We start from the raw sequence: 144,179 nt of genomic DNA, 5'->3' as shown, positions 1-144,179 counted from the left end.
TGATATTTGTGAAAGCGTCTATAACATGCAGGAGGAATTGCTGGACTATGATCATGATCAGTATATTGAGGAGGGTGAAATTGTGGAGGATTTGGTGGGAAGAAATGTGGGTCAGGAAGCTAAAGAAAAATACTGGGATTTTCTCTAATGAAGGAAGGAGTTTTGGTGTCTGACAGAAAGTGGTTCCTAAGATGGTCCAGTGCGATCGAACAGGTGGAAGAGAATTGCAGGCACCTTCAGGCAGATTCATTCCTAAAGGTGAGAAAAAGTGCTTGTTGGGAGTGAGTGGGGATGGGGAGGCAAAAAACTTAATCCGGTTAGTCTCGGTAGCTGTTGGGAATAACCCCGGTATGCCGTCTTCAAAAGGACTGGTGAGATTGTGTTGCATATTTATATATCCATTCAGACAAATACGGAGAGGGTCAAGGAAGCTGCGAATGACAACGTGGGTTAGGTAGGTAATAAAACAGGAGTTTCCGATTGTAAGTCAGATTCAGACAGCATTGGTGGTTCTAGAGCAGAGACGCCAGATAAGAAAGAAGGGGTTTCGTCTAGTGGCAGTGTCAAGAACAAAAAATTACCTTATATATTTGTTGATTGTTACATAGCGAGGTTAAAGCAAAGGAAGGCTCTAAAGTAGAAGAGTGGAAATTAGCTAGGAGGCCCAAAGTACCTACTATTATTGAGACCTGGACTTTGGCTTTCCTTACCCTTGCATGTGTATACTGTGAGCAGCATCTGGAGCAATGCGTCGCTTTATTTAAATACATATGTGTTGTCTGTAGGGCTCAAATGGAATATGGAGGGTTTGGATGGTTTAGGTATGATGAAGAATTAAAAAGCTAGAATGGCTTTATTTCCTGAGAAGGAGAGAGGGACAATTGATAATGGTTTATGGATGCAATGGCTGAGTAATTCCAAGAATGCTCCAGCTTTACACACAGGTAGTGGCCTCCCCTCACCATACAAACCCTTTCAGGGACGTCCCATCCAATTTGGGGTAAGTGGCTTTGCCAGAGGTTAGTTCCCCCAATATGGATCTTGTTGGTCCTTCAACAGAGATTTGTGCATCCACCTCCAGTGTAAGTTTTGGCACAACTGCTCAAACTGTGGGGGTAGACATCCCTTGATGCAGTGTTGTGGGGGGGATGCAATGGGGATGGCCGACTACTCAGGAAGAGTTGGAGATTGGGGAAGGGCCAGATGCAGCTGGTGGTGGAAAAAGGGCTCTACTCCTATTAACTTGGATAACTTACTTTATTGGTTAAAGTTTTATCCACTGCAAGAGGATGCTAAACTATTCTATTTTGGGTTTTAGAATGTTTGAGGTTGTGTTATCAAGGTCCCAGGGTGTGCAGATGGGCAAAGAATTTGAAATCTTCAGTTGATAATCCAGATGTAGTGAGAGGCATGTTGAAGAAGGAATTGGAATGTGGCAGAATTGTAGGCCCCTTTAATTTTTGGCCTTTTCCTGACTTAACCATTTGACCCCTAGAAGGTATTCCTAAAAAGCAACAAGAGAGAGTTTAGGCTTATCCACCATTTGTCTTGGCCTTTTGGGGAATCGATAAATGATTTTGGGGGTCATTCTGAGTTTGGCTGGCGGCGGGCGCCGCCAGCCAAACGGGAACCGCCAGAATACCGCTGCGCGGTCAAAAGACCGCCGCGGTTATTCTGAGTTTCCTGCTGGGTGGGCGGGCGACCGCCAGAAGGCCGCCCAGCGGGAAACCCCTTCCCACGAGGAAGCCGGCTCCGAATGGAGCCGGCGGAGTGGGAAGGGTGCGACGGGTGCAGTTGCACCCGTCGCGATTTTCAGTGTCTGCATATCTTAGTGGGGCCCTGTTAGGGGGCCCCTGCAGTGCCCATGCCGTTGGCATGGGCACTGCAGGGGCCCCCAGGGGCCCCACGACACCCGTTACCGCCAGCCAGGTTCTGGCGGTCAAAACCACCAGAACCAGGCTGGCGGTAAGGGGGTCGGAATCCCCATGGCGGCGCTGCCTGCAGCGCCGCCATGGAGGATTCCCCAGAGCAGCGGGAAACCGGCGGGACACCGCCGGTTTTCCGTTTCTGACCGCGGCTGTACCGCCACGGTCAGAATGCCCATGGGAGCACCGCCAGCCTGTTGGCGGTGCTCCCGCGGTCGTTGGCCCTGGCAGTCCATGACCGCCAGGGTCAGAATGACCCCCTTTATTGTGCAGAAAGATTCCATAGTGCATTATGCATCAGTTGATGAGGCTACTAAGTTGGTGACGGTTTGTGGAAGAGGGGCAGAAACGGCAAAGTCGGATATTCAATAGGCATTTAGATTATTGCCTGATAATTTTTCACTTTTAGGTCTTCAGTTTGATGATTTGATATTTGTGGACAGGATGTTGCCAATGGGCTGTTCAGTTTCTTTTCCCCTTTTTGAAAACGTACGTTATTTTTTGCATTTGTTTTTCCAGCACAGGAGGGGTTTCCATTATGTGACACACTATTTGGATGACTTATTTCTAGTAGGTAGGTCTGGTTCCAATGAATGTCAGAGTGGTTTGCAGAGTTTCCAGATGGCTATGGAAAAGCTGGGAGTTCCTCTAGTACTGGATAAGACTGAAGGTCATCTGCATGCATTTAATTTTTGTGTATAAAATTGAACTCTGTCAAATGGGAGTAAGATTGCCAGTTGATTTCCTTGTTGGAAGAGGCAGTGAGCAAAGCCAAGCTCGAGTTACAGCAGGTGCAAGCCTTGTTGCATCATTTGAATTTTGCTTGTTGAGTGGTTAGAGTTTGAAGTTCCTTTTGTAGGAGACTTTGTTTTGTGGTAAATGGAGGAGTTTTACCATACCACCATATTAGGCTTAAGGCCAGTATCAAAGCAGATTTGTGGATGCGGATTTCCTTCCTTCAGGATTTAACGGTGTTACGATGTTTACGGATGATGAGGAATGATGAAAAACCCTGATCTTTTCTGATGCCTCTGGAGTCCATGGCTTCAGAATGTTCTGGGATGGGCATTGAGCTGCTGAAAGTTGGTCTGAATCTTGGGGAACAGAATACCACAGCAATGCATTTCTTGCGTTTTATCCTTTGTTAGTTGCTCTGGTTTTATGGGGTGACAATTTGGCCCATAGGTGTGCGGTATTTAATGTTGAGAATCAAACTGTGGTCAGTTTGGTTAATCTACAATAAGCACGCAATGAAAACGTTTTTAAGTTGTTGCAGCTCTTTTTACTCAATTGCTTGAAGTTCAGCATTTTATTTATGGCGCAATATGTTCCGGAGGTGAATAATGACATCACGATGCGCTGAATTGTTCACAGTGGCAGAGATTCCTTGGACTGGCACCGGGAGTGGATGTTCAGAAGACGGCTCTGCTGCAGGATCTTTGGGAGCTGGGAATCTGAGGATGATATAGTTGATTTGTCAATCCACATCTCTGTCCACTTGGAAGACTTATGATAAAGCCTGGTATGAATTCCTTAAGTCAGGTGCAGTTAGGAGATGGGAGGGTCCTTATGTTCTATGGCACAGGATGCGGTCCGATTTATTATGGGTCAGATTGATCTGGGATTGGCTGCGGTTACTATATCTGGGAAGATGTCAGGTATTTCATTTTATGGTAAGTATTACTGGGGTTACGACAAAATCGAAGGTGAAATTCGCAGAAGAATTGTTTTTGGTTGGGCTAGGGAGGGGGCAGTAAGGGCTGACAGAAGGCGTCCTGTTACGCTTCAGTTGTTGAGAGACATATTGGGAGCTCTAGATGTGGGTTGCTTTTCCCCTTGGTAGGTGGTGGTGTTTTCTTTATGCATGTCTTGGTTATATCACAGTACCCTCAGAGTTTCGGAGGTACTGGGGACAAAAGTTGGCAGAGGTTTGCAAATTTGTCACATAAGTATCATAGAAGATGGAGTCAAACTATGGTTGGGCTTGTCAAAAACAGACAAGTTATGTGGGGTCAGGAAGTGGTTGTAAGAGCAAAGTTTATTCCTGATTGCTCCTTAAATTGTTGGGTTTCATTTTCTTCTACATTTTTATCGCCTTTGGTTGTATATGTTTTTACACACGAAGATGGTTCTGCCTTAACTTCTTTTCACCTTCCAACTGTTTTAAGAGCTGTATTGGGTAAGTTGAGTATATTTCCTAAAGTATATGGGACACATTCATTCTGCACTGGAGCTGCTACGGAGTCCAAAAAAGCAGGTAAAAGTGATTAAATGATTATGGATCTTCGGTGTTGGAGGTCTCATTGTTTCAAGCATATATTAGACCAAGTAATTCCGCTAGTTAACATGTTCATGTACTCTTGTTGGTATTTTTGGTTCTTCGGTTAACATTGTTTTTCTTTTCAGGTTGTGTGGCGGATCCTGACAGTTCTGGATTGTCAGTCTAGATTGTTGGCCTCTCATTTGTTCGCTGGGCAGCCAAGCAGGCGAAGTCACAGTGTTTTGTTTATCAGTAGGGGCTTGATGGTTCCAGAGTAAAATTTTGGTGGGAGGGAGAGAGGGATGATATGGAGGGAGCTACTGGGGGTAGTACATTCTAGGAAGTTGGCACAGGGTTTTTGTCCTCACCTGTTAATTTTGCATTTAGGTGAGAACAATTAAGGGCCAGATGTAGTAAGGCTTTTGCGCCTTGCAAACAGCGAAAAACGCCGTTTGCGAGGCGCAAAAGCCCTTACGCGATGCAGAAACACATTTTGCGAGTCGGTACCGACTCGCAAAATGTGTTTCCGACTCGCAAATAGGAAGGGGTGTTCCTTTCCTATTTGCGATTCGCACCGCGATGTAGAGTTGATTGGTGACCGCGAAAGCGGTCGCAAGTCAACTCGCAGTTACCATCCACTTGAAGTGGATGGTAACTCAATCGCAAACGGGAAGGGGTCCCCATGGGAACCCTTCCCCTTTGTGAATGCAAAAAAAATATTTTTTCAGAGCAGGCAGTGGTCCTATGGACCACTGCCTACCCTGAAAAAAAACGAAACAAAAAGGTTTCGGTATTTTTTCTATTTACAGATCATTTTCCTTTAAGGAAAACGTGCTTCAAAGAGAAAAAAAAAAACTGCTTTATTTAAAAGCAGTCACGGACATGGTGGTCTGCTGTCTCCAGCAGGCTACCATCCCCGTGAGTGCCTAGACTCGCTATGGGGTCGCAAACTGCGACCCACCTCATGAATATTCATGAGGTGGGTCTTTGCGACCCCATAGCGAATCGCAGAAGGTGTCTGAGACACCTTTCTGCATCACATTTTGCGAGGTGCAAATTGCGAGTCGCTAGTACTCGCAATTTGCACCTCGCAAAATGTTTTCTACCTACATCTTGCCCTTAGTTCTGTTGTCAGGTATTGGCTTGTTAAAATTTATGAAATTAGATTTACTTAGGTTACTATCTAGTTGGTCTGGAACCTATGGACCGAATTGATGCCCAGGAGATTTTGGAGAGGTGCAAGGAGTTTCTCTGGTATTGAGAAGCAGCACAAAAAGGTGAACAGGGACATGATAGGTTTTTGTAGGCAGCATGGGATCTCAGTTTTACAGCATTCAGAAATTATGTCAGATGATGTTCTCTTTATAGGCAGGATGGAGTACATTTATCTTTTTGGGGTAATGGGTTTTATAACCTGGAATTACGGCTGAGGATTGCTGAATTGTTGGGCGAGCGTTTGTTGGATATTTAAGTTGTATGTTTGCTGTAGGTGACAATAAGTTGAGTGGGGCAGGAAAGCACCTATGAGTTTTCCTGGCTGGCATTTCATTGGTTGGGAAGGAGGTACTGAGCCACTATAAGGAGGGGGCAAAGATATTAAGAAGGACCAAAAGGATGGAGGGGCAAGGGGAGCAACATGAAATGGGGACCAGGACAGAGGGGTACTGGATTTTGGGCAAGGGTGTGTTGGGAAAGGGCAGTGAATTTTATTAGGGGGTGGGGTAAGAAGGTGTTTTATGTATTAGTAAGGACATGATTAGTTTTGTTAGGCTTAATGCCCAGATTGTTTGTTAGTTACCAAACATATTCTATTAAAGCAGCCTTTTACCCCTTAACCCCTTTGCTGCCAGGCCTTTTCCCCCCTCAGGTGCCAGGCCTTTTTTTGGCTATTTGGGGCAGGGCGTGCTTAGGCCCTCAAAACTTTTTGTCTACATAAGCTACCCATGCCAAATTTGCACCCTTTTTTTCCAATATCCTAGGGATTCTAGAGGTACCCAGACTTTGGGGGTTGCCCTGAAGGAGGCCAAGAAATTAGCCAAAATACAGTGGAGATTTCATTTTGTTTGAAATAAAATGGGAAAAAGGGGCTGAAGAAGTATGCTTGTGTTTTTTTCCCTGAAAATGGCATCAACAAAGAATTTGTGGTGCTAAAACCACCAGCTTCCCAGCTTTCTGGAACAGGCAGACTTGAATCGCAAAACCCAATTTTGTAACATAATTTTGGCATTTTACTGGGACATACACCATTTTTACAGTTGTTTGTGCTTTCAGCCTCCTTCCAGTCAGTGAAAGAAATAGGTGTGAAACCAATGCAGGATCCCAGACACCTAAACATTTCTGAAAAGTAGACAAAATTCTGAATTCAGCAATGGGTAATTTGTGTAGATCCTACAAGGGTTTCCTACAGAAAATAACAACTGAAGTAAAAAAATATTGAAATTGAGGTAAACAAAACAGCCATTTTTCTCCACATTTTACTCTGTAACTTTTTCCTGTGATGTCAGCTTTTTGAAAGCAATATACCGTTACGTCTGCTGGACTCTTCTGGTTGAGGGAATATATAGGGCTTGTAGGTTCATCAAGAACCCTAGGTACCCAGAGGCAATAAAAGAGCTGCACCTTGCAGTGGGTTTTCATTCTATACCGGGTATACAGCAATTCATTTGCTGAAATACAAAGAGTAAAAAATAGGTATCAAGAAAACCTTTGTGTTTCCAAAATGGGCACAAGATAAGGCGTTGAGGAGCAGTGGTTATTTGCACATCTCTGAATTCCAGGGTGCCCATACTAGCATGTGAATTACAGGGCATTTCTCAAATGGACATCTTTTTACACACAGTCTTATATTTGGAAGCAAAAAATTTAGAGAAAGACAAAGGGCAATAACACTTGTTTTGCTATTCTATGTTCCCCCAAGTCTCCTGATACAAATGGTACCTCAATTGTGTGGGTAGGCCTAGTGCCTGCGACAGGAAATGCCCCAAAACACAACGTGGACACATCACATTTTACCAAAGAAAACAGAGGTGTTTTTTGCAAAGTGCCTACCGGTGGATTTTGTCCTCTAGCTCAGTGGGCACCTGAGGGAAACCCACCAAACCTGTACATTTTTTAAAACTAGAGACCTAGGGGAATCCAAGATGACTTGTGGGGCTCTCACCAGGTTCTGTTACCCAGAATACTTAGCAAACCTCAACATTTGGCTAAAAAACACTTTTTCCTCACATTTCAGTGACAGAAAGTTCTGGAATCTGAGAGAAGCCACAAATTTCCTTCCACCCAACGTTCCCCCAAGTCTCCTGATAAAAATGATGCCTCACTTGTGTGGGTAGGCCTAGCGCCTGCAACAGGAAATGCCCCAAAACGCAACGTGGACACATCACATTTTCCCAAAGAAATCAGAGGTGTTTTTTGCGAAGTGCCTACCTGTGGATTTTGGCCTCTAGTTCAGTCGGCACCTAGGGAAACCTACCAAACCTGTGCATTTTTTAAAACTAGAGACCTAGGGGAATCCAAAATGGGGTGACTTGTGGGGCTCTCACAGAGCACGTTGACGTCATCAGACGCCACTGGGGTCAGTGGGGGTGGGGTTGGAAGGGGAAGCGATTCCCCTTCCATCCCTGCCCAGGGGAGAGGGGTGCTTGGCCATCTGGGGAAGCGCTAGCGCTCCCCCGGGGGCCTCTAGCAGGACGAGCTGGTTTCGTCCTTGGCACCGGCAACCATTGCTGAGGGCAAGACCAGCTCGTCCTGGGTGTAGGAAATTACCATCTTGCCTGGCATGTTACCCCCATATTTCACTGTATATATGTTGTTTTAGTCTATGTGTCACTGGGACCCTGCAAGGCAGGGCCCCAGTGCTCATAAGTATATGCCATGTATGTGTTCCCTGTGTGATGCCTAACTGTCTCACTGAGGCTCTGCAAACCAGAACCTCAGTGGTTATGCTCTCTCTGCTTTCCAAATTTGTCACTAACAGGCTAGTGACTAAATTTACCAATTCACATTGGCATACTGGTACACCCATATAATTCCCTAGTATATGGTACTGAGGTACCCAGGGTATTGGGGTTCCAGGAGATCCCTATGGGCTGCAGCATTTCTTTTGCCACCCATAGGGAGCTCTGACAATTCTTACACAGGCCTGCCACTGCAGCCTGCATGAAATAACGTCCACGTTATTTCACAGCCATTTACCACTGCACTTAAGTAACTTATAAGTCACCTATATGTCTAACCTTCACCTGGTGAAGGTTGGGTGCAAGGTTACTTAGTGTGTGGGCACCCTGGCACTAGCCAATGTGCCCCCTCATCGTTCAGGGTGAATTCCCCGGACTTTGTGAGTGCGGGGACACCATTACACGCATGCACTGTACATAGGTCACTTCCTATGTACAGTGTCACAATGGTAACTCCGAACATGGCCATGTAACATCTCTAAGATCATGGAATTGTCCCCCCAATGCCATTCTGGCATTGGGGGGACAATTCCATGATCCCCCGGGTCTCTAGCACAGAACCCGGGTACTGCCAAACTGTCTTTCCGGGGTCTCCACTGCAGTTGCTGCTGCTGCCAACCCCTCAGACAGGTTTCTACCCTCCTGGGGTTCAGGCAGCCCTGGCCCAGGAAGGCAGAACAAAGGACTTCCTCTGAGGAAGGGTGTAACACCCTCTCCCTTTGGAAATAGGTGTGAGGGCTGGGGAGGAGTAGCCGCCCCCAGCCTCTGGAAATGCTTTAATGGGCACAGATGGTGCCCATCTCTGCATAAGTCAGTCTACACCGGTTCAGGGATCCCCCAGCCCTGCTCTGGCGCGAAACTGGACAAAGGAAAGGGGAGTGACCACTCCCCTGACCTGCATCTCCCAGGGGAGGTGCCCACAGCTCCTCCAGTGTGTCCCAGACCTCTGCCATCTTGGAAACAGAGGTGTTTGTGGCACACTGGACTGCTCTGAGTGGCCAGTGCCAACAGGTGACGTCAGAGGCTCCTTCCGATAGGCTCTTACCTCTCTTGGTAGCCAATCCTCCTTCCTAGGTAGCCAAAGCTCCTTTTCTGGCTATTTAGGGTCTCTGCTTTGGGGATCTCACCAGATAACGAATGCAAGAGCTCATCAGAGTTCCTCTGCATCTCCCTCTTCACTTTCTGCCAAAGGATCGACCGCTGACAGCTCAGGGCGCCTGCAAAACCGCAACAAGGTAGCAAAACGACTACTAGCAACCTTGTATCGCTTCATCTTGCCGGCTTCCTCGACTGTTTCCAAGTGGTGTGTGCTCTGGGGGTAGCCTGCCTCCTCTCTGCACCTGGAGCTCTGAAGAAATCTCCCGTGGGTCGACGGAATCTTCCTCCTGCAACCGCAGGCAACAAAAGACTGCATCACCGGTCCTCTGGGTCCCCTTTCAGCATGACGAGCGTGGTCCCTGGAACTCAGCAACTCTGTCCAAGTGACCCCCACAGTCCAGTGACTCTTCAGTCCAAGTTTGGTGGAGCTAAGTCCTTGCTTCCCCACGCTAGACTGCATTGCTGGGTACTGCCTGATTTGCAGCTGCTCCGGCTCCTGTGCACTCTTCTAGGATTTCCTTCGTGCACAGCCAAACCTGGGTCCCGACACTCTAACCTGCAGTGCACAACCTTCTGAGTTGTCCTCCGGCGTCGTGGGACTCCGTTCTGTGACTTCAGGTGGACTCTGGTTCACTTTTCTTCTAAGTGCCTGTTCAGGTACTTCTGCGGGTGCTGCCTGCTTCTGAGAGGGCTTCCTACGTTGCTGGGCGCCCCCTCTGTCTCCTCATCCAAGTGGCGACATCCTGGTCCCTGCTCGGCCACAGCAGCATCCAAAAACCCTAACCGCAACCCTTGCAGCTAGCAAGGCTAGTTTGTGGTCTTTCTGCGTGGGAACACCTCTGCAAGCTTCATCGCAACATGGGACATCCATCCTCCAAAGGGGAAGTTCCTAGTCCTCCTCTTTCTTGCAGAACTCCAAGCTTCTTCCAACAGGTGGCAGCTTCCTTGCACCCTCAGCTGGCATTTTCTGGGCTCCTGCCCACTCTCTACACTGTCGCGACTATTGGACTTGGTCCCCTTGTCTTGCAGGTACTCAGGTCCAGAAATCCACTGTTGTGTCACGGTTTCGGGCGGGTCTGATCAGGACTTTGGTTGGGACACCCCTTGAGGTTACCGAATATCCTAAAGAGGTAGTATACTGGGGCAGAGGAGCAGCTAAAGGCATACACGGAAAGGACAGCTATGGATAGTCACAGTAAAGTAAAAGCAAAGCAACCCTTGTGTGAACAAACAGGAAACAGATTACTAAGGGACAAACACGCTGGGGTTGTACACAGAGTAAGGCGTAGAAACTCCCACAGTGACAGGGAATGTCAATGCCTCTGTGCAGTTTGCTCTTACAGATAGTCACCCTGCCAGCCCCATAGAAAGGAGGCAGCAGAAATGATTCTGTCTCTGGACCCTAGAGAACAAACAAGGAAAGTACTTACATGCACAAGACACACTCTTCTGGGTCCAGCTGGAAACACAGTGACGATTCCTGAGAAAACAGCAATAGCACACTGTCACTGTTAAGCACGAAAGACAACGTATAACACTGGGCAAGGATGGGGGCTGGAATTGCCTGCTGGAAACCAGGAGCCAACCCCAGTACAAAGGAGGACACTTATACACTGGTGAAGACTGAAAGAACACTTACCGGACACAAAGAACCAAGAAGAAACAGAAACAGAAGGGAACAAACAAAGAGGCAGAGGCAAGAACTGGGAACAGGCTCAGGCTGAAGCAAAGGCGGGACTAGGACTTGTAAACAGGGTGCAAACTTCTGGCTGGGACAAACAGAGACAGGACTGGGAAACTGAGAGCAGGCACTGGCTGGAACAGGCAAGAACAGGGCTGGAATACAGGGAGTAGGAAATGAGCAGTAAACAGGACTGGGAAACAGAGAGAAGGTTCAGGCTGAAACAAGGCAGGAGCAGGGCAGAGAAACAGGGAGCAGGTTCTGGAAGAAACAAACAGGTACAAGGCTAAGAGATAGGGAGCAGACTCTGGCTGGAACAATCAGGAGCAGGGCAGAGAAACAGAAAACAGGATCAAGCTGGAACAGAACAGGAACAAAACTGGAACACCATCCGACAAAGGGTCTGTAACACAAAGGAATCGAAGTCCAATGCACGACGGGGATCTTGAGGAAATGGCTGCTTATAAGCAGTTCCAAGCTGGGCTGCACAGGAAAGGTCTCAGGTGTGTGTAGTTTCAGACACTTGCAAGTCCTGGAGGAGAGGATCCAGTGAAAAGGAGCAACTGGACTTCTCCCATAGAAAACAATGGGAAACAGAATCCAGGCTTTCCTGACTACCAGGCTGTGCATTATGGGATTTGCAGTCCCAGGAAGCAAATGTAGTACTATACAAGTGTACCATGGAGAAAAGAGAAACAAACAGGAGTCAGCAAGGGATTCTAGATAAGTGTTTAAGGTGATTCCCAGGCTTCCGACAGTCTCCTTACAGCGCCCCCTAGAAATGGGACGACAGAGTCGTAACATGTTGTTGCATTGCTGGTGTTGGTTCTTCCTGCAGAATCACCCTATCACGACTTCTGTGCTCTCTGGGGGTAATAGGTGCACTTTACACCTACCTTTCAGGGTCTTGGGGTGGGCTATTTTTCTAACCCTCACTGTTTTCTTACAGTCCCAGCAACCCTCTACAAGCTCACATAGGTTTGGGGTCCATTCGTGGTTCGCATTCCACTTTTGGAGTATATGGTTTGTGTTGCCCCTATACCTGTGTGCTCCTATTACAATCTATTGTAACTTTTCACTGCTTGTATTACTTTTCTTGCTATTACCTGCATAATTTTGGTTTGTGTACATATATCTTGTGTATATAACTTATCATCATACTGAGGGTACTCACTGAGATACTTTTGGCATATTGTCATAGAAATAAAGTACCTTTATTTTTAGTACTTCTGTGTATTGTGTTTTCTTATGATATTATGCATATGATATAAGTGGTATAGTAGGAGCTTTGCATGTCTCCTAGTTCAGCCTAAGCTGCTTTGCCATAGCTACCTTCTATCAGCCTAAGCTGCTAGAAACACCTCTATTCTACTAATAAGGGATAACTGGACCTCGCACAAGGTGTAAGTACCTTTGGTACCTACTACAAGCCAGGCCAGCCTCCTACAGATGGTTTGCAAAAAAACTCTCCTTGCATGGAGCATGATATGCTTTTACAGCAAATTTGGCCTGTTATATGAAGGGGGTTCCTGTCCCTATGATTCCACCAGCATTCCAGGTTCTCTCAAATGGAAGTTATGTGCCTCTAAACAGCGAGAGCTGTTGTGGAATGTGAGCCAGAATTGCCTTTGTAGTTTTGGCCTCCAAAATTGTAACTCGTCGCAGTAACGTCATCCCACCTGCCGCCATGTAACAGATGAAAGTAGCAGACATTTGGCTTCATATTGCTACTTCTAATATACATTTTTACAAGTTGAGCAGACTAAAAGCTCTATTGTTTCAGAAACATGGTGCACTGACATCTGCCCGCAAGACCTATGAGCTCCAAGTAGCGAGGTCATCTGCTGAGATACAGCCCCTTTTAAATATAAATTTCTTGAGACACTTTGGTGAACTTGTGGGATGAATATTTAATGCTTCCAATATGGCCGGGATTGCATATTTCCTGAAGGGTGTTAGTTCTGGGTTTGTCATCTATATTTGGCATAATACCTTCAGGAATACACTCAATATTTTCTGGCATTTTTGGGGGATTCCCAATAACTTTGGCCTTAATTGGTGGCATTTTGCTGTTGCTGTTTTTTATTCACAATGGCTGCCCCATCTTAACAAGGTGACTGATGGCACTTCCACTAGCACAACTGTGTCATGAATGCATGATGCAGTATTTTGGAGCACCACTCCTTGAACAACTAAAATGCAACTGTTTTTTGTCATTCAAACCGGTCCTGGATTGTATGCAGCCCGTGTTTCGTTGCCTTTGGCGCCTTTTCGAATGTGCACTGCTATTGTGTCTTTCTATGCAATGCTTACTTTCACTGGACGCTGAGGGCTCATTATCAGACATGTGCGTTGAGGATGGGTTTGCTACAGGAAGCCTCCTATGAGCCGCCTTTTATGGATGAAGCAGCTCTTGGTACTTTAACATCTGGCACTACACAGAATGCTGATGCCTTGGCTGGAGCTGGGGCTTTGAAACACAAGTGATCTCTGGTTTTCCTTGACACCGATTTGGTTGCGTTAACACCTGCTGGAGTAGGATCTTTCCTTGATTCAATTGTCGTGAATACAATTGGTGTTTTTCAAACTGACAATGACTTTTAATATAACGTGACGTCGTTTTCTTTGGTTAATATGATTACTAAATTCTAAATTGACTGTTTTTAATTTGGCCTGCTTCAGTGTGCTTTACTTGTCAACTTGGACATTTGTGTAAATATTTTAGCTTATTTTTGACATAATACACCTAGGCTGACCTCCACACTTTGAACCGACAAGGGGAGGGTGTTGTGAGGTTATTTTAGCAGTATTTTATGGGCACATTATTTTAGCCATAGGTCTGTATTGTCTACCCTTTGGCCTAGTGATAATTCATTTTAATTCATTTTGTTTTCCGAGCAGAAGCTTCATTATGCGGTGATGTTTTATTTCTTTTATCTCATACACTTTTAGCCTAGAAACTGTTTTCATTCTTTTCAGCTTGACATTTCGCTCAAGGCCGTATGCAATTTTGTTGCCGTTACAAAGTGGAACACCACAATCTCTGCCACTACACGGAAACATATGTCTTCTTACATTAGAACAGTTTTCTTAGAATACCAGCTTTTTTTATTATAAAACATCTCTCTGCTCCTTATATGTTAGAGGGAGGTTCCAGCCAGAAATTTCCACTGCATGCTGTTGCTTCATTGCAGCTGTCTGCTGAGACGACGTCTTTTACACCTACATGGGAGAGGTCTCTTGGTAGGTCAACAGCCTTCTTTGCTACTACCATATTCAATTATGGGAGATTGTGTCTTCCCAGGGGTCCTGAAGAGCTAATTAAGGCTAACACTGTTGTGCTCTATTTTAGAACCTTAGTGTTATAGGTAGGAATTCTAATACTTAGCATTTTGACATTATGGTGGGACTTTTCGTATGTTTCACTTTGTTTGTCACTGCTCTGCTATTATTATGTTTCATTATCGTAATTATTGCAGTACATGCCATTTATTTATAACACAGTTGATTTAATAAAATACATTGAACCAGTCTTTTGCTTCTGTTTGTCTTTGCATGTGTGAGAATAATGTAACTGAGAGAAAAGGATGAGATCTGTTCCACCATGATTTCCCTGTGAAATCAGAATGTCATGCGTATGGCTGCCACAAATCACAGCCACTTTTTGGTGCTGGTGAGGTACTGCTAGCTGGCTGGAAGGGTTAGTGTTAGACCTGACAGCCTTAGGGTGGTCACCCCTAACTTTTTGCCTGCCTCCCTCCACTTTTTGGACACTGTTTTTGCTGGTTTTTAGACTCTGCGCACTTTACCACTGCTAACCAGTGCTAAAGTGCATATGCTCTCTCCCTTTAAACATGGTAACATTGGATCATACCCAACTGGACTATTTAATTTACTTATAAGTCCCTAGTAGAAGACACTATGGCGGTCATTCTGACCGTGGCGGGCGGCGGTCGCCACCCACCATGCGGTCACCGCCGAATGACCGCACCGCGGTCAAAAGACCGCGGCGGCCATTCTGGCTTTCCCGCTGGGCCGGCGGGTGACCGCCAAAAGGCCGCCCGCCGGCCCAGCGGGAAAGCCCCTGCAACGAGGAAGCCGGCTCCGAATGGAGCGGGCGGAGTTGCAGGGGTGCGACGGGTGCAGTGGCACCTGTCGCGATTTTCACTGTCTGCTAAGCAGACAGTGAAAATCTTTGTGGGGCCCTGTTAGGGGGCCCCTGCACTGCCCATGCCAGTGGCATGGGCAGTGCAGGGGCCCCCAGGGGCCCCACGACACCCGTTCCTGCCATCCTGTTCCTGGCGTTAAAAACCACCAGGAACAGGGTGGCGGGAAGGGGGTCGGAATCCCCATGGCGGCGCTGCGCCGGTTCCCCTTTTCTGACCGCGGCTTTACCGCCGCGGTCAGAATAGCCCGGGAAGCACCGCCAGCCTGTTGGCGGTGCTTCCTCTGCCCTCCACGGAATGAGGGCCTATATGTGCCCAGGGCTTGTAGATTAAATACTACTAGTGGGCCTGCAGCGCTGATTGTGCCACCCACTTATGTAGCCCCTTAACCTTGTCTCAGGCCTGCCATTGCAAGGCCTGTGTGTGCAGTTTCACTGCCAATTCGACTTGGCATTTAAAAGTACTTGCCAAGCCTAAAACTCCCCTTTTTCTACATATAAGTCACCCCTAAGGGGTGCCCTAGGTAACCCCTAGGGCAGGGTGCTGTGTGGGTAAAAGGCAGGACATGTACCTGTGTAGTCAACATGTCCTGATAGTGTAAAACTCCTAAATTCGTTTTTACACTACTGTGAGGCCTGCTCCCTTCGTAGGCTAACATTGGGGCTGCCCTAATACATTGCTGGAGTGGTAGCTGCTGATCAGAAAGGAGTAGGAAGGTCATATTTAGTATGCCCAGAATGGTAATACAAAATCCTGCTGACTGTTGAAGTTGGATTTAATATTACTATTTTAGAAATGCCACTTTTAGAAAGTGAGCATTTCTCTGCACTTAAATCTTTCTGTGCCTTACAATCCACATCTGGCTGGGTTTAGTTGACAGCTCCTTGTGCGTTCACTCAGACACACCCCAAACACAGGATACTCAACTTCACTTGCATACATCTGCATTTTGAATGGGTCTTCCTAGGCTGGGACTGTGGAGGGCCTGCTCTCACACAAAGGACTGCCACACCCCCTACTGGGACCCTGGCAGACAGGATTGAACTGAAAGGGGACCTGGTGCACTTCTAAGCCACTTTTTGAAGTCTCCCCCACTTCAAAGGTACATTTGGGTATAAAAACAGGGCCTCTACCCTACCACCTCAGACACTTGCTGGAGAAGATGCTTGTAACCAGAACCTGCATCCTGCCAAGAAGAACTGCCTAGCTGCCCAAAGGACTCACCTGACTGCTTTCTGTGAAGGACTGCTGCCTTGCTGTTGCCCTGCTGCCTTGCTGCTCCCTGGCTGTGATGAAGAAGTGCTCTCCAAGGGCTTGGATAGAGCTTGCCTCCTGTTCCCTGAAGTCTCAGGACCAAAAAGACTACTCTCTTGCAACTGGACTCCTTGGCCCGTATTTATACTCCGTTTGCGCCGAATTAGCGTCGTTTTTTTCGACGCAAATTCGGCGCAAAACTAACGCCATATTTATACTTTGGCGTTAGACGCGTCTAGCGCCAAAGTATTGGCAAATAGCGTCATTTTTTTGCGTGAACGCCTTCCTTGCGTTAATGAGATGCAAGGAAGGCGTTCCCGTCTAAAAAAATGACGGCGACGCAAATGCGTCGTATTTATACTCCCGGGCAAAAATCACGCCCGGGAGTTGGCGGGTCAAAAAACCCCGCATTTGCGCCACTATTTAACGCCTGGGTCAGGGTAGGCGTTAAGGGGCCTGTGGGCTCAAAATGAGCCCACAGGTGCCCTCCCCTGCCCCCAGGGACCCCCCCTGCCACCCCTGCCCACCCCAGGAGGACACCCAAGGATGGAGGGACCCACCCCAGGGACATTCAGGTAAGTTCAGGTAAGTATTATTTTTTATACAGTATTTTTTAATTTTTTTGGGGTGGCATAGGGGGGCCTTATTTGTGCCCCCCTACATGCCACTATGCCCAATGACCATGCCCAGGGGACACAAGTCCCCTGGGCATGGCCATTGGGCAAGGGGGCATGACTCCTGTCTTTACTAAGACAGGAGTCATGAAATGGCGTCTGGGCGTCGTAAAAAAATGGCACAAATCGGGTTGAGGCGATTTTTTTGCCTCAACCTGACTTGCCCCATTTTAAGACGCCCTAACGTCATTTTTTCCCAACGCCGGCGCTGCCTGGTCTACGTGGTTTTTTTCCACGCACACCAGGCAGCGCCGGTCTGCTTGCGCCGGCTAACGCCATTCCATAAATACGGCGCCCGCATGGCGCTTCAGAATGGCGTTAGACGGCGCTAAATTTTTTGACGCTAAACTGCGTTAGCGCAGTTTAGCGTCAAAAAGTATAAATATGGGCCCTTGTGTGGCGAAAATTCGATGCACAGCTTGCCGAACCGGAACGACGCAGCTCGACTTTGCAAGGAAAAGATCGACGCGGCACCTGTGGTGCGACCTGATCTTCGATGCACGGCCCACCAGATCGACACACAGCCGACCTGGGAAGACGCAGCCTGACTTCCAGAGGGGAAATTTCCCCACAACCCCGCAACCCGAAGAGGATTCACGATCGAGCACCAGAAATCGATGCACAGCCGTCCCTGCGTGGAAGCTAAACAACACATCGACTGTGTGCTGCAGAGAAATCGACGCACACCCCTTTGTTTCCATGCTTCTCCTCCTCTGCGGCCCTTTGCTGAGATTTTTCAAGCGAACCAGGTACTTTGTGCTTGAAAGAGACTTTGGCCCTCATTACAACTTTGGCAGGCGACAACCGCCGCCCACCAAGTTGTAACCGCTGCGCGGCCGCACTTCCGTGGCAGCCATCACAACATCCCCGCTGGGCCAGCGGGCGGATGTCGGCCGCAACACGGGAGCCGGCTCCAAATGGAGCCGGCGGTGTTGCGGGGGTGCAATGCACCCGTCGCGCTTTTCACTGTCTGCGAAAAGCTCCATGGGGCTGTGCAAGGGGGCCCCGCGACTCCCCTTTCCGCCAGCCTTTTCATGGCGGTTCCTCCCTGGAGGATTAAATCCGCCGGGATCACTGTGGCGCACCCGACGAAACAGCCCTAACAGTCTTTGACCGCCAGGGTTGTAATGAGGGCCTTTGTTTGCTTTTAAAAGACTTAAGACACTTGATATCACTTTTCAGTGATGTCTCTACATTTACTTATTGCATCTTTGATTGTTTTGACCTGCAAATATCCAGATAAATATTATATATTTTTCTAAACACTGTGTGGTGTGTTTCCGTGGTGCTATATGGTGTTATTGTATGATTTATTGCACAAATACTTAACACATTGTCTTCTAAGTTAAGCCTGACTGCTCAATGCAAAGCTACCAGAGGGTGGGCACAGGATTATTTGGATTGTGTGTGACTTACCCTGACTAGAGTGAGGGTCCTTGTTGGACAGGGGGTAACCTGACTGCCAACCAAAGACCCCATTTCTAACAGGTAGGCTGACAGTTGTCACATGGTGTGGGATTGGGCTCAGTTACCCACAATCCAGTGGTGCTGCCACCCAAATCTAGCAGTTTCATTGTTATGATTACAGGCAACTCGACAATGCAGTGTCTTGGTGAGTGCCACGTTGAGTTTACAACATTGGATATACCCTACCATGCACTGTAATTGCAGACTGCATGAGGCTATTGTGGGACCTCTCAGAGTGGCACAATTGGTGCTGCAGCTCTGAGGGGCCTTCTTCAGTACCCATGCCCTAGGTACCAGGGGTACCATTCACTAGGAACTTGCAAAGGTGGCTGAAGTAACAAATGTAGTATAGTTTTGGGGAAAGAGATCTGTCCCTGGAAACCTGTTTCAAAGTGGCCCAGCGTACTTACAGTTTGAAACCACATCAATTTCCAGGCAAAAAGTGGGGAGCTACCATGTCAATAGAGGGTTTTTCTCACACTACCCCCCCCCCAGACAAAAGGGGATGAAACTACCTTTTTGCTTGGGGGTTTTCATCCTCTGTGTGGAAGAACCTGGAAAGGCCATCTGCAGTGGCAAGTCCACTCCCTGTAGATATATGGACCACCTAAGCAGTTTGGGGGCTTTCACCTTTCATTTGTTGAAGCCACCTGAGAGACATGTGGTCTGTCTGAACTATGACGTGAGAGCCAAATAAGTATGGCCTCAGCGTCTTCAAGGTCCAGACCACAACAAAGGCTTCCCTCTCTATGGCACACCATTTTTGTCCCCAGGGGAGTAGTCTTCTGCTTATAAAAGCAACAGGCTGGTCATGTTAGTAATTCATCATGTGTCTGGGCTAGGACTGCTCCTTTCCCAAGTTCAGAGGTATCTGTTTGGACAATAAACTGCCTGAAGTAATCCGGAGCTTTCAGGACTGTGGCAGAGCACATTGCATCCTTCAGAGTGTGAAAAACCTTCTGACAACTCACTGTCCAGTTAACCTATTCGGGCATTTTGTGGAAGTACGTTCTGTGAGGGGGGGACACTATGGTGCTATAATCCTTCACAAACCTCCTATAGTACCCAGTCAAGCCAGGGAATGCCCTGAAATGAGTCTGGGTGGTTGGAGCTTCCCAAGCCAGAATGGTCTGGATCTTGGGTTGGAGTGGCTGAACTTGGCCTCTACCTACCAGGTGGCCCAAGTATACATGTCCCTGTCCTATCTGGCACTTACTGGCCTTAATAGTGAGGCCTGCCTTTTTCAGAGCCTCAAGGGCCTTTCCCAGGTGGCTTATGTGATCCTGCCAGGTAGAGCTGCAGACAGCAATATCATCTAGATAAACTACACTAAAGGATTCCAACCCAGCTAGGACTTGGTTCACCAACCTCTGGAAGGCAGCAGGAGCATTCTTTAATCGGAGGGACATTACAGTGAACTGATAGTGCCCACTTGGGGTGGAGAATGCTGATCTTTCTTTTGGTCCGGGGACCAGGCCTATCTGCCAGTACTCAGATGAAGATCAAAGGTACTCAGGTATTTGGCTGCCTCAATTCTGTCTATATGCTCATCAGCTCTTGGAATTGGGGTGCATCACTTTTTGTTTTAGCATTGAGGCCCCTATAGTCCATACAGAGCTTTATTTCCTTTTTCTCTCCTTTGGAGTGACGTTTGGGGACTAAAACTACTGTGCTGTCAGAGGGCTCAATGACACCAAAATCCAGCATCTTGTTGACATCAACGTGAATGCTTTCTCTGACATGGTCTGACTGCTTATAGATTTTGTTTTTGACAGGCAAGCTGTCTCCAGTGTCCACATCATGGGTACACCAGTTAGTCCTACCAGAGGTCAGAGAAAATAGTTCAGCATACTGGTGGAGGACTTCCCTGCTATCAGCCTGCTTTTGCCCTGTGAGGGTGTCTGACAAGACCACACCATCCACAGAACCATATTGTAGGTTTCTGGAGAGACAATCAGGGAGAGGTTCACTCTCTTCTCTCTGTTCCTAATCTGTAACCATGAGCATGGTCACTTCTGGTCTCTCAAAACATGGCTTCAGGCAGTTGACATGTATAATCCTTTTGGGATTTTTACAACTACCAAGGTCAACCAGGTAGGTGACCTCCCCTTTTCTTTCGAGTATGAGTTGGGGCCTAAACCACTTATCTTGGAGAGCCCAAGGGGCCACGATCTCCAACACCCAAACTTTCTACCCTGGTTGAAACTACACCATAGCAGCTTTTTGGTCATACCAGTGTTTCTGGAGCTCCTGGCTGACCTAAAGGTTTTTGCTTGCTTTTTTCAAATAATGGGGGGATTACCCTCACAGAAAGAAGTGGATACTTGCCATCCTGGAATGAAGGCCAAGTACATAATCCACAATGTCTTGTTTAGGCTCTTTGAAAGGCCTCTCCCAGCCTTACCTCACAAGTCTCAATGACCCCTATCAGGATGGCCAAACAAAAGCTCAAAGAGGGGAAAACCCTACCCTCTTTTGTGGCACATCCCTGTAGGCAAAAAGCAGACATGGAAGTAAGACATCCCATCTCTTCCTGAGTTTTTCAGGGCACCAATCATGCCTTTCAATGCCTCGTTAAATCTTTCAACCAGCCCATTGGTCTGTGGATGGTATGGGTTAGTGAACTTATAAGTCACCCCACGTTCTTGCCACTTGTGTTTCAAGTATGCGGACATGATGTTTGAGCCCCTGTCTGATACTACCTCTTTAGGAAAGCCAACCCTAGTAAAAATACAAAGGAGGCCCTTGGCTATTGCAGGGGTAGTGATGGTCCTAATAGGAATGGCCTCACAATATCTAGTGGCATGAGCTACTACCACTAGGATATATCTGTTTCCTGAAACTGTTTGAGGGTCAAGGGGGCCAACAATGTCAACCACTACTACCCTGCCGAAGGGCACCCCAAACACAGGTGGTGAGATTAAGGCAGACTTCAGGAGGCCTTCTGCCTTACCACTGGCTTGACAGGAGACAAAGGACTAACAAAAGTACTTCACCTTCTCGGACATCCTCGGACATCCCAGGCCAGTAAAAGTGATTAACTAGCCTACTCCAGGTTTTATTTTGACCCAGATGCCCAGTCAGGGAAATGTCATGAGCTAAAGACAGGAGGGACTCTCTGTACTGTTAAAGTACTACCACCCTCCTGGTTGCCTCAGGCTTGAGATCTGTGGCCTCAGCCTACAGGAGCCCATCTTCCCAGTAGACCCTGTGGATACCACTGACATTACCCTGTTCTTCCTGTGCAGCTTGCTGCCTCAGGCTTTCAAGAGTGGAACAGTTTTTTGTCCCGGGCACAAATCCTCCCTAGAGGGTACCCCTGGTCCCAAGAGCTCTGGGTGCTAAGGCCCAAGCTCTGCAGGCTCAGTCTCCTCTGGAGCTAACAAGTCCTCTTCCTCAGAAGAGGGGTTCTGACTTCGAATCTGTGTAAAAGCTGGTCCCCCAGTCTTCTTGGATTTTCTCTTGGAGGATTGGTCTATCCGTTCTTCCAGGATCCAACACCTCTTTTTCACTCTGGAGTTTGCTTTGTGCCATAGTTTTGAAACCACCCCATTATGGGATCCTAAGCATGGCTGCATGGGTCCTCGGCTCTACTTAAGCCCAAGGAGAATTCTCCAAATCATTGCCCAGAAGATAGTCTATAGGGATGGATGGGGGGACACCCAATTGTTTCTGTCCAGCTACGTCCCCCATTCAAAAGATACCATTGCCATGGGATGGATCTTTGTGACGTTGTCACCACTGGCGGCAGGATGAGGTTTTCCCTATCAGGTATTGATCTGAGTTGACCATGTGCTGGGCCACCATGGTGACACTAACCCCTGTGTCCCTCAAAGGTTCTACCTTAGTCCCATTAATCAAAGGGTGCTGCGTGTAATTTTGCATTTTAGTAGGCTAGGCAGCAAAGGATAAGTCCACCCCTCTCTCTGTGACTAATGTTGCCTCTGTTGGTTCACTGACATGATCAGGCCACAACTGTGATCAAACCTGGAGATTTGCAAGTGCAATTACTGCAGAGGTCTAGAGGCATTCTTGTTGTTTTCACAGCTAGGGTCTCCAGCTTGGTGTCCTTTGTTTTTGCAATCATGGCACCAAGCCTTGTTAGGATCAAAGTGTTTACCCGTGCACCCACCCTTAGACTGTGAGGAGTCTTGGGCCCACCCTTCTGTGCAGGTTTTTTTTGGGGTCCTGGTAAAGGCTTTTTGATTTTGTTTTGGTTCCCATCTTTCCCTAAGGAGAACTTTTTGGCCTCTTTCTTTTGTCCCCTTCCCCCACCAGTTGTAGTTTTGGGAACTCTTGTCTTGACCCTGTGGTCTGCCTTCTTTCCCAACTCTAGAGGAGAAAGTGGACCGAGGTCTACCAGGAACTGATGTAGTTCCTCATTGTAACAGTTACTTAACCAATGCTCTTTCACAACTAAATTATAAAGCCAATCTAAGTCTTGTATCTTGTTACCTTCTAACCAGCCACCCATCATTTTTATTAAAAAATCCACAAATTCTACCAAGGACTGACTCTAGGTTTTTCGAGTCTCCCTGATTTTTACTCTGCATTTTTCAGTGGTAAGTCCAAAGTCCTCAATCAGGGTAGCCTTCATGAGGTCATAGGACTTAGCATCCACCTCAATCAATGTCAGGAGTCTATCCCTGTATTTTCCTGAGAACCGTTCCCACAATAGAGAGCCTAAATGTGTCCTATCCACTTTCCTGGCTATACAGGCTCTCTCATAGGCAGAAAAAACATTTGATGATATAATCACCATATGTGAAAGGGGAAGACAACAGCTTTGATGCATTTTAGGTTAAAAGACTTCTCTTTCTCCCTTTTTATTTGTATGCTGCCACACAAGATGAGTCCTAGGCCCAACTAGCTTAACTTCTATTTCCAAAGGTTGTGCTTCTAAAGCCAATCTTTTGGGCAACCTTTCTAGAGACAAATCCTCCTCTGCGGGGTCTCCTACTTCTGGTCTGAGGTAGAACCTCCTCTTCCTCAGCTTCATTGGAGTTTTCTTGATTTTCTCTTTGTGAGGTTTTACCCTCATCCACTTTGTATTCAGCCTCATATTCTGCTTCAAGCCTCCTAAACGTTTCTGTGGTAGCATGAGCACCAGTGTGAATTTGGCAATCATTGCAGAGAGCCCTTAGCTGGGTGTACTTCATTCCCATTCGTGGGGTCAGGTAGAGCTCCTGAGCCTGGTTCTCTGCATTAGACATTTTTTCTCACTAAAGTTGGGACCTTTTAAACTTTTGAAAAACATTTTGAAACTTTGGAAAACTTTAGAGATCCTTTTCTAAGGCCTACCTATAGTAAATACTTTTAAATTTTAATCACTATTTCAGGGAACTAACCAGGGGCCTAGCAATTGGTTTTACATTTTTGAACAATTGTCCAATTGAAAAATACAATTAGGCTAAAACTAATTTTTAGAGTTATTTGTGTGATCACTCAGTGACAGTGTGGTATCGGCAAATGCAAAGTCTTAGATCCCAACTCTGATCCACCAAATGTAGGAGACTGGCTCTCTATGTAGTGTACAAAAACAAAGTGCACTGTGCAGAGAATCCAAGCCACCCCACCTTGGTTTCCAGAGGTAAAGAGCAGACCACTTAATGCTCTGTTTTGTGGTAGTGTGGGTGGGCAGTTAGGCTAATCCAGGAGATGCGCTAAGCATTTGTTGTACTCGCAGTATCAATAAACGTGGACACACACTTGGAAGAATAACTCAAGGCCAATTTACAAAAATACTTGAGATTTTTATTAAGACCAAGATCATCAAAATATAGTAAATACTTTTTTAGACATGATTTTCCAAAGTTTAGAAAATGTTCTGTTTTTTGTGCGTAATTACACACAATAGAAATCAGTGGGAAAAACTTTAAAAATGCATATAAATTCAGGCAATGCTCACAAATGTCACCTTCTGTTTGTATGTTGAGGTCGTCGAAGTGTCCAATGGGCCAGCCGGACAACATCAGTCAGCTCCTGGTTCAAGCGGAAGCAGTGGCTGAATGTCTTGGAGCTGGCGCCCAATGGAGAAGGAGGCCACTTGAAAACACACTACAAATTTGGACTTAAAGGTAAGTCTGGTGGGTCCCCTACAGGTTTGTCGATGCATAGGCCAGGAAGGCCAGGTGTAGCGCAGATAGGTCAGCCAGGAGTTGTGTGTCTTGCAGTGTGTGGAGTCAGGAGTAGGTGACTATCTGGGTGGATTGCCAGTCAGCAGGGCCACTCCGGTGGGGGAGGAGGTTCTTGGGGGCCTGAAGTACTTTGACTGGTGCTTGCTTCTGGGGTTTGGGGAGTCTGGAGTAGACTTTACTTCTTGGTATCTGACGTTAGGGTCCAGTATCCCAGGTAGTAGTACACAACAGCCCAGGAGAGTTGCAGTGCCACAAAACCTGGCATGGTGGCAAGTTGTATCTTTAACGGCGGTTGTCTGAAATTTGGTTGACCTGCTGGATCTTAGTCATTGGTCAGCAGCTGGTCACTTTACCGGACTTCATGGGTTCCTTGCCTCTTGGGTGCAGGGAGCGATATCTTCACTCAAAGGGAGGTTCTTGGTGATTTTCAGAAGGCTGGACGTGCTCTGTGGTTCTGTAGAGTCCTTCAGGTTTCCGGGAGACACCTAAGTGGCAATGGTCAAGTCTCTGGAGCAGCAAGGAGGGTTTGGCACTTTTTTCTTTCTGCAGCAGGGCTTCTGGTCTGATTCCTTGGGTCTTCTTTGTCCTGGTCTTCTTTGAGTCCATTGAATCTAATCCCTTGGTCTAGGAACGCCCTCTAAATACTGCATTTAGGGGGCATTAGGAGAGTACCTGGTAGTGGCCAATGGGCCACCTACCATAAGGTGGCTACACCCAATAAGTGACCACTTCCGGTAGGAAGGGGTCACACCAATAACCTTGATTGGGTATTTTCCTACAATCCAAGATGGAGCAAAATTAAATGGAGTGGTCACCTCGCCTGCCACACCTATGGGGTAGTGCAGGCTAGGCATGGCCACTCCACCTATACTTGCTAGGTTTCCCACCGGTTTTCCCACCTAAAGAGGGGGCAAAACCATTCAGAAGCCATCTGCTGCTAGCGAAAGAGGCAGAGGTCAAATTTCAAAGGCAGTAAAGCCTTTGAAGCTGACCACTGGTACAGGGTGCCTTCCTGGGGGAAGAGGTGTAACACATTCACCCAGGAAAGGCTTTGTGTTGTAGTTCCTGAGAGCAAAAGGCTCTCACCCCAGGAGTCCACAATTGTGCCTGATGGTGGCCAGTCAACAACCATGCCAGGGCTGTTAAGTTTTGCAGGGGGCACCTCTAAGTTGTCCTCTGGGTTCATTTTATCTTAAATCCTGCACTGGCATCAGTGTGGGTTTATTATTCTGAGTTGTTTGATACCAAACAACCCAGGGTTCAGATAGCCCATCATGTAGCTGGGTAAATTGCAGTGACCAGTATCCATTTGCCATGACTTCCCTGTACACTTAGGACCATATTTATACTCTGTTTGCACCGGATTTGCGTCATTTTTTGTTATGCAAATCCAGCGCAAACTTAACTCCATATTTATATTTTGACACTAGACCCGTCTAGCGTCAAAAATATGGAGGCAGCGTCATTTTAAGGATGCGTGAAACTGCCTTGCATCAATGAGATGCAAGGTAGGCGTTTCTATCCAAAAAATGACTCAAACACCTTAGCTCCATATTGATCCAACAGAGCAAAAATGACGCACGGGTGGGAGGCGGACCCGAAAATGACACTAAACCCGATTTGCGTCAAAATGTAACACCTGGGTAAGGGCAGACGTTAAAATAAAGCAAATACACCACTACTTAAGTAAAACACACACAAGCAACATCACAGCCCAACAGGACAACATGGAGGTGTTACTGATGCAACTTGCAAGACGACGCCGAGCACAGGACCAACAGCAACAGCCACCACCACCCCGAAGGCAGGAGAGTGTCTTCAGGAACAGGACAACCCTCCATGGCCTCAGGGAACAGGACATCATCCGGAGGTATAGACTGAACTAGGAAGCCATGCAGCAGCTGCTGTGCCAAGTGAAGCCACAAATAACAGCTAGCCTGCAGACACCACACAATATACCACCGGTGACCAAGCTGCTAGCTGTCCTGCACATGTTGGCAAGTGGCTCCTTCCAAACAACGGGCGCCCTGGTCGCTGGGGTATCACAGCCCTTATGCTCCGCCTTCCTGCCCAACGTCTTAGATGCCTTAATCTCCCTCACACCCCGCCACATCAGCTTCCCCAACACTCAGCAGAAGCAGCAGGAGATGAAACAGGGCTTTTATCAAATCCATGGCTTCCCGCATTTGCTCGGTGCAACTTAATGCACCCATGTCCGGTTCGTATCACCTGCAGCAACAGGGCATCTAATCCAGAACAGAAAGCACATGCACTCCATCAATGTGCCGGCCATAGTTGACCACCAAAGATTGTTCACCGACATCTTGGCCAAGTATCCTGGGAGTGTACATGATTCCTTCATATTCCGCCACAGCACGATCAATCAGTACTTCCAGGATGGACACTATGGTGATGGCCTTCTTGTCGGTAAGTCCATAAACCTAGCAATTGTACACAGCACAGCAACCCTGTTGGACACACAAAACGTTCACCACTACATTGACATGTGGGCAGGATGACACTGAGGTGTGACACAGGTAGTTATGTTGCACACCCTGACACAATGGGATAAACACCTATGGACAAAGGTCGGCTGCCACAAACATTAGCTGCCACTCTAGAGCTACAAGGGACCTTCTTCCCAACAAAATAACTATGATTCTTTGAAAGTTTTCGCTTTGTGCAGATGATAGGTTTTTCATAAAAGAGATACTTTCCCAAATGAGAAGCACAAACACTTCTTAAACGGTTGTACCCATTCACACACCTTGCATCAGCATTTACTCTACTGTCATCAAAGTCAACAAGATGCAAAATGAACAGATAAGGCTACATATGACATATCTTCCTTAAACAAAGTAGTACCAATATTCATGTTGCATCTAAACTTAAACCTTGAGATTTATGAATAGTCAGAGAATATGCTAGACAAACTGAACTGCTTTCTCTGAACATACAAGTGTAACGCCGCGCTCTGACGCGGCGTCTCTTTTTGTCCTCGCGGGTGGAACGCGCTACCGATATTCAGAGCGCCGTTCCCCGCGTTTTTTGACTAAGCTTTCTGGGAAGCATATATTTCGCTTCCGGTCGCGCTACACTTACTTGTAGCCTTTTTTCTTCTTTTATTGTTGATGGTGGGTTTTTTGTTGGGCCTTTTGCCTGTCTCTATCCATGTTGTGTCCATCTTGTCTTCTTCGTGTTGTTGTCCCAGCATGCTCTGTTTTTCTTTTATACTACTTCCTTTTTCCTATACTGGTCTATGGGCTTTTCCCAATCCAAGATGGTGTTACTTCCCTTTCCTGTGATGTCACTTCCCTTTTCTCAGTATATAAGTCAGTCAGTCTTGTTCCTCCTTGCGTTGCAAACACTTCCTTCTGGTTGTGCTGTTCGTTCCTGTTCTTTGTTCCTGCTTTTTTGCCTTGGGAGATTTTTGCCTGTTCTTTGTTCCTGCTTTTGCCTTGGGAGATTTTTGCCTGTTCTTTGTTCCTGCTTTTGCCTTGGGAGATTTTTGCCTGTTCCTTTTTTCCTGCCTTGTATCCTGGATATTGCCTATTTTTGTTTCCTGTTGTCAAGTCCTGTTTTTTCTTGTTTTCCTTCAGGAGTTCCTGTTAGAGGTTTTTTCCCCAGTGTTGGTTTTTTTTCCCTCTGGGACTCCTTCTGGAGGGTACGGTCTGCTTTGGCGTAGCCTGTCAAGTGGCACCGTGGCTACGAGAAGGGGTCGCCCTTATCTGGGAGCATCCAGGACCTGTAGAAGACTTGGTGTATTCGCCAATCCGAAATCCAGAGGTGAGAAGTCAAGCGCAGTACGTGACAGATTGCAACGCCAAAAGATTCTGCGTTGCGAGAGCGCCATGGAAGATCCACAGAGAGAGGTGTCAGAAAATGCTCAAGCTATGTTACAGACTGTCCAACAACAAGCCCAAGAGTTACAACAGTTACGGGCAGAGAACACTGCGCTACGACAGGTCTTGTCTTCCCGATCAATGGACATACCACCCGTATCTGCTACTATTCCTCGATATTCCGGAGATCCTTTAAAGATGAAGGAATTTTTGGACGCCCTGACGGTTTTCTTTGCCTTTCGTCCACTCCAGTTTTCTTCGGATAAGACTAAGGTGGGCTAACTGATCAGCGCCTTGTCTGGTCCAGCGCTTGCTTGGGCGACTCCTCTGGTTTCTGCAGATGACCCAGTCCTGGCTAACTATTCCGCTTTCCTGACTGTTTTCAAATAAATGTTTGAGAGACCTGGGGTAGAAGCAGCAGCTGAAGAAGCCTTATGTGACATTCAGCAAGGTAATCAGGATGTACTGCAGTATATAACCAGCTTCAAACAGCTGGCAGCTGAAACCTCCTGAGTAGAACGCACCTTCGTAACCCTTTTCCGCCGAGGCGTGAAGAAATTAAAGATGAGCTTGTACACTCTTCCCCAGCTTGTTCTTTGAAAGAATTAATGGATCAATCTATGAACATCGAGTATAGACTTCAAGAGCGCAAGATGGAAAGACGTAGAATTAGAGCTCCATACCAGCCCGGTACCTTCCGTGCTAGCAGTCGGCGAACGGAAGATAGTCCATCAGAAGCCTCTCCACCTCCCCATGAAGAGCCCATGCAGATAGATCTGGTTCGTGGGCCATTGACGGAGTCAGAAAAGGAGGAACGACGACGAAGGGGACTTTGCCTATACTGTGGTAAGGCTGGCCACCTGATCCGTAGTTGTCCGGTACGTCCCTCAAGGTCTGCGGGAAACGCCAGCTCCCATCCCCTGTAAGGAGGAAGGAGATGGGAGGAGCTGAAGTACCTTCAATATGTTCCTCCAAAGAAAGCATGTCCACCCTGTTTATCCTCTCGGTCAAGTTACAGAGTTCACAAGATCAAGAAGAACATCTTCTGGCTCTCCTTGATTGTGGAGCCAATGGACTCTATCTGGATGAGACCTGGGCTACTAGTAAAGGAATTCCCCGCATTCCTAAAGAAACCCCTGAGCAGGTTCACACAGTGGATGGCTCTCCGTTAACCTCAGGACCTGTGGTGGCCTCAACTCCTACTCTTTGTTTGACATTTGGGGGGCATCAAGAACACGTTGCCTTTGATCTCATAGCCTCACCAAATCACATCATGATTTTGGGTATTCCCTGGTTAGCTCGACACAACCCCTATATCAATTGGGAAACACAAAATATATCCCTAACGTCTTCATTTTGTCAACAGAATTGTTATTCTACTACTTCTTATTGGACTCCAAAAAGGTCCTGTCAGTCAACTAAGGATAACACTAACTCTATCAATATTATCCAGGGGGTTCCAGATTGTTATCAGGAATATATCAGGATTTTTCAGAAACCTAGTAATCCTATTTTGCCACCTCATCGCAGTTATGACTGTGCTATTCCTTTAATTCCTGATGAAGTCGTTCCCTTCGGTCGAATGTATTCTCTGACAGACCAAGAAAAGAAGGTGTTAAGGGAATATTTAGACGACAACTTACACAACGGTTTGATTGCTCCTTCCACATCCCCCGCTGGGTCTCCTCTCTTCTTCGTCCCAAAGAAGACTAAGGATCTGCGTCCTTGTGTGGACTTTCGTGAACTCAACAGAATAACGATTAAGGATCGATATCCACTGCCTTTAATCAGAGATATACTGGATGCCATTCAAGGAGCCAAGATATTTACTAAATTAGACTTACGGGGTGCCTAACATCTCCTTCGGATCAAGGAAGGAGATGAATGGAAGACTGCTTTCCGTACCCCTTTTGGGCACTATGAGTATCGTGTTAAGCCCTTTGGACTGACCAACGCCCCTTCTGTTTTTCAACGATTTATGGATTCAGTGTTTTCTGATGTACTCAATCAATATGTAGTCATTTATTTGGATGATATCTTGATATATTCCCGTGATCCTGAGCACCATGTAGATCATGTCCTGCAAGTCCTGGAAAGACTCAAGAAAAACCAATTGTTTTGTAAACCTGAGAAGTGTGAGTTCCATAAATCTGAAGTAAGGTATCTCGGGTTTTGTATTAATCAACACGGAATATCCATGGATCCTGACAAGGTCAGTGCCATATTAGATTGGCCTTCTCCAACGTCCATTAAAGAAACGCAATGTTTTCTTGGGTTATCAAACTTTTATCATCAGTTTATTCAGAACTTTGCCCGCCTACAAAGTTTCATAACACAAACAATTAAGAAAGAGAACCTGAAGAAGGGTTTCATTTGGACCAAGGAGGCTGAACACGCGTTTCAAGAATTAAAGGCAGCCTTTACCCAAGCACCCGTGTTGCGTCATCCTGACAATACCAAGAAATTTATCGTTGTGATTGATGCCTCAGACAGAGCTATTGGAGCAGTTTTGCTGCAGAAGCAAGACAATGATGGATTGGAACATCCTATCTTTTATCTGTCGCATATTCTATCAGAGGCTGAACGAAATTATTCTGTACTGGAACGAGAACTACTCGCTCTCAAAGTAGCTTGTAAGGAATGGAGGCATTTCCTGATGGGTTCCAGAAAGCCTTTTGAAGCTAGGACTGATCACCGTAATCTCCAGTGTCTTCGGAGCTTTCAGTGTCGCAACAGTCGTCAGGCTCGATGGGCTTTCTTCTTTAGCCAGTACGATTTCGTGATCACGTACATACCTGGTTCCCAGAATTTAGTGGCAGATGCCTTATCCCGCAGATATCCTGACATAGCCCAGAACTCCTCTCCACATCTTATTGAGTCTAGCAGGATCATCGAAGCTACTCAGTCTTTTCAAGAACGTATTCAATCCGTGTACCAGTTTCTGTCTGCTTCAAAATGGGATAAAGTGACTCCTTTTTTGCAGAAGAAGCACATCTACTTCTATCATCAACATGCTCTCTTCCTACCTACCAAGAAAGTGCAGACAGAAGCCCTGCAAATGTGCCATGATTCTCCTATAGCCGGTCATCGAGGTATCAGGAAGACCCAGGAACTGCTTCAGCAATCTTTTTGGTGGCCTTCGCTAAAGACAGACACTGAAACCTATGTGTCAGCATGCCCAGTCTGTGCTCAGACTAAGACACCCCGAACTAAGGTGGCAGGTTTATTAAGACCTTTACCGGTTCCTCCCGCTCCTTGGTGTACTCTTTCCACGGATTTCATATGCTCTCTACCTACTTCCTCTGGTAACCAAGTAATCATGGTAACCGTAGATTCGTTCACCAAGATGGCCCATTTTTCAGCCTTGAAGAAACTACCAACGGCCCCAGAAATGAGTCGCATTTTTCTATGAGATATTTTTCGCCTCCATGGTCTTCCTCCAGAGGTCCTTTCGGACAGAGAGCCTCAATATGTATCACGTTTCTGGAGAGCCTTTTGTGCCTTCTTTAACATTGAGATTTCTTTATCCTCGGGTTTCCATCCCCAAACGAATGGGCAAACTGAACGAGTGAATCAAGAACTTCAGCAGTATCTGAGATGTTACTGTAATGCCACACAAAGCAATTGGTCGGAATATCTTGCTCTTGCCAAGTTCTCCTATAACAACACAATACATAGTGCAACCAAGACCACACCCTTTTATTGTACTTATGGATTTCATCCGAGGACTTTCACTACTGTTTCTCGAACATCCTCTTCTGTGCCTGCAGTCACTTCTTTTTCACGACAGATCCGTCGAATCCAGGGCCTACTTCACACTACTCTCCTAGCTTCGAAACAAGCTATGAAGCGAAAGGCGGATCGTTATCGGCAAGCCGCACCTTTGTATCAAGTGGGCCACAAGGTATGGCTTTCTTCCAGATTTCTACCATCCCGGTTTTCCACCAATAAGTTCAAACCACGTTTTTATGGACCCTTTCGAATTTCGCACATCCTGAATCCTGTAGTTGTGCATCTCCGCTTACCTCATACCTGGAGAGTTCATCCTGTTTTCCATGTGTCCCAGTTAAAACCCTTTGTCCCTGATCCTTACCATCGCCAGTTCCAACGTCCACCTCCTCTTTCTATCAACGGACAGCCTGAGTATGAAGTCCAGGAGATCTGTGATTCCAGAATTTTTTGACGCAAACTACAGTTTTTGGTCCACTGGAAAGGATACCCCCTCAGTGACTGTTCGTGGGAAGATGCTTCCTCCGTCCATGCTCCCCGTTTGGTTCGCCTGTTTTTTGACAATAATCCTGACAAACCTGGAGCCTCGGGGAGGGGACCTACTGTAACGCCGCGCTCTGACGCGCGTCTCTTTCTGTCCTCGCGGGTGGAATGCGCTACCGATATTTGGAGCGCCGTTCCCCGCGTTTTTTGACTAAGCTTTCTGGGAAGCATATATTTCGCTCCCGGTCGCGCTACACTTACTTGTAGCCTTTTTTCTTCTTTTATTGTTGATGGTGGTTTTTTTTGTTGGGCCTTTTGCCCGTCTCTATCCATGTTGTGTCCATCTTGTCTTCTTCGTGTTGTTGTCCCAGCATGCTCTGTTTTTCTTTTATACTACTTCCCTTTTCCTATACTGGTCTATGGGCTTTTCCCAATCCAAGATGGTGTTACTTCCCTTTCCTGTGATGTCACTTCCCTTTTCTCAGTATATAAGTCAGTCAGTCTTGTTCCTCCTTGCGTTGCAAACACTTCCTTCTGGTTGTGCTGTTCACTCCTGTTCTTTGTTCCTGCTTTTTTGCCTTGGGAGATTTTTGCCTGTTCTTTGTTCCTGCTTTTGCCTTACGAGATTTTTGCCTGTTCTTTGTTCCTGCTTTTGCCTTGGGATATTTTTGCCTGTTCCTTTTTTCCTGCCTTGTACCCTGGATATTGCCTATTTTTGTTTCCTGTTGTCAAGTCCTGTTTTTTCTTGTTTTCCTTCAGGAGTTCCTGTTAGAGGTTTTTTTCCCAGTGTTGGGGTTTTTTCCCTCTGGGACTCCTTCTGGAGGGTACGGTCTGCTTTGGCGTAGCCTGTCAAGCGGCACCGTGGCTACGAGAAGGGGTCGCCCTTATCTGGGAGCATCCAGGACCTGTAGAAGACTTGGGGGGTCATTCCGACCCTGGCGGTCAAAGACCGCCAGGGCCGCGAATGACGGAAGCACCGCCAACAGGCTGGCGGTGCTTCCCAGCCCATTCTGACCGCGGCGGTAAAGCCGTGATCAGAAAACCGGGTCCGGCGGTTTCCCGCCGGATTTCCCCCAGATGGGCGAATCCGCCGCTGCAGCGCTGCCCAGGGGATTCTGACCCCCTTCCCGCCAGCCTGTTTCTGGCGGTTTACACTGCCAGGAAGAGGCTGGCGGGAACGGGTGTCCTGGGGCCCCCTAACAGGGCCCCAGCCTGCTTTAAAAGCGCGACAGGTGCAACTGCACCCGTCGCACACCTGCAACACCGCCGGCTCCATTCGGAGCCGGCTTCAGTGTTGCCGGCCCCCTTCCCGCTGGGCCGGCGGGTGCTAACATTGTTAGCGCCAGCTGGCCCAGCGGGAAGGTCGGAATGGCCCCAGCGGTCTTTTGACCGCGGAGCGGCCAAATGGCGGTTCCCGCCAGGCGGGCGGCAACCGCCGCCCGCCGGGGTCAGAATGACCCCCTTGGTGTATTCGCCAATCCGAAATCCAGAGGTGAGAAGTCTAGCGCAGTACGTGACAACAAGTCTTTCACAAGCACAAAACGTGTAACAGACCTTCCAATCTATTTTACGCCATCACCCTGATCAAATTTTATCCCTAGGTATTCAGCCTCATTGCTATTAGTAAAGGAAATTAAATTAATCACTTTACCCATAGCACTATTGTTTAATCCTTGGTCAACATTTCAATTTTGATGCAAAATTACTCTACAACTCTTACAAATAATAAACACTTTTCTACTCCTGTTGTTCTGGAAACAGATTTTTACAAAGATCCAATTTTGCTTGTAGTTTTTTATTTAGGAGTACTGTCACTGCCTATCGTTCCATTCTGTCTATTGCGGTAAGTTGCAAAATTTCTTCTTTCTCCAATTTCAGTAATTCTTTGTTAAAACAGGAGTACTTCTGAAAAGCAGGCATTTGCCAGACAATGGATTCCCTTGAATAAAACTGAATATTAACTCTGTTTGCGGCCATCTTTGTAGTAAACAGTTTCCTTACAAGTTGACTTTCAATGTTTCACCTCTTTTGTGAGAACATCTACTTTAATATCCTTGAGAATATTGGCATATTCAATGTCAGATGCTTGACGCATATTTCTAAGTAGTTCTTTGTATTGGAAATTTAACCAAACATTTACATTTACAATAGTTCTAAAAAAATTCAGAATTTCACCTTGGAGAAGTGCTTTGAACACAGACTATCCTTTGACGGGCATAACTTGTAGTAGATCACCAAACACAATTGAGTGCTTTCTTCCAAAAAGCACACCATACTCTGTCTTTAGAATCTGTTGCAATCTCAAGTGTACAAAGGCAAGCATTAAGTTTGAGACCATGCTAACTTGATCAATGATTAAAAGTTTCAATTTCGTCAGCACTCTTGAGATTTCATGACATGCTTCACCAGATTACTTTTGGTACTGCAGACTGTTGTCATGTTCCACAGGCAGCTTGAGTAATTGATATAAAGTAATTCCTTTAGTGTTGTGTGCAGCTAATCCAATGGGTACTGTTACTGCACACACCAAATTAAAGCCTGTAGTCCTCTGTAGGAAAGCAGTGAGAACCTCTATTAAAAAGCTTTTCCTGGTGCATTCTTGACCGCAGACATCCAACAGTATTGGCTTAAATGATGTGGATGTACAGTTATTTCTCATGAAAGAATCCATGCTCAACATTTTCTTTTACCTCCATGTGCATTTCTTTTTGCTCATCATTTAGTTGTGCAACTAACTATTCCAACTCAACTCTTTCCTGTCTTGCTTGTTGGATTGCAGTCTCTACCTTATTCATAGCAAGGGCAGCTTAATTTTTAATAACTGGTTGCCCAAGATGATCTTGACTTAAAGGTCCTGAACTTTGGCTGCTTTGTGAGCTCTCCTTATTTATCTTACCAGCAATTGTTTCTTCCTGTTCAATCTCATGATTTAACATCTTTAAATAATTAGGAAACACTGAACACTGAATTCTGTCTTTCGCAGCATTGAAATAATCTTTGTAGCATTCAAAGTCTCCAAATAATTACAATTCAGAACACCAAGGTTTGAACAGATGTAAAAGTGCCAAATAAAAAAAATCTCTTTTATCAGGAGTTTTCTGTGGTTAATTAGACTGCCTTTTGTGTGTCAAACCATCACAACCAACTACTGTATATTTCCCTTCATACATATTTTCTGTTACATTGTTTCTATATTTCATAAAGACACATTTATAAGATGTGGACTCCTTCTTGGATAGTAAGTGTTCACCATATGTATTTTCACAATGTCTGTACTTTCTGGGTCGAACTCTGTGATGTACTGAATTTCTGGAAACGACTTCAACATTCTATTTTGCGTACCTGCCAGGCCTAGACTTATATAAACAATTCCATTTGACTTTGAGTATAAACTGCCACAAATTGAATATCCATATTGGCATTCCACATTTTGAGAAGCACAGGATTAATAGTCATTAATATTCTTTGAGGCCTCTGTTCTTGTCAGATTCTATGTGTTTTTTGGTGATTTGAGAGTAATTGTATGTCTCACTGCAGATAAAAAAAACTATTAACTCTTCCTTTGGAAATTACAGGTTTTGGAATTCCAAATGGGCACTTTGTGTAAACTTTTCCTTTAGTCCTGTACTTCTGCTGATGGTACTTCCAACATCTCTGTGTTTAAAAGCACAGAACTTGCTATATCAGGCATTTTTCATCATTGTCTTTCGAGATGGCACATGTCACATACTGTTTGATGAAAGAGAATATGGAGTCATCACTGTCTGTTCCAAATTTCAGTGCATCTTTTATCCATAACAGCTTGTGAATATGAGGAGTACTACTTGCTTGGTCTATTTATGTCAAAAGAAATCTGTAACTTCTCCAGGAGGTGGATATTTTTTGTTGCAGACGAAGACAGCATAGCTTGAAACCTGTGATTGAAATTCCTGCAAACATTTGCAGGGTTCAAAGATCAAAGTTTGCATACCTGAGTGTGACAAACCAAGTAGGTGCTTCTGAATTTCACAAAATACATTTCAGTTCTCGATGATGACGATACTGATTTGGTTGGTCCCATATTGACATGCCATCAGATTAATCAAATTGTAGTCCAAATTTTTATCCTTTCCATGTACTTTGTCAACAAATTATTTTGCAGACAAATTGTATAGATTAACTCCTGTCTTCAGTATGTGGTTTACAACATATGATAGTCCAGTCAAATAATTCTCAAATAACAGATGGAATATATATGAAATGCCGAAATCTTGGGTCCACTGAATATAAGGTGGTTGACCTGTAATCAGCTGCTGGTATTTGCATGGGGCAGTCATCATACCACCCACCTGCTCCAGTTAGAAAAGGTTATGGAAAACAACAAGCCTCTTAACCTTTCTCCTACACACTATTTAGAGTTCCTTTTACGTGTTTCATTTGAAAGAAATCAATATCATTGCCAATAACTTATTTTGAATGGAGAGGATCGATACTATAGTGTTCATATATTTCTTCTGATTTAGTTCTATCCACTTTTTCAGTCTGTCTTCTTGATGATAGCATTTCCTCCTCCATACAACTTCCATGTCCAACAACATCTACATCTTTATAATAGATATTTTTGTTCCAGGTATAATGTATCTGTTATACTTTATTTACATTCACTACCTATTGCCATTTTTTTCCGTAGGCACACCATTCACTAGAATGATAAGCAGTTCATCTAAATCTCTCTTTACACCCAGAGTTTCAATATTCTGTTTAAAATCTAACGGTACGTAGACAACTCTTCCTTTAAGGCCTTTCTGTAGCACAGTTGGTGGTAGTTTCCCAGTCCTTGCTTCAAAGTTCTCCTGGAATTGAAACCAATTTTAACTTGTTATGTGTTGATCTGGCAAGCATTTTGTTATCCTCTAACTCAGGGTTCTGCAAAGTCGGTCCTGGAGAGCCGGGTCCATGCCGGATTTTTAGCATATCCACATTTAGAAAAATGTAGATTTCTGAAACATCTTTTTTCTAAATGTGGATATGCTAAAAATCTGGCATGGCCACGGCTCTCCAGGACCGACTTTGCAGAACCCTGCTCTAACTTATCATAGCAATACCTACATATCATTTACCATGTTGACAAATCAAAGCACTCCGCCACAAATAAATATGCAGCAAACTCTTGCCACTTATCCCTGTTCTCTTGATCAGTTTTTGAGAACAAAACAACATTCAAAGTTTGTCTTTTGTAGTGAGCGTGCCAACAACAAATACAAACACAGATTGGTGTCTCTAAAGGAACTGAGTAAATCTTTGCAATTGCTTGTGTAAAGTTATCAATACTACCTGTGCTCTGTTCTTCTACACCTGCACATACCAACTCCTCGTTTTCCGTAGATTCCTCTAAAGGACCAAAGAAATGAAACTGAACATCTTCCAAAACATTTTGTACCTATGGTAGTGTACCATGCAATAAAACTCTATTAATTTCTCCTAAACATAGGGCAGGAGTTTTGACAAAGTAAAGTTTCCTAACTAAATTCCACACTTTAGAGTGATGAACAGCCAACATTCTGAACTGACGAAAGGTGCTTGTGCACATTTTCTTGGATAAACACATCAGTGAATGTCCCTGTAAGTTAGTATACTTCCTCACTTTGTATGGATCTAATCCTTGCAAAATTGCAATGTTCTGCTTCACACTTCTATCTGGAAATTGACATTAACAAATTCTTAACATGCCAGTTTATACTACTATTGTTCCATTTGTATACAGGAGCATGTCTACACCTTCCTTGTACCTCTTCAGCTATCTCTTCCTCTACATGTCTAAGAACCATCTTCTCTTTTGCAATAGGAATACCATTGTTTACCTCATATCATCGACCAGTTGTTTCAACTGCTTGTACTAATGTGTTCTCTTGGAAGTAGCTTTCTTCATTAAAGAAAGGCTCTGTACTGGATGTATACTTCCATTCTCCTCTGAAAATTATACAAACATTATTTTGTATTTACAAGGTTTTTTTGGCTTCTTTTTGTTAAGAACACTGTTTTGTCCAGTGTTCTCATTCTGTTTAGTATCAAAATAGTTTCCAATTCAGGGCAAATGCTTTATTGACAACGGTCTCAATGCGTTGTTTTTGTTTGACCGCTTCTCTTCTACTTTTATACTGGCTCATAGTTTGTACCAAGCTCCGTTATGACCCTACTATGAAACATTCTGACTCTTATTTTCTTTACTTGCTTCTGTCTTCTTGTGAAACTGTCTGTTTTCTTATAACACTTATTATTTTTAATTTCACTACCCCATCTCCTTTCTTAACTGATTTTAAACCTGGATTTCTATTCCCATAATTTTGCACACTTTGCATTTTTCCACATACTGTTTTAAGAACATTCTTAGTTTTCTTATCAGCAGCTGTTCTCTCTTCAGGCACATTATCCACAACATGCCCCTTTTACTCTGAGTTTTAAGGAGATAGTATAATTTCCTCTGTTCCTTAGTTGTTTCTATTTTTTTCAGCATTGTAAATCTCTGTTTTTAAATACAAGTAGATGCCTGAAAAGGAAAAATCAATACATTTAATTTTGATTATATACTATCAAACTACATAGTTCAAGCAATGAAGTAGTTACGGAACCCTTTATGTCACTATGTAATAGCTACTCTAAGTGTGTTACTTTCCACGTGTAAATCAGTGTCTCAGTTTCTGTATCAGAGTTTCTGTTGGTGTGTCAGTGTCTCCATCAGCGTCTCTATGGGTGTGTTAGTGTGTACATTGCTTACTTGTTCACTTACAGTAGGGATATCTAACTCTGTGTGCAACTACCTCTCTTACTGATAGGTATTACTGTTTGGCTGAGTGTGTCAGTCTATGGATTAGTGTGTGCCCGGGTGTGTCAGTGGCTGCATTAATATTTGGCTGGGTGTGTCAGTGTCTGCATCTGTGTGTGCATGGGTATGTCAGTGGCTGTATTAATGTTTGGCTGGGAGTATCAGAGGCTGTATGGCCGGGTACCTATGATTGTCAGTGCTTGCAATGGTGTGTACCTGGGTGTCTTAGTAGGGGTGTTAGTGTTTGGCGGGGTTTGTCAGTGGCTATATCAGTGTGTGCCTGTGTGTTTCAGTGCCTACATTGTTGTGTCACTGGGTGTGCCAGTGGCTCCATCGGAGTCTTACTGTAAGTCAGTGACTGTATTAGTGTTTTGTTGTGTGTGTTAGTGTCTACATCAGTGTGTGCTTGGGTGTGTGAATGTCTGCATTAGCATTTGGCTGGGTTTGGGAGTGTCTGCATCGGTGTATCTCGAGGTGTGTCAGGAGCTGTGTTAGTGTTTGGCTGGGTGTATCAGTAGCTATATCAGTGTGTGCCTGAGTGTGTCAGTACCTGCATCAGTGTGTGCCTAGCTGTCTCAGTAGCTGCATTAGTGTTTGGCTAGGTGTGAGAAAGTGCCTCTTTTGACATGGTTAGCCCCCACACTTTTGCATGGAACATGTGCTAAAGAGGTTCCCAGGGCCAGATATATTTCCCCAAAACTGTACTGTGATTGGCATATGCCACCCTTGTAGGTCCCTAGTAAATGGCACCCCTGGTGCCTAGGGCATGGTGCTGAAGAGAACCCCCCCCAGAACTGCAGCAACATTTGTGCCACTTTGAAAGGCCACTCACCAGCCCTATGCATACTGCCATTGCAGGCTGCATGACAAGGTGTCCCCAAAATTGCAAATATGACATGGCACTCAGCCTGAGTGCCATGTACCCATAACAGTGCATGCAATATAGATACGTCACCCCCTTTAGCAGGCCTTACAGCCCTAAGGCAGGGTGCACTATATTACATGTGAGGGCATATGTGCATGAACAAATATGCCCCTACTGTGTCTTTGTCAATTCATAGACATAGTAAGTGTACATGGAAGCCATTGTAAGTGCCTGTGGTGGACACTGGTCACTACGTGTTCCCCAGCTACATGATGGCCCCTCTAAACCCTGGTTTATTTGGTATGAAACAACTCAGCATAATAAATCCTCATTGGTGCCAGTGTTGGATTTATTATAAAATGTATCCTAAGGGCACCCTATAGGTGCCCCCTGAAAACCCAACAGCCCTGCCTTGGTTGCTGACTGGTCGTAGCCAGCCTGCCACCACCAGACATGATTCTGGACTCCTGGGATGAAGGCATATGCTCTCTGGGGCCAGAAGAGAAACCCTTTTCTGGGCACAGGTGGCACCCTCCTCCCCCAGGCAGGCACCTAGCTCAGGCGGGAAGGTTCAAAGGCTATATCACCTCTGAAATCCCTGTCTCTGCTGCTACCAGCAGAAAGCAATCCCCCGATTCGGCCCCCACCTTAGGCAGGAAAACTTAAAAGAATAGATGTGGCCACCCTCAGCCAGCACCACCCCTCAGGTGTGGCAGGTGAGGTGACCCCTCCATTTCATTTCCCTCCATCTTGGATGGAAAAATAGCCAATTAGGGTTAGGGTTGATACCCCCTCCCAAAGGAGGTAGTCACATAGGGGGTGTTGCCACCCTAAGGTAGGTAGCCCATTGACTACTACTAGGTACTCCCTCTAATGCCCCCTAAATAAAGTATTTAGTTGGCATCCCCTGACCAGAACTTTAGATTCCTGAGAACCTTAGAAGAGCTGGGAACCACAGAGACGCACAAGCAGAGAAGACTGCAGACACCAACTGACTTGGCCCCAGCCTTACCGGCCTGTCTGTAGCCCACGAAAAACCTGCACCAAAAAAAGACTTGCCCTACAGCTGAAGTACTGGGTTTTTCAGAACCCAGTGGTGCCAGGGAACACACCCTAAGACTTCGAGTCCTTCCTGTTTCAGACTACAGAAACACAGAGTCTTCTTGGTGAAGTCAAAGATCTTGTTTATTGGCTGCAGCCAATAACAGGTATCCTAGAAGTACAACACAGTGTATATTCTCAGGAGACTGCTCCCCTTGCAAAGCTAACCTTCTCTTTTATACAAAATATTATGCTTTAGGCAAACATTCCTTATTTTACAGTTGACCATTCACATATTTTCACTACAAAGAAATAGCAGGGTTATGATGACAACCCATATTTCAGTTTGTCCAGCCCTCAATCAATTACCCGGCAAGGCTCAGTACTTTCATCAGATATCGACGGACCCCCAATATAAACAGGCACCTCCTCCTTGTAAAGCAAGTCATAAAGAAAGAAACAGGGACAGGTGTGTGTAAGATTAGGCATGATTTGTATGTGATTAAAGGTTTTATGATGTGTTGTGCCTTGATACTAATCTCATTCGGCCATTGGGAAAGAAAACTGGCCGAACAGGTTTGGCTTCAGGCAGTGGAGTCAGCTTGCCCAGGTCACAGAGGAGTCAGCAAAGATGTACGTGTCCTTCAGACTCGTTTTCGGCATTAGTCATTGGCCTATGTGAGGGCAATCACAAAATGGCTGTCGTTTAAATGGAACCTCAGAGTTTCAGGACGGAAACTTTGATATTCAGGTGATTTCGTCACCTGAATATGAATACAATGCTTGTGCATACTATTCTAATCATTCTCGGTCTGCTGATACCAAAATCGTTGTGATACGACGATGTTTATAACACGGGTCCAGAATTTTTCAGTACCACAGACCCTCCTTTTGCCCTTACATAGGCAATAACCCATACTCACGCTAATCTGAGTCCAGGTCTATATTCATAAAGTCATTGAGATGTTGCTGTAGCATCATCCTATTACTTAGCTCGTCTTTTGATACAGGTTTCCTTATACACGATGTAGCACAGAGGCCACATATTGCAGGAGCACACTGTACACACAAACAGGACAGGAAAAGAATGGCTAAGATCATCCCAATGACTACCAGAGTCTTCCATCCTCATGCGGATATCAGCTCCCAGAACCACCCCATCAATGACCAATCTCCTTTATCCACGTGAATAGATTCGGAGATCTTATGCAGTTTGGAAATGGCCTGGTAGACTGTCGGAGCGTTATCTGGGATGAAAACACAACAACTTGATTGGATCACTTTACATACCCCACCTCGGTCTGCAAGTATGACGTCTAATGCGACCCTGTTCTGAAGAGTCATAAGGCGATCCGACTGGAGCTCAGCAGTCAAATTACTAAGGGCACCGGCAGTTTCAACTACTGTGGATTCAACCACCCTTGTCAATTGCCTTATGGTCCTGCTGTTAACCATAGGACCCCAAAACGGCAGAAACCCCTTTACGAAATCTCCAAATTCTTGTCCTGTAGTGTCTTCTTTACTTATGACACCTCTAACTATCCTTGTCTTATTGTAATCTGCTGCGGCCGTATAGGTGGGAGGTAACAGGAACGAAACAAAACATGTTCCTTGAGAAGTCAGGGGGCAACCATGTATAGGCTCTATTATGGCAGATGAAATAGGTACCCTTAGCTGCTAATAACGAAGGAGAAGTCTGAGACGCAAAAACATATGTTTCAGTGCAGATACTTTTCCCTAACTGAGCTTTGGGATTTTTGCCATTACCTTGCAGACATAGGTGACCCTAATGGGGTACAATCGAAATAGGGGAGGATCTCTTTGCTCGCTGGTTTCCACTCAGGGTAACTCCATATCCTGTTATGTTCCATCCAATATATGCTAGTGTCTCATCTCTCGGGATAGTCTCATAGGAAATATCTTCCCTAATCATATCTACTATACCCTTAGATAGAGCACTATTCTTAGGATTATCTTTCACAGAACGTAGGGGGTTGGCTTCATACGCGTATATGAACACCGTTCTATATGCCCACACAGAACCATTATGGCTGAAAGGTAGGACCAGATAAGGGATACCTTTATCAGTAGTATGAGGCATAAGACCACACACCCAACAGTTAGTTGTGTTCACTACTAATTGGTGTTGGTGTAGAAGCTGAATGAATGAATTGATGACAAATTCTAATCTTCTGGCAGACTCGTGATCAGGCAGGGGGTGAAAAGAATGCGAGGAAACAGTAGAAGGAGGTATGGCCTGTGTAATGGGTGCAAATGTCACTTGAAAAGAGAATAAAACATATCCTATTAAAAACGTCATTACACTGAGCAACATAAAAATACATAATATCAAAAATCGTTTCTTTGTCATTATTATAGACATTCTGGCTTTAAAATCCATCTGTTTGGCAGGTCTCTCATTCTTGAAAAACTCCATCCTCTCTAATTGCTGCTCGTGGTGGTAGGGTGTTCTATGCTAGGGAATGCTTCTGTCAGTCCAGGGCAACTCCCTTAGACCGACCAGAACTGTCGACCTAACGTCTTCAGCTGCACTCCAAAGACTTGGGCAACCACGACCCTACAGCTGAACCCGGATGGCGGTTCGAAAAGAAAAAAACAAAAATAACAAAGTTTCTCAGATGAGAGAGCCGCACTTTTTAAAAAAATAGCAAAGGAACGGGAAAAAAATTATTTGTCCTTAGTTCTTGGTCTCAAATTATAACGGCTTTTTCCAGGTACTGTCTGGTTCTGGAACAAGAGTTCAGGCTCTGTAGTGTTCAATCGAATTGACGGTGGCACAGCTTCTTGCAAATTATTGTCACTTTCTCGTTCAGAAATTGTTCCTTTTACACGTGCATCGCTAAATGGCAAAAAACGAGGCACAGTCTCAGTCTCAGAGTCAGCGATCCCCTCCTGGACCCACCGGTCGTACGGTAGAGGAAAAGGGACCCTCTTGCAGTGTACGCCGTGGATCCAGTTTTTTTTCCCTTCCACTCGAACAGCTGATCTTGTTGAGAGAAGGACGAGGTGGGGGCCGGTCCAACGGGGCTGGTCATTTTTTGTCCGCTGGAAGTTCTTGACCAGCATCCATGATCCAGGATCGATAAGATGTCCTGGAGCTTCAGAGACCTGAGGCAGAGTATCGTGAACCTGTTGGTGTAGAAGACGCTATTTAGCCATCAATTCATACAAATAATCAAGCAGTACAGGGTGTTCGATCTCACTGAATTTTGTTGGTCTTGGCACTCCCCATATGTTTGCCGGGCGCCCGAACACAATTTCATAGGGACAAAGTCCCACTCGCGAATGCACAGTCATTCATGTTGATAGGAGTGCTAAAGGCAGAGCGTCAGGCCATTTAAGACCAGAGCTTGCTTGTATCTTTGCCAACTTCAGTTTTAGCGTGCCATTATAGCACTCTACTAGTCCAGCTGATTGGGGGTGATTTGCAGCGTGGAATTTTTGCTGGATACCTAGCCCCTCACATACTTTTTTCATCACTCGACCCACAAATTCACTCCCATTATCACTCCAGACCATTCTCGGCATTCCAAACCTAGGGAAGAATTCTTTGGCAAGGGCTTTAGCTGTGGATAAGGCAGTGTTGTCTTTTAAGGGATATGCTTCTACCCATCTTGAAAAGGCACAAACAACAACGAGTACGTATTTCAGATTGTTGCACCTTTCCATGTGGATGAAATCTAGCTGCAAAACCTCGAACTGATACGTTGGAGGCGCAAAATGACCAGCTGGAGTTGGGGTTCCCCTACCAGGATTGTATTTCAGACACACCATGCAATTCTTGACCACATTCTCTGCACATTTAGGAATTCCAGCATTTTGCCATACTGGAGCCAACAGCTTACAAATCCCTTTCACACTGATATGGGCCATTCCATGAGCCATTGTCACCACTGCAAGCACATACGCATTGGGTAACAACCATCGCTGATGTTCTGACAAGTCAACCCAACAACCATTTTCATCCAATTTACCCGTACTTTCTTTCCACACATTCAACTCTTTCTCTGAAGCTTCAGCTTGAAGAGACTTCACACCCTCTATCGTATCTTCACACATTCCAACGTCACCAACCCATCTTGCGGGGCCTGCAACATACATTCGATTCATCACATCTTTTGCTGTTTCTTTTGCGATTTCGTCAGCAAATGCATTGCCACGACCGACATCATCAGTAACCTTCTTGTGTGCACTGCATTTCACAATCGCAACTTGTAATGGCAAGGTCAGTGACTCAAGAAGCTCATTCATCAACTGACCATGCTGAATTTTAGTTCCATGCGAAGTCAGGAACCCACGTTCTTTCCACAATCGTCCAAAACTATGGGCCACACCAAACGCATACTGGCTGTCGGTATATATGGTCACTTTCATTCCTTTCGATAACGCACATGCTCTCGTAAGAGCAATCAGCTCTGCTGCTTGAGCTGAATTATGTGGTATACGTGCAGCTTCAACAATCGTATGCAAAGTTGTGACAGCATATGCTGCAGTCGTATCACCATTCGGAAGCTTGAAGCATGAACCATCCACCCATAAGGTACCATCACACTTTACAAGAGGAGTATCTTTAAGATCTACTCTCCCTTTCGTTTCTTCTTCTGTCCTAAGAAAACAATCATGTTGTTCAACATCATCTGTTTCTACTGAAATTGGCAATAACGTGGCTGGATTCAACGTATTGCACCTCTTTATGTGCACATGACTCGCTAACAGTGTCAACTCGTAACCTGACAATCGAGCACTAGTTAAATGCTGTGTCTTGGTCCTGTTTAACAACGTGTCCACTGCATGTGGAACCATCACAATCAACATATTATTCATCACTAACCCAGCAGACTGCCGAATAGAAACAGCTGCTGACGCTGTGGCTCTCAAGCAACTCGGCAATGCTTTAGCTACCGGATCCAAAGTTGACGAAAAATATGCGCATGGGCACTGCTTGTCTCCAAAAGACTGTGTCAGCACTGACAATGCACAACCCTCTCTTTCATGGACATACAGTGTAAAGGGCTTACTGTAGTCGGGGGTACCCAACACAGGAGCCGAACATAATGCATTACGCAATTCGGAAAAACTTTTCTGACAATCTTCAGACCACGGAACGGGATTCGGTGTATCTTTATAGGTCAATGCTACCAAAGGTTTGGCCAGCAAAGAAAAATTCGGTATCCATTGTCTGCAGTATGATGTAATGCCCAAGAAAGCACGTACTTCTCTCTGTGTCCTTGGCACACTCAATTTTGCAATTGCCTGAATTCTTTCTGAGGTCAGTTTCCTTCCCTCCTTCGATAAGAGATGACCTAAGTAGGTCACTTCTTGTCGACAATATTGCAGTTTTGAAAGGGACACTTTGTGATGTAAATCAGACAAATGACGCAACAACAACAAGGTGGCTTCTTTACAAATCTCTTCAGTATCTGTAGCGACTAGCAAATCATCAATGTACTGAATAAGGGTAGCGCCGTCAGGTAAAACAATTGCATCAAGCTGTGTTTTTAAAGCCTGACTATATATTGATGGACTTTCACAGTAGCCTTGAGGAGCGCGTTTGAAGCGGAAACTTCGGCCTCCTAAACTGAAGCCAAAAATATCCCTGCTCTCCTCGGCAATCGGGATGCTGAAGAAAGCATTCTTTAAGTCAATCACCGAGAACCAGGTGGCAGAAGCTGGAATCATAGTTAATATGGCAGTGATATCAGGAACAACTGGAAACTGTGGCACAACTATTTTATTTACCTCTCTAAGATCAATCACGAACCTGTAAACAGGTGGCTTAGAGGGGTCAGTATGTTTCAAAACAGGCAGAACAGGACTATTACAAACGTTGCCTCTTGTCTCTTCAATTACATCTTTTTCAATTAAATCATAAGTGATCGCTAGCAACGCCTTTTCACCTTCACTAGAGATCTTGTATTGTTGAATGCGTGGTAATTTAACATTGGCTTTCAATGTCACAACATAAGGCGGTATTTCCAAAAGACCCACATCATTAGGACCAGTAGCCCAAATGATATCAGGAAGAAACGACAATTCGGTCGGAAGTTTATCCTTCGACAAATATATTGGAGAGACCATTTTCCTACCCAGTGTAAGTTGTACTCCCGAAGGAGAACAATATAATGTTGCATACAATCTTTTCAACAAATCCAATCCTAACAAGTTTTCACCACAACCTGTCGTCAGAATAAGGGGTGCTTCCAATTCACAAGGTCCAACAGAAAGGGACATAGGACTAGAAATCGGGTTCCTAACCGGGGCACCAGAAAAACCTACTGAAACATTCATCTCGCCAGACAAAGGTGCGCCAGGGAGTTTTGAGTGCATAATAGAACTCTTTGTAGCACCAGTATCCAACAGAAAAGGCTCCGACACACCTGATGTAATCACCTTAACATAAGGTCCATTCTGATCTACTGGAACTAAAAAAACTCCCTCTCTCCGTCTATGGCTGTCCTAGCAATTATTACCTTCCAGATTCTCATCTTCTGCATAGTAGTCGTCAGCATAGTACTGAGCCGTCCTACCAGACGCGTTATGTTGCTGGTCAAAACTATTCATTTAGTTTTGAGACGGAAAGGAACGCGTGTTCTTGGGGAAACTTCCACGTCCTCTACCTCTAGGAGCTTGTTGAACACCTCGACCTCTTGCGCCAGAAGCATCATTCGTACGCTGTAACAAAATAGGACAACTATACTTGAAATGACCCTCTTCTTTACAATATGAACACTGATTGGGACCTACAGGAACACGTGGTTGAGAAAACTCGAACCTTTGCGAGTTTCTCTGGAACTGTTGAGGTTGCTGATAGTTACTCTGACCACCACGTGGCGGATACACCTGTTGTAAAAGAACCTTCTTCTTTAATTCTTTAGTTTTCTTGTCTGCTCTATCCTTCTCATCTTTATCCCTATTTTCGTAGTACTGTGCAGTAGCCAATATTTGTGCTGAAGAGGAAACGGCCCAAGAACTCTCTGAATCCTTCAATTTCTTACACAGCTCGGCAAGCAAATTGTGCACAAACTTGTCGACGAACAACCGTTGACCACCTTCTGTACTCATATCTTGACCACTGTGGTCGATAAACGTTTCCTCAAACCTGGTGAAGAAATCAGACACTGTTTCATCTTTCTTCTGCTTACATGCAGACAATTTATCCCAATTCACATGCATCGCAGGCATTAAAGTCTTCATGTAAGTAATGATCCTAGCAGGCAGTTCTGCTACCAAAGGCTCAGGCTTGGCACCACCAACTTGTCTATCATTTGCAGCACTAATATTAGCCCATGAGTCACCTAACTCTTGCGCATGATCTGTATGGCGAATCAATCTCCACAAAGGCTGTGGAACAACATTCCCAAATAACATGTCTATGTCGGCTAAATTCATAATGCATGAGTCTGCAGTCTGTGATAATTCCTTATAATACCCTGCAGGGTTTTTACGGGGATCAGGCAAAGTCTGCTTAAGGGCTAAAACTTCAGCTCGCTTCCACGGAACATGTACCCAAACACGCTGAAAATGAGCTGGGACAGCATCAATTTGATTAGCAACATCAGCCTCAACGGCGTCCTTCCATACCGGAGGGACTTCTCTCATTGGGTACTGTCGCACCTTTTTTTTAACAGAGGAGTCATGTTCGAACAATGACTGAGAAGGATCCTTATTCCTAAAGGACAACAGCGTCGCAACTGCTGTCTCAACATCCGAACCCACAATCGTGCCCTTTGCAAACTCAAACCGTACACGGCACAAATCAGGCAGATTTGTTTCCAAATCATTATCCTCCAATTCCTCACAAAGGAAAGCACACATTTTCTCAAAAACGTATCTTTGTTTCGGTGCTTCCCATTGACAGAAGACATCCATAACAGACTCTACATCGTATCTTGAAGGGTAAACAACCCATTTACGCGCCATACGGTCAAACATTTCTCTCTCTAGAGAATTAGGCAGTTGACTACGCGACTGCTTACGCTCCGAATCTGGGGTCACACCAGACGACCCAAAGAGAGGAAATATAAGGCTGGCAACAGTATCTGTCATTCTCTGTCGGACAGAAGGAGAAGTTGATGAAAGAACAGGAGGAAAAACAGAGGGAGGCAAGGCAGACGCAGAGGCAGACTCAGAGGCAGTATCAGGAAGAACACCAGAAGAGGCAGTCGATGTAGTACATAAAGTCGTAGGAGGTACAGATGGAGCAGGTAGCGAAGTCGGCGGCCCTTGAAGGGGCTGCGCCATAGTAGTAGGAGCGAACTGAAGAGGAGCTGGCGGCTGTGGAAGAACCTGAGGCACAATAACCGGAGGTTGCACAGCTAAAGGTTGCGGAGGTGCTGTAGCATTCTGCGCATAAGGGGGTGGCGACCTCAACAAGTGTGACATTAAAGGATCTTTCTCAAGTTCTTTTGCTGCATCTTGCTGAAGAAGCGGAAAAACTGGATAACATTTATCGGTCACCATTTTACGTTGCCTGTGCAACTGCTCATTTATCTGTTCTTCTTCATCATCTTTAAACTGTATGGCAGCTTGCATTATCGAGATACCCTCTTCCCTCTTATTTCTCTTTGCTAATTTAATTTCCTTCTGTTTGGCTTCCTTACGCCATAGGCGGAAAGAGTCAAACATCGCCGGCCGGGCTTTCTTCTTAAAAAGTTTAACCTCCAGATTATCCAGAATCTCTGTGTCAAAACTACCATATTGGGGCCATTTTAAAACACCATCTTTCCTGGTGTATCGGATCCATACTTCATTATATATGATGGGGCCTATGCCATGTTTCACATATAGTTCATAGGTTGGAGTTCCAATCGGAGGAACCGGACACGAGTCCTCCAATCGGGAATCCCTATTATAACCAAGACAAAACAAATTTCCATGTCTGCTAAGACCAGGCATCTTCGCTCTCCAGTCTAGCTTCAAACTTCAAAGGATTATTGAATATAATAGTCTTGTGAATACACGAATCCCTCGGCTTTGGTACTTGCAAGTTCCAAATCAAAGATCCCAAGGGGATACCAAACTAAGAACCAAACTAAGGACTGGGAGACGCTCCACTTATACTTAACTGAGGTATCAATGACGTCACCAGAAGACTCGTTTATCGTTTCGCTCTACCAAATCACCAAGGGTCCAAAACAGGGCGATAGTCAGGGCAGCAGTCCTTCGTAGCTGTCGGAAAGCGGGGAACCTCGCAGCAAAGACTTTCGGACCACGTCGACATACAGGGGTCGATGAAGTGGTGGCGTCCCTCCAGAATTTTCACACGAAGCTCCTCACGAACCTCTGGCTTGGACCGGTACCGCTGAAATCGCCCCACGTTGGGCGCCAACTGAAGTACTGGGTTTTTCAGAACCCAGTGGTGCCAGGGAACACACCCTAAGACTTTGAGTCCTTCCTGTTTCAGACTACAGAAACACAGAGTCTTCTTGGTGAAGTCAAAGATCTTGTTTATTGGCTGCAGCCAGTAACAGGTATCCTAGAAGTACAACACAGTGTGTATTCTCAGGAGACTGCTCCCCTTGCAAAGCTAACCTTCTCTTTTATACAAAATATTATGCTTTAGGCAAACATTCCTTATTTTACAGTTGACCATTCACATATTTTCACTACAAAGAAATAGCAGGGTTATGATGACAACCCATATTTCAGTTTGTCCAGCCCTCAATCAATTACCCGGCAAGGCTCAGTACTTTCATCAGATATCGACGGACCCCCAATATAAACAGGCACCTCCTCCTTGTAAAGCAAGTCATAAAGAAAGAAACAGGGACAGGTGTGTGTAAGATTAGGCATTGTTTGTGTGTGATTAAAGTTTTTATGATGTGTTGTGCCTTGATACTGATCTCATTCGGCCACTGGGAAAGAAAACTGGCCGAACAGGTTTGGCTTCAGGCAGTGGAGTCAGCTTGCCCAGGTCACAGAGGAGTCAGCAAAGATGTACGTGTCCTTCAGACTCATTTTCGGCATTAGTCATTGGCCTATGTGAGGGCAATCACAAAATGGCTGTCGTTTAAATGGAACCTCAGAGTTTCAGGACGGAAACTCTGATATTCAGGTGATTTCGTCACCTGAATATGAATACAATGCTTGTGCATACTATTCTAATCATTCTCTGTCTGCTGATACCAAAATAGTTGTGATACGACGATGTTTATAACACGGGTCCAGAAGTTTTCAGTACCACACAGCCCAGTGACCTCCAAAGCCTTGGGAGGACTGCCTGCCTTCGATAAAGTCCAAGATCTCCCATGGACAGCAAACCTGTCCAAAAGATGCCAACTTGAAAGAAGTCTGCCTGAGGAACCGCAAAACTGCCTCTGGATCCACCTCTGCACTCAACACCCATGGCCTGAGTCCAAGTGGCCCACTGGCCCTGTGAAGGTTCCCCGATGCTTCTGAGCAAGAGTCCACCGTAGGCTGACCCCTGCCAGACTCCACAGCAACATCTGCAGCCTCAGTCCGAAGACTCCCTCAAGCATGACCTGCCTGGTAAGACTTTTCTGATGCCAAAAGACACCCCAACACCAGGAACCCCTGGGCCATGGGAGCTGGACCGTCAGTCTCTCTACATCCCCTGGCATTTGAACTTACCTGTGCAGCTGTGGCTTCACTCCGCCCAACCTCCTGGCCAGAGCCTGCAGCCTATTTTCGAAAACGATCTCCTCCATTGGTTAACAATGAGCACCCAATGCTCTGTTGGCACACTGCACCCAGCCGCCCCGATGATGCTGAGGGTGCAAGATTGGTGCTGCCTTCTGGCCCCCCAGTGCTTACCTCAACCTCTGGAGACCAGCCTCTGATGCCGCTTTTACTCAGTGCATCTTCAGTCACCCCTAGTCTCCATTGGTTAACATTGAAGATACTGAAAATTGCACTGTCGATTTTTGAAACTGCAAGTATTTTTAATTTAAAAACTGCTACCTTGTAACAAAGTTCTTTATCTTAAACATTATATAAAAATCCATGTTATTTTTGTAAATTGGACTTGAATTATTCTTTTGGGTGTGTGTCTTCATTTATTGATACTGCGAGTACAACAAATGTTTAGCACAACTCCTAGATAAACCTAACTGCTTACCCACACTACCATAAAAATAGAGCACTGGGTTGTCTATTTTTGTCTCTGGATACTAAGGTGGGTTTCCTGGACACTCTCCACAGTGCACATCATTTCCATTCACTGTATAGAGAGCCAGCCTCCTACACAGCTCCCACTATAAGCAGGAAAATCAGCAGGAAAACTAGAAAGAATAGGAGGAGTGGCCACCATCAGCCAGCAACACCCCTCAGGTGTGGCAGGTGAGCTGACCCCTCCATTTCATTTTCCTTCATCTTGGATGGAAGGGAAAGTAGCCAATTAGGGTCAGGGTTGTGCCCCCCCCTCACAAAGGAGAGGGCCACATAGTGGGTGTAGCCACCCTAAGTTAAGTAGCCAAATGGCTACTACCAGGTACTCCCCCTAAAACCCTCTAAATGCAGTACTTAGGTGGAATTCCCCTGACCAAAACTTTAGATTCGACAGACACAAGAAGACCAGGACATAGAAGACACAAGGCATGAGAACTGAAGCCCTGCTGCACAAAGGAAAAGGTGCCAAACCCTGCCTGCTTCTCCAAGGACTCGCCAATCATTGCTGTAACCTGAAGGACTCTATGAAACCCCAGAGCACTTTCAGCCTTCTGAAAATCCCCAATAACCTCCCTCAGAGAGAAGGTAGCAGTCTCCTGCACCCTGCAGGCAACAAACCTGTGAAGTCTGGTTTACCGACCTGCTGCTGCCCGATAACTCCGAAGCAGTGGCACGGCCAGAAACTCTACTACAGCTTTGGAGGGTCAGACCTGCCTCCTTACCAAGTTTGGTGGCACTTGAACCTACCAGAGCTGTGATATACCACTACCTGGGGTATTAGACCCACAACGGCAAACAGCCCATTCCAGACTATCAACAGACCGGAAGCACCACTGGCAGTGACAGGAATGCACCTCCCCCCACCCCCTTCGGCTCTAGTCTGTTCACTGACCCTAGAGTTCTTAGAATTACTAAAGTAGATAGGACCTAAGCCCGTGCCGAGCAGATGTTCAAGCACCAATCCTCATCATGGCTGTTTTCGTTTAGAAAACATTATCTCATATGAGATGTAAAAATGAACATGGGAATATGCATTTTACATACAAAAAAGGCATGACCTGAATGGGAGCTTTACATACAGGCCAATGTATTGACAGTTTACATAAAACCTAGTATGTAAACTTAGATTCATGCCCATCAGCTAGGAGAGGGTCAGGCTGCCATAACACGTTATGGGGCTGCTATGCACATTATTTTGAGGGCTGCTTTTAATTCCTTGGCTGCTCCTTCTTTCGAGCACCTTAAATCATTCCGTGATTGCTCCACTCCCCTTATTGTCTCTTGCAGGGGCGGCTCCTCAGTTAGGGCGGAGGAGTGTCCGCCCCCCTCCAGCATCAGGAGCTGCAAAACCTTTACAGAAAAAACATAATAAACTCAGTTTATTATGTTTTTTCTATAAAAGTGGGCAGGCAACAGGCGTGACGTGGGTTGAGGTGGATTGCACAGCACTCCCCCTAACTGCACAAGTGTGTTTGGCTGGCTGTCTCGGACCGGCCACACATACATGCGCACTGTGGTCTCTACAGCCCGGCACTGTGTTCCCGGGCTAGAGAGAGCGTACACAGGCTCCCAGTCTGCATGGGAGCGCCCTGTCTGGGCACTTCCAGACAATCCTAACGCTGCTTTGAGCAGTGTCAGGCTTGGCCACAGGGCAGGCTGGGAGCCTGTGCCTGCCATGACGGCGCACAGCGGATGGAGCAGCGCAGGGGAAAAGGTACGTTTATTTTTATTTTTTAGTTTTTTGGGTCCCCTCTCCTCCCTGCCACGTTCCGCCCCGCACCTTTCCCCTCCCGCGAGCCGCTACTGGTCTCTTGTCTTATCTTGTATAGATGCCACGGAACTCACCTTACTGTCTATCTTGTCTGCAGTGTCACCGATTCTTTAGAGCATTGGACCTGGCACTTGTCACTGACAGTTTCCAGGAAATTGACTTAATTCTCTAGAAAAGTCCATCCCTCCAGTGACGAATGCAGTAGTTTACAACACTATCTAAATAGATAATCAGACTCGCCCACGTTTCCCACAGACAAATGAGTAATCATTCTAGCTGGAGAATTTATTGGGGGAAGCGGGTGGCAGGGATAGGAAAAAGTAAACTTGTTCCCAAGAGGGTGGAGCAAATTAGGTGTCATGTCACAGCCACCCAGCACTGCGAGGAGCTTCATTTCATGTACTAGCGTATTGAAGCTGTCTGGGGAACAAACAGATTTTGCTGAAACAGGTTTTGCAACTCGGAGTAAGCAGACTGCAGAGTGGATTTAAACCTGTACCAGTTTTACCTAATTTCCTAAACATTTTGCTTAGTCCAGACAGAAATACATTTGTTACATTTAGTGAAACACTTTATTTGATTGAAAGCATGGATACAAAATTGACTTTCGTTTCTTCATCACGCAGGTATTTTCTTCCGGTTTAACAGGCAACTAATAATCGACGACTCCAGAGAAACTACTGCTTCGTCGTCGAACATCTCTCAGTGCAATAAGGAATACCAAGCGTTGGTTTTCTGGAGGCATACACTATATGTAGGATTTTGACAAAAACACATAGAGCTTTGTAATTCCGACCAGTATGTTCATGGTGAGAAAAAAAACAGTAAGGGAGGAGAGACCGTATGTATTGGAAACCTGCGTCACAGTTTAGGTGCATGCTCTCAGGATTTAGACATTTAAAATATTATTATTAGAACAATATCATATGCTCACATTGTACATAACATAGCACTGTCCAATATAAAATGTCAAAGTAGCATAGAAATCAGTTGCCTGTGGTGACTCATAATCCCTTTCTTATGACTTTGGCCCTTGATATCAGAGTGTAGTAAGTTCAAGTCCCTCAGTTTCTATGAAAGTCGGTTATGCATTGTTTTGAAAAAGTATTTCATTATTAAAAAGGAGTGGGCCAGCAGTCAGTCTTCCAAATGAACACTGTTGTCCAACTGTGTCAGTGTCAGAAATGGATTTGTCGGTGTAAATTCATCCTGGTAAGCAGTCCCTGTTTGGCTTTTTTCACATATTGTCCTTGTGGGCATTTTTTTTTGCATTGTGAGTTGCACATCATTGGTTCCTTTGCATTTTTATTACCTTTGGATATTCGTGAATTTTGGTTCTGAGATAATTGGTTCTTGGATCATGTGAATATGCATTGACATGTTTGACTTTCTTGTCCATTGCAGAATTTTACTCAGTGCTTAATTTGTAAATAAAAACGTGCCGGTGCCCAAAGCCGCCCTCTTAAATGCGCGGCTGCTGCAATTAAATGTGGGAACACGGAATACTGAGGCGGCGTGATCCTGAAGCCATCCTGGGCCTCTTCAATCCATTTACAGCCACTCCCTGCCCCTCGGCTCACTCTAACAACTTTCTACTTTCTTCCATTGTGACGCTTTTTCGTTTTTCTCTTCCTCCGTCCTTCCCATACGTGTCTTTTGCTCGCAGCAAATGCTTGAGGCAGAAGAATAAGACCCGGCCCTACGGTGCTCAGCACCGGAAACAACAAGCACAAATTAAGCACTGATTTTACTCCACTTCGTACTTGCTCCTATCGATGCGGGATTATACCTCTCCATAGAACCTGTACCGATGTAGTGACTGTCTGCAATTACAGGTGGTTGTGTGATCGTCTTTCATTATTTTTCTCTTTTGAGCACTTGCGGTATTTCTGTAACCATGTTCAGTTATGCCAATTTTTTGTGATATCTGATTTCAAGACGTCATATTCTGTTTTAGCCCATTTGTATTTTAGACGATCTTTCTGGGCACTCACAGCACACATTCAAATTCGGTGTTAATTGCTGTATAAATGCAGTCCAAAGTAAAGTGAGAGGTCACTTCATCCAAGCATATACTGTAATAAATTACCAGTACAGACATTTGTTACTCTGCGTCTTTTTGTTCATCGCTGTTTTCAATTATTTTGCCCTCTTGATTTGTGTTGACTGATGTGTTAGTTGAAGAGTATTTGATGAAGCCATTGATGCAGGCGTGAGAGTTGAAAATATTGTACTAATAATTGTATGAGTGACTGGTCCAACCTGTCCAGATCATGGGGTTGTCGTACTTATTTCAGTGGCACGATAGAGGTGGGAAGCTCAAGATGAATATTCCACAAAATGTCATTACTAGCCCCATTATATTTATATTTACACACCATTTTCTTTCAGTGGCAGCCATTTCATAGAGAAAATGAAATCACAGTGCGCTGAAGAGTAACACTACAAAATATGCAATATTATATTGGCTAACCCAGTAAAAGGCAAACTGAAAAGCCAACCACAAAACCCACCGACTGTCTCTTAAGTTCATCCAGAGTTCACTTTCACATGGGCTATACAGAGCTACTCAGCATACCTGGACAGTATAGAACAGAAGTGACTCCTTGTTGTTGATATGTCCGAGGGGTGGCAGTTAATGCTCAGTTAACTGGAACAGAATGGCAGGACTGAGCGGGTGGCGAATCCTCACTTTCCACAGTACCAACCTCAGCCTCCACAGAATTCTGCATGTCCCACATCACACATTTGTTTACTCTTGGCTTTGCTGCATCAGGACATGGTTGTAGACTCTGCCTCCGGGTCCAAGCCACATACTTCTCCAGTTGGAGGTAATCCTGAAGAAAAGTGGGAATGAAGCATGTTACTCTGTTCGTGCTGTGTATTTGGAGAAAATCACTGACAGCGGGCTGGTGCCAGTGGAAAAATGAGTAATCAAGAACAAGGTCACTAAGTACTACAGTGGGGCCAAATCTGAAATCAGAGAAAACAAATGAAGAAGAATAACAGTCAATGTTTATTTACTGAATAATTAGCAAACAACAGTAAAAACTGAACAGTGTGTGAGGTGAAAAAACCTACATCAAATGGAAGAGTCTGCCACGCCAGCATCCTGCAGGGTCAGTCATGCGGGAGGGATTGGGGCAAGGCTGGCAAAGACGGACCGACACACAATTATGATCTGGCAGTAGCTCACAAATGAAGACTGCCTCCTGACTGAACCTGCATTCTGCTGGTGTGGCGTATTTTTCCAAATGATACAATTTTTTTTTACCACTCATCCTGCTCACTGCAATTCATTGGATTACTGTTGTGCTCTTAATTCAGTTTTTAACAGCCTCCAGCCAATCAATTCACTTCTATCATTGGAATTCAAGCAGTTTACTCTGCTCAGCGAGCCAGCGTAATTAAAACTCAATTGTGCTATGTTACCCTTACATGGTACAAGTCTATTCCAAGTCCTGTTGATCCTTTATCCCCATAAGACTGAAACCCTGTCGACTTTTTGGACTCTTAAACCTTATTACTATTGTTATCTTGTTAGGGTCGTTTCTCACTGTGTGTGATGCCCTAATTTTGCATCTCTTGTGTGTCATGTATGAGTAGCGAGCATGTTTGCTCACCTCACACACTGTTCAATATTGATTGTTGTTCTCTAATTATTCAGTAAATAAGCAGTGACTTTGCTTACCGCATCCTCGCCCACCATACCCTCCAGGGATTTGGCAATAGCACCAAATGTGGGCCGTTCACAAGGTCTGTCTGCCCAGCACTGCTCCATGATCTTGAAACTGTGCCGGGAAAAAGAAAAGTAGGTTAGTAACATTACAGCATTTCAACCACTGCCATGTTGCAGTCCAACCATTACCACAGAGCAGCTCACCCACAACCACTCTGCAAACCAGTCTCCTCCTGACATTACCACAATCACTGACAGCCTGAAACCTGACCACAATCCACCTGCAGTTCAATCACAAATTGCAGAGCAGCCCAATTATTAGCACTTTGAAGCTAAATTGCTGACTTAGCCAGCCCAACAACTGCCACATTGTGCCTTAAGCCCTCTCCAGACTGATTTTACCACATGGCACGCTACAGCACAATGAATACCACACTATTTCCCAGCTACTAACCACTGCAGCACAACAAACCGAACAATTACAAAGAACCACTTGCACCCAACCCACTGCCACACTGCATCCCTACCACCACACTGGAAAGCTGGCCTCTTACATATCCTCTCTGCATCCATTGGGTTTTGTCATCATCTGCCCAGAGCAAACAAATAACACAACCTCTTCAGGGGACTCTAGTTCAGGATACGGGGAGCAACCTGTCAAAAACAGAAAATATAAACCATTATGAAGACTTGCAAACATACGTTCTAATAGCAGAGAGAAGTTTCTTGGTCAAGTTAAGCCATGAATGCTTTTTTGCCAGAGAAAGACTATACATTTAGGTAATATTCTGGGGCTTATGACAGAGTTTCTTCGTCTCTAGATGAGGCCTCTTTCAGTTTCTTTCTGTGACCCTCTGATAGAAATTCCCCGGTTATTACCAGAGTCACCCTATTCAGTACAAATGCATCTGGGAAATGAAACGGTTGACCTTTTCAGTCCACCAATAGGTGAACAGAGGCTTCTGCGCAAAGAATGAACAGCTAAGCGACCAACTGAAACAGGTGAGTCATACTCAGTAGGCCAACCATGAACATCAAGGAGAAAGAAGGAGTCAATATTGATGGAAAACAGGCATACCAGAAGAGCCAGCGTAGTCCAGAGTGACTCACATCATGTGTGGAGTCAAAGCAAATGATCAAGCAAGGTATCCCAGTAGCCATCATAGTCAAGACCAACTCACTTCAGGTAGGTGGCCAAAGTCACAAATGAAGCAAGATACCATAGGAGCAACCATAGACCAGACTTGCTCACTTCAGGTAGGCAGCAAAGCAAAAGGATGAAGAAAGGTACCAGAGCAGCAGCCATAGCCCAGGTGGACTAACTTCAGATAAGCAGCCAGAGCCATGGATGAAGAAAGATATCAGGGAAGTCGGCATGGTCCAGAGTGACTCACTTGAGGTCAGACGCCAAAGCTATAGATGAAGCAAAATACTAGAGGAGTTGGCAGAGTCCAGACTGACTCACCTCTGTTTAGGCAGCCAAAAGGATGAAACAAGATACTGTCACACTGCATCTAATGTTAGTAGTGACGGACAGATATATTTGTACTGAGACTATATCCAACCATTACATTATTTACAAAAGTCACAGCAGTATGTTTTCTGGACACACGTCGTATACATATAACGGTAAGCAGAAGGTGAAGGCATGCCAGAGATAATGCACCCACCACATGCAATTTGACCAGCACAGAGGTGAATCAATTGGATACCATCTTAGCTGACACAGTAGAGCCATGGCAGAGTCTGGGTGATGGAGACAAACAAAAAGAGGAAGCATACCAATATACTCCAGTAAATTTGGCATTCAACAGACATCTCACTGACTCCTTTCTCAATGGGGATGGCATGGGTAGTCTTAATGTGAAGTTTCATTTCACCATGCTAAGTGTACAGAGTCCATTATAGGTGGACAGGTGGTCGAAGGGGTATATTGGAGGGATGGGGATGGGATAGAATTGTGTGTAGGATGATATAGCAGCTGAGCAAGGGCTACACTGAAAGGGTAAAGAGCTGGATTAGTGTACTTTTAGTACGAGGAGACAAATAGAGTGCTGCAATCATTGAAGAGGTGTGGTGGTTGGGCGGTATACACTGATAGATAGAATGGAAGGAGAAGTACACTGGAGGTGTAAAGGGGTGGAAGGAGATGTCAACTGAAGAGTGAAAAGGTGGACCGAATGGGTTTACAAAAAGAATGGCAAGGTAAAGGATAGATACACTGGAGTAGCCAGCTGGAGGCGGGAGGTATACATTATAGGGATACATTGAAGGGGTGGGGGTATATAGGAGGGACAGGAAAGTGGCAGAATGTGGTATATAAAAGGAACAGGTAAGTAGTATATTGAAGGGATGACGAGCTACAGGGTATCAGAAGGTTGGTGATACAAAACGACCTACATAAAAAGGGTTTATATAGCAAGAGGGACACATTTGCGTATGGTTGTTAAGGTACTCTTGGAAGGTGCTTTTGAAATGTTACTTGTCGATAAGGACTGTTTACCTAGTGTTTCCAGCTCCCAAAGCAATATGCCGAAGGACCACACCTCGCTCGGAAAATAGTATGTCCGATCCCGGAAATATTCAGGAGGGTACCACCGCAGGGGTACTTCAAACTGTTGAAAGAGAGGAAAGATGCGAGTCCTTAGAAACAAAAAAGACAAAGAGCAGGAAAGAAGTCCAGGATTAACTGGCGGTCCAAATGTCCCTTTGCAATTATGTCCCCATGTGATCACTGGAGCTAGGCAGTCTCAACCTTTGCTTTTTCCTCCGCCATTGGTTCCCTGTGGATCCTAACCCTTGAAAGCAATTAGGGCCAGATGTACGACCCAGAGTTTTGCGACTCGCAATTTGCGACTCATTTGCAAGTCGCGAATTGTGAGTCGCAAATCCATATGTACAACAGTGTACTTCACACTGTTTGCTATTCCCAATGGGGTCGCAAATGATCTATCTCATTAATATTCATGAGGTAGGTCACAATTTGCAACCCCATTGTGAATGGCTGCACTCACAGGGCTGGTGGCCTGCTGGGGACAGCAGATCACCATGTCTGTGACTTCTTTTAAATAAACCATTTTTTTTTTTTTTTTTGACATGCAGCATGTTTTCCTTAAAGAAAAAAAGGCTGCATTTCAAAAGCAAAAATGAAAAGTTTTCTTTTCATTTTTTCAGAGCAGGCAGTGGTCCATGAGATTTATTTTTTCCCTACCATTCACAAAGGGGAAGGGGTCCCATGTGGACCCCTTCCCGTTTGCGGACGGGTTTGCACCAATTTGAAATTGGTGCTAACTGTGATAGTTTTGTGACCGCATTCACGGTCACAAAACAATCCTACATCGCACTGCGACTCGCAATTAGGAAGGGAACGCTCCTTCTTAATTACAACTCGCAAACCTATTTTGCAGTTCGGTAATAGATTACCGAATTGCAAAAGACAAGAAAAGAGCTACGTACATGTGGCCCTTGCTTCCTTAAGTTGATAGTGCCTTCCTCTAGGAGTCTCATTGTTTGGTCCTTTGCCTAGTTCATCCATGAACTGAGAGTAAAAGAAATAGACACTAGTAATTAAAATGGCTACTTGGGTGTCGCAAGGACTACATTATTTAATTCCTTTAAGTAGGAAAGTTATAGTTACTATAGTGTAAAAATTATTGTACCCCTAAAGCCTAATATACAAAAGGGAAGTATCAAACTAGTGCCTCTTTTTGCACAAAGACCAGACTCAAGCCCACGTATATTTTGGTATATTTAGGTATGCAGCCAATGTAGAATGCTGTCACACTGGGAAATACCTATTCCCAGGTCATCTCAAAACCCCGCTTGTTTTATATTTTTGAAGAAAGAGTCCTCAGTGAGTCTGTGTGAATGACTGTAAATGTAAGGACATCAGACTCCCCTCCTTGCATTTGCATTTACCGAATGCTGATATTTTTTAAAACACCCCCCATACATTTTAAAGAACAGGGGCCGCTTTCAAAAATAATAGTTGCCATTCAAAAAAGGACATCACGAGGAGCATGCAGTGTGCTCTCCTGGACCACTATCTGGTACCCTTGATGCTAAGTGCACACATTCACAATGTGGAAGCTGTCCCATGGGGATAGCTTCCACTTTTAAAATGCAATACCGTCCCCTTTAAGGTCTAGATATCAGATGAGTTTGTGACTGCAATTGCAGTTGCAAACCTATACATTTAATTGTGGTTTAGCAGAAAAAGGTGGGTGTTCTTTTCATGCCCTCCTAACAAATCACAAAGGAACTTTTTGAGAGTCAGAAATTAATTATCGACTCACAGTTGTCTTGTGCACTTTGCGACTTGAATTCTTGCTGTCAAAAAGATGATAATGATACGATTTGCAGGCTTTCCGACTTTAAAAAATGCTTAGTATATTAAAGCCCTCCTCCTATGGGTTTGTAGGATACCTTGTCGGCAAGACTCGGACTAGAGCATTGTTTGCATGGAATGAAAGAAGTGAAAAGAGTGCCTCATCCAGATCCTTCCTACCCTCTGTTGTTCAAGTACAAGCACCAGCCCCCTCAATCCTGCCCTGCATGGTCTGATATGCTGTCACTGTCCCCTCCCTCCTGCCCTTCTTGGTCTGTTATAATAACACTGCCCCTACTGTCTGTCCAGCATGGTCAGCTTGCTGTCCTTTCCCCCGATCTCTGTCGTCCATGCGCATGGCCCAGTCCCATCCCTCTTACTTTCCATGGTCAGTTGTGCTGTACTGCCGCCAATCTTGCCCTGTGTGGTGTATTGTGCTGCTGCAACCCCTAACCCTTGCCCTGTAAGGTCAGTTTGGTACCCCATCCCATCTCCCTCCTGCCTTCTGTTATCCGAGTCCATATCTCTACCCTGTTCCTGCTGCCTTCCTGATCCAATGTGCCATACTTACCAACATTTTAAACTTGGTAAGATGGAGACTTAGAAAAAAGACCTGGGGAATTGATTTTTCCCATTGACTTACACTGAAAGAGAGGAGATTTTAGGCAGGAGGCAGATAAAATAAATCCCTTTCGGGCTTTAAAACCCTGTGAGTCTCCTGCATGAATCTGGTCTATTGGCATGTATGGTTGTACTGCCACTGCTTCTTCATTCTGCCCTCAATGGTCTGTTATATTGCCACAGTCTCTTTGCCTGTGCTGCATGGTTGTTTTTTTGCCCCTGCCCCCCTTTCACCTGTCCTCCATGGTCCATTGTGCTGCCACTGCTCCTCCTGCCTGCCCAGCGTGGTCAACTTGTTGCCTCTGCCCCCTCCTACCTGCCCTCAATTATCTGAGTTTGTGCCCCTGACCTCTGCCTTCCCACAGTATTCTAATGAACAAGTAGATTGCTAACGTTCTATATTTATTACAAAAGTGTGGCACCTCTGACGTCATCTTGATGTAATCAAAACTGTAATACCAAAAGCATTTCCTTTAAAAATGATAAAATGAGAAGGTGTTATTCCCATAGAAATGATGGTTAGGGCTCTAAAAACCTAAAATGAGGACATATTTTCTGAGTTCTCAAATAGCAAGAAAGCACTTTAAAATTATTTGCTATCTTTATGTACCAAAATGAATGTGTCCTTGTGTAATGTAACTGATGCTCATGTAAAGCACTCCAAAACCTTCAGGTCCAGTCTGCGCTATATAAAACAGAAAAAAAATAATTAAGATTCTATGTCAGGACCAGAGGCGAGGATTATGCATTTCATTCTTCACCTTTATTATAACAGCCAGTTCAAAGTTCAGCATAACTTAAAAACTACAACAGCCATGAGTCCTTCACATCTCCATGGTAACTAGTAACCAATCCATTCCTTCTCCATTCGTCCATATATAGCCTCCATTGCCATTGTCCTTCCTCTTTCTTCACCGCTTACAGAGCAAGTTAAGTCTTTTTTAGCTCTCTGCCTCGTAGCAATTGTTAAGTGCTTGTCAATCTTATTAACATGGTCATTGCTTGCTTATTTTGCTGTGTTTACAGTGCTGCTGTTCACCAGACGATTGTGCGGCAGGCTAAAATCAAAATTTCAGCCCGAGCGCAGATGCGTTACACAGTGACATGACGGGTCTACTAGGGGGTGCTCTCTTGCACCATGTTGTGCTCCAGAGTGCGTCCTTCAACGATTCGAGTCGCCGCGGGTGCTCAATCGTGGTGGTGACTGGGCTGTAGGGGATAGAGCCTGCGCTCTCTAGCAACCCCTCTTAGAGGACTTACCCCCGCAGAGCACCATGCAGGGGTAAGACGAACCCCTGCTGGGGGCCATAGCATGGACAGCGAAAAGCGCGCACAATGCCTTTGGCCTTTTTTTTACAGGAGCTCAGGAGGCTACCCTTAACAAATAACAGGGTGTTTTCCTGTCACTAGTTTGTTGCCCACTGTGTCCCCTCTGGTCAATGCAGTCCTTACAGGACTACGATTTTTTCCCTGGTCTCTCCCCAGGGGAAGGGCCTTCCCACCGCCACCTTCCCCCTGAGAAGGATGCTTTTCTGTCTCAGGCCATAACCAAGGCCCTGGCCCCTCTAAAAGATAAGGTGGCCAAACTGTCTGAACAAGTGTTTAAGGGGACAGGCACGTTTGGGGGAATGGGAGCAGGCCCTAGCATTTCCATGGTGACAGCTCCCAAGAAAACATGCAAGCACGACGCAGGGCACCTGGAAGGCTTTGAACGACTCACAAAGCCTTCCATAAGAGTGCCTGCACACTGAAGAGAGCACCCTTCCGGTAGGAGGTATGGCCCAGAGAGACTGGTGAAGAGGTTCACCTCATATTCGACCCTGGAATGGGGTCTTCCACACAGCAGAGGGTGACACGTCCACTTCGGACATGTTTGACCCCGATGCTATATATCATCCTAGATCATCAGAATGGAGACTGTAGCAAAAGGTCGCTGACTATGTAGCCAGCAAAATCCGTCAACTCCTGGATAAAGAGGTTCGAACTTGGCTAAGGGCAGAATGTCCACGCCCTACGCTGCCAGGCAAGGTAGCGGCCACGCTGGGCATTGATACCAAACTGTGTACCTTCTTTTTGAAGTACACAAAAGACTCAAAAAAGGGCGTCAACAGTTCCTGGTGGGCATGCCAGGATAAACTCTTGGATGTGTTAGGACCCCAAACACAAATCATACAACTTGCAGAACAGGAAAGACAAGCGGATACTCCCCTGCCAACAGACATCATAGCAGGCTGGGGCCCATGGGGCAGTTTGTATTTTAGGAATTGCCAACTGCGCCATCTCTGCGGAGAGGCGCGGTTCACTCCTGATAAAGATAGACCCAAAACTGGGGAACTTTCGGGATCAGAGGCAGGGACGGTCGCCCAGGGAAACCTATTTGGCGACCGTTCGTGAAGGAACTGAGCAAATTCGTAGCCACGTTTTCAGTGCTTGACAAAGCACAAACATCAAGTAAACAAATTTTTCCCAGAAAGGTTTTTAGCGGGGACAGAAGAGACAGGGCTCACTCCTCCGGCCACTTCAATCAGCAAGGCTCCATCAGCTACAACAATCGGGACAATTGATGGCGAGACGGCCATCAGGGCACCTTCTTCCCTAACTGGAGAAAAGGGAAGAAAAGACCCGGGAGAGGTGCCCGCGGTGGAGCAAACACCCCAGGAGGCCCTAACAGTAAGGATTATCCCTTCTTCCCATCGGGCTTTCGGTGGGAGGCTACGGTGGTTTGCACACAAATGGACACACATAACCTCAGACGCTTGGGTCTTGCAGACACTCACAGGATTCCACATAGCATTCTGGGGAACCCTAGTCTAGGAGTCCCTCCCGATACCTCTGGTTTTCTCGGATACAGGCATGAAACTGATCGATTCAGAGGTTCAAGACCTGTTGTGGAAAGAAGCGATCTGCAGCTCACTTCTCCACCCCAGATGGTTTTTAAGCAATATATTCAGACAAAGGGTTCTGACCGGTTATCAGTCTCAGGGCCTTTAACGAATGGGTGGTATACAGACACATAAAGATGGAAGGCATCCACATTCTCAGGGACCTCCTCTTGCAAGGGGACTGGATGATTCGGTTGGACCTCAAGGTTGCTTACTTGACGGTCCAGATCTTCCCTCCACATCACAGATCTCTGCAATTTCTGTGGAAGGACCAGGTGTTCGAGTTCACTGCTCTCCCATTCGGTCTATCGTCGGCACTGTGGTGTTTCACAAAGTTGCGCAAACCAGCGGGGGAATACCTCAGGTCTCAGGGGGGTACGCCTGATAATCTACTTGGATGATATCCTCCTGATTGACCAGTCCCACTCGCAATTCATTTCCAATGCGACAATGACTATTACACTACTCCAAGACTTGGGATTCTTGGTAAATCAACAGAAGTCAGACCTTCTTTCCTCTCAGACTATGACCTTTCAGGGGTTTCTCATAGATTCCAATACAGTTTCCCACAGCGTTCCAATCTCAAAGGTGACAAAGATCAAGAAGGAACTAAGAAAGATCATGAGATGAGACAGGATATCCCTCCAGCAACTGGCCAGAATTGTGGGCCTTCTTTCGTCCTCAATTCAGGCCATAGTTCTGGGCCCCCTACACTACAGGGCACTTCAACGCCTGAAGTTGCATCATAACCATCTCTCAGGAGGCAAGGGCGGAGCTCCAGTTGTGGCTGGACCATATGGAGGCTTGGAAAGGCAAGGCGATATTTGGATTGTTGAGGGATCTGGTAATCGAATCCCCAGCCAACAGGGCTGGGGAGACAGGTGTGGGGAAATCTCCATGGGGGGACAGTGGACTCCTCAGGACCTCAACCTCCACATCAACTGCCTGGAACTCTTAGCGGGATCATTCGTGATCAAGCCCCTAACACAAGACAAGATCTCGTGCTGTGTCCTTCTGAGAATGGACAATGTCTCTGCAGTCCAGTACATAAATCGCCTGGAAGGCTCTCGCTCAGGAGCTGGTGAAGGATTTCTGGAATTATTGCCTTCAACATCAAATTACTGTGACGGCAGAGTACCTCCCAGGTTCCCAAAATGTGAGAGTAGACTGGAACTCCAGATTTCTGAAGGATACCAGCGACTGGCGACTAGACAGAGGAGTATTCTCAGCAGTGATGGAATGCTGGGAAACATGCTTAGTGGATCTCTTTGCGTCCAGACAGAACACTCAGCTGCTAGAGATACTTCAGCTGGCGCCCGGATCTGGGGGCGTCAGCAGTGGACGTATTCTTGCAGGATTGGGGACAGGATCAAGTCTACGCCTTTCCCCCCCTCCTGTTGAATCCTCGCCTCTGTGTCCTTAATAGAATTGAAACTTTCCTTCTCGATGGCTGGGAAATTTCTCATTCTGTGGCAGGACCAGAGGCAAGGATTATGCTCGTCTTTCTTCACTCTTTATTAGGACAGCAGGTTCAAAGTTCTTAAAACAAGGACAGAAAAAACTACATATCCCATGGGACAACGTTCCCATGATGACCATAGTCCAATCAACATCGGATCCGAAAGATAGTATAAGGATCCCTTGCCGGCTCCCGACTTCCTCTTTCTTCACTGCTCCGGTCAGAGATAAGTCGCCCTTTTTTTCTGTCTGCCTCTGAATTCGTTCAACTGTCTTTTTGATAGCGTTTATGGGTATTTGTGACTCTGTGCTTGTTTATCTACTCTTACTGGAGCCGTTGCTAGGACGCGTTCAAGCGCAGCAGTCTTTTCAGTCTGAGAGCAGTTTCACCTTGCGGTGATGCATCGGCTCCGGCAGAGGACGCTCTTTCACGCCGCTCAGGTTTTCAGCACTTTTTCCGCCATTCGAGCACTCTCGAACGTTGGAAAAGTGAGCAGTAGGGGTTTTCTATAAGCCTCAACTTATTTTAACCCATCCACCCCCACCAGACGCCTTTGTGGCAAGATTTACACCACTTTACGGCAAGGGTTATTTGCCCGACACTGGTACGTGCATTTTTGCCAGCGCGTCGGAATATTGTTGGCTCTGTATATTTTGGCCTGGTACTGTGACAGATAAGTGGGGGTCTGCCCTTAATAACTGCAGGGCGTTTGATCTGTCATCATCCGAGTCCTTTCATTCGCCATGCAATCCACCCAAGATAGCACATTTTTGTCCCACCTTGTCCCCTGGGGAGGGCCCTTCGCACCATGCGCTACCCCCTGGGGTAGATGTTTTACTTTCGCAAGCTATTGCCCAGGCCCTGGCCCCTATTAAAGAGAGTGTGGCACAACTTGCAGAGAAGGTATCTAAGGGGACTGGCATGGGTGGGGAGACGGGAGGCCGACCTTTGTCCAAGGTGGTCATTACTCCCAAGAAGACACACAAGCGCGACGCGGGGCACCTGGACAGCCTCCAACGTCTCGCGGAGGTTTGTTCCAAGAGTGTGTGCACGCCTAAGCGCCTACCCTGCCTGGAGGGTTTGATACCCAGACTGACAGGTGACTTGGGGCACCGCTTAGAGGACCTTAACAGGGGGTCTCCTAAACGGGTGAAGGAGGATTCGGAAGGGGATTCTTCCTCTGCAGAGGACCAGGACTCCGGTCACCCCTGGTGCCCCGGAGCCACCACGCCAGATCCGCTAGAGACTGAAGACCCCAGCTCGGATATGTTCAAACCCAAAGGCATTTACCACCCCAGGACCTCGGAGTGGCGGCCGGAGCAGAAGGTGGCTGAGTATGTAGCCAGTAAGATCAGGCAACCTCTGGACAAGGAGGTTAGAGCCCGTCTTAAGGCTGAATTCCCGCGCCCTACCTTGCCGGATAAGGTGGCGGCCACTCCGGACATCGATCCAAAAATGTGTACCTTTTTTGCTAAATTAATTAAGGACACTAAGAAGGGCATTGATTGGTCCTGGAGGGTTTGCTAGGACAAGCTCCTAGATGTGTTAGGACCCCCTTACACAAATTATCCAGCTGGCAGAATACGCCAGACAGACTGACACTCCTCTGCCCACAGATGTCGTGGCGGGGTGGTCCCAGAGGGCAGTTTGTCTTTTGGGCAATGAGAATTGCTCCATCTCGGCGGAGAGACGCCACTCCCTTCTCATAAAAATTGACCCCAAGTTGGGGGAGTTGTAAAATTCCGAGACAGGGGTGATCGCCCAGGGCAACTTATTTGCAGACCCCTTTGTGAAGGAGTTGGGTAAATTTGTTTCCACTTTTTCGGCTCTAGATAAGGCGCAATCATCCCTCAAAAAGATTTTTCCGGGCAAGGGTTTTGGAGGGTCCGGACGAGGCATGAGTCGCTCTTCCGGCCGCCTCTCCCAGCAAAGCTCCAGCTCACACGGCTACAGGAACAACTGCGGGCGGGATGGTCGCCAAGGCATCTTCTTCCCCAGGAGGCCCTTCCAGTAAGGATTACCCTTTTTTCCGCCCAGCGTATAGGAGGGAGACTTCAGCTATTCAAGCATATTTGGGCACGCATAACCTCAGATTCTTGGGTTTTACAGACTGTTTCAGGGTTCCACATAGAGTTCTGGGGAGCACCGGCTCAGGAACGACCTCTGAGACCCTTGATCTTCTCAGCAGCGGAATAAGCTCTCATAGATTCAGAAGTGCACGATCTTCTTCGGAAGGGGGCCATCCATCCGTCTGCCCTTCACCCAAGGGGTTTCCTGAGCAATCTTTTTTTCGTTCAGAAGAAGGACAAAGGGTTTCGCCCGGTTATCAGTCTCAGGGACTTCAACGAATGGGTGGTCTACAGACATTTCAAGATGGAGGGCATCCAAATGCTCAGAGACCCTCTCCTTCAGGGGGACTGGATTATCTGTCTAGATCTCAAGGATGCTTATCTGACGGTCCCAATTTTTTCCCCTCATCGCAGATTTCTGCAATTCCAGTGGAGGGACCAGGTATTCAAGTTTATGTCCCTCCCGTTCAGTCTTTCTTCAGCACCGTGGTGCTTCACCAAACTGCTCAAACCAGTGGTGGACTACCTTCGTGCACAGGAGATTTGTCTAATAATTTACCTGGACAATATCCTTCTTATGGATCAATCTCGGTCGCAACTTTTGTCCAACAAGACCACGACTTTTGCACTCCTCCAGGATCTGGGGTTCGTGATAAATCAGCAGAAATCAGAATTGCTGCCATCGCAATCGATGATCTTTCTGGGTTTTCTCATAGACTCCCAGTCAGCTGTCCTCAGCCTTCCCGCTGCGAAGATCTCCAAGATCAAGAAGGAACTGACAAAGGTTTTGAGACGCGACCGAATGTCTCTCAGGCAACTAGCCCAAGTAGTGGGTCTGCTCTCATCCTCAATCCAGGCCATTTTCCAGGCACTCTTCAGTATCAAGCACTTCAACATCTGAAGGCACATCATCTCAGATGTGGCCTCACTTACTCCGAACTTATTTCCCTTACACAGGAGTCGAAAACGGAACTCCATTTGTGGTTGGATCACATGGAGGCGTGGAATGGCAGGGCCATTTTTGATGCCTCCCTGGACCTGATCATAGAATCAGACGCCAGCCGGCAGGGCTGGGGAGCACAATGCGGGAATGTCTCCTTCGGGGGACGGTGGACTCCACAGGAACTCAACTTACACATCAATTGTCTGAAAGACTTTTGGCATTTTTGCCTCCTGCACCAGCTCTCAGTGATGGTGGAATATCTTCCTGGCTCCCAGATCACTCTAGCGGACTGGAACTCCAGGTTTCTGGAGGACTCCAGCGACTGGCGCCTGGACACAGTAGTATTCCACACACTCATGGAGCGGCGGGGTCCATTCTCGGTGGACCTCTTTGCATCCAGATGGAACGCCCAATTGCCGACATACTTCAGTTGGCATCCGGATCCAGGGGCATCAGCAGTGGATGCTTTCCTGCAGGACTGGGGGAACCAATTGGGGTACGCATTTCCCCTGTTCATTCTGATTCAGAGAGGGGCGGCCCAGGTCCGTCGTCAGAGATCTCCGGTGGTTCTGATAATCCCACTGTGGAGATCCCAGGTGTGGTTTCTGTCCCTGCTGGAGCTCTCTTGCGATTTCCCTCTCCTACTTCCAAGCTCTCCATCGATTCTCACGGATCCTACGGGCCATCATCATCCCCTGGTCCTTCAGGGTTACCTTGCACTAGTTGCTTGGAAGATTTCCAGGCTCGTTGGGAAGACGGACAACTTTCACAGGAAGCTCAGAGTTTCATCAGACAGGCCTGGGCCCCTGGAACTTGCAAATGTTACAAGTCCACGTGGCATTGATGGACTCATTGGTGTTTGGGAAAACAAATCGATCCCATGGGGGCCCAGGTTACGGATAAATTTCCTCGCTGAGTTAACAGAATTGGGCTTGTCTTATTGCTCCATCAATTCCTTCAGATCAGCGATTTCGACAGGTCATCCCCCTCTCCACAATTGCCCGGTGGGGGAGCACCCTTGGGTGTGTAAATTGCATAAAGGAATTAGAATTTCTAGACCTCCAGAACCTAGGTACTCGGAGTTATGGGTTGTCAATCAGGACTTGCGTCTTTTAACTTCATGGCAGGATAACCAGTACCTTTCTAGGAAGGAATTGTCAGCTAAATTAGCTATTCTACTGTGCCTCATTTCCTGCAAGAGGGTGTCTGATGTCAGGGCATTAGACGTCTCAGCCAGGGTTTTTTCCCCGGAGGGGGTTACATTCACGATTTCCAGAAGGACCAAGTGTAATATCAGGTCGGTAACCTATCCAGCTTTTCCTCATGCACCGAAACTTTGTGTAGTATGATGCCTCAAGGCCTATGAGGAAGTGATGGCTGAGTTTCGGCCTCACGGTGAATGCCAATTGTTGATTTCGATAAGGAAACCCTTTAAGGCAGTATCCTCCCCTTCCATGGCTAGGTGGGTCAGATGGATACTGGCAGAGGCAGGTATCAATGTACGTGTATTCGGGGCACATTCTACTAGGGGTGCTATGGTCTCAAAGGCTATCCAGGTAGGCAAAAGAATAGAGGATATCATGAATGCTGCTGACTGGTCGTCGGAATCGACTTTTAAAAGATTTTATTATAAACCTATTCATGAAACAACCTCTTTGGTGGTAAGTAAGCTTTGAACAAGCATAATCCTCGCCTCTAGTCCTGCCATAGAATGAGAAATTTCCTAGCTAGCGAGAAGGAAAGCTTCAATCCTATTAAGGACACGGAGGCGAGGATTATCCCTCCCATCATATGGAATGTTTTCCCCATCTGGGAACTGTAGAGGATGTCTCCGATTTCTGGTGGTATCTATGTTTACCACCATGGTATTAGAACTCTTGATAATTGATCTATTATATGTTCTGATTTGTGTTTTCACAAGAATTGGAGATATTTGGTAAACAGGCAAACTTTCATTTCTTTTTCGATTGTTCAATATTTCTGGATTCGATTTTTCCTTCATTGAATATATGATGTAATTCTCGTAGTTACAGAGATTACAACAACCTGAGAATGCTGAATTCCCTCTGCAGTGAAGTCGAGAAAGTCAGGAGCCGGCAAGGGATCCTTATACTATCGGTGGATCTGATGTTGATTGGACTATGGTCGTCATGGGAACGTTGTTCCATGGGATATGTAGTGTTGGACGGGCGCAGGCACCATTAAGTAGTGTTTGGGGAGGGCTGGACAGCTAGGAGGTGGGAAAATTACTCTGGAGGGGGCAATAGGGGATGAACAGCACAAGGACATGGAAAGGGAAAAAAGGCACAAAAAAGAGGAGAAATTAGAGAAAGTGAAAGAAAGCAATAACAGATGAGAAGGAAGGTGAAAAAAGAGCAGAGGAGCAAAAAGCCAGAAAGCAGAAAGACAAAGAGCAGCAGCATAGATGCTCCTCAGTGGATCACCAGGGATGAGACACAGGCAGGTGCCGGGGGTGGGGGAGGGTCTTGAACTTAGGACCTGAAAGGGTCAGAGCGCAACAACTACCAGGCTGAGCTGCGCCTTAGGTATTCTTCGGTAATATGAGGTGGCAGGCGGTGGGCCGTCTGTGTTTGAGTGCGTGGAAGGTGCTGGAGTCGTATCCTTGAATGGTCCAAGGAGCAGGGTCCGTGGCGCTGGGCGCGGTCCAGGTGTGGACAGGCGCAGGCACCATTAAGTAGCATTTGAGGAGGGCTGGACAGCTGGGAGGTGGGAAAATGGCACTGGAGGGGGGCCCTAAGGTAACTATAACTCGCGCCCTAGCCATGCACTGCTAATTACCCCAGAAATTACGCCACTCATGACATCATTGATATCAATGTAATATTTGCAGTAAGATTGACTGTGCATGGCGGGTGCACAAGTTATAGTTACCTTAGGGCACGAGTTATAGTTACTTGAGGTAACTCTAACTATAACTGGTGAATTTCTATGGTTTCGTACGTTTACAATGTGAGCCTAACTCACAATCTCGGCCCCCCTGCACATAATGAGATCAATACCCCAGGGAGGCAATGGTTTCCAGGGCTGCAGGGGGTGTGAGTGCCCCCTATACACAATTAAATAAAGGCCCCATGGAGTTTGTGGTACCTGGGGCTACAGGGGGACCAGGCACCCCCCGCACTTAAAAAATGCCCCCCGGACTTGGCACACCTTGGGCTTCAAAATGCCGAAGCGCAGGACCCCACCCTTTGTTTTTAAAAAAATGTTGCCACTGACTCGTGACCCTGTCACATTTCTGCAACAATTTATTTTTTAATGCTTTTTGGCCCTTCGCGTACCTGTATATATAAATTTGGATTTCCTTTAATTTCTCAAAAACAACTGAACAGATTTACATCAGATAACAAAAAGGGCTCTTTCTGGACCAATAGCTACCTTTTTGCCAAATTTGGTTTAATTCCGTCCAGTGGTTTTCAAAATCCCTATGGAAAAATGAATGGGGAAAATGTGTTTTGGGACCCCCCCCTTTTTGTTTTGTTTTTCTTGGTGCCCCCTTTGACGGATCACCTGGAAACTTTCCAGACAGCAGCTGAAGTGAGCGTTGTATTTTCTTGGAAACTTTTGTGAAGATTCATCAGATGGTGCCAAAGTTATTAGCAAAACAAAAACACTCTTTCTGTAGAAACGTGACCCTGACTATAACTACCTAGTGACGACCATCCTTAAGTAATATATATATTTATAATTTAAATGTTAAGAAAACAGTGTATTTACATACACAACACAGAAGTCATTAGGAACAGTGGATGTGCCTCATTGGGTCCATATAATTTTAATAGATGCATGGTATCTCTAGCAGAATAGACGAGAAACAACAGTCCAAAACAGAATACAGATAAGATGAAAGTACTGATTATGGAAGGGTCTACATCTATATCGACCCATTCTTCGTGACTGGCTTCCGTAACAGATTGCCCTGTTCCTGCACATGTTGTTTGATATTCAGGTTTTAGGGTCAGTAGCAAGGTAACATGCTCTGCCTTTATCATGCTTTTTGCATTATTAGTTAAAAAAAAAATAACTCCACTCTTAGCATCAAGCTAAAGATTTTTAGTGATCCCATCTTGATTATGTAACACACTTTACTTGGCCTTGCCAAAACACACTTTGCAGAAACATCTCATTATTCAGAATATGCCTTATAGGGTCATGCCAAATCTTCCTCCAAGAGCCTCGCTCTTTCTCAATATTTAAATCAGTAACACTGTGGTGGTGGAGGAATTTTACACTCATACATTCTGTTGTATAAGGTTATGCACCCTGATTCAAGGGTATGGAGACATGAGTCTGTGTGTAAGTCTACACCAAGGTGTTCATCTAAACCGAAATGGTGAAAAGCAACGAAGTGTAGTGGTACACCGAGGTTTAATAGCAAATATACTGATGAGTAAATATACCCTTGTATATTTACCGTTGTGAAGATGCCCCAATATTCTATTTGCGTTCTATTTAATTGGCCAAAGTGTTCTATAAGTAGTCTTCAAATCTGAGTCCGAAAGCACAGATGTAACCTGGAGAACTGGGGCCTAGTTGCACTAGGCATTTTTACAGTTGCAAACTCTTAGATCCTTAGTTTGAAACAGCAAACATGTTTTTCAAGTATACAAATCCAATCTCAGAACCTGGTAAACTTTTACCAACTCCTAAAATGTAATTCCTACCTATCACAGAATTGCTACTTGGAGACGGCATGTCATAGGCGAATACTGATTCTGTATGGAATGTATCAATGCTTTGTGGCTGAAATCCTGTTGCAAAACATCGAAAGGTTACAGCCTCTTAAGGTGGAGTGGGAACACATTTGCAAAAGGGATGGGGTTTCCAAGGGATTCCTTCCCGTTTGCAGTTGTTTTGAATAAAGTTTTTGTCATTTGCGGCTATGCAGTACTTGAAAATATGCTACTTGGACTTCTCCACCTTTACTTTCTCTGATGGAGTCTCCTTCTTCATCCTTGCTGTACCCTACCTGCATAGCCTGTCATATAACTATGGCCGCTATTACAGGTTCATTAACAGAAGAAAAGGAGCCAGGCGGGAATAAGGAGATGGGGTGCCCTCTACTCACAGAATCTGTAGACATACTAAGGCCAGGCTCGAGTACCCTTTACATAATGTAATTGTGGAAACCTGTGCCGTTATTTCAAATCACAAGGGCATCTGACCAGATACTGTCTGTTCCAACGGAGTTACTGTGGGTGCATTCTTTGACAGCAGGGAACAGCGGTGGAGACAAGGCTGTGAAAAGAATAGGAGACACCTCACGTCAGCAACCAAGATGATGACAGGAGATAGTAATTCCAGTGGCACGTGCTTGTCATCACAGTTGTGCTCCTATGTGTGCACGGGTTGGGGGCTATCCATCTAGGCTTCAGTCAACGCAGCTCAACACCGAATGTGTGCTCACGATAATAGTCAGAGCTAATGGATTTATACATGTCCTACACCTGTTTTATTGTTGGTCTTCTTTTCACAAAGACCTTACAAACTTCCTTTGTCTTACAGCAGTTTCAAAATGTGTCCCACAAACCGTCCATGCTTTTTATTGTGGTAACTAGGAGCATGGTTAAAAACACTGGTGCATGTTAATACTTGTTAAATATGTCTGGCCCCATTACAAGTTCCCTGCACCTATAGCCGGAAAATACAAGGAATGTCTGTCAGAAAAGAGAACAACACACATACCCAAGTATTTCACGTTTTCCCCTTTTTTGATAAAATACTGGGACACAACTCACAACCATCTACTCCCTCATAATTCCAGAAGGTGGTAAATGTGTGGGCGGCCTTTTCTTTGGGGCAGGAAGCAGGATAACGGGAGGGAAGAGTGTGTTTAGCTCCAGCTGGGAGGAGCTTGTTTTGCTTTCCCATGCTGCAGAATGCAGACGGGTCGGGGCTGGCATAGCGGCTGCCAGGGGCCTCTGCGACCCCGCTGCTGAGTCCAGGCACTGTGTCTCCAGGGCCCAGAATGATCAGGTCTAGAGTGTGTGGAACGATCATTCCGGGACCCGAGACACCTCTAAACTCGTATTCTGGCAGCGCGGTATCTCTCTACAGGGAGTGCAGAATTATTAGGCAAGTTGTATTTTTGAGGATTAATTTTATTATTGAACAACAACCATGTTCTCAATGAACCCAAAAAACTCATTAATATCAAAGCTGAATATTTTTGGAAGTAGTTTTTAGTTTGTTTTTAGTTTTAGCTATGTTAGGGGGATATCTGTGTGTGCAGGTGACTATTACTGTGCATAATTATTAGGCAACTCAACAAAAAAAAATATATACCCATTTCAATTATTTATTATTACCAGTGAAACCAATATAACATCTCAACATTCACAAATATACATTTCTGACATTCAAAAACAAAACAAAAAAAATCAGTGACCAATATAGCCACCTTTCTTTGCAAGGACACTCAAAAGCCTGCCATCCATGGATTCTGTCAGTGTTTTGATCTGTTCACCATGAACATTGCGTGCAGCAGTAACCACAGCCTCCCAGACACTGTTCAGAGAGGTGTACTGTTTCCCTCCTTGTAAATCTCACATTTGACGATGGACCACAGGTTCTCAATGGGGTTCAGATCAGGTGAACAAGGAGGCCATGTCATTAGATTTCCTTCTTTTATACCCTTTCTTGCCAGCCACGCTGTGGAGTACTTGGACGCGTGTGATGGAGCATTGTCCTGCATGAAAATCATGTTTTTCTTGAAGGATGCAGACTTCTTCCTGTACCACTGCTTGAAGAAGGTGTCTTCCAGGAACTGGCAGTAGGACTGGGAGTTGAGCTTGACTCCATCCTCAACCCGAAAAGGCCCCACAAGCTCATCTTTGATGATACCAGCCCAAACCAGTACTCCACCTCCACCTTGCTGGCGTCTGAGTCGGACTGGAGCTCTCTGCCCTTTACCAATCCAGCCACGGGCCCATCCATCTGGCCCATCAAGACTCACTCTCATTTCATCAGTCCATAAAACCTTAGAAAAATCAGTCTTGAGATATTTCTTGGCCCAGTCTTGACGTTTCAGCTTGTGTGTCTTGTTCAGTGGTGGTCGTCTTTCAGCCTTTCTTACCTTGGCCATGTCTCTGAGTATTGCACACCTTGTGCTTTTGGGCACTCCAGTGATGTTGCAGCTCTGAAATATGGCCAAACTGGTGGCAAGTGGCATCGTGGCAGCTGCACGCTTGACTTTTCTCAGTTCATGGGCAGTTATTTTGTGCCTTGGTTTTTCCACACGCTTCTTGCGACCCTGTTGACTATTTTGAATGAAACGCTTGATTGTTCGATGATCACGCTTCAGAAGCTTTGCAATTTTAAGAGTGCTGCATCCCTCTGCAAGATATCTCACTATTTTTGACTTTTCTGAGCCTGTCAAGTCCTTCTTTTGACCCATTTTGCCAAAGGAAAGGAAGTTGCCTAATAATTATGCACACCTGATATAGGGTGTTGATGTCATTAGACCACACCCCTTCTCATTACAGAGATGCACATCACCTAATATGCTTAATTGGTAGTAGGCTTTCGAGCCTATACAGCTTGGAGTAAGACAACATGCATAAAGAGGATGATGTGGTCAAAATACTCATTTGCCTAATAATTCTGCACTCCCTGTAAGGAAACCACTACACCAGACTCTTGATGAAACCCTAAGAGTCTTTACATCTCCTCGCACTCACATTTTCCAAACATACTCATAGTCTCAGCTCTCTATGTCTCTCTCACTTCACAGCAGTAGTATTTTGGGAGAATTAAAGTTCCATAACTTTGCTCACCTTTAAATCTTTTGAGGTGCTCTGATTATTGGACAAGTCTCTGGCCAATCCAAACTCTGTGAGTTTACATTCGTAAGGGAATGAGCTGACGACAATATTACGAAGAGCCAGGTCCCGGTGCAGCACCTGTGAGAGAAAGAGTTTAGCTTCACTTGGTGGTCTCTTGAAAGAAAGTACTATTATGCAGTGCAATCCCTGACCCATCTCAATCAGGATTTTTCATGCAATTTGTGGACAGTCCGATGTCTCTAGGCCACACATTCGAAAGTATACCAATAAAAGTACCTCTAGAGGGACAGCTTTGGACTTGCAAATCTTCAACTACAGACCAGTAATTTTGCAGTAGATAAATAAAAGACTTATGAGTCTTTGCTCATTGGAACTTGTCCACATGGGTTTTGGAGACGATACTTCCCTTTCCTGGCTTTCAAAGCTGCTATGGGACCCACGCACACCTTTTACAGGTTGACAGTAGTTAGAGCAATGAGGAACACCACCCACTGTCTGTGACTTGAGCAGTTTGAGAAGTCTCAGACTGTCACCTATTGTCTGGGTTTTGAGCAGTTAAGATAGTCACTTCATGTTCTATGTGGCTGCGGGAGGTGAGGCAATGTCAATTCAATGTTGAGCATAGATAACACATTTTGGGCTTGTTATTTTTGGGAGTCACCCTGAGGATCAGGAATGTTACCATTCTGGATGCTATGTGCTCCATGGCGAGGGCAAGGTGATATGCTGCAATGGTGAGTTGGGTTTGCAGGTTTTCACTGTTGATCAGTTGACTTCGGTTGGCATGGACAAAATGTTTCAGAGTTCCGTGGCTGACATTTTCTAAGATCAACATGTACGGTTCTAGAAAAAATAGAAATTCGTGTTTACAGAGGACGAATGTTAACTGAGCAAATCCGTGTTAACACCAAGGATCATGGAATGGAAAATGACCTCAGGAAAAGGATGAAGAAGAAATCTAAAAAGGGGTCATAAAGTATGAGATAAAGAGGGCAAGATGCAGGAACAGCAGCAGTATGAGGGAGAGGCCTACAGAGCCAATGTGAGTGGTGGGAATGGCCAGAGATCTACGGAACAGGGAAGTGAAAGAGGACAAAGGAGTTCAGTGGGTGGCTAAGATGGTACAGAAAGAAAATGGGTGGTGAGTAAGAGGCCGAGGAGTTAGGATGAACTCATGTGGCACTTGATGGAGAACCAACAAGGGTTGATGGAGAGCCGGATGGGTAGAGTGTTTGTTGCATTACTGAGCTGGGTATAGATATGGATGGAGAATGCACAGGGCACAGTGTATGAGATATGATGCCTCTAAGTGGGCTAACCAGAAGCATGCTAGGAGGTGACCGGATTAGACAGGTAGTGCCATGAGTGTGTCATATATGAATGGTGTAACAGACACCCAGGGCACATCTTCTGTATTCTCAGCCTGCGACCTTTCCAGAGGCACCACATGTGTGACTGAGAGGAAAGGAGAGAGGTCTTACGAGAAGACATATCTCGCTGGTGGAAAAAGGGAGGGTTGAAGTGAGTCTCAGAGGCCTATTTCTACACGTAGTTTGGCAAAACATACGATAGAAAGTGGAGCAAATGTTGGAGGTTTTGGTGGCTCTTGCACTCACCCAAAGATGTGTTACAGTCCAGAAGCTGAAGGATGTGTTTATGATAGCCCACCTTCCTCAAGATCAGGGCCTCGGACTCCAGCCTATGTGTCGATACCCCTGCAGATGAAGAGCATCTCCATTACATTTTTGTTTAAGACTAGAAATGTTATCGCTAGTTTTAATCTCTATGGAGGGCACAAATGTAACACAGAGAAGCATTCTGTTGCAGCTGGTCCCATATCCCGCAGCACAATGGGAAGGAAAAGAGACCAGAGAACGCTGTAAGAACAAGGATGACAGAAGTGTCAGTTGTAGAGCGAACCCGACTATTTCCTAGCTCACACTCAACTAAGACTCCAGGACCCACCTTCTCTGAAGACCTTGCATGTGACAAGTTTGTGTCCCTTGCAGCTGCCATGATTCAGCCGAGCCCTGTAGAAGCGCCCATGCTTCCCATCCTTTATCATCTCCAGCATGGTCATGTCCTGCACTATGTGCAAATGGCTCTGTGAAAGAAACAAATGTTTCAAGACAGCAACAGGCAAGGTATTACCACGTGTCCGTGCAGTAATATTATTCCACGTGATTACATGTTGTGCCTTATGCAGTTTTGTCGCAATTGGAAACACCAGGCAAAACAAGCCAGTATAATAGCATGCAATAACACTGCATGCGGTAGTCAGTATATGTAACACGATAAAGACAGACTACAAGTTGCTAGAATGCTGCAAACACGCAGAAAGTCATCACAGAATGTGTTCTCCAACCCAGAACAGGTGATAAATGTAACAGATTGTGACCAAGTGATTAATACTGTGGTGCCATGAAAGACCACTGTGCAACTAACACTAACATTACATGAGTTGAATACAAAAAATGATATCATTTTATACTGAAATAACACTAACCATACCCTGGGCAGAGGAGGAGGCTCAGGCTAAGTAGGAAAGGCTTAAACCCCCTTTTCATGTCCCAAGCGCACAATATTCATATCAGTTGGACATAGGTCCCATCCTGGTATTCCTGACTTCCACTTGGGATGCACTGCATCCTAATACTGGCATATGGACTGCCACTCCCTTAGGAAACTACAGGAAGTACTGCACGTCTGTGCCACTGGTGGATTCCAGGTTCCCTCTGGAAATCTGCAGGCCATGTATGACTCCCCTTCTGTAAGGTGATGAAACTGTCAGAGTGTCTTTCTTATGTTTGCCCATAAACTTGTTTTTCCTACAAAACCCAGACAGTGAATACTGCCAATCACGATTTTGTGCTAATAAAAGTTCCCCTAAAACAATAAAGCTGATAGAATATATGTGACACTTGTTCCTTCCAGGGGTACTCCGCGAATCTATACCAACAGGAAAATGCAACAGAATATGGCGATGGTATATGCTGCAGACTTGGTAATCACACGTTGCTACGTTCGAGTTCCTGGATCCACTCCCAAATCCCTGATCCTAAGAAGCAGCAGAATCCAATATACCACCCACTCAGGACCTGGCTACTAGGTGAGTACAACTCATATACTCACACACCTACCTCACACTATTGTGCAAATATTTAACTGTCATGAAATAACGCGAAAGCGCACAGTAATCAGTAATATTGGCAAATGTGGAGTACCTGGGTGGGAATTCCAACACACACTCGTGAAACACTCTTATTGAAGGTAAAACAAAAAGTGAAAATTGTTTCATTGAAAACTGGTCACCAGAACAGGTTTCTGCAAGTTTATTTTTGACTGAGAGTCGTAGTTTCAGCAGGTGACTAGTATGAATGTAGTATGTAAGTTCATAGTACAAAAACAAGACAATAGAAACCTATCTCTGAGAACACAAATAATCAGAAAATCCATTTAGTGGAAACACAGAGTGATAAAGCTAAATATGGCTGAGAATAGTAAAAAAAATCACACAAAAAAATCAAAGAATAATATTAATTTACTTGAAAAAGCTTTTTAAAAGGAAATAAATGCTGCCCCATAGTGAATCCCGGCCACGAAACATAGTTGTAATATGAAAGCAGACACAAAAGAGAAAGGAGTCGATGGTAGAAGGTGGTGGGGGAGGGGAAGGGTTAAGAGGTAGAATTAGAGTCAAAAACGACATGTCCTCCCTCGCAACCACAAGGAAAGAGGAGAAAGAGGGAGGTGGGAGAAGGAACGAGAGAAGAAGCAGTGGAAAGAGGCAGGGAAGATTTAGGGAGGATTCAGGGAGGATACTATGGAAAAGCCATCAAGTAAAACAAAGTGAAACATCGCCCAGTGACAGGACATGGGGTGGAAGTGGAGGAGGAAGGATCTTTGCAAACTCTTTAGAAAACAGAATTCATTTTCAAGTTTAACAGACTGTACATATTAAAAAAATATGTAGAAGTCTTTAAAAAATAAAAAAATATGTAGAAGTCTTTCTTTAAAAAACAAAATACATGAGCTCTGTTTAGTTTATGCCCAATGGTAAGTTCCACTCAGCTTGAAAAAAAAATGATTAAACAGTTTAGGTTACTTGATTTCTTGGAACTGGCATTCTGTAACTTGGGTTTCTGACAAATCACATACAACCGATCGTAATATTAGTGAGTGAGTGGCAGTGGTAGAAGTACATAATACTGGAACTTCTTAACAGTAACTGCGTACATCTGCAGAAGAAGTAGAATATATGAGCATTAAATGCCACCCAAATGGGTCTACTGAAGATATGACAGTAAACCAATGTGTTACAGGACGAAGAATCAGTAAATGATGCTTGGTAGCAGTGAGGGATGACCGTGTAATGACAGTGAATACCTGCAGGCTCCGGTTCCGTCTCCAGTTCCTCATAGAGGAGCGCATCTCACTTAAGGGTTGCAATCTGGATGGGTTCTCGTGCTTCGGGAGTACCAGTGTCTCCATTTTGGTTTGACTTTGGACTTCCGTGTCTTGTTCTTGGAGCCTCCTGTCTTGCATCCACTGGGAAGACTGGGCCTGTTGGCTGCATCTGAAAGACAGCACAAATCAGAACATCTTCTCTCCTCTGGCAGAGATGCCAAGTACCTAATGTCTGAAAATACTATTGCATCTAAGGTCAGTGAAGGGTGGGAAGGTCAAGCAATGAGAAGTGGGGCTGCGAAGGAGTGGTATGCAGAAGTGAGCAGAGGTCAGATGTCGAGTGATAGATCAGGTCTGATGTCAGATTTGTGCTGATAACAGAACAATAATGAAGCCATGCATCAGCCCTCAAGCAACCGCAGAGTATCGAGAGTAAGGGATGTGGTCAGATGTTGGGTGATGGTAGGGCTGAGATGATGCCAAATATTCGTTTTAGGGCAGTGGGAAGAAGGTAACATGTCAGATGTCGGCTGTCAGGAGAACATTGATAAGGTGAGAGTTGTGCTGATCAGAGAGCAACGTGTTGGTCAGATCTGAGATGCAGTAAGGAGAAAGACAGCAGGTGTAACATGTTGGCAGTAACAGAGCAGTAGTGGCCAGAGATTAACCTTTTGGATGAGAACGTCACACAGTAAAACAGATGCCACAGATGATATTTGGGATTTACAGCGAGGAGTGATTTTAATATGCAGTGAGATGTGTTACCTTTTCCAGAGAGTGAGGGTTATGAGGATTGAAATAATCATTCCCAGAGGAAGAAGAAAGAACAGCCACTGGAGTGATAGATCAGAGAAATGTTCACCTGAGAAAAGAAACAGCATCAAAGTGAGTCACAGATTTAAACCCAGTGCTCTTTACTATGCATACACCTATTGGGTATCACTGACCTGTGGTAGACAAGTCCGAAGAGATGCAGAAGCTGAGAGATCAAGGCGGCCGTGTTACAGAATAAAAGCTAATCACATAACACAGGCCACCGAGTGATACAGGCTGACTGCAGGTTATAAACCCATCTAGGGATATACAAGGAGTCAAGGCTGACAGCAGACTACAGACTGACTTCAAAATACAGTTCAATAGATGACAGGCTGGCCAGTGGAGACAAAATACAGACTGATACCACGAGACAGGCTGACCCAGGGACCCAGATGAACCTTAGGGGCATTACCACTGGACAGACTGACCACAGGATACATCGTGACCATAAGGTGTGAGCTAACACAAAGAGTGAAACTTACCACAGAATACAGGCTCCCAACAAGATACCGATGGTTCTGTTTGAGACAGGAAAACGTGTCCCCTGTATGCATGCTGATCAATCAAAATCAACTTAACCAGAGTGAGAAAAGGATTGCCAGGGGAATCAATAAGGGAAAGGCCTGTCAGAAGCGGGCAGGCAGTCATTATTTCCCAGGCCCTGTGCCTCTTCAGATCCCTGCGTTTGTTCTGCAGTATTTATAGATTTTAACACAAGCCTGCTCTGTGTGTTATTGATGAGGCATCTAAAATAGTTAATGTTAGACTTTTCATCCTTGGCGTGGTCTCCCTTAACTTTTTGCCTCTGTTCCCCAGGTTGTTGATGTGTGCTAGACTCTGATTTTACTGTTTTTGTTACTCTGGGCACTTTACCACTGCTAACCAGTGCTAAAGTGCAACTGCTCCTTTACAAAATGTGTATGTAATTGGCTTATTCATGATTGGCATATTTGATTTATTAGTGAGTCCCTAGTACAGTGCACTAGAGGTGCCCAGGGCCTATAAATCAAATGCTACTAGTGGGCCTGCAGCACTGGTTGTGCCACCCACATAAGTAGCTCTGTAATCATGTCTCAGACCTGCCACTGCAGTGTCTGTGTGTGCAGTTGTAACTGTAAATTCGACTTGGCAAGTGTAACCACTTGCCAGGCCTAAACCTTCCCTTTTCTTACATGTCAGACACCCCTAAGGTAGGCCCTAGGCAGCCCCAAGTGCAGGGTGCAGTGTATGGTTAAGGTAGGACATATAGTAATGTGGTTTATATGTCCTGACAGTGAAATATTGCTAAATTCGTTTTTCACTGTTGCAAGGCCTGTCCCTCTCATAGGTTAACATGGGGGCTACCTTTAAATCTGATTAAAGTGTAGATTCCCTTTAGGAGCGGGTGGACATGTGGAGTTTGGGGTCTCTGAGCTCACAATTTAAAAATACATCTTTTAGTAAAGTTGATTTTAAGATTGTGTGTTTGCAAATGCCCCTTTTAGAAAGTGGGCATTTTCTTGCTTATACCATTTCTGTGACCCTGCCTGTTCGTGGATTCCCTGTCTGGGTCAGTTTGACAGTTGGGCTGGTTGCACCTCACACTAGACAGTGACACAAAGGGAGCTGGTGTGTAGCCTGAATATCCTGATGAGCCATCTGTGCTAGGAGGGAAGGGAGGAGTGGTCACTCACACCTGAAAAGGGCTATGCCTGCCCTCACACAATGCAGTCTCCAACCCCCTGGTGAGTGTCTGGGGCCTGGCTTGGGCAAGGCAGGATTTCACATTCAAAAGAGACTTTACTTTGAAGTAGGCCTACTTCAAAGGAGAAATTGGATATAAGAAGGGCACCCAAACCACAGACTTTAGATCACTTCTGGACATCAAGAGGAACCTCTTCCTGGAGAAGAGCTGAAGAGCTGAGGAGAAGTGCTGCCCTGCCTGTAACTGTGCTTTGTGGAGCTATCCTGCAGTTGCTGCTTCTGCCAGAGTAAGAGGGCAAAGACTGGACTTTTTGTGCCTTTCATCTTGTGAAGAAATCTCCAAGGGCTTGATTTAGAGCTTGCCTCCTGTTGTTGAAGTCTCAGGGACAGCAAAGACTTCCCTCTGCCAGCACCTGGAGTCTCTGGAGAGACTCCTACTCTGCCCTGTGGTGCCCATCCAGTTTCTGGGACCTTGAAAGGAGAAGCTGGCAGCATAAAGACAAGGAAATCCACTCACAGAGCGCCGTGCAGGGAAAAGATTGACGCGACTCTGATCTGCTGCTGAAGAAATGACGCGCCGCCGGCTCTGCAGCTGAGAAACTATGCTCGCAGGAAATGCGACCAAAGAATCGACGCACGGGGCAGGAGAAACGACGTGCAGCATCGCTGACGGAGGCTGGGAGATCACAACCCGCGCTGCGGGGTTTTCGGATCATCGTGCAGCTGGATTTCCGACTCGAGTACCGCTGTGTGTGGAAAAACAACTCAAGGCCTGCCCGGACCCGAGATTGCTGACCGGATGGACACATCACTCTCCTGCGGAGAGAAGAAACAACACGCCCGAACCAGCGAAAGGAGAAACAACGCACGGTCCCGCTCGTGAGTGGAATCAACGCCTCGCAAGCCCTTTTTGATGCACACTCGCCCGTGCGGGGTTATTTTTGACGCGCACCAGGTACATTTTCACGCTAGCAGCGCTAGTGTGTGTTTAAAACTACTTAAAGACTCTTTTTGCATTTTTATTGATAACTTGACTTGTGCATTGTGGATTTTTGTTGTTTTGGTCTTGTTTTGTTTAGATAAATATTTCCTATTTTTCAAAACCTGTGTTGACTCATTTTGTAGTGTTTTCATTAAGTTACTGTGTGTGTTTTTGTACAAATACTTTACACCTAGCACTCTGAAGTTAAGCCTACTGCTCTGCCAAGCTACCAAGGGGGTAAGCAGGGGTTAGCTGAGGGTGATTCTCTTTTACCCTGACTAGAGTGAGGGTCCTTGCTTGAACAGGGGGTAACCTGACTGTCAACCAAAGACCCCATTTCTAACAGTTAATACCAGTATATTGCATCAAATGCTGTTAGTTTGAGGCCCCACACCTGTCTGATAGGATAAGGCATGTGATGATGCTCTCTGTCACCAGAAACGTGTGCGCTGAGATGTAGGAAGTATGCCGGTGTATACATGTATTGTTTTTGCCCCAGATCAAAGTCCTAGGTTGTCGGTGGTGGTGTGAAAAAGGCTGCCCATGAGGAACTTGGGCATTGTAGATTTTCAGCTTTTTGCCTATATTTTAAATGGTAAAGGAGAAGTGGCTTTCTCTGCATCTTTCTTTCCAAGAGAGAAGATCATAAAGTAACACTTTGCCAATGGGATGGCGTTGTAACGAGTTTACATTCAATTAGCTCTTGTGGTTTGTGTATTGCTTCTGTTTAACTGAGAATCTGTCTCCACAGTTCCCTATGAGAATGTAGAATTTTAATTTCTCTTTTGGCTAGCTGGCTAAAAGCAGATGATGTGCTGTACTAATAAAGCACTGTCGACTTTACCCTGTATTCTATTGCTTCGCAACCATTGGTGACAAGTTGTGGAGGTGTAACTGTCATCACAGCAGCACAGGAATTATACCATCTCTATTTATTGACTCATCTTCATTTCAATTTGTGACTATGGAATACGACGGATGAGGTGATTAGAGATGAAATAATGGTACATGTCAAAAAAAAAAAAAAAAAATACAGGAACATTTGTATGTCATAGGTGATCCCAAATTGCTAGAGAAATCAGAAAAATTGATGTTTTCGACAAATAATAGGAGGGTAAATGTCAACAGCCCTGAAGAAGTGTTTAGTGTGAGTACAATTGATGTGTGTAGTGTGTAGTGTGAACAATGCTGACAACAGTATTGAGACCTTTGGGGAAAAAGTCAAGAAGGTTGGTGTATGTCACAGATGCAGTAGTAATAATAATATTGCTTCATTTTCATGGTGTCCTGCAATAGGCAAGGAGTGTAAAAAGAGTGGATTAGTGGGTCATTTTGCGCATGCGTGTAAGGATGTAAAAATAATGTTACATCACGGAGAAGGAAAGTTTTCATGTATTACTAAGAATGGAGATTTCAAGTATGAGTGTGACTGTGGGAAGAAAATGAAGAATTATGGTATTGTGTTGCCAGTCAATGATTCCTGTGCTGGTGAGGAAAGTTTGCTAATCGGGAAACCTACTAAATATAAAGTTGTGATCTTGGGGTTTGAATTGGAGCTCATGGCTGATTCTGGTTCACCCTGGACCATCATCACAAAGAACTACTTTATGGAGAAGTTAAAAAAAGTTTTGGATCTTAAGAAACCTCAAAGGTCTGATATAATTGCTGAAAGTTTTGATGGTAGCACCATTGATATCATTGGTATTGTATGGGTCAAGATTGAATTTAAAGATAGGAGTGCTAACATAAAATTGTTTGTGGTTGAAAAAAGGAGTCAGTGTATTAGGGTGGATGGACCTATGGAAGTTGGGAATACTTTTCAGTGGCATAAGTAACGCAATAACCAGTGTCAGTTATTGCGGATGTGAGTGAAGAATCTTACATAACTGGGAAATTTCCAACATTTTTCAGTGACACTTTTGCTGACTTTTCTCATAGAATTAAAATCAAGAAAAGTGCAGTGCCTGTTTAAGCTAAGGAGGTACCAATTAATGTAAGACAAGAACTCAAGAACATGTTGAATGAAATGGTAGATGAAGGCATAATTGAGGAGATTGAGTAATCTCAATGGGTGCCTCCCATAGTTTTGGCACGCAAGACAGATCACAATTTAAGACTGTGGGGGTCACTATAACAGGCAGGTTGCCGCCAGTGTGGCTCCCTTCCCACAGGCCCCCTTACGAGTTTCCTGCTGGCCAGCAGAAAACACACTACAGCATTGTCACCGACTCGTAATTGATCCAGCACCAATGCTGTAGTGCGTAGGGTGCACCAGCTACCGTTGCAAAGTACACTATCTGCAAAGCTTTGCAATGGGGATGGCCAGGCCCCCTGCACCCCATCTTTGCCAGCCATTACATGGCCGTGGTACCGTCATGAAACCTCTAACAGAGAGGGGAGTCGTAAATCCCTAGGGCAGCACCGCTTGTGGATTAGGACTGCCAGCACCACGAATCCGCCCTGTGGTGGAAGAGTGGCGGTGCTGGCAGTCAGACTGCGGCACGACTGCCGCAGCCATAATGTGGTGGTCAGACTGCCGCAAAAGTGGTCGGACCACTGTTTTGGTGGCGGTCAGACCACCATTGCGACCCTGGCGATCTAAAGACTTGAGAGCACTAAATGCTAATATTGTAGTGAATTGCCATCCCTTATGTCACAGGGTCCTTTCCTCGGGATCTGCACGTTGCTGAACAAAAATCCCACTCCTGGCATCACCAACTCAGAAAGCTATTATAGCACAGAGTTATGATGAAGCCAGTCGGGGGGAAGGGAATTAAGGTAGGGAACTGCAGGGAGAGAGATCTGAAAAGAAATGGTTAGAACAAATATTCACATACTCATTCATAGCAGTATAACTCATCAATAGACTCTTGACTAAAGGCTCTTGACTCGTGATATCAGATTGAGACCCCTTTTGAAATGAGGGCAAAGGCCCTTCTTTGAATCATGGAACAAGAACAAACTAAACCTCAGAACCAAGAGATGGCAAGAGCTTTGAACTATGATCATACTCTGAATATCAATCCTGTAACAGCTATGCATTCATAACAACCTTTGATCATAGCCTACAAAATCTCAAAGAATTAACTATGCTTTTCACATATTACGGTTTCCAAAAAACAATGAAAACTATAATTTGCTTATCTCCAAACACGCTTTCACATTCACAACTATAGGCCGGAAAGTTTTACTCATTGAACTTGAAGCGCTTTGGTCCTTATACCAGATAGCGCTTTCATTTGTTTCCTCTGAAGCGCTACGCTCATTATGCTAAGGGTCGCCTTACTCATGTAGCCTGAATCACTTTGATTGTTGTGCCAAGGGCTTTTTATGTATGTGGACTGAGCGCTTTGATTGCTGTGCCAAGGGCGCTTTCCTCATGTGGACTGAAGCGCTTTGATTGCCGCGCCAAAGGGCGCTTTACTCTTGTGGACTGAAGCGCTTTAATTACCGTGCCAAGGGCACTTTCCTCATGTGGACTGAAGTTATTTGATTGCCGTGCCAAGGGCGCTTTACTCATGCGGACTGAAGCGCTTTGATTGCCGTGCCAAGGGCGCTTTACTCATGTGGACTGAAGCACTTTGCTCGTTGTGCTAAGGGGCGCTTTCCTTCTGTGCTCCGAAGCGCTTTAATCATCGCGCCAAAGCTGCTTTACTCTGAAACTGAAAATGCTTTGCCCGTTGTGCTAAGGGGCGCTTTATCTTTTGGAAGTAACAACTCACTTCAAGATTGTGCTCATCAAGACATTACTGCTACGAGTATAACCTACTCATATCTGAATTCACCATGGAAACAAGGATACTCCGATTTGCCGTCCATCTGCCATGCAGGGAATCTGCTCTTCTTCAGAGGAACCCCCACGAGGTCTGACTGCATCAAAGTCTTCAAAATAGTGAGCAACGTGCTTGGGTGTGGCTGGGCTTTATAGGCCTGCCACACCCCAAGGTGGCTGCTAAAAACATGGGAATTGTAGTCCCTTCATAGAATAGCACTGAGAAGTGCATCTTGTCCACCAAGGTCTTGAACCTGCAGCTATATGAGCTTTACCACAGGGCAGACGACGCTGATGGCCACTTTTGGAACAAGAGGGGATGACAAGTGGTGAGCATAAAGCACTGCAAATCTGTGCATCGGAGTTTTGGGAGGGACCTGGACTGAGCACAGCCTTATTTCTGACAACTTACCTAATAGCAATGAAATTGTTTTCTATGCTTGAAGGTGCTAAAATATTTTCCAGATTGAAGATCTGCCATCCACCAGATTAAATTTACAGAAGACTTGAAACATTTAACTGCATTTCTTACACAGCAGGGACTATATCAATTCAAAAGGATGCCATTTGGATTTGCTTCTGTGGCATCAGTGTTCCAAAAGGCTATGTTCCATATTTTCAAGGATGTGGACAACTTTGTGAAGTGCTTCTAGATGATATTTTGATATTTTCAAATGATGACAAGAACATTTGAACCATAATATTAAAGTATGTAGAAAGCTGGAAAATGTGGTCTAACTCCAAATGCAAATTGTTCCACAATTCTGTGGAATATTTAGGCAATTTTCTGTCTGATAATGGAGTTGTGCCCAAGATATCTTTTTTAGATGCTATCATTAATGCTCCTGTACCAGAATACAGAGAACAACTTCTCTCATCCACAGGGTTGTGCAAGTGTTATAGCAAATTAATTAGGCATCTTGCCCCCACAATAGATCACCACTTAAATAGAGATTTGGGTTTTCAAGGCTACTTTTGATAGAGAAGGATGTCTGTTATTTTAACATCATAATAATGGATTAGTAGAGACTCAACCGTGTTTTAAAGGATTAGGTGGCAGAGGCACATAAGAGTGGATGTCAATAGAAGAATGTGTGAAGGTAAAAACTGTGTACCGCATTACACCTCATACTGAAATACTAAAAATCATTCAATTTACTTTACAAGTTGTGTCCATGGTGTTTTAGGAAAAGATGTGTTAATAGCAGACAGGAGTATGACGTGAATAGTGTGAGCAGGAGAGTGGAAGAGAAGCAGTGGAAGACTAAAGAATGGTATGGGATTGGGTGAGGATTCTCAAACCTGTTATATTCCACAAAGGAGAGCCCACGTATGGCAAGGAGATGGTAAAGTGTGGAATGTTAAAAGGGTTGTTGAATGCAAAAATACAACACATTTAGATAACATGGATTGTGTGCAGATTTGTGATGAAAGTGACAGATTTTTCCTAAAGGTTGACAAAATGTACTGGGTGGAGAGGGCGGTTGTGAATGTTTCTGGTGATGAGGGCACTAGAGGCAACACCAAAGTGGAGGTGACACAACAGAGTGTTGGTGGAAATGTAGTTTTGGGACAGCAGAATGAGGGTGCAGTTGTGAGTCAGAAGAGTTATGGCTGTAATGAACATGTGTGAAGAACAGGGATAGGAACAGACGTTTGTCCAGTAAATATAGAGATTTTATTAATAACTGTTAGGATATTACTGGTCAATATTTTTTATTTTCTTCTGTTTTTTAAGGCGGAAGGTGTTTCGTAATGTGTTTACGTTCAATTAGCTCTTGCGGTTCATGTGTTGTTTAACTGCGGAACTGCCTCCATGGTTCCCTATCAGAATGAAGAATGTTTAGAATAATTTCCCTTTTGAATGCCTGGTTGAAAGCAGATGATGTGCCGCACTAATAAAGAGCTGTCAACTTTATCTTGGATTTTATTACTTTGCAACAGATAGTAATTTGAACAACTTGGATGACAAGTCTTTGGGTTCCCCATTTTGTGAAAGGAGAGGGGCTCAGCTTCTTGGAATATAAGGTGAGTTGTCAGATAGATTATGTTCCACCAAAAGTGAGACTCCTATATTACCAAGAAGCCTCCCTCTAAACCCCATCCACATTACGAGCCAATAAAAATCCTTTACACAAAAGACTCATCAAACAAGAAGGTCAGCTCAAAAGAAACCAAGAGGAAAATAATTACAATTACAGTCGGATCCAAGGAAAGGTCATGCTTTGTTTGGAAACTATGCATTACCAAAGAACTTGCTCAAGCCAACAGAGGAGAAAACTTTATCCTATCAGAGATTACCCCCTCTCCAGACTATTGGGGAACCTTAGAAGCAGCACTTAGTGTGCTGCTGCTATAAAGACAACTAACTTTATTAAAAAACGCTTACCAGTTCCTGCAAATTGTATGATCAATTTAGGACACATTAAAATATGTAACACCTGCTTTAAATATTAAATAATTTAGGGCCAGATGTACAACCTCTGTTTTTGCAACTCTCAATTTGCGATTTTTTTTGCGAATTGCAAGTTGCAAAACAAATTGTACAACAGTGTCTCAGAAACTGTTTGCGATTCTCAAATGGGTAGTAAGGGACATGCCTCATTAATTCATTAATATTCATGAGGCAGGTCACAATTTGCAACACATTTGAGAATGGCCGCACTCACGGGATGGTGGCCTGTTGGGGTCAGCAGATCACCATGTCTGATCTGCTTTTTAAATGAAGCATTTTTTTTTAATGCAACCCGTTTTCCTTGAAGGAAAATGGGATGCATTTAAAAAATAAAAATGAAACATTTCAGATTCATTTTTTCAGACTAGGCAGTGGTCCGTGGGACCACCGGTCTGAAAAAATGTTGGTGCCCCATTCACAAAGGGGAAGGGGTCCCTTAGGAACCCCTTCCCATCTGCGAATGTGTTACCACCAATTTGAAATTGGTGGCAACTACGATTGTTTTGCAACAGCATTCCTGGTCACAAAACAATCATACCTGGACCTGCGAGTTGCTATTAGGAAGGGACACCGTTGGAACGCCCCTTCCAAAATAGCGAGTCACAATCCTTATTTTGAACATTGGTAACAGGTTACCGACTCGCAAAATAGGGATGGTACATGCTACAAGGCCATTTTGCGGTTGCAAAAGGCAAATTTCACTATTTGCGACTGCAAAATAGCTTTGTACATCTGGCCCTTAATCTCTGTCAATTCACATGTGCAGGACACACCCTACCTGCAGTACAGAACAGAGATCTGACGATGAGCACAGGACACAGTTCCTCTCAGTGACAGGCGGCGACTAGGGACAAATACTGTCCATACTACACAATCACTGCTGTAGTCCAGTTGAGGATGAAAATGCAACATTCTATATTTAACTGTAAACAGAACTTGAGTAGTTTGAACGTAACCATAGATAGTGTCAGATCAATTTTAGTTTCAGATTAGAAAGTCTTAAACAAATGGCTGCACCAACGCCATTCTTGAGAAGGAATTGACCACTGAACACCCCAGAGAGTTCGACATACAGAGAGGAAAACTCTCCAAGTAACTCAAAGCCGAGACCCTGGGAAGCATGAGACATAGTATGGTCTTCAGATATTGCCAGAAATGATGTTCCTGCACCACGGAAAAAGGCCATTTTAATTCTTAGTGATCTTAGGGGGTCCCTTTGTCAACTGTTTTGTACCCACTGACAGTAACGTAACTACAAGAGATGGTGTTTCTTCTGTTCACATAAGACCCCTGCATGATGGAAAGGATGTGGATGCTCTGTTATTGGTTTTATTTAATGACAGCCAGGAGTTGAATTCAAATAGAAGAAAAGCAAAGATATGATGATCAATATGTACATCCAGGTAGAGGATTACAGTTTGGGTTTATGTTATAATGTTGCAATTATTCGAAATGTCAATCTAAAGACTACATCTAGTAAATGAGACATGAGATATGTGTGGCAGAGATCAGGCATCTCTCTGCACACATTGGTCTCTGGGATCATAGTCATCACAATTTTTGCTTCAGACAAGGACAATGAACAAAGTTTGTATTTTACAATGAGCAAACTTTGCTCGGAGTGGCTGCTGCTGGCTGCTGTTTGAATGTATCAGTCAGATGGAAGGTCTTGATGGATGCATTTTCAATCTTCGAAACATATTTTTCTCAATCAATAATGACTTTAAGTGCAACAGACTTTGAACAGTAAGTTAAATGGTGCGCAGTAGCAACATGACTTGCAGGAGCATATTGTCAATAGGTTAGAAGACATTTCTGCCACATTAGAAGCATCTGAGGACAGAACCCGTACCTCCTCACCACACATTTATAACCCAAAACTTATTAAAGTGTGTCTTTCTCGAACTGGTCACTGATTGCAACTCAAACAATATAAAATCTTCTCCACCGCTACCAGATCTATAAAAGGGATCCTCAACAGATGCTCTACCTATTTCTTGCTTCACTTGAGTGAAGTACTATATTTTGCTGATAGTAGGCCTATTCTTATTCCTTTTACCATTTCTGTCTTTTTAAATTGTAGAGGATGCAAATTAGTTATGAGTAAACCATACTCTTTCAGCCTCTCCCTCGTTTTTAAAGGGTTTTACTTTGGAAAGTGCAGAAAAGAGACCGTTGGCTGACTTGCTCTCGGCAGGGACTTCAGCAGCAAAGTAGGAAAGCACTGAGCACAGATCTTTCACAGCAACTGTGCCTTCATCGGGTAGTTGGACCCAAGGAGAAGAAGAGTTTCCACCGGCGTCTCAGGGACCAAGCATATGGATGTGAAAGGCAGGATTGGTTTCCCGGGCACATTATCAGGTTGGAGACAAACACTGTGATGTTGATTTTTTTAAATCTAAGAAATCAGCACCAGGGCTAAATAGGAGCGGCTTCTTTGAAGTGTGCTTACAGTTAAACACTTTAAAAGAGGTCTCACTTCAGCTGTGAGTGATCCTCTCCAAGGGATTCCACAACAGAAATGTTCAGAGGCTCCCGGGATTTTAATATAGAATTATTTCTTCTTGTGATTATTTTCAAGGTAACCATGACTAGTAGTCCACAAAGCAAAAATTAGGGGATATCTGTGGATTCCTGAAATTGACCTTGTACATCTCTGATGCAAACATTATCTGACAAATCTGACACCTTGAGTAAAACATTTATTTTCCACAGTAGCAGTTTTTAGGTGATTCTACATTGTTGGACAATAGATTCACTACAGAGTTCTATTAAAAACTAGAATAGAAGAATTATGTGTTTAATACAGATGCAAGGCAAACCAAGAGGCCACTTATTAGGGCTTGTGAGACTTCATTACAGGCACACTTTCACCATTTTGGCATATTATTCATGACATGATATAATTTAAAAAAGACCACACATAGCTCCCCATCCACAGCAAAAATCTCCTTTCTACATCTGGTCCTCATACTGCTCTCTTTATTGCGTCATATTGCCTACATTTTAAAATCTAAAAAATATGACCATTTTAGAAGACATAGAATGACTTTTCAGGCTCCCTTACAATGAAGTAGAATTTTGAGGGTTAGTATGCTATTTCACTGTTTTTAATAAAAAAAAAAAATGTATGGCCAGCCCCGGAAGGAGTTGGTGCTTGAGGAATACACTTTTTCTTTGCGCATCCATCTGATGCTTCTGCAGGTAATGCATACTTTGTTAAGGTAGATTTAATACTTCAGGAGAGGAGGGAGATGTAGTGGTGTTTAAAGCCTACTGCCTGCCCTCAGTGATATCCAAGGACGGTGAATACAAATTGAAGAAGCATTATTGCCACCCTCAGGAACCAAGGTTCGGAGATGCAGGCTTGTGAAGGACTGCAGCCTTCAGAGACACATTGTAAATAGAGGGTGAACACATTTTCCTTTTTCTTGACCTTGATGCGCTGACACTACAGCAGGGACAGCAACTGCAGACGATCTGCAACGACCTTTCCAAGACGGACATAAGAGCAACAATATGGTTTCCTGCAAGATTGAGAGTATACACCAATCAGTCATATGTTTTCACGTGTGGAGTTAGCACAATCGTCATTAGGAGGACTATGTCAACACCTGCAAGCAGATGGTTTCATCAGTTTAAGGTCTTGCCATGTGTGATAAATATAGGTGCCCACCACCTGAAAGTCAGTATGTTGATGGTACAGGGTTGGAGAGCAAACTGTTGAGGGTAATTGTTACAAACAATAATTGGTTGAAGGAGGTGACTTATCCCCTCTGTTTTCAAACCTCAAGTTTTACCATTATTTTATTTACTCTTTCTCCTGAGAAAGTGGGATGTAGAGAAGCAAATTCGTGCGCTTGTGCAAGAGAAAGCAGCACAAGAACAAGCCGTTTATTCATTGAGGCCTGTCTGTCCTATTGAACTATGTGATTTTCAGTAAAGAAAGAGTTTAATTCTTCCAGAAGCTGCCACATCAGGATAACAGTGTGAGGGGGCAGTGACGGATGTACCAAGTTTAACAAGCCGACATATACGTATCTGGAAATTGAGGCAGGTAGTTTAAAACATAAGAAAAACTGATGGCTTACACACTTTAAAAGACGTTTGAAGTATTGAAAACACGTTAAATATGTATGACTAATCAGTGGAAATAATCCCAACATTTTTGGTTTCTTCAAGTCTCAAAACACCTTTATAAATGTAGTCATTCTGCTTCACAGGAAAGCGGATAATTCCACAGCTGTTTTTCCCCACAGAATGGGGGTCATTACAACATTGGCGGTAAAAGCTGCTTACCGCCGTGCAGAAGACTGCCAACACACCGCCGCGGCATGTCCACACCACCAACAGAAGAGGCCCACAGTGATGACAGCAGCTCTGTCCAACTGGATCTAGATGACCAGTCCGGCCCATCGGGGACCTCTGGACAGTCGGTTCCTCTCACTAAAGAGCCTCACCCTTCTGGAAACACCAGCACAGCACCCACCCAGCGGGCCCATACCTCTGTCCCCAGGACACGTCAATCAGCAGTGTGTCCACCACTACAGGGAACCCAGGCTAACCCACCACCCCAACAACAACAGGGACCTGGGGGCAGGGGCAGTGGCAGTGGGCACACGGTCCAGGGGACGGAGGCCCAGGAACTCTGGGGAACTGGGAGGGCTGCTGTGCGACAGGGGGAGGACAGGCCAAGGGAACCCACTCTCCACGAGGCCCTCTCCAACATCATGGGAGCCTACCACCATTCCCAGGAGACGATGGCAACTGTACTGGCCAAGTTTCATGAGATCCAGCGCCTTCAGGAGGAACAGTATTTGGGCTTCATGGAGGAACTCAGATCCATCAATTCCACCCTGGGCACCATCTTAGGGGTGCTGAAGGAAGTCCTCAACACCAGGAGGGACACTGTGGCACAACAAGGGGCCCCTGACACTAGCCTGGACGATGAACTGCCCACCACCTCTGCCGGTGCTAGTGGACAGGAGGCACCGCCACAGGACCACCACACCAGCACCCCACCCCCTGCAGAGGGAGAACCACCCCGCAAACAGTCCCTGAGATCCAGGACAAAGACAGAGAACGATGCCAAGACCCCCGCCAAGAAATGAGACCACCCTGAATGTCATCCTTCTGTCCCACTTTGTCACCCTGTCCAACCTCAAACTGCCCCTGCTCCACGTCCTATGCCCATTTGGGCAATGCACCTGTGAGACTAATAGACTGGACTCAGCCATGGACACTCCTCCACCATCAGCCCTCCCCATTTTACAACCCCCTCCAATCTTGAGCACATAAATAAACACCCTTAAAGCACAAAACAATCTGGAGTCTGTCTGTGATTTCGAAATAGTGTATTAGCAATTACAGTGACAAAATGCTCTTTCAAATGTAATGTCAACATACCTATGTCACACAGCTCTAGTCCATGAGGAAATAAAGCAGATGTCACACAGTGGGACCCACATCTGTGAAATCGTAAGGGAATGTGAAAACTCAGTGACCATACACTGGGTGAAAACAACAGACAGTAGAGAGGTAGTAGTGTTAAAGTACATCTAGTAGGCAGGTTTGTATTCTTACCTGTGTCTCACTGGAAATATTGCAGGATAACCGAGTTCCTGTTGTCGATGTCCTCTTCTTCTGCTTCCTTGTCTTCACTGTCCACAGGCTCCACAGCTGCCACAACACCGCCATCTGGACCATCCTCCTGCAGAAAAGGCACCTGTCGTCGCAAAGCAGGCCACGATGATCTGGCACACCTTCTTTGGTGAGTAGAATAGGGATCCACCTGTCATATGGAGGCACCTGAACCTGGCCTTCAGGAGGCCGAAGGTCCGCTCTATAATCCGCCGAGTTCGACCATGGGCCTCATTGTAGCGTTCCTCTGACCTTGTCCTGGGATTCCTCACTGGGGTCAGTAGTCATGACAGGCTGGGGTAACCAGTCACCTGACCATGGCGAGGGCAACTGTTAGACATACACTAACTTGTAGGGATATCCCCAGACCCAGACAACCATTCCCACTGACTTGCTTCCAGGTGCTCACCTAATAGCCACACACAGTGCCTCTGGAGTTGACCCATCACATAAAGGATGCTGCTATTCCGCAGGATGTAAGCGTCATATACTGAGCCAGGGAATTCGGCATTCACATGGGAGATGTACTGGTCTGCCAAACACACCATCTGCACATTCATGGAATGATAACTCTTCCGGTTTCTGTACACCTGTTCACTCCTGCGGGGGGTACCAAAGCCACACATGTGCCATCAATGGCACCTATGATGTTTGGGATATGTCCCAGGGCATAGAAGTCACCTTTCACTGTAGGCAAATCCTCCGCCTAAGGGAAAACGCTGTAGCTCTGCATGTGTTTCAGCAGGGCAGACAACACTCTGGACAACACGTTGGAAAACATAGGCTGGGACATCCCTGATGCTATGGCCACTGTTGTTTGAAATGACCCACTTGCAAGGAAATGGAGTACTGACAGCACCTGCACTTGAGGGGGGATTCCTGTGGGATGGCGAATAGCTGAGATCAGGTCTGGCTCCAACTGGGCACACAGTTCAAGGATTGTGTCACGATCAAGCCTGTAGGTGATGATCACATGTCTTTCCTCCGTTGTCGACAGGTCCACCATCGGTCTGAACACCGGAGGATGCTGCCATCTCCTCACATGTCCCAGCGGACGGTGCCTATGAAGGACAACAGCGAGCACAGAGTCAACCAACTCAGATGTACGTACCCACAGCTTACACAGAACACAAATCATATTCTGAAATTTGGCCTGTATGAGTGTTGAGGCAAGGCCTAGGTATGTCTGACGCAGTGAAAAATTAAGCCATTTGGGCCCCTGAAATGGCGGCTGCCTGACCTGTAAAGTGGGACAATGGGATGTGAGGTAACTGCGCTGGCGTTGTGCACCGTTGCGGTAGGCGGTCGAAGACCGCGGCGCAATTCTGCATTGGTTAACATTGGACCTTATGGATCCCAGGAGCCAATGACGATGTACGCCGGCGGTGATGGTACGCACCGCCGCGGACGTGATCGCTATTTTCTATCTGTTCAATCACTCAATACCTGATCTTCGAAAGGAGAGGACCTACACTCCAAGTGCTGCTGTGACCTCGGTCTGGAAGAGACAATGGCTCGTGCGTCTGAGGAAAGGGCCCCTGCCTTCACATCGGAGGAGTTGGAGAAACTTGTGGATGGGGTCCTCCCCCAGTACACGCTACTCTACGGTCCTCCAGACAAACAGGTAAGTACACTGGGAGCATGCTGTATGGGCTATGCCTGTGTGGAGTTGGGTGGATGAAAGATGGGGGGGTGAGATTGAGGCGTGCATGAAACGACAGTGAGTGCATGTGCCACATGGCAAGGGTAGGGAAGGGGGCCAATGACTGTGACGGTGAGGATAGTTATATCTTCTCCTGTTCCCCTGTACTATTCCTGTAGGTCAGCGCCCACCAGAAGAAGGATATTTGGCGTGCCATCGCCAAGGAAGTCTGGACCCTGGGGGTCTACCACAGACGGAGCACCCAATGCCGTAAAAGATGGGAGGACATTCGCCGCTGGAGCAAGAAGACGGCGGAGGCCCAGCTGGGAAGGACCATTGCCCCCCTGATGTTCAGGATCCTGACGGTGGCATACCTGGAGTTGGATGGGCGCTTGAGGGCATCACAGCAGCCACAAGAGGGTGAATACACTCTCATTCTGCTGATTTTGCACGCAGTGGAGGTGTCTGGGTGGGGGAGGTAGGCTGTGGGTTTCCCTAGGCCAGGACGAGTGTGCTAGTTAGGTCCCCTTGTTCTGGCAGACCCTGTGGCACCCCACCCAACCTGTGTACAGTGCCAACTACACCTAGTCAGGCTCCTGTGACATCCATGTGTGCAGATGTCGGCCATAGCCTTGTAGGCCATGTCCCAGGGATTGAACAGTGGACCCCAAGTGCGCGGCATAGTGCAGGGGGCTTCGGTGTCTGTCGTGTCCGCCAACAGTAGCGGCAATGCATGCACTCAACATGTCTTTCTTCTGTCGTTCCCCCTCCTTTTTGTGGTCTCCCTGTTCTTGTGTGCATTAGCATCATCAGGCGGAGGAGCAGTGGCACCGGAGCAGGAGGAAGCTGCATCCCACATGGCCCTGGAGGGCGAGACTACGGACTCGGAATTCACCAGTGGGACGGAGGGCGAGGGGAGCTCCACGGCGGGGACAGGAGCTGACACCAGTGATACGGACTCGTCCTCTGATGGGAGCTCCCTTGTGGTGGCGGCCACATCTGTGCCCCCTGCATCTGCAGGTACAGCCGCCACCCCCCCTACCAGCACCGCGCTCCCAGCAGCCCCTCAGCCTTTGCCCCGTGCCCCCTCACCCAGGAGGGTGTGCATCACCTTCGCCCCAGGCACGTCAGGCCCTGACCCAGTCACCCCTGCTGCCCTCAGTTAGGAGGCCATTGACCTCCCCAGGTCCCTCACTGTTGGGCAGTCTACCATTTTGAATGCCATCCAGGGTGTAGAAAGGCAGTTGCAACAAACAAATGCACTCCTGGAGGGCATTCATTCTGGTCAGACGGCCCTTCAGCGAGCTTTTCAGACTCTGGCCACAGCACTGATGACAGCTATTGTCCCTGTCTCTAGCCTCCCCCCTCCAACTTCCTCCACCCAGATCCAATCCCCTGTACCTCGGCCTATCCCAAGCACACCTTCAGACCAGCATGAACACACCTCAACACACAAGGGAAGCTCTGGCAAACATAAGCACCACACATCCCACAGGCACTCACGCAAGCATCACACACATGCAGACACACCAACATCCACTGCCTCCACTGTGTCCCCCTCCTCCTCGTCTCCCTCCTCCCTCCCAGTCTCATCTACACTCACACCTGCATGCACTACATCTACAGCCACTACTTCCAACACCAGCACACCCTCCACCACACCCGCTCATGTGCAGTCACCATCCCCACTACCATTCATACGTCCCCTGTGTCCTCTCCCAGTGTGTCTGTTACGCCACCTCCCAAGATACACGAACGCAGCCACACTCCCACCCAACAGCCATCCACCTCACGACAGCCTACAGCGCATGCACCTTCACCCAAAGTCACCAAACGAACACCTCCTACAACCACAACCTCTTCCTCCACTCCCAAACCCCCTCCAGCTACCCGTCCCAGTGTTCCCAAGAAGCTTTTCCTGTCCACCCATGACCTCTTTCTCTCACCTCTCCCACCCCATCAGTCTCCTAGGGCCCGACTCTCCAGGTCCCAACCTAGCACCTCAGCCACAACATCTGCGGGACCAGTGGTGCCTGTAGTCACCGGAATCTGGAGTGCACCGGGCAGCAGGGCACCCAGTGTGGCACTGAGCCACAGCACAGACAGTCCCCCACCTGTCAAGCATCAAAAGTTGGTCAGTGCCCGGTGGGAGAAGGGGAAGACTCCGGCCACCAAAGCCACTCCCAGGGGTACAGGTGGGAGAGTGGAGTCAGCTGCGACACCTTCCAAGGTGGGGAAGGGGCACAAAAAACTCAGCAAGTCTGGGAAGAGCAGCACGGCGGAGAAGACCGCCATCATCCCTGCTGCCCAGGAGGCCCCCACCATCATCCCTGCTGCCCCGGAGGCCACCGCCATCATCCCCGCTGCCCAGGAGGCCACCGCCATCATCCCCGCTGCCCAGGAGGCCGCCGCCAGCACCAGCCCTGCTGTCCAGGAAGCCACTGCCATCATCCCTGCTGCCCAGGAGGCCACCGCCATCATCCCTGCTGCCCAGGAGGCCACCGCCATCATCCCCGCTGCCCAGGAGGCCACCGCCATCATCCCCGCTGCCGAGGAGGCCACCGCCAGCACCAGCCCTGCTGCCCAGGAAGCCACCGCCAGCACCAGCCCAGCTGCCCAGGACAGGACCGCCAGCACCAGCCCAGCTGGGCCATAAAGGACCGCCAGCACCAGCCCAGCTGCCCAGGACAGGACCACCAGCACCAGCCCCGCTGGGCCATAAAGGACCGCCAGGACCTGCCCCGCTGGGCCATAAAGGACCGCCAGCACCAGCCCAGCTGTGCCAGACAGGACCGCCAGCAGCTGAGTCACCGGAAAGGACCCCTCCGCCACAAGCACCGCTGAACAGGACACTGCCGCCACAAGCACCGCTGCCAAGGACCCCGCTGCCACAAGCACCGCTGAACAGGACACTTCCGCCACAAGCACCGCTGCCAAGGACACCGCCGCCAGAAGCACTGCTGAACAGGAAACTGCCGCCACAAGCACCGCTGGCCCATGAGCGCCAAGGGCACTGACGCTACTGAGTCTGTCACAAGCAGGATGAAGCACTCTGGGCACAAGGCCCCCTTCAGAACCAGTGGAGTGTCTCATCCACTACCTCAGTCCTTGGCAGGATGAAGCACTCTGGTCACAAGGGCCCCTCCAGAACCAGTGGAGTATCTCATCCACTACCTCAGTCCTTGGCAGGATGAAGCACTCTGGGTACCAGGCCCTCTCCAGAACCAGTGGAGACTGTCATCCACTTGAGAGACTGTGGCTTTGCACTCCCCAGGATGAAACAGTGGGCAACCCACCCACTGTAGATACTTGAGAGACTGTGGCTTTGCACTCCCCAGGATTGAACAGTGGGCAACCCACCCACTGTAGAGACTTGTGAGACTGTGGCTTTGCACTCTGCAGGATGGAACAGTGGGCAACCCACCCACTGTAGAGACTTGAGAGACTGTGGCACTTGAGAGACTGTGGCTTTGCACGCCCCAGGATTGAACAGTGGGCATGTGGCCCCCTCGTGGATTTGGCATTGTGCACTCAACCGGCTGAGGTGTCCCCCTTTCCCTTCCCCCTGAGGTGCCTGTTTTATTGCTATCTGATGCCCCTGCAGTGCTCTCTCCGTCATGTTCGGGGAGTGAGTGTGGGCCTCGCCCATGCCGTGTGGGCCCAGTGTTCCACGGACTTCAATGGAGCAGTACCTGGACTACTATTCTTGGTGTATATATTTGTTTATGGTGTATATATATTTTAATATATTACAATGGTTACACTCATTTCCTTTTGTCTTTGCATTCTTCTGGGGGTGTCTGGGGGGTGTAACTGTCATGTATCATGCTGTATTAGTGTGTGTGTTGTAGTGGGTGAGGGTGGGGGTGGGGGTGTTGCATGTGTGTGTGTCCCTGTTTTTTCCCTCCCCCCTCCCCTGTGTCGTAGGTGCAGTACTCACCGTGGTCTTCGCCACCGGCGTTCGTGCTCCTGGTAGAGGAGCAAGAAGATAAGGGCTGGCAGGATCTGGAGCTCGGGTTCCATGGCGTCCTGATTCCTCGTGGGGTGTGTAGAGGTGAGCGTTTTCGCTTCGAAGTCCAGTTCCCGACATGTTTTTGTTCGCAGTGAATCCGCCCCGGAAAAGGTGGCGAATTGGTAGGTTGTGATATTGTGGGCGGTACATTGTCCTCCGCCTGTCTGTTGGCGGTGACCGCCATGCTGTTTGTTTGTACCGCCGTGACGGTCGGAGTGTTAAAGTGGCTGTCTTTGTTGGCGGTTTCCGCCACAGTCGTAATTCCAATTTTTTTACTGCCAGCCTGTTGGCGGTCTTACCGCCGCTTTAACACCGACCGCCAGGGTTGTAAAGACCAGCAATGTCTTCAGTGTTGAAATAGTATCTAAAGTAGATTTGCTCTCTAGTTGTTCGTGAACACACTGATCCTTAAAAACACATTTTATTAAAAAAAGACATAATTACAAGAAGTTGTGGCTGTAATGGGAATTTGTTGTATACCATTATGCAATGTTGTACAGTATTATGCAAGATGAGGTACGTGTGTAGTGATTTTGAAATTAGGAATGTTGAGGAATGGAATATGGATGATAGGAAAAGTCAGTTGGAGCAGGGCGCAGACGAGCAAAGTTGTTCAGGTTATGTCTACCACTCGTGGGTCTTTACGGATTACAAATAAAATGAAGAACACAACCATCTGTCTGTGTGCTAACACCATTTCTTTACAATTGGTGACGAGGATCTTACCACATTTATCCCTTCATTTAATGCCTACAGATATTTGAGGTTACCTTTTGGTTTGGCCTCTGTGGCCAGTGTATTAAAAAAAATATTGGATATGTTATTCCAAGGCATGAGTTATTCCAAGACAGGTTTCTCAGGACAACATTTACATTTTTGCCAAGATGAATGAGGAGCATAAAGAATTGCTGGTCAATGCATTTCAAATTCTTGAAGATAGAGGAATGAATGTGTGCAAGAGATTGACTATCTGGGGCATAAAATCACAGGAAATAGCATTCAACCAAACCAGATCTGCTAGATGCTATAGCTAAGGCCATTAAACCATGTGTCAGAACGTCACTAAGATCCTTTTTAGGGATTTGGGAGTACTATGCTAGATATGCTCAAGTTTATGCAGTGTTTGCTGAACCTTTATGTAAGTTGTTGAAGAAAGGTGAGCATTTTGTTTGGAATGAACAACAGGATGAGGTTTTTAAGAAAATTAGGGCCCATATTTATACTTTTTTAGTGCCGCATTTGTGCTGCTTTGTGACGCAAAAACGGTGCAAAATTACAAAATACAATTGCGCCGCTTTTGCATCAAAAAATGACGCAAATGTGGCGCTAAAAATATATAAATATGGGCCTAGGTCTCTGATCATCAAGCCCCAACACTTAAACCTTTTTATCCCTCAGGTAAATGCTATGTTACTGTTGATGCTAGCTCATTGGAATTGGGTGCAGTTTTTAGTCAATTTGCAGGCGAGAAGGAGAGCACTGTGTCTTTAATTTCTAGGACATTGACAGGAGCAGAATTACATTATAGTACCATTGAAAGGGAAGCCCTAGCTTGTGAGAGGGCAGTGGAAAAGTTGCAAAATTTCTTGTAGGGTAAAGAGTTCATTCTTTTGACTGATCACAAGCTCCTAGTTTATATGATGGGAGAAAATCTGGTAAAAGCTTCTTCGAGATTGACAAGGTTCATTTCCACACTGCAGGAGTTTAATTTTGAAATAAAACAAAGGGGAGAAGAATTAAGAATTTGACAGCTGATTGTTTATCTATGTTGCCCCAGAATGTTGTTGATGGTGTAAGTGAGTTGGATCAACGTGAGTGTGTCATTGCAGCTGTGGATGCCGTTGGTAATTGTGTTGGTGCTGTTTCAGAATCAGAGTGGTTGAAGCTGAGTTAGGAGGATGGTCAATTAATACTCATTAGGCAGTATCGTGTAAATGGGTGGCCACCAAGTAGGAAACTGGAAACAGAAGCTGAATATTGAGAATGATATACTGTTGAGACATGGTTTATTTGTGCCCCCACTCAATCTCAGCTGGAGGTTGATTAATTTAGCTCATCAGGATCATCCATGGGTAACTACGGCAAAAACCCTCAAACAACACTACTGATAGGCATGAATGGATTATTCTGTTGAAAGGTAGGTTGATTATAGTGTAGTTTGTGTCAATTCAGATAAACATTGAAGGTAGTTTGTGAATCCTCCAATCCCTCAGAAGTTCCAAGTAAAACATGGGAAAAAGTTTCCATAGACTTTTCGGGTCCGTACAATGTACTAGCATAGACCAAGAGGCTCTTTATTGTACTTATTGCTAATTTTTGCAAGTGGATATATCATGCAGTTGTCTGTAATCCTACGACAGAGGAAGTGGTAAACTTCCTGGATAGAGTTTTCTAAATTTAAGGATTTTACCGAAGTATTGATATCAGACAATGGTGTGCAATTTGCCTATGCCAAAATGTCACCATTTTTTAAATTATGTGGCATTGTTACTGAAAGAGCACCATTCTATTGTCCCAAGGCCAATGGTCAAGTTGAGAGGGCTAATTCATTTTTGAACAAAGGTAATAAATCTGTCTTATCGAACAATAAAAAGGTTGACAAGTTTTTAAAGACAAAACTCTGGAGTTATCATAATACTCCACATTCTATTACAGGGTTTTCTCTGTACTATTAGATGAGGGGGAGAAAAGCTCATACTATGATAACTCCAGAAATTTGTGAATCTAACATATTAAGGACTTAGGGCCTTGTTAAAAGTTTGGTGGTCAGACCGCCATGTTTGAGGTCCTGAAAAGACCACTATGTTGGCCGTCTGTCAAACCGCCCTATTATGAGTTACACAGGCAGGATCGCCGACCACCAAGCAAAAAAAAACAGACCGCCAGCCACACAAGGGCATGAAATTAGGCAGTCTGACCTCCAGCACCGTGGCCAACCACCGAGCATTTAACAAGCACATTTGCAGTGGCAGACTCTTCATGGTGGTCAGCCAATGGAGGTGTGAACCACAGTGGCTCACGGTCAGCAAAGTAATAGACAGCTGCACACTGGATGAATCTGAAAACAACACAGCTGACACGCATTGCCAGATTGGACACATCTGCAAAGGACACTATAAAACACACACCTTCACAGATCACAATCCCTTGCATTTTCAATGCAAAACACAGAAGCCAGAGCACCCTATTTCCAAACCACTTCATAAATTAGGCACCCTTTTTTCGCCATCCCTTAAAACACCCTGCACACACTTTTGTCCCTTCACATCTTTTTGTACTTCCCCTGTTTAGTAAGTCACTGTCACCCATTTTTTTCCACCATATCAAGTTCGGAAAATACCCTTGTTTCAGAAGATGAGTTGAGAGTCATGGTGTATGAAATCGTAAGAGTAGAGCCACAATTATTTGGAGCACAAGTCCAGCATACTCCTTTCAGTAGGAAAATGGAAATGTGGGACAGGATAGTCGACAGAGTGAATGCTGTAGGCATCACCCTGCACACAAAAGAGGACTTCAGGAAGAGGTGGAATGACCTCAGGGACAAGGTCCATTCCCTGGTCTCCAGGAACCAGCTGCAGGTGAAGAAGACTGGTGGTGGCCCTCCCAGTGCCCCATTACATCTCTTTGCCTGGGTGGAGAAGGTCTTGTCCATCCTGCATCCTAAGGGCTTGACAGGAATGCCTGGGGGAGTGCACACTGGTAAGTTACAACACTACAAATGTCACTAAAATGCAATGTCATGCATGCTCATAGCTCACCTTTCGCCACAGTCTTGTTCATGTACCCCACCGACATTCAATACCCAGAGTATCTGAGTCTAAACAGAGTCCGTCAATCTGCATTGTTGGACCCAACAGCACACCTACCAAGGCCCATCACATGCCATAATGCGAAATGGGGCCTGTAAGTCCTTCAATAGCAAAACATAATAACAGAACTCATGGCATGTGTCAACAGGTAAAATATGCCCAATCCCAAATGCAGTCTACATACAAATATGTAATACACCACATGTGTATAGTGTCTGTAGTACAGAGAGTTACCTGACTGCAACTTCCAGGAGGCACTGTCTCTAGAAGACACCTGTTTGGCAAATCTCAAATGAACTTCACTCACCTGGGAGGATACTATTTGTCAATTGTGGGAAGTAGAGAGAGTGGCCTGAATGCAACTCCCAGAGGGCACTGTTTCAGCAACTCCAAATACCAAACCAGTGTTCACTTGTACACATACCCCTGTTTGGTAACTCTCAATTGAAATGTACTCACCTGAGAGGATACTATTTGCCAAGTGTGGGAAGTAGGGGGAATGACTTGACTGCAACTCCCAAAAAGGCCCTGACTCTGTAAAGCCAACCACCAGCCCAGTGGTCACTTGCCCAAGTACCCCTATTTGGTAACTCTCAATTGAAGTGTACTCACCTGGAGGGTAATATTTGCATAGTGTGTATACTAGAGAGAGTGACCAGAGTGAAACTCCCAAAGGCACAGTTTAATTAACTACAAACACCAGCCCAGTGGACACTTGCCCAAATACCCCAGTTTGGTAACTCTCAAATGAAGTGTACTAACCTGAGAGGATAATAGTTGTACAGTGTGTGTACTAGAAAGAGTGACCAGACTGCATCTCCCAGAAGGCACAGTTTCACTAACTCCAAACACCGGGCCAGTGTTCACTTGTACACGTAGCCCTGTTTGGTAACTCTCATTTGAAGTGTACTCACCGGGGAGGATTCTATTTTTATAGTGTGGGAAGTAGAGGAAGTGACATGACTGAAACTCCCAGCAGGCCATGTGTCAGTTAATCCAACCACCAATCCAGTGTTGTCTTGTCAAAATGCCATTGTTTTGTAAACCACAAAATGAAGTATACTCACCTGGGGGGATCACATTTGTATAATGTGTGTTTTACAGGGAGTGACATGACTGGTGAGGCCAGGAGGCTCTGTTAACGTTACTCCACTCCCCAGCCCAATGTTCTCTTGTCCAAATACCATTGTTTGTTAAACCACAAATGAATTGTACTCACCTGGGGCGATCCCATTTGTATAGTATGTGTAGTACAAGGAGTGACATGGCTGCTGAAGCCAGAGGGGTCTGTTCCTGCTACTCCACTCACCAGACCAGTGTTCTCTTGTCCAAATACCATTGTTTGGTAAATCACAAATGAAGTGACTCCCCTGGAAGGATAACATTTGTTGTGTGTGAAGTAGAGGGAATAACCTGACTGCAACTCCCAGGGGGCACTGTTTCTATGAATTCAAACACCATACCAGTGTTCACATGTACACATACCCGTTTGGCAACTCTAAATTGAAGTGTACCTACTTGGGAGGATACCATTTGCTAAGTGTTGTGAAGTAGAGGGAGTGGCATGACTGCAAAGACCAATAAGCCCTGTAACTCCTACTCCAAGCACCAGCACAATTACCACTTGTCCAAATACCCTTGTTTGTCAAGTTTCAAATGAAATATACTCATGTGGGACTGATCAAGCACAGATCATGCAGAAATCACAGGTGTATCTGTCAACATAGCTCCATCTTTACTTGCTAACCCAAGATGAAAGACTGGAGGACAGGAATGACACCTTACCCACTATGTATAACCAGTATTCCTAACACCACCTCAAGATGCAGAATTAGATTGGTATTGGCAGCAGACATTGGCAGCAGACACATTCACACTGCACTAGGCACATGATGACTCTACTTACATATACAACAAAGTCTTGGGTCTGCCTGCAGCACACTCAACTAGGCCTCACTAGTGGACAAATCCATATCTTGCCAAGCCACTGTTTTGCCTGCACTGGTGGCAAGATGTCATTTTCAGGCCATCCTCCCAAATGCTAATGATCTGCACATTTCAGCAGCAGCTTGATTCAGAATGAATGGGCATGCTTCACACATGGCATGTCAATACAACCAATACCATGGTTACTTGCCACAATAGGATTAACTGCAACTTAACTTTGTACAAGGTCTCTGCTTACTGTAACACTAAACCGTTGGAGGTAGATGTCACAATACAACCAGTAACATTGTACGTTTTACATCAACAGGTGGAGCCCCCTTTAAGCACATAGAGGTCACAGAACAGACTGCCACTACCCCTGGATGAAGCCCTCAGTGAAGAAGACACTACTGGACGTCTGGACGTGGAGGACGGTCCTGGCCCATCTGGGCAACTTGGTCAGATGGCAACAGTGAGTCTCACTATGGCCACTACGTCACCTCGCAGCCCGGCTGCTTCAACATCACAGGCAGCCATTTGCCCCCCAATCTGTGTCCTCAGCAGTGTATCTATCATCTCATGTAGCCCAGTCCTTGATCCTGAGTGGCAGCACAACACTTCTGACAATGAGGGTCCAGGTCTAGGAACAAGTTGGAGAGGGCGCTCTGTGGCAAGGGCACAGGCCTGTGGGGTTAGGGTGTGTGGGAGGGATGCTTTGGGCCAGCAGGGTGAGGCCACTGGGCCTGATCTTGGCCAGGACACCATCAGCCACATCTTGGAGGTCTATCAGGAGTCCCAAGGCGTGATAGGCCACATCTTGACTGAACTGAAGCAACTACAGAGGGAAATGCACAGAGATATGCGGGAACAGATGGAGGCCCACAATACCAATATGGCCTCCCTAACAGGGGTGCTGAGTGACATTCACACCACCCTGAGAAGGGCTTTTCAACAACAGTCTACCCATTCCTTTGGCTCATCAACACCAGGCACATCAACATCTGTGCCAGACACTGGAAGGGTGGCCCTGCCAGAGAAAGAAGCAGCCCCAGACACCCCAGCCTCTGTAGCAGCAGATAACACCCCCCCCACACACACAAGTGGGGACATCCAGCTAAGAATCCAGAAGGTGCAGATGGCAAAACACCCACCACTGCCAGCAAGTGACCTCTTCCTAAAGGACCTCCTTTGTATGCCACATATTCACTCTATTGACTGATCTGGAACCATCTACCAGTTCCAGTTGGAGGAATACTCTGGACGTTGGACTCCCAATGGTGTGACATCTACTCCAATGATTTAATTCAATATGACTGACCCCTTCACTTTACATTTTTGTTTCTTTCTGTCCAAATTGTATTGTGAGAATTAGCATTGTAATAAATTCGCCCATCACAAACTCATTGTCTGCTTGCTTTATGTTCACATTTCGCTATGTGGAAATGTAAGACCATATGAACCATACAATGCAGGCACAAGCTACTTGTGCAAGGAGGGACATGTTACAGGTACACCGTGTCCAGCTCAGGATTACATACAAACCAACACATTAGTACCAGTGTCTGGTCAAGCCAAAATATTTATTCAAGTGTACAGCAAATAGACTGTCAATATGTCTGGGGTCTTAGGAACAAGAATGTGTGACTCATACTGAGACAAAGTACATTTTTTAAGTATAGACCCCCAGACTATGGAAGGAAGAGCTTTGTCAGACATTGTCCTGTATAATAGGCAAACATTAAAGTGGCTGATGTCAGCAGCGTGAGCCTTATCACATACTACACCATAGTAATCCAACATCACATAGTCCAAGATACAGACAGATGGCAGTACAACAGCCCCTGATCACAGGACTATCATAATACAATTCCCATGCATCTGGTGGTATGGCTCAAATATATGTCAGTGTTGTAGTACAGGCACTGTGGCCTGCAATGATGAAACACATCTACAGCTATATACAGGTCATAGAAAAAGAGTGTTTAGTCAATGTGAAGGATACAAATTAATTGATCAAAAGCTAGGACTACATAATTTCAGACCACATGATGACACAAATGATGCATTAGACCCACCACAAGACACAACAGTGCAATGTGTACTTCTGTACCTCCACCCAAAACTGTGCAAACTGTCTTGGTATAGGTCTCATACATCCAAACTCTTCAACCTACATTACCTGGAACAATCCATGCCCACTTTCTAAGTCAGACCAGCGTCAGATACCTGCCAATGTCACAACTCCGAAATGCCCACATGAAGATGTCAGGGTGACTGGACCTGTACAAAGAACAAAACAAGGGATATAGGCTTGAAACCATACCTACGACACAAGTCACACAGCAAGCAAATGGAAAACGAAGTACATTACAGGGAAAGTGACACATTCAAGGCAACATTATCAAGGTGGGGATGTGTCAAAGGTTATCTTATCATGCATGATTTGGCTGAATATTGCAGAGTATCAGCTCCCTTGATGTTTCTAAAACACTCAACTCCACACATTCTCACAACTACAGTTCATCATACAGTCACAGTCATGACATCATGTGACATAATTACATTAATGAAAAGTAGCTGTTGATGAGATCTTCCCGCACATCAGCTGCTTCCTCTTCACCACTGTCATCCTCTTTTGGCATTTCAGGATTCTCTTCTGGTGGCACTGTAGGCTCCCCTCCTCTGGGATGTACGGAATATTCCTCAGCAGGGCGATGTTATGGATCATGCAGCATGCCATAGTGATCTGACACACTTTCCTGGGTAAGCAGAGAAGGGCTCCCCCAGTCTGGTCCAGACAGCAATATCTGTCCTTCAGGAGCCCAAAAGCCCGCTCCACTGTCCGCTGTTTTCTTTCATGAATCATCAGCGGTGTCAACAACCAAGGACGGTTTGAATATGCTGAGTCTCCTGTCAAGGAATGAGACATAAAAGCAACCATGAGTCACTCACTTCATGATTGTAGCACCTAATATTGCGCACACACAATCAGGACAGATATGACTTACCAACCAGACCCCCTTTGGGTGCAGTTGTGACATCAGCTGGGGTATGGTGCTGTTCCGCATTAAGAAGGAATCATGGGCTGAACCCGGATAACAGGCACAGACATGTGAGATGTAGAGAACTGCCAAACAGAAAACTTGCACGTTGATGGAACGGACGTTGTTCCTGTTGCGATAGACTTGTTCAGTGGCCTGCGGTGGCATCAAGCCCCCCCTACATGCAGGAGGTGTCCAAAACCATAAAAGTCAGCCTTCACATTGGCTAAATGCTCACGTTGGGGGAACCAGTTGTAGCTGTCAATATGTTTCACCATTGCTGAGAGGAAAACCTTCAACACCAAACTGAACATAGGTTGGGAAGATAGGGCCACAGTATGTTGGAAGGACCCTGTGGCTAGGAAGTGCAATACTGACATGACTTGTACACTGGTTGGTATGCTGGTTGGGTAACCAATAGCTGGCATCAGATATGGCTCTCACTGACAGCATAAGTCCACTATTGTTAGCCTACTAAGTTGGTAGAGCTGGAAACCATGGTGTTCTTCCATGGTCTAAGGGTCTGGCAGTGGACAGTGTAGGAGGCTGGCCTGGTGTGTGGTAGGCACCTATGGTACTTACACCTTATACCAGGTCCAGGTATCCCTTATTAGTGTAGCGTAGTCAGTGTCTAGAAGCCAGGCTCTATGGAGGTAGCTGTGGATGAGCAGCCAAGGCTTATCTAGGAGACATGCAATGCTCATGCAATACCACGGTAGTCACACATTACTTACACACATGAAAGAAAAACAGTCAGTGTTACAAAAATAAAGATACTTTATTTTGCTGACACAAATACCAAAAATACCATACAGTCTATACTCCCTTAGGAGGTAAGTAATACACAAATTATATACACTAGTATAAAGAAATAGGCATTAAAACAGTTAGAAAACAGTGCAAGTAGTGAAAATCACTATAGATAGAAATAGCCCTAGGGGGAGCACAAACCATATACTAACTAAGTGGAATGCGAAAGTCGGTCCCCCACCTAGGTAAGTGTAGTGTGTAGAGGGGAGCTGGGACCACTAGGAAAGGCCAAAGGTAAGGACCACAACCCACCCCAGCGACCAGGAAAGCAGGAGTAAATCACTGTAAATTCCCCAGATCACACACAGAATAATGTCCAGAAGAGACTGCGAGACACCAACAGTGGATTCCTGGACAAGAGGACCTGTGGAAAAAAGGGGATCAAGTCCAAGAAGCACAGCAGAGTCCAGGACGGGAAGGAGCCCCTACCCACCAGGCTGAAGGTGCAAGAGATGAGCCACCAGTGAAGAAGGAAGCACTGCACCCAAGAAGACAAAGTCAGGTTCCTGGAGGATGCAGGTGATGTCCCACGCCGGAAGGAGGATTGCAGTCAGGTTTGTGTCTTCAGGTTCCACCAACAAGCCTTGGCACATCCAAAACTTGCAGCTAGCGGAAAGTGGAGCTGCCGGGGAACAGGAAGGACCAGGTGGACTCCACCCAGGAGGGGGAGTCAGAGGGAGCCCTCAGCAACAGAGAGAGCCCACAGAAGCCCAGTCAGCACCCACAGGAGTCCCACTGGACGGGGACAGGAAAGTCACAGAAGAGGCCCATGCAGCACTACGAAAAAGGCTCCCACGCCGCCAGAGAACCACTCAGGGAGCTGTGCGTCGCAGGAAGGAGTGCTGGGGGCTGGAGCTTCAAGATGCCTGAAGATCTAGTGGAAGGGATGCCAACAAGCCTTGGCAGCTGCAAGGATGCGGTGCATAGGGGTACTGTCCTGCGTGAGCAGGCAAAGGCTTACCTCTACTCAAGCTGGATAGCAGGACCGTCAGGACCACGTCAGTCCACCACCCATGATGCAGGATCCACACAGCTCAACAGGAGAGGGGATCCACGCAGCCTGTCGCCAATGCAGTTGGTGCCTGCAGAAGCAGGAGAGTGACTCCTTCACTCCAAGGGAGATTCCTTCTTCCTTCTGATGCAGACTGAAGACGGGCTGTCCTCAGAGAATGCACGACCAGGGAAATGTTGTATTTGCTGGAAAGAGCCAGAGATACAATGTTGCATGAGGCGTCTTGTTTCTTTGTTGCAGCTTGTAGGGTCCTGGAGAGTCCAGATGTCAGTTTCTTCGGTCAGAAGTAAAAGTGGAGGTTGCAGAGGAATCCTGCTGGAGTCTTGCCATACAAATCTGAGGAACAGAGAGAGACCCTAAATAGCCCTGAAAGGGGAATTGGTCACCTAGCTGGGAGACCACCTATCAGGAGGGGGCTCTGACGTCACCTGCTGGTACTGGTTACTCAGATGCTCCCAGAGTTCCCTGCCAACATTGAATCCACATTGGCAAAACCTAGGGACCCTTTGGAGGAGACTCTGAGCACCACCCCTGGGATGGTGATGGACAGGGGAATGGTCACTCCCCTTTCCTTTGTCCAGTTTCGCACCAGAGCAGGGACTGGGGGTCCCTGAACTGGTGTAGACTGGTTTATGCAAGGAGGGCACCAAATGTGCTCTTCAAAGTATTGCCAGTGGCTTGGGGAGGCTACCCCTCCCCAGCCTGTAACACCTATTTCCAAAGGGCCCCCCAGAGTGCATGGGATCATGCCACCAATGCTTGCAAAAGCATTGGGGGTATGATTCCAACATGTTTGATACCAAACATACCTATGTTCAGAGTTACCCTTATGTAGCTGAACATAGGTATTGACCTACGTCCAGTACACACGTAAAATGGTGTTCCCGTACTCACGAAGTCCGGGAAAATGGGCCTGGAGTTCGTGGGGGACACCTCTGCTAATGCAGAGGTGCCCTCACACACAGGTACTTTGCACCCTGCCCTCTGGGCTAGAATTCCTGCCATAGGAGTGACTTATAAGTGACCTGGTGCAGTGAAAATGACAGCGAAAGGGTGCTGGCACCTTTTCATGGAGGCTGCAATGGTAGTCCTGCAGAACCCTTTGCTTGGGCTCCCTATGGGTGGCAAAATATATGCTGCAGCCCATAGCATCCCCTGGAACCCCAAGCCCTGGGTACCTAGGTACCATATACTAGGAACTTATAATGGGGCACCAGGGAGCCAATTGTGGATGAAATACAGATTTTTGGGACAGAGAGCATAATCACTGGGGTCCTGGTTAGCAGGATCCCAGGGAACACAGTCAAACACACTGACATCAGGCAGAAAAAGGGGTTAACCATGCCAAGAAAGAGGGTACTTTCCTACACACAGTAGACATGAGGTTGTGGCATCCTGCCTCTTCCAGGATACCTAGGTGTGACAATACATGATTTGTAACATTAGTCAGTGTATCCACAGAAACATACATGATGCATTCTAACAATATCATGTGACAAAGCATTTCTGACTGGATAGACATGACATCCAGTGTGCATCCCTGCCGCAACTACACAAGGGTCACATGTGAACCCATGGTTTTCTAAACATGTGTCCACAAAATGGATTTGGACGAAACTCAAAGATGTGCCACACAGTTGCCCCTCAAAATGTGACTGTATAGTCCGACAGCCAAGAAGACCGTCGGCGGTGGTGGCCCATGCACCGCTGTTAAATGCCACCTGTGCCCTGCAACAAACTACAGTAGTGGTTGAATAGAAGGACCTACATGACAAGACAGAATAAGGATGTTGGTTATGCAACTGAGCATATATTGCAGGTCTGACACAATTTATAAACCCGAATACAGCATTTCAGGCCTCTAAAATGGCAGATGCCTGACGTACTCCACTGGACATTAGGAACTGCCTATGACTGTTGGCGGAAGTCCTCAGGGCAGTATGCAGTTGAAATCATGGTAGACACAGCCGTAAGCTAACATTGTTACCTGACGTAACTGCCATGTTGTGCACATTCACTCACTTGACTCCAGACACTGTTCACAGCAACACCTCCACGACCTGAGCTGCTGTGTGCCGGCTCTGAAGCCAATCATGCCACATCCATCAGGTGTCTTCTCTCCAGAGGAGTTGGACAGGCTAGTTGATGAGGTCTCCTGTATGGACAGCCCTTGGCTCACCAGAAGAGCAGATAAGAATCTCATAGGCACAATTGATACTGTTCGACACCATCCTTTCCCTCCTCAAAGGCTACAATGTGCCTCTGTGTGCCAGTTAGATTTATTGTGTGCCTGTTATTGCAGTTTGTGTTCAATCAATGGGATGTACATGGTGCAGGTATTGGTGGTCAGTACTATACGTTAGGTTCAGTCACATTGTGTTGTGCGAGGTTTTTGGGGTCCTAGGCCCTCCTTGTGTTGGATGCACATAACTAGGTAAGAAGACTTTACTGCCATCCACTGACATCTTTTTCTTTACGTTTGTAAATGTGAGACAACATGTATGTGCATGACAGGATGAGCTGTGTATGCATTTTGTATGAGTTATTCGAGGATCTTGTAAGCAATGTGTCTAGTACCACAGATATTTCACCCCACATCTTGCCTTACCAAACTGTAGTCCGGAAGGCATATCTTGAATCACCCTGCCCTTCAGGTTGCCACACACACCACATGCCAAATTGCTGATGCCCACATGATGTATTGTCATGCATTGAAGTGATGGAAATCGTGTGTCATGTAGGTTCTCTATGCCTGCAGAGGCCGAGCCTGTCAAATATATCTCCCAGTATGGGACATAGTCCATGCTGTGGTAGAGTCACTGTGGCACTGTGCCCACTCCCTGAACACCAGCAGATCGTGCCATGTGGCCAATATGAGGCTCTAGTGGCAAAACATGCCCTAAAAGCCTCAGACCATTTACTAGATTAGGAATGGGTACTGAGGTACATCCCAGAAGTAGTCCACATATGCATTTTTCATCATTGCCAATGTCTGTCTTTGACTCATGACAGGTCCCTTACTCCCACAGCTCTCTTGTCACATTCAAAGAAGTCTTATTTGTCCTGTACAGGATTATTGCACTGATGACAGTCCCACAGTGCAGACAATGTGTTGATTCCTGGGAGAAAGTGCCTTGGTCACATAGCAGAAATTGTGCAATGGATACCTTTGTATGTTGAATACTATCTCTGTGGGATAGACACATATGTCCAAAGGAGTGTTCTGTGGTACAGGTACATAACACAGAACCCATCCCCTGAAGTAACGTGAGTCTGCATTTGGAAGGCCACCGTGTACACACGCACAGGGAAGACACTTCAGCACGTCAGATCATGACCACCCCCCTAATGTCACGCATCCTGGCAGTGGCGTACCCAGACCGTAATCGGCATTTGAGGGGAGCACAGCAGCCACAATGGGGTGAGTACAGGGCATAATCCTGCTTGTCACATTGCCATGTTAATGTTTTAGGTTCTGACATCTCCCCCTGATGATTCAGGGATGTGCCATGTGTGACACAATAGATGAGTGACTGGTTGTGTAGATATGTAATGTGGTGCATACTGATGCGCTTGCCTATTGGCCCAGGGACCTAGGATACAACTGTGTACAATCTACAAACAATTTGCTCTCCAGGGTCAACATCTGGCTGTGTATGTTGATCAATCAAGTACTGCTTGTTGTAATGGTTGTAAATTCTATGCAACAGACCATTACTCCTCATTGTTACAGGCCAAAGGAAAGGAAGTGATGGATCACTGTCCTCAGCCATGTGTCTGGTTAAATGAGTATATTGGCATGTGCCAGCCAGAGGATACTTGTCTTCAGCGTGTGATGGGTGCTGGTGCCTCACTACTGTCTGTAATGTGCAAGATGTCCATCATACATGTGACAGAGCATACATTTATCTTTGGGTGCAGCTACAGATCAATACTTTCCCTTGGTTGGTGGGGAATGTCCGTGCCATCACTGTTGCCAACATTCCTTTTGCCTACATGTTGGCATGTGTCCCTTTCTCTTTTGACAAAATGTGTACAGTGCTGTTTCATGCATGGTCTACCTGTGTTCATGGGATGATTCCTGCAATGCCTCACATATATGTGCATGCCAATCGGTGTTTGGAATAGGGCATTTGTAACAGGAGTATATTTTGTGTGTCAGCATTGATTAGTTGGCTCACACATACCCTAAGCCATCATTGCATGTCATTTGGCATATACAACAGCAGTAGGAATGAGGAACAAGACGTGCATGACTAGATTTGTTAGCCACAATGTGCATTTCCAGGCCACTGATGTGACATCATGTAGTAAAGTGCACTGCACATGTGTAATGGGGAAGGTTTGTTACCTGACTGTTTGCATGCATCATGGAATGTTGAAATCACATGTGTTTGGGTACAACCATTCATCCACAGACATCTGGGATTGCAGGACCAAAATGGAGACAGTGATGTAGCTTCCCAATGGGCAACATGTTGAGGGCCTTCTACAGGTACTTGCAAAATCTTTATGTCTCTCCAGCATACAAAGGACTAATGACTTTTACTGATGCAATCAGAGTATGTAATTGTAAGGGGTGCTAGACATTAGTGGTGATTTCCCAGGGGCTTGCTGATTCCTTGTGTTGTGGATTTTAGGGACATATCTCGCTGACATGTTGTACATAATGCCTACAATGCACATTTCCATGCCAAATGTGTAGCCTATCACAGCAACCTTCGTACTACCTCCATGACTCTATTGGGACAAATTTCACTTGGTGAAGTGTGCATTGTGGTTATGTTTCCAGTGTGACAGGAGTATTTCCATGTCACCTTCTATCGGCTACTGTGCTGTTGTCAGCAACATGGCATGTTCTGGGAGCATCATTTCTTATTGTTGTGTTATTGTGTATGTGACAAATAAATGTATGCATGAAATTGTGTGGGATCTGTGGGAATGCAGTTGGCATTGGCCTACTATTGTATGACAAGAGGTAAGTGAGGTATGCTCCATGATACAAAGCATTGAAGGTGTTGTGGTCTCCTACTTGTTCTGTGGTTCCTGTGATTGCACAACTTCAGCCATGCAATTGTGGTTGTCTGAGATCCTGATTTTCTTTTGGGCAACTGTTGACAGTTCTGATGGCATGCATGCATATGGTATGGTACATGTTGGGGCCTCTTTGATGGAGTTTGTTGCTGGGGCCTACTTGACATCATGGTAATGTTTGCTAATCAGAGTTGTTGTTCAAGTGTGATCGGAGACATGTGGGGACCCTATTTCTCTTTGTATTTGCAGCATCAGCCCAGACAAGTGAAGGATACAGGGCACAGCCAAGTGGGAAGCATCTGGCCATGGCATCTCTGGTCAAGACACCACCGACACAGAGGGACCCAGTGGCCGAAGGGAGTGCCACGGAGGAGACCGGTTCTACATCATCATCATTGGATTCTTTCCCCAGTGGCCACCTACTGGTGGTGGACTCATCTGGACATGCTCCAGTACCATCTTTGTCCACCACCCCAGTTCCATCACCACCCTCCCTATTGCTTCTCTCCGGGTTGGCTGTGCCCACTCACCCAAGAGTGGCGCCTGGAAGGCATTCATTATGCCATGTCTGGCCTAAAGAGATCTTTTCAGGCTCTGGCCTCCTCAATGATGGCCGCCAGTCACCCTCCTTTTGTCCCCCCCCCACCTCCCTCTTCCCAATCCAAATACCCAATTTCTCTACCCATCACAAGCACACAGACAGATCCGCATGACCCCACCTCAACACACACAAGCAGCACACATAAATACAAGCAACACAAGACACTCCAGCATGCAAGCACTCAACATACACCAACACACATGACTTCAGCGACCACACACACACCCCCGGCCACATCAAGCATACCCACAGACACCATGACAACAGCCAGTGACACACCAACCACACCTGCAGACATCACCCCAATAGACACACAGACATCTATCACATCCACCATACCTGCATTCTCCACCCTAACAGACACACAAACATCCATCACTTCCACATCATCCAGCACCTCCACCTCCCAGCACCCAAGACACGCAAACGCCCACACTCACACACACAACAGACACCACCCAAACATAAGCATACCTCACACAGGACACACCCATGAAATCAACACTGACATACCAGGCAACCATTCCCTCCACCTCCAAATCCCCCACCCCTTCTGATGACTGTCCCTGTGTTCCCAAGTAAAGTTTTTTTTTAACTTGCCCTTTCCCCTGTTCCCTCCACTCCCAAACCCATGAGGCCCGACCCACATTTCAACCCATCCCTTCCACAACCAAGTCCTCCCCTGTCACACTTACCCACCTGCAAGCACCCATACCCTCTTCCCCCAAGATGAAGCCCACCCCTCCTAAGAAAAAGTCCACCCCACCCAAACCCAGTCATCCCAAATCTGATCCCACCCCTGCCCGATAATCTCTAAGGTGCCTGCCTGCTCTCTTGATGCCCATATTTGTGGAGGTTCCTTGGCAGTAATAGGAGCCAATACTGTGCACTTAAAAACTGCTGGACTGGCCAATGGCCTTGGACTTTTGCATTTGGTTGTTAATAAACTCAAACAGTTGTTATTTTGGGTACAAATTTGCCCTGCAACTCCTTTTCTACCTTTATGTTGTTCCTGAGTTACTTGTGTTGTCTGCCTATAGTTGTGTGTTTCAGCCTGCTTGCTGATCTATTTGCTGTTGTTTGCAGTATCTGATTTTGTGGGCGGTGCTGGTGTCATCCAAGACAAAGGTAGAGATTGACTGTATATGTTTGTTAATGCAATTGTGGTGTCATTGCACTGTGTTCTGTTTGGTATGGTACGTATTTCATCTTGTGTTGTCCAATGTCCGCATGTGTGGTGTTAGACTTGTCCTCCTAACATCTCAAGTGTGGGAGCTCCACTTTTGTTTGTGCAGACATGGAGGGTGTTAAATTGTGCTACCTTTGTTTGCATTTGACTGTGCATGTGTCCATTTTGCCCTGTGTACCATGCAGCTACTTCATCTAGATGTATGTCTCATGCTGTTGCAGTGGTATGTGCTTTCTTGACTTGCACTTCCACATTGTGCACATAGGCATGTCACTTGGCTGTAGTATTGTTTTTCTCTGAGATACCTGAAAGGCCAGTTCCTACGCAAATGTTTTATGGGCATGTACAAAGTGTCCCAGTGCAGCACCCTTCTCAGAGTGCTCCTGATGCCACCATCCCTATTGTGCAGGTATTGTTTGCATAGTGAGCTTTGGATATGTGTCTCTCTGACTATTGTGCATCCCATTGCCCTTCCATTGTGTTACAATGTGGGTGATGTGTGGTTCGACTGCAGGGCTGTTTAATGGGAGTGATGTTTGTGTTCCATGACACATCCATACATATGTGTGTTGGATCTGACGACAGTCCATGGCATGTGTGCAATGTGGGGTTGTCAGTTGTATTTGTAGATGTGATGTTGGTGTTGTGTACAGTTCACTGTCCCTGTACCTAAGATGTGTAGATGTGTGTTTTTGTGTAGTGTTGCAGTGCAGTGTGAGTGACCTGCCCAAAGGGGGTGTTTAATAGCTGTGAATGTGTCCTTCTTTATGAATAACTCCAACTGTGTACACAATGACAAGTGTACTAGGTGCCCATAGCGTGCCCCCCATCTTATGTGATTAACAGCACAACGACCTGTTGTTGGGCGTAATGACACAGGTAGGTAGGTGTATTTACGGTCAGTTGCATCCAAAGTGGCATGGATTTTAGGCTCCATCGATAAGCAGCAGTAGGACTTCTGTGATGGGCTCCTGGCGGCACAGGACATGTAAAGCTGCCTGCAGGTGAGCTGCCATCTTTATACTCTCGGTGGTTGGACCGCCACAGTCACATTGGTGGTGTGCAACCTCATAATGTGTCCAGCGGAAACACTGTCTCCGCTGGCCTATTGGGCTGCCTTGTGACTTCAGCGGTCTGTACTGCCAGCCAATGCTGGCGGGACCACAGCGGTCTTTACTCCATAGGCCCACATGACTTGTAATACAGTGGCCCACCCGGCAAGCCAATGGCGATCAGACCGCCACCACTGCCATGGCGGTGCACGGACTGCCAACCTCGTAATCAAGCCCTTATTTTTTAAAGCTTCTACAGGAGGCTAGAAGTAATCTACATTCTAAACAGATTAGTTGTAAAATCTAGTTTGACAAAGTAAATGATCCAAACGCAAAAATGTTAAAGAAGGTGAAACCTGTTCTTGCTCGCAAAGGTGAGTCTGAAATCATGAATCTTGTGTAAGTGGTGAAAGTTGCAGGCAGTGCTGTGTTGTTGCACAAGAAGGGGTGGTGGAACTAGAGTTCTATCATGGTGCTTAAACCAGGTCAAGAGTGCATTTGGCAAGAATGGAGTAAATTTGGTGATGTTGATGATGAGATTGCTTTTGATGATTATGCATTGAATATGAAATATACTCGATGTAATGAGAGCAGCATTTTGTCAGAACAATATCAGGGTGAAAAAAATCAGGCTGATAAGGGCAGATCAAGAGAAGCAGCGACAGTTCAGCCTCTTATTAATGAAGCTGAGGCTGATGAGGTGGCGTTGAAACGTTTACTACTTCTGAGTCCAGAGCAGATCTAGTTGAAACACGTTACAATGCAGTTCAAAGGGAGTGATCAAATTTTCAAAGAAGCTGAATGATTTTGTTTTGTATTCATTTGCATTTTGTATTGTGTCCTGTTTACATTTAGCTATTGTTTATATTGTTTTATTTTTATTTCGATTTTTTAAAAAGGGACATGTATAGTATCATCCATTGTTGTATGGTATTATGCACGATGAGTTATGTGTATAGTTATTTTAGAATTAAGAATGTTGGGGAGTAGAATGTGGTTGAGGGGAAAGGTCAGGTGGAGCTCGTGCTGATTGTCTACCACTCGTGACTTTGTGGTTTACAAATAAAGTGAAGCTCGCTACCTCAACCTTCTGTGTGTGTGTGCCAACTCCATTTTTAGGGTTGAGCCGGCGTTGCATGCGCTCGGGCATGCGTTTCGCAGGGAGACTCTTTAGTATTTAGAAAAGGGCTCGGAGCCCTGTCAACTTCATGTCAGTGTTTTTTATTGGTTCGTGGGCTTCCCTAATAAAATCTGCTTGCCTTCATTAGTCGAAGGCACGCATATGGCATGCCTTTTCCGGTGGCTAGCCCTCCTCCAGCGCAGCGACCAAGTACAGAAAACATGCAAGGCTCGCTGTTTTCCATCGGGCTCGTGGACTTTTTTTTCTCTAATTTACGAGCCCGAGATCGCTTGCCAGAAGTCGAGCGCTTTACATACTTGATTTCACTTTTTCGTGTTATGTACATAAATGCACTTTTGCCCGATAGGTGAAAAGTCGGGTTAGGAGTTTACATCGCGATCAGCTCTAACATGAGCAAACGCGAGACCCGATGCATTGTAAATGCTTGTTTACAGATGTGTCTCAGATTCTTGGAGTCAATCTTACTGTTAGATATTCATAAGCTAAAAACCAATCAAAAAGTAACGTTTTGGTATGATACACCTATAGATTTACAGTTGTAAGTAATTAAACAAGCACACTGACCCTCTAAGAGTTCATTGTTTACCATTCTAAAGAAATAGAAGGTGGCTGAAGGAGATTCACATGGTGTCCATCCGACTATGGAGCCTGCAGTTATCACTAGGGCTAAATTCTTGGTTTCTGTATGAAATACTTACCCACGACTTTGGTCGCTGCTGTGGCTGAGGTCCTGGTGTCTTTGCGTGCTGTATGAGACACAGCAGCTGTGGTTATTGCTCTAGTGGTACGGTTCGTAGTGCTGCTCCTGTGCGCCATTCCTGTCCAGTTCCAGATGTCACACAATACCTCACTCAACCTGCTGCATTTTAACCCTGCAAGGACAGAAGGATAGGGAAACAGCAATCAATGGGCTTGTGTCTCTTGTTCCTTACATCTGCGGAGGTGACATTGTTGAAGAATCAAGAGGTGGGTGCAGAGGTGAAGAGATCATAAACAGCCTAAGATGACTACTGTAGGTTCACCAGCAGTGGTGTGTCATTGACCCATACAAACTGCTCTTAGGCCAGTGATACAGCACGTAAATCTGCCTGACCATACCTCAGGCTCTGGTTCTATACTGACTGACACCCGACTGACCCAACTCCTTCCTACAGGCTCTGGGCCCACAAAGACACCTTGTGGAGCTCCAAAAGTACTACAACCTAATGTGCTCGCTTCTCATACCAAGCGCTGCTCTCCCGAGAGAGTTCCTTCTCATCACAACCCCCCCCCCCCCCATCCAGAACTCTCGGTGCGCTCTGACAGGCTTTGAAATCTCACCAACTGCAGAAAATAATTCAAATTTACTAGGTTTTCTTATGGGCAGCATCAACAACTTAACCCTGATGGACACAATGCGGTGAGGTACATCAAACATCTCACCCAGGCACAGATTTATTCTTAATATTTAAAAGCCTGGTGAACTCTAGACTTGGTTACTGTATAATGATGTAAGGTGAGGATCTTTTTACCAGAGATGAAGTACTCGGCAACAAAAACGTTAATGCAACCTGTATCAGTTTGTGTCAGTACGTTCCTGATACTCACGTTTGAATGATGGGCAGGCATATGACAGGCATTAATGGCAGTAGATAAAGCACCTTTAGACCCTGATAGACCCTGATAGCCTTGTTGTCAATTAAATATCGTCCAATTGCTAAATGAAATAATATATCCAGAGCAAAATCCACTGGCTGGATTGCTTTCACCAGTAGACTAGAACAGAGTACTAAGGGGCATGTTTATAAGCTCCTAGCGCTACCCTGCACCACATTAGGTCATTTATTTTACGCTAATGTGGCCCAACATAGCCAAAATCCTTCCTCCATATTTACAAAGTTGCGCAATGCATGCATTGCACCACTTTGTAACCCTTCGCGCTACATTATGCCTGCGCCAGGGGGGGCAAAAAAATGGCGCAAGGAAATCTAACAGATTTCCTTGCGTCATTTTTATAGCACTTTTAACGCCTGCTCAGAGCACACATGGTGGCGGTGGGGGGGCGCTAAGGGGTGCAAAGAAAGTGGCTCTGCACTAAGTGCAGTGCCACTTTCCTTAAATATTCCCCTTAATTCACTAAATTAAATAAGCATTTTCTGCAGCCGCTCAGCCTAAAATGCACATGGTACAATTTCAATACCAAGCCAATCTCATGTTTGCAAAGGTGGGTCTTTGCAACAAGTGCGGGCAGTGTGCTCCGTTAGGTGCGGTGCATTTTCAGGACCATCATGAAGTCAGAGGGAGAAAATGTCAGGGGTCAGATCCAGTGCAGGGGAGCAGGGAGGGTAAAAGTTGTTGCGGGACGGTTTAGAGGTTGAACAGTAGATAGTAGGTGGCCATCTTCTAAGTGCAAATTGCGTGACAGCATGCAGTGAAAACAGATGGGTAAAGTATGTCGGAGAAGCCCTGCATATGGTCTTTAATTCTATTCTGAGCTTCTTTAATCAAGCCTTTTAGCTAAGAGCGTGTCAGCATGAAGCAAGAAGCAGGAAATACCACCTCGTCTGTGAAAGTAAAAGGTGGCTTGTGTGGCAAAGTAGATGACCTTGTACAGAGATGGAGGGACTCTGAGGTACGGGACCAAAAACCTATTACAATAGCCAACATGGCTAATTACTTAGATCTGATTAGGAAATTGACAGACTAGAAAGGGGAAGATTTTTTTAACATTTAGGCCCATATTTATACTTTTTTAGCACCGCGTTTGCGCCGCTTTTTGACGCAAAAACGGCGCAAACTTACAAAATGCAATTGTATTTTGCAAGTTTGCGCCTCTTTTGCGTCAAAAAATTAAGCAAATGCGGCGCTAAAAAAAAGTATAAATATGGGCCTTAGTACCTATCATCACTTTTCGTGGCAGTGGGTTAAATAAAATGCCTATGTCAATTGTGTGGGAGAATAGTCTAAAGCTGTCATGAGTGCGAAGGGAACATTCAAGGGAACTGAAATATAAAATATATGATTGTAAGGTTGAAACAGTATTAAGTCAGCTTGAGAGGGTGGCGCTGAGGTAATGGCGAAATAAGCTGCTGCACGTTTGGCTCAGTTCGGCATGAGTAAATGGAGAGACATGCAGTGGTCTGACACTGTCTGGCAGTCTAAAATACAGGACATACGATAGGTAGAAATTAATTTAAAAACTAAGATGTATGTGCATGCACTCACACATGCTTACATACGTAAGTTCCGATTCAAACTTGCAAGCGCATGGTGCCATCCTGATTCAATCTACTTGCCCAGAACTTGGAATGGACTCAATTTAATTCTGCTTCTTCTGTGCACATTTCTGCACACATTCAAGGTTCACCGTATTCCATAAGTCCATAATACCACTGCTACTCATATATATTCTGCTATATGCACACATTTCATCGTATCTTATAAGTGAATCAAAATGGTTTCAATAAAACCTGAAGTGGGTCCTTAAACACATCCTGCATTACACTAAGCCCTAGAATGTGAATATTGATCCTGGCCTTATTGCCAAACACATTACTCTCTTCACATAAGTCTTTGTAAAGCACAGATTGGGGCATTTTGGCAGGGCCGGACTGGGAACCCAAAGCAGCCATGGCAAATTTTGTCAGACAAGTACCTTCCCCCCCTAGGGTGCATAGAGAGTGTGCCTGACCACTACAGTGGCGCTTTGGCAGTTCTACCCCCAAGAAAGTTAGAAAAAAATGGCAGAAACAGTTCATCCTACAACACATTTTTCATCATATATTCAATTGTATTAGGTTTTGAAGCATAGTAAATGATGATCTTACAATGCACCAGGATCCAGCAGTATTTATTGGGGCTCTTCAATGATTCCATCACCATTACCCCTGTAACATTGCCTCTCATCTCTCCATAGCCCCTCTCTAACATTTATTTCATTTATTTTATAGTGCCTGTCTTGCCAGCGTGGTCTGTTGGAGCACTTTAAATCTCACACACACATACAGAGACAATGACTCATACATGCGTAAATCAGTGTATAGAACTGTTACATAAGACAAAGGGGGCTACATGGTGTAGGATTCACATGTCATCCATACTGGTAGGCATGTTTTAAGAGTGCTTGGTCTGGGGCAGCATAAACTCAGCATTCAGAAAGTAACACAATGAATGGGGTTGACTCTACTAATAACAATTTCTACCCAAACAAATCCTTTTAGCGAAATTAGGATAATCAAGGACTGGGAAAAATCTTTCTAACATGTATCATGCAGTTTGCATGCAGCTCTTTGTTGGCTGTCCATAGCTCACTGTGCTAGATTATGATTGTAACTTATGAACTGCACAGTAAGAAAAGGATCTCTGTGACAAAAGCAGTATCCCACTGAACTAAGCACATTAAGGCCCATATTTATACTTTTTGACGCAAAACTGCGCCAACGCAGTTTTGCGTCAAAAAAATTAGCGCCGGCTAACGCCATTCTGAAGCGCCATGCGGGCGCCGTATTTATTGAATGACGTTAGCCGGCATTAGCCGGCGGCGCTGTCTGGTGTGTGTTAAAAAAAACGACGTACACCAGGCAGCGCCGGCGTAGGGGGAAAATGGCGTATGGGCGTCCAGAAATGGTGCAAGTCAGGCTGAGGCCAAAAAATCGCCACAACCCGATTTGCGCCATTTTTTTACGACGCCCATCCCCCATTGAAATGACTCCTGTCTTAGCAAAGACAGGAGTCATGCCCCCTTGCCCAATGGGCATGCCCAGGGGACTTCTGTCCCCTGGGCATGGTCATTGGGCATAGTGGCATGTAGGGGGGCACAAATCAGGCCCCCCATGCCACAATTTTTTTTAAAAAAAATACTTACCTGGACTTACCTTAATGTCCCTGGGGTGGGTCCCTCCATCCTTGGGTGTCCTCCTGGGGTGGGCCAGGGTGGCAGGGGGTGTCCCTGGGGGCAGGGGAGGGCACCTCTGGGCTCATTCTGAGCCCACAGGTCCCTTAACGCCTGCCCTGACCCAGGCGCTAAAATCCGGCGCAAATGCAGGTTTTTTAGACCCGCCCACTCCCAGGCGTCATTTTTGCCCGGGAGTATAAATCCGACGCAATAACATCGGAGTCATTTTTTAAGACGGGAACGCCTACCTTGCATATCATTAACGCAAGGAAGGTGTTCACGCAAAAAAATGACGCTAACTCCATGAACTTTGGCGCTAGACGCGTCTAACGCCAAAGTATAAATATGGAGTTAGTTTTGCGTCGAATTTGCGTAGAAAAAAACGACGCAAATTCGGCGCAAACGGAGTATAAATATGCCCCTAAATACTTTTCTGTAATCTTCATAGTACACATTCTTTGCAGCAGGCATATTAACCCTCTGCGCTACCTTACATAAGTCAAAACTGCCACTAGGCAAAACTGGATCTCTCTCCAGCAGGTACATTAATCACCAGAGTTATTTTGCCACTTTTATTGTTGCCTGAAATTGTTGGATATGCAAGGAACTGTGAAGTACTTTTAAAACTGCCATGCTGCTACACAACGGGCCCCCCAGTAACAAAAGCGCCCCCCAACCTTACAGCCTTCAAGAGAAATGCCTGATGCCTGGTACAGCCAGTCCCGCCTTGCATCTTGGTGCTGAATAACAGATGCTTATTGTTCTCAACAGTACGCATTTATCTGATAGAGACTTCTAGTTGCAGAGTCCTTACCTTTGAATTTCCCCTAGCCGGCAGACTGGATCTTGAGAAATTTGTGAGGAGTACCACTGCGTGCCATCAGGTGTCATCGGTCAGCTCTGCGTCCATCGTCAGCGTCATCTGCGACGGGTATGACGTTGTGGTCTCTAATAGTGCCACCCCGGCGAGCTGAAGTCAGTTCTTTTTTTCCGCACCAGCATGCACTGATCCGAAGAGAACTAACCTTCAGTCATTTTCTGACTGGCTTTTTTCAACTTTTTATCAAAGGGTTTTTTGAGTGTTTTACTCCTGGTGCATTGAGGATGCCATTTAGAAAGACTGGCTTCAAGCCCTGTGGCTCTTGTCATCATGCGATGTCAATGATGGATAGGCACCTCGTGTGCCTTTGGTGCCCAGAGCATGACCAAGACCCGAAGTGATGCTTCGAGTGTCAGGTCATGCATTTGAAGGCTTTGAGGGAGCAGTCCCTAAAGCTGAAAGCCTGACGCTCGACTCCACGCAAGTCAAAATCTCGGTTGAGAGGAAGGTTCCTGGATCAGTTGCAGAGTCCTCCATCATTGTTGTCCCACTCTAAGTCCTCGGAGCAATAGGGTAAGTCGAGGCAGAAGAAGAAATCTAAGAAGTCAAAGCATTCTTCAACTTCTTATCTGTCGAGGCGAGGGAGTGTCGATGTTCTAGGCCTCACTCTGCGGAGTCTGCAACTGGGCTGACTCTGCGCCTGCCTGAATTTCTGGGAGCCGGAGCGACCTCTGCCCAACTCCAAAAGGTTTTATGAGGCTATGCGCCTCATTTTTTGGCAGTCCAACACTGCTGGAGCACCTTTGGGCCTGCAGTGTCAGAAGGGGCCCCTTTGAGGTCCGCGCTGGCAGCTTCGGCACCGAGGGCACCCAAAGATCCTGTTCTGAAGTTTGATTGGCATTGGTTGTACCAATCTGACCTTCCCTGTCACAGGTGCCAAAGTGCACAAAGCCGTCCACGTCCATGGACAGCACCATCCCCATTGTAATATCCAACTCTGACACGGCGCCAGATGGGCTTCGTATGGTGCTAGTTCTGAGGCCGGCAGAAGCCTTGCTTCCTAGGTTGGATCCTGAGCCACTTTCTCATGGGTTAAGTTTCCAGGACGAATGGGAGGGGTCGCTGGACCCTTTAGAAACCAGCTCCATGAAGAACAACCTATGGACTGGGGTACAGACTTTGGTGAAGCAAGCGGACTGGATACTTCTCCAAATACTGGCATGTTTTCTCCCCCTACCGTGGCTAGGAAGGAAGGAGCTTCCTAATCTATGGTGGTGAAGATTGGACACACTTAGGAAGAAGATGTTTTCTTCCGCCAGCCTTGCATTGCAGTCCGTGAACACTGCATGCCTTTTGGGTTGTTATTCCCACCCAGTTGCACAAGTGCTGCCACAGGTCCCAGAAGAGGCCTGGGCTGTACTCTCTCAGGCTGTTGCCGATGGGAGAGATGCAGCAAAGTTCACAATCCGTTGCGGACTAGACACGACTGACTCACTAGGCATAGTGGTTTCCTCAACAGTGGCCCAGTGCCCGGCCTGTCTGAGGACGTATGGCTTTTCAGGGTATGTCGAAGTTACCTTAATGGACATGTCCTTTGATGGCACCCGTCTCTTTGGAGACAAGGCAGACTCAGCACTTGGGCACTTCAAGAATTCTCTGGCTACAGCCAGGTCCTTGGACCTCACAGTGGCACCACCCCCCTCCCAGTCTGCTTTCCACCACTTTTGTGGCTATGGAAGGGGCCTCCAACTGTGTCCATTCCCAGCCAGGCACCGTGCCTTTTATGCTGCCCAGCCTCTGCGTCCCTGAGGGTGTGGGATCCACCACCCTTGTGGATCAGGTGGCCAGCGGTCTGGACAGTCTGCTGCCCCCCTATGCAGCAGCATCTAAGTCTTCCTAGTCTAAGTCTCCCCGATCTATGGCCGGTTGGAGGCAGGATTCGCCATCACCTGCTCCACTGTCAATCCATTACATCAGGCAGTTGGGTTTGTCAGATAGTCCGAAGTGGCTACTCCCTCCCCTTCAAAACTACCCCTCCATTTATTCCACCATCGGAATGGTGCCAGAGGATCACTTGTCCCTTCTTCGCGAGGAAGTTACAGCTCTCTTGGCCAAGGGAGCCATAGAGAGGGTTTCTGTGCCAGAAGTAGGTCGTGGTTGCTATTCCTGCTACTTTCTGGTGCACAAAAGGACAAGGGCCTCTACCCTATCCTAGACTTTCAGTCCCTCAATCTCTTCCTCAAAAAGGAGAAGTTCAAGAAGCTCACTCTGGCTTAGTTTCTATCTGCCCTGAACCCAGGAGACTAGATAGTAGCCTTGGACTTGCAGGATGCTTATTTCCATATTCCCGTGCTGCCCACCCACAAATGTTCCATTTGATTCATGGTAGGCCACACACACTTTCAGTTCACTGTGCTCCCCTTTGGCCTTACCAGCACCACCTCGGGTGTTCACCAAGGTGATGGCAGTAGTTACAGCTCATCTGTGTAGATCAGGGGTTTCAGTCTTACCCTATCTCGATGACTGGCTGCTGAAGGCAGGCTCAACCCAAACTGTCATCTCCCACCTCCAGACTTCGGCGAACCTCCTGCATTCGCTGGGGTTCACGATAAACATGCCAAGGTCACACCTGACTCCCTCTCAGATGTTCCCTTTCACCTGAGCTGTTCTGGACACATTGCAGTTTTGGGTCTATCCTCCCGAGTGACAAGTCTGGGATATTCCGTCTCTGACACTGATGTTTCACCTCTATCATGAATTTCTGTGAGAATGACTCTGAGGCTGCTGGGCCTCATGGACTCCTGCATCCTGCTGGTGACACATGTGAGATAGCATATGTGGGCATATGTGGGCTCTGCAGTGGGGCATGCATCATAGGAATCTCTCTGACAAGGTCCAGATCTCTGAGGGAGCTGCGAAAGATCTGTAGTGGTGGTTGACGAATTGCAATTGGGTCAGAGGCAGATCCCTCTCCCTTCCTCAACCAAATCTGGTAGTAGGGATGGGGCAGCAACCTGGAAGAGGAGGAGATCAGAGGCATCAGGTCTCCAGTGGAATCCTGACTCCACGACAACCTTTTGGAGCTCCGTGCAATATGGTTAGCATTAAAAACATTTATTCTCTCTATCAAGGGGAAGATGGTGCAGGTGTTCACGGACAACACTGCCGCCATGTGGTACTGCAACAAGTAGAGCGGGGTGGGGTCATGGATATTTTGTCAAGAGGCTCTGTGCAGGGCATATCCCTGGTGGTTCAACATGTGGCGGGATATCTGAACGCCAGAGCAGACAAACTCAGTTGAAAATGTCCAGCAGATCACAAAAGGTGTCTCCATCCAGAGGTGGGGCACGGTCTCATTAAGCAGTAGGGCGAGCCTTGGTTAGATCTGTCCTCCTCTGCAGAGAAAGTGAAATGTCAACAGTTTTGCACTTTGGAGTATCCCAGGCAGTAATCGCTCGGAGACGCTTTACGTCTCATGTAGAACTCAGGCCTCCTGTATGCCTTTCCGCCCATACCACTTCTGCCCAGAATTCTCAAGAAGATCAAGAACGAACAATTGCTTGATCTCAAGTCCCTGTTGGTATAGTAGGGGTAGTCAGACAGTGCAGAATGGATGGCCTAACCTGGTATTTAGCCTTATGTAAGATACAAAGGGCCTGATTTATACTTTTTTTGTGCCGAATTTGCGTCATATTTTGACGCAAAAGCGGCGCAAACTTACAAAATATAATTGAATTTGGTAAGTTTGCGAACACTTTTGCGTCAAACAAATGACGCAAATGCAGCGCTAAAAAGTATAAACCAGGCTCATAATGCTTTACATTTTACTCTACCTTTTATAGGAAGCCGGTGAAACGTTTTGAGTGCTTCCCCTGCCGACTGTGTCCTCGGAATGCCTAGCAACACCCGAGCTGCAGCATTTTAGATGATTTGCCGCTTTTTATCTCAGCCTTCAGGCTTCCTAAATAAAGAGTACTGCCATAATCTAGACGGAAAAGGATCAATCCTTGAATCACCACCCTACGTGATTTCATCGGGAGCAGCCTTATTTCCTTTCTCAGTACCATCACAAGGCAAACATAGCTCCCAGCCACCTTTTGTGCTTGTGAGGTCATGCACAACTGAGCATCCAGAATCAGCTCTAGGCTTTTTACTTCTGATTAAGGGGCTGGCCTTTCTCCTAATGACGATGGCCAGGTGACTTGATCCTAAAGTAATGGGTTCTTCCCTAGTACCAATACCTCTGTTTTCTCATCACTCAGATGTATGAACTTGGTTCACAGACCCAGCTCCGGGGATGGTATTGCTTGGCTATCTATTCAAAGGTAAGGAATCTGCAACTAGAAGCCTCTATCAGATGAACAAGTTTCTTTCCTTCGGAGATGGCTTCTCTGGTAGAGACAATATCTAGTTGCAGATTCCTTACTGACCCACCCATCCTCCCCGCTCTGAGAAATGATTTCTAGAGGCAGGGACTCCCCTTTCACGCCCTTAATTTTGACTCACAAGTAGTCCGTTTCTTTATGGCGCTGCGCTTCTGGCGTAGAAAGTTGTGAAAATAAACTGACGTCAATGCGCCAGGGTGGCACCTTCATGGGAACTGTGATGTCATATCCGGTGTGGATGATGTTGACGACGGAGACAGAGCTAATCAACGCCATCTGACGGCGCACAGGGGTGCTGCTCACAAAATTCTCCAGATCTAGTCTGATGGCTGGGGGAAATTCAAAGGGAAGAAATCTGCAACTAGATATTGTCTTTACCAGATGAGGCATTACTGAAGGTAAGTAGCTTGTACTTTGAACCTCAGAAGCATGAAAGACTTGGTGGATTTGAACATGTGACCATAAGGTCAAACACAGACTCCTGGAGTAGATGCATTAGTCCACTGAGCCACCAGACCCAGATTATATCATTCCATGCAGGATAAATGTTTTCTCAGTACCATAAGTCCCTATTTGCATGCATCAGACAGTACTATTAAACTCAGAGGTCTCATAACCTTCACATTGTACAACCAGTTTCCTTAGTAATTCCATATCAAAGAAACACATGCAAGCCTAATTCTTTATTCAAACTGACAGGCACTATTTTCTTTCAAATCATTCTTTATTGGTTTTTTTTGCATTGCAATGATTAGTACCTGCATGTTACCCAATGGAATGCTTAAACAGCATTCATTATATTGTTAGGTCATAATTACTATAGCTAGGAATGTGTCACACTTTTTTAAATTTGAAGAAACTTAAGGGAACAGGTGAGCCTACTCCTAGAACTCAGTCATTATTGCTCCCAGAGGTTGGTGCGTTTGCAGTTCACTTTTCGCAACAAGTGAACAAGGCACTTCGGATTAGGCCTGACCCTCAAGTGCATGGCCATGTGTTCATATTGTATCTCTCTGACGGTTGTACTGATTTGGTGTATTTAAGCGGGTCAACTACTAACCAGTGTCCATTGGACCTACCAGGTTGTGAACTAGTGCACCTAGAGACTGCTGTGGTGAGTCTCCATAAGTAGACATAGATGCCTTCTGACTTACGTCTCCATGTATTACGGTGGGTGTCAGCAAGTGTTGATGGTGAACTTCCATTTGTTATGTTGGATAGGAATAACAGCATAGTGTCCCATGTGTTGCATTTAATCCTGCTCTGCCTTTGTCACTGCAAATTAGTAAGTGTATGCCCTTCCGCGCCTTGGCATCTGGTGCCTTCCATGCTATAGCTATCCTTCTCTTGGCCAGAACATAGGTGGAGTTAGTGTTTGTGGATCTATACTTTTTTGCTGTAGGCAGAAGATGCAGAATGCCAAGAGGCATTGCTCTGGTGTGCACTTTAGTCTTTCCATCCTCTCAACATTAGAATACCGCTTTGCTCTGGTACTCCACTATTTGAGGGCACTCCCACACTGTATGTGGCTCACATCTCAGGAAGTAATCTCCAGCACCAGTGTGCATTTTGCCTCTATGTTTGGAAGAAAGGTATGTCTGATCTAAGTAATTAAATTGGGTGAAACTAAAACTAGGGTTCCTAAATACTTTTGGAATGTAAGCCAATGTTTCCCATTCCATATCAGCCAGCTGCGTGTCCAAATTTGGGCCCCAATTCTAACCTTTAGTATTTTGATTTGCATTTCCAAAGTTAGTCATGGTTCCAGACATCATCAACAGAGTTCCCTATCTCTCTTTCTTACTTTCTATGTACTACTTTGCGGCTCATAAAATCACTACTACGCATCTTGCCAAAATCTGTTACCACAGTATAACTCACATATGTTCCAATTTTCTTCGTTTCAATTATCATACTCTACTGCCTACATAAATCAAACCACACAGGCAGAGAAGAGAACACACTACATACATCTTTTGGCAATTAATCAGGTAGTAATTTGAAATCTCATCTCTGGATGTACATATCTGATCATCTTACAATTATTTAACCCAAAAGCACAGATTTTACATTCCTCTGCAGTTACAGATTTATTCAACCAGTTTCCTACTTTTTGCTTTGTAAAATGCCTTTGCGCTATCATATCCCTTAGTGATCAGACCTTTTTGTAAGTAAGTCTCTAATATCTTGGTAAACACTCTGCCAACTCAATGCCTCCTCTTGGGATGTTCCACCACAAAATGGATGACAGTACTTTAATGTTAGATGTGAGGTTCATACCAAATCGGAATCCCACCTCCTTATTCTAATTTTAGGTACTAATAGTTTATCTATATTCTAGCAACACTAACCACCTGTGACGAAAATCCCCTATCTTAAAATCGTTGTTCCAGTCTATCCAATTCAGAGATAAAATAAAATGATCAAGAGCAATTTCATCTTGCCCGCAGAAAGATTTTAAAAACAATTTGGCCTTAACAGTCCATGTGTTTATGTGTGTGTGTGTGTGTCCATGCTTCCAGAGCTATATGAATTCTTCATAACTAAATGAATGAATTGAGATCATAGATTCCTTTCCCCAAATGAGGAGGTCATCTATGTGCCTGAACCAAAATGATGCTGGAGCAATGCACGAACCAATAAGCTACTCCACAGTTTTTGGTAGTAGCTACCATCAAAGTTGAATAGATATTTTGAAGGATAAACTCCATCATCTCAATGGGCACACAATTTTGCAAGACAATGGGCGCTGACCTATCTTTGAAGAAATGGTCTATCACCATTAGACAATGTTTATGTTATGTAGAGGTACTCAGTGAGGTAGCATATCAAGTTACCGAGCAGTAATTCTGTTTACAGGGTATACTGTTGAATTTTCAAAACTGAGACATAGGATGCCAAACCCTCAACATTTTAAAATAAAAACGTGTTCTCATAAATCACCGTATATTCAATGTAATGTGGGATCAAATCTAAGTTGTTCATAGAATTTAACATCTGCCAATTGCCTGTTGACCCCATCATAATACCGAACAACCCCAGATAAGTGTTACCCCCACTTGATTGAGGATTTGATAACTATATTTGTATCACTACTGAGAGACGCAAGGGACATCACTTGCTCCTTTCTTAAATCATGTTTTTTTCCAGTCTACCAACAGATGCAGGATCCAGATTTCTACACTCAAATATCTCACAGTCTCTAATCATATCTATTGTAAATTGGCCATTTCTGCAGGGTCACCCTGAATGTTTTTGCCTTTTTTGCTAAACCCAGTTTTTTGCTGGCTATAGACCTCTGTGCACCTTACCTCAGCTAACCAGTTGTAAAGTGCTTGTGCTTCTCCTTTCAACATGGTGAAACTGGCATATCCCTGACTGTCATATTTAACTTACTTCTTAAGTCTCTAGTATATGATACCCAAAGGTTACCCAGGGCCTTTAAGTAAAATGTCACCAGTGGTCTGCAGCACTCATTGTGCCACCCACAGCAGTGGCAATGCAAACATAACTGCAGGCCTGCCACCAGTAGCCTGGCTATGCAGGTTTACACTGCAAATTCTACCTGTAAAAAACCTCTTTTGACAGGCCTAACCCTTCCTTTTAAGTAATAATAAGTCACCCCTAAGTAGGCTTTACTACCCTTCAAAGTGGCAGGCATGGTAATTAAGAGTAGGACATGTAAAAGTGTAATGCAAAACATGTCCTTACAGTGAAAAGACCCAAAGGGCTATTTCACTGTAGTAGGGCTAGTTGTTTCATTGGAAACCAATGGGATACAACATTAAGGGCCAGATGTAGGTAGCCTTTTGCGCCTCGCAAATGGCGAAAAACGCCGTTTGCGAGGCACAAAAGGCCTCACGCGATGCAGAAACACATTTTGCGAGTCGGTACCGACTCACTAAATGGGTTTCCGACTCGCAAATAGGAAGGGGTGTTCCCTTCCTATTTGCGACCGCATCGCGATGTAGAGTTGATTTGTGACCGCGAAAGCGGTCGCAAATCAACTCGCAGTTACCATCCACTTGAAGTGGATGGTAACTCATTCGCAAACGGGAAGGGGTCCCCATGGGACCCCTTCCCCTTTGTGAATGCAAAAAAAAAAATGTTTTCAACCGCCAGTGGTCCTATGGACCACTGCCTACTCTGAAAAAAACCGAAACTAAATGGTTTCGGTAATTTTTCTTTTTGAAGCTCGATTTCCTTTAGGGAAAACGGGCTGAAAAAAGAAAAATAAAACACTGCTTTATTCAAAAGCAGTCACGGACATGGTGGTCTGCTGTCTCCAGCAGGCCACCATCCCCTTGAGTGCCTAGACTCGCTATGGGGTCGCAAACTGCGACCCACCTCATAAATATTCATGAGGTGGGTCTTTGTGACCCCATAGCGAGTCGCAGAAGGTGTCTGAGACACCTTTCTGCATCGCGAATTGCGAGTTGCAATTTGCAAGTCGCTATGACTCGCAAATTGCAAGTCGCAATTTGTAACTTACCTACATCTGGCCCTAAATGTACTAAATGTTATATCTGCCTAGGAAACAGCTAGAGAAATATTTCAAGGACTTTAATAGCTCAACATAATCCAAATTAAAGGATAAAGTTCATTTTTGCCTAAATATTACAGAAAGGATACTTAACAAAAGTTACCATTTGCCTGTCTAGAGATTCTAAGGCCTATCAGTGCCTTTTTCACCTGGCACCCGATATATCCCCTGTTGTGAAGTGTAAACTACTCCCAAGAGAAAAAAATAGGTTAACCTGAGAGATGACCCATCTGAAAGTGATAGACTATGCAGTGGAGGCCTAGAGGATCCTCTTTCAAATTAAAGTGTCAAGTGCTGCTTTAATGTCATATCCTGCATAAGAGGTCTGATGTGGTTTTTCATATAATACTTGGGGCACATTTCATAGAGGCCTCCTCTGTTACAGACAAATGTTAGCTGACACTTGGGCAAGACCCTTCTTTTGTCCTGCCAGCCAGTCAGGACCAAATGACAGTTGACATTACATTATCAGAGCCTGTCTGATCAGTCTGCAGCATTTACATATAACATTTGGGGCACACTTCAAAGGACGGAAACAGAATGCCAAAACTCTTTGTGTGTATCCTGTCTGGTTGTTGAAAGACAAACTTTGTATTTACCAGACGTCTTTCTATGAGGTGGCTGTTGGGGGTAAAGGTACTTCCTAAATTTGGATATTAGTGTTAGATGTGGAAGGACACCAGGGTTACTATACTATACTATACATTGCCCACACACACCCCAAGAACTCAGAGCCCAAATTTAGTGTGGCCAAAGACTTTGGCCATCTTGAAAATGCCCAAAGTGAATTTAGACACAGGAACCTTTACTCCATTGGTTAGGGCATCCCCAGTTCCCCACTGGTCAATCCCACTCACTTGTCCAAGTCAGGCATAAATGTAGCACCTCCAGCCACCCACTCCAGAACACTCCTGGACCTGAGGAAGATCAGAAGAGGTCTGAACCTGTTGACGGCAACCTGAGTAGAGCCCTCGAGGCCTGGACCTGCGCTCTCTCTCTCTCTCTCTCTCTCTCTCTCTCTCTCTCTCTCTCTCTCTCTCTCTCCTGTACCCAGAACAAAGAAGTGGGCTCCAAGGTACATAAGGCCAACCTCCTGTTAAAGCTACAGAGACACAATAAGGTGCAGGAGGCCCTTTGCTGCAACATCTCAGCTGACTAGTGGCAACTGGCCATTCTCTGTACCCTCCTGTTGGCCTCTGCCTACCAAACTGTGAGTCTCTCAGTGTCTCCTCGAAGGCCCTGGGGGGCTTTAGAAGTGTACTTCTGTGGTGGATTGGGACTTAAAGGACTAAGGTCAGAAGGCAAAATCTTTAACCAAGACTAATCTAGTTTAGTGTATCCGACCCGTGCTCCATCATGGTCAGCGTGAAATAGCAGCTAGTTCCTGTTCTACCAAGACCATTGACTATCATCGGTATGTTGTGCTTCTTGTCCCTATTTCTACTTACAATTTAAAAAATTCATACCTTCTGTTCCCTTTATTGGAAATTTGTCATTTTGTTTATGAACATTTTTCCCTGTATTTCTATTTCGTTTTAGGATTTTTATTGTTTTGCTTTTCGACTTTATTACTGTTTTAGTACTTCCTAAATACTTTACACATTGCGTCTAAGTTCAACCTGTCTACACTGTGTCATAGCTGCCAAGGGGTTGAGCTCAGGTTTATTTAATAAATGTAGTGGTTCACCTTGACAAGGCTTGTGGTTATTATCTATGGTGGGCACCTACCCCCCTCAACTAATCCACACCAGTTTCTTACAATATCATTATTAGAGATCTTGGCACAGAATAAAGAACTCGATATGCACCGATGTGAACCAGTGTCTGTGCCACTTTCAAACAAACTTGAAGTACAAGGGGGTGGTTACATTTCAATTAATGCCAAAACCTGTCTCTGCCCATATGACTAAACAACATATTTATAGCAGGTGATTACATAAGGTGAGATTGTCCTGCATTTGTATATTTTCCCATAGTGCATCACATTAAAAAAATCTCGAATCCGGGAATCTGAGTCCTCCAAAGCATAATGGAAACATGTCCATCCAAATTTCTCTCTGAACCCCTTGATATCCAAATAAAGCCTGTAATTATGCGTTGTAGTCGCTTGAAGAGTAACATAGAGTAAACAATAAAAAAGGGCTCTAATCAGCTATAAGAAGCGTAGGAGCATGGGCATTTTGAGGAGAAAGTCTGCATTTGCCTGGAAATGTAAAGTGGCAGATTCTGCCCATTTCTTTTGTTTTTTTTTGCAAGATCATACAAAAAAGGTTCAAAATGTTGGTCCTAAGGAACTCAATTCTATTTGCTGAGAGCTATGAGCCTCCATAAAACGTTAGTTTTCCCTCTTTTTAATTTATATACAGAATCTGCTCGAAAACACACTGCTGCTCTACATGTAGTTGCTTTAGCTTGCATTATATCTATAGTAAAAATTACAATGTTGTTTGCGTATATTGCTAAATGGTAGATGGGACAAGGGTGCTACTTAGTTAGGGCTCAACCAAGCAATATGTCATTGTACCTGAAGAAAAGGTTTTAGAAAGAATACAAAAAGTGCAAAAGAAAGAAGTCACCCATGACTGGTACTTCTTTTGATGGTGAAAATAGTAGACACAGCCTGATTCACTACGAGTGTAGCATAGGTGGATTGAAAAGGTTGTTTGATGACGACAACAAATGAAAAAGCATACCAAAGATTACCAAAACATTTGCACATAAAGCTCAGTCAAATCATTTCGAGTGCCTTCATAGCAGAAGAAGATAAGCTAAGCTATTGACCTTACTAAGTTAGTGTGTTTGGTGGTGTTTCTTTCTGAAATAAAGAAATGTTGTTCCAGTAAGACCAAATTATAGAGAGGTGGATCTATACGATTGGCCAGTATCTCTGTAAATATTTCCCCATCTGCGCTTAGCAATCAAATTGGGCCACATGAGGAATAATGGGTATTTGGTTTGATTCTTGTTAGAAAGACTCTGCCCTATTGCTTTCATAGGAGGAAGATCTCTCACAGTCATTTCATTCATTGTTACCACATCATCTACTAATGCAGCATGAGTCTAGAAGAGACCTCATCAACACACTACATAAATCTTTTGGCAATTAATCAGGTAGTAATTTGAAATCTCATCTCTGGATGTACATATCTGATCATCTTACAATTATTTAACCCAAAAGCACAGATTTTACATTCCTCTGCAGTTACAGATTTATTCAACCAGTTTCCTACTTTTTGCTTTGTAAAATGCCTTTGCGCTATCATATCCCTTAGTGATCAGACCTTTTTGTATGTAATTCTCTAATATCTTGGTAAACACTCTGCCAACTCAATGCCTCCTCTTGGGATGTTCCACCACAAAATGGATGACAGTACTTTAATGTTAGATGTGAGGTTCATACCAAATCGGAATCCCACCTCCTTATTCTAATTTTAGGTACTAATAGTTTATCTATATTCTAGCAACACTAACCACCTGTGACGAAAATCCCCTATCTTAAAATCGTTGTTCCAGTCTATCCAATTCAGAGATAAAATAAAATGATCAAGAGCAATTTCATCTTGCCCGCAGAAAGATTTTAAAAACAATTTGGCCTTAATAGTCCATGTGTTTATGTGTGTGTGTGTGTGTCCATGCTTCCAGAGCTATATGAATTCTTCATAACTAAATGAATGAATTGAGATCATAGATTCCTTTCCCCAAATGAGGAGGTCATCTATGTGCCTGAACCAAAATGATGCTGGAGCAATGCACGAACCAATAAGCTACTCCACATTTTTTGGTAGTAGCTACCATCAAAGTTGAATCGATATTTTGAAGGATAAACTCCATCATCTCAATGGGCACACAATTTTGCAAGACAATGGGCGCTGACCTATCTTTGAAGAAATGGTCTATCACCATTAGACAATGTTTATGTTATGTAGAGGTACTCAGTGAGGTAGCATATCAAGTTACCGAGCAGTAATTCTGTTTCCAGGGTATACTGTTGAATTTTCAAAACTGAGACATAGGATGCCAAACCCTCAACATATTAAAATAAAAACGTGTTCTCATAAATCACCGTATATTCAATGTAATGTGGGATCAAATCTAAGTTGTTCATAGAATTTAACATCTGCCAATTGCCTGTTGACCCCATCATAATACCGAACAACCCCAGATAAGTGTTACCCCCACTTGATTGAGGATTTGATAACTATATTTGTATCACTACTGAGAGACGCAAGGGACATCACTTGCTCCTTTCTTAAATCATGTTTTTTTCCAGTCTACCAACAGATGCAGGATCCAGATTTCTACACTCAAATATCTCACAGTCTCTAATCATATCTATTGTAAATTGGCCATTTCTGCAGGGTCACCCTGAATGTTTTTGCCTTTTTTGCTAAACCCAGTTTTTTGCTGGCTATAGACCTCTGTGCACCTTACCTCAGCTAACCAGTTGTAAAGTGCTTGTGCTTCTCCTTTCAACATGGTGAAACTGGCATATCCCTGACTGTCATATTTAACTTACTTCTTAAGTCTCTAGTAAATGATACCCAAAGGTTACCCAGGGCCTTTAAGTAAAATGTCACCAGTGGACTGCAGCACTCATTGTGCCACCCACAGCAGTGGCAATGCAAACATAACTGCAGGCCTGCCACCAGTAGCCTGGCTATGCAGGTTTACACTGCAAATTCTACCTGTAAAAAACCTCTTTTGACAGGCCTAACCCTTCCTTTTAAGTAATAATAAGTCACCCCTAAGTAGGCTTTACTACCCTTCAAAGTGGCAGGCATGGTAATTAAGAGTAGGACATGTAAAAGTGTAATGCAAAACATGTCCTTACGGTGAAAAGACCCAAAGGGCTATTTCACTGTAGTAGGGCTAGTTGTTTCATTGGAAACCAATGGGATACAACATTAAGGGCCAGATGTAGGTAGCCTTTTGCGCCTCGCAAATGGCGAAAAACGCCGTTTGCGAGGCACAAAAGGCCTCACGCGATGCAGAAACACATTTTGCGAGTCGGTACCGACTCGCAAAATGGGTTTCCGACTCGGAAATAGGAAGGGGTGTTCCCTTCCTATTTGCGACCGCATCGCGATGTAGAGTTGATTTGTGACCGCGAAAGCGGTTGCAAATCAACTCGCAGTTACCATCCACTTGAAGTGGATGGTAACTCATTCGCAAACGGGAAGGGGTCCCCATGGGACCCCTTCCCCTTTGTGAATGCCCCAAAAAAAAATTTTTCAACCGCCAGTGGTCCTATGGACCACTGCCTACTCTGAATAAAAACGAAACTAAATGGTTTCGGTAATTTTTCTTTTTGCAGCTCGATTTCCTTTAGGGAAAACGGGCTGAAAAAAGAAAAATAAAACACTGCTTTATTCAAAAGCAGTCACGGACATGGTGGTCTGCTGTCTCCAGCAGGCCACCATCCCCTTGAGTGCCTAGACTCGCTATGGGGTCGCAAACTGCGACCCACCTCATAAATATTCATAAGGTGGGTCTTTGTGACCCCATAGCGAGTCGCAGAAGGTGTCTGAGACACCTTTCTGCATCGCGAATTGCGAGTTGCAATTTGCAAGTCGCTATGACTCGCAAATTGCAAGTCGCAATTTGTAACTTACCTACATCTGGCCCTAAATGTACTAAATGTTATATCTGCCTAGGAAACAGCTAGAGAAATATTTCAAGGACTTTAATAGCTCAACATAATCCAAATTAAAGGATAAAGTTCATTTTTGCCTAAATATTACAGAAAGGATACTTAACAAAAGTTACCATTTGCCTGTCTAAAGATTCTAAGGCCTATCAGTGCCTTTTTCACCTGGCACCCGATATATCCCCTGTTGTGATGTGTAAACTACTCCCAAGAGAAAAAAATAGGTTAACCTGAGAGATGACCCATCTGAAAGTGATAGACTATGCAGTGGAGGCCTAGAGGATCCTCTTTCAAATTAAAGTGTCAAGTGCTGCTTTAATGTCATATCCTGCATAAGAGGTCTGATGTGGTTTTTCATATAATACTTGGGGCACATTTCATAGAGGCCTCCTCTGTTACAGACAAATGTTAGCTGACACTTGGGCAAGACCCTTCTTTTGTCCTGCCAGCCAGTCAGGACCAAATGACAGTTGACATTACATTATCAGAGCCTGTCTGATCAGTCTGCAGCATTTACATATAACATTTGGGGCACACTTCAAAGGACGGAAACAGAATGCCAAAACTCTTTGTGTGTATCCTGTCTGGTTGTTGAAAGACAAACTTTGTATTTACCAGACGTCTTTCTATGAGGTGGCTGTTGGGGGTAAAGGTACTTCCTAAATTTGGATATTAGTGTTAGATGTGGAAGGACACCAGGGTTACTATACTATACTATACATTGCCCACACACACCCCAAGAACTCAGAGCCCAAATTTAGTGTGGCCAAAGACTTTGGCCATCTTGAAAATGCCCAAAGTGAATT

The 144,179-nt window shown here is 45.6% G+C and overlaps 1 protein-coding gene across 1 annotated transcript; it reads right to left on the bottom strand.

The window, feature by feature from the left end:
- Positions 1-55,567: 55,567 nt before the first annotated feature.
- LOC138283643 (fibroblast growth factor receptor homolog 1-like) lies at positions 55,568-129,127 on the bottom strand. The gene is made up of 12 exons (XM_069221579.1): positions 129,004-129,127; positions 123,804-123,977; positions 83,254-83,350; positions 82,468-82,657; positions 80,047-80,185; positions 79,698-79,796; positions 78,764-78,924; positions 78,073-78,198; positions 60,482-60,593; positions 58,533-58,632; positions 57,991-58,090; positions 55,568-57,136 (listed from the first exon to the last, which is right to left on the bottom strand). The coding sequence occupies exons 1-12, from the start codon at positions 129,125-129,127 to the stop codon at positions 56,942-56,944; spliced, it is 1,617 nt and encodes a 538-aa protein (XP_069077680.1). The 3' UTR covers positions 55,568-56,941.
- Between the last annotated feature and the right edge of the window lie 15,052 nt (positions 129,128-144,179).

Source organism: Pleurodeles waltl, chromosome 3_1 (genome assembly GCF_031143425.1).
Source record: "Pleurodeles waltl isolate 20211129_DDA chromosome 3_1, aPleWal1.hap1.20221129, whole genome shotgun sequence".
NCBI classification, from domain to species: Eukaryota; Metazoa; Chordata; class Amphibia; order Caudata; family Salamandridae; genus Pleurodeles; species Pleurodeles waltl.
This window is presented reverse-complemented; position numbering and strand designations above follow the sequence as displayed.

Bases quoted from the DNA above. Each gene is read 5' to 3' on its own strand.
- LOC138283643 (XM_069221579.1), bottom strand. From the start codon at position 129,127: ATGACAAGAGCCACAGGGCTTGAAGCCAGTCTTTCTAAATGGCATCCT. The intron at 60,594-78,072 runs GTGAGCAAAGTT...CTCTTTCAACAG, and splicing joins GCACCTCAAAAGATTTAAAG to TTTGAAGTACCCCTGCGGTG. The intron at 58,633-60,481 runs GTAAACAGTCCT...TGTTTTTGACAG, and splicing joins TTGGGAGCTGGAAACACTAG to GTTGCTCCCCGTATCCTGAA.